Genomic DNA, 126,057 nt, shown 5'->3' on the forward strand with positions numbered 1-126,057 from the left:
CAACATCGTCAGTTTAGGAGCTTCTCATGGTATCATGCTGTGTTTTGTTCCCAATGAAAAAGAAATCCGCTGTTATACAGCGTCGCTGTCATACAAAAATCTTCGATCTCCAAACTGTCAACTTTACAGGAGAAAACTTCCAATGGATGTCAATGTATTCCAAGTCATTCTGGAGCATTTGAGCCATTGATCATGTGGAAAACACCCGCCAGATTCACATCAAGTCAAAATTCGAGACAGCTAAAATGGAGGGTTTTCTTTTCGGGACAGCGACGAATATATTATATAATATCTAAATGACCATATAATAGACGAATATATTATATAATATCTAAATGACCATATAATAAAGGTGTTACGGTACGTGTATTCGGTGCACACAATCGCATGGAGAATACATGGTGCGTGCTATTAGGGTAATTACAGTCATTTCACAAGTGTACGTGCCAGCTGTAAGCCGCTGGATTTGCATGGTATTATGGGAATTGTAGTGGTTTAGGAGTATTGCTATGGTAACTGTAGTCTTGTTTGAGATGCGGTAGGGTGGTGATCATCCAACATCCTGACATCATCATCACTGAAGGCAATCAAACCCTCACAGCAGTGCTCAAAATCAAGAAAGCCTTCTTCCCGGCACAGCTGAGACGGTGACTCCAATAATGTTTTAAAAATATGCTTAATTTTATGAGAAAACTAGGAATGAGCAGGTGTCCCAATATTTGTGTCCATATAGTGTATGTAAAACACTGTACACATGTTTGCCTTTAACTATTCAGTGAGGTTTCTTCCTTAATCAATATCGTCGACTACTGATCAACTTTATTGACTAATCCCTGAAGCCCTGGCCATGCACACGCCACACAGCAGAGTCATCAAAGCCCATCTATCAGGTGCACTACTGTGTCACCTAGCATTTCCTTTCCTGCGTGGACCCCCAGGACTTCCAACAACAGCCACCAGCTTCCAGCTCCAACCAACGACATCATTTGGCTAACCAACCCTGGTATGTTCGCCTTTTGCAAGAGGGTATAACAAGAAAGAGGGTACAGAGGAAAGAACGGATCCTGCTGACTCCAATATTTGTGACTCTTAGCTTTTTTTGGATTGCAGTGTAAGACAATCTGGACACAAAGCGATGGCAGCCTTTTATATATATATAAAAAAAAAAAAAACACAGTATCAAGCCAGATATGGAATAAAATATGTGCCCTTTGTATATTAAATGACAAAACATGAAGACATTCATCCACACACAGCCCGACAACAGCTTAAGACAACTAGCAGTAGCGGGGAACGCATCTAATGGTGGCAAGGAACAGCAAGTTATCAGTGAGGGAACTCTTATTATCAACACTAATGCACCCCATTTGGTGCAAATGCATTATTTAAATAATTAATGATAATAACAGCACTCCGCTCTGAAACATTTGGATTTCACCCACCCCCCCCACCCACCCCCCCATAGCCTGAGGAATTGATCACCTGAGCCTGTGTCCATTATCATCCATCTACAGGGGGGTGCTGCAGCCAGTCAAGCCATCATATCAATCACCCAGCAGTGGCTGCTGCCCAAATAGCCACCTGCAGCTTTATGCAGCTAGTATATTGCGAGAGATTAAGAGTGAGATGAAGACAGAGCTGTTGATCAGAAAGGGAACTCCAGTTTATAGAGACGTCCAGAGTACGGGGATCGCTTTTATTCTATTGAGCAAATAAATATAATAATAATAATATATATAAAAAATAATAATATAAATAAATCAATCAATCAATAAGTAAATAATAATGTAAAGAAATAGTCCAGCGTATTTTTAACCCTGGTGTATCGTCGATTGCAAGAGATTTTTCATGTATTTTCCTGCATCTAGAAAACTGACTGAAAAGCCAATGGGCAGCAGTACAGTACAGTAAAATATGATGAAATTATTGGTCGTAGTAATCTTCTGCCACTACTGCTACAGTTGGGCATTGCCGATTATTGGGTGTTCCATCCTAAGCAATGTCACAGCCATCTGTGGTAGGCAGTCCAGGAGAGCAATTACTGGCCTTGCCCAGCAGGCAGCGGACGTCAGTTTGACATCAGAAAGACATGGACTCTTACATCGAACAGACGTTAAATCTTCGTTGAAAATTAAAATCAGATCACATCAAAACCCCAACCAGCACTGAGAGGACATCACGCTTCAACATTGGACAGATGTTGAATTTTCATTACGTATACCATGACTTAAAACCAACAAAACGTTAAAGGAACGTTGCGTGGATGACGTCAGCGTGTGACAGCTGGACCTTGGTGGTGGCCCGCTGGGTGATCTTTCTAGGTGGGCAGGATTGCCCACCCTCCCCCATCACTCAATGTGATGGCTGTCTGTTCGCCGAGGCCACTGAACTGGACAGTTAGCGCTCTCCACCATGCGTGTTGGGCTGTCCAGTGACTCAGTAGGCTGGGAGGAAGCACATGCTAGCCTCCACCCTCCCAGCTAGGTGGATGGAATGGACATGACTAAATTAAGGGGGGGGGGGGGTTAGCCTAGCTGCATTCCTTTAAAGCTCTACTCTACAGACTCCCGACCCAGACCAGACTTTGAGCCACCATTCAAAGAAGAGCCTGCGTCTTGCAACGCTCCAAAACAAACCGCTTACTCTCACCAACACAAGCTTCACACAAGTCGTCTGGTAATTTATCACTGAAGATCACTTCATTAATTTCACTCAATTCCCCGTGACCTATTAAAGAGGTTAACGACGTGTCGAGCCCGCCTCAGCCCCGACCAGAAAATCATCCCAATCAGCCTGAATCTGTTCACAGGGCTGGATCAGATTCCGGGAGATTGCAAGCACTGATCGTTAGACTGCTTTTAGGATCCACATTAGGATGGACTAGGACAGCCATGCCGGTGCCATTTGCCATTGTCAGCCACCCAGCAGAGGTTATCATGACAGGGCAGACTAATACAGGCCTGAAATATCCAAGATCCATTGTCCTGATCAGTTATGCTTTAATACACTGTATTCCTCCAGTCTTCGGAATCCGGGGAACGTCACAGCGTGTAACATGGAAACATGGCCTCATTTGTATGAACCTCAACCTATGCTTCAATCCTGCCTTGCCTTTTCTATGTGCACGAGCCAAGAGGGACGCTAACACATGCAATGGCTGAGTGTGTGTGGAGTGTGTGTGGTGTGTGTGTGGTGGTTTTTTTTTTATTATTATTATTTTCTTCTATTAGGACAGTCGTTATAGCCGTTGTCTAAAGCATGGTGACCCTTTTATAAGCGGGGTAGACTAATTCCTCCCTGAGCAGCCCACTGTAACACACACGTACATGTACATGTCTCTGTCAGCCTGACAATGAGGCCAGGCCACGCTTCAGCCAGTCCGCCATCTAATGTAATCTTATAAAAAAAATAACAGTGAAATTTAGGTCAATAGGGAAGTAATTCCCGTTTTTTTCGGTGCTCACCCCCCCCCACCCCATCCACCCCCCAAAAACCGCCTCTGTGGATGGAGAATCAGCCTCTAATGGATTCCATTTTCTGACACGCGCGCGCACACGCACACACACACACACACACACACACACACACCGCTTCCCTCTCCTCACAAAAAGCCCAAGACCACATCCCACCCTCCATCTACTGACCCTGAACGAATAACGCTTATTGTACCATTTCCTGCGCGGTTAAAACCCCCTTTATAAACATATGAATAAATCACAGCCACGTCTGTCGAGCATCCGCCGCATCCACGGTTCCGACCCAACGCCGTCTCCACTCGACTGATGCCTGATGTTGCGGTGCAAGGTGGGGGTGTGTGTAGCGTGTGTGTGTGTGTAGCGTGTGTGTGTGTGTAGCGTGTGTGTGTGTGTGGCGTGTCAACTGGAATGACATTGCGCTTACCGAGTAAAGATCTCCGTCCTCCTCGCCTCCCCCCTCCTCCTTTTTTCAGATTAACGCCGACAATTCAACCGCACCGCTAATGCCAACCATCCCTCACGGAGCTTCGGAGAGACGCTGAGGCGAAGAGAGCATCCGTTAGAAACATCCACAGCTGGGGAAGAAGAAAAGGAGGTGGGAAAACGGCCACGGCGACAGCAGCAGCAGCAGCAGCAGCAGCAGTAGCCCCCCTCCTCTCTCTCTCTCTCTCTCCCCGTCTCTCTCTCTCTCTCTCTCTCTCTCTCTCTCTCTCCCCGTCTCTCTCTCTCTCTCTCTCTCTCTCTCTCTCTCTCTCTCTCTCTCTCTCCCCGTCTCTCTCTCTCTCTCTCTCTCTCTCTCTCTCTCTCTCTCTCTCCCCGTCTCTCTCTCTCTCTCTCTCTCTCTCTCTCTCTCTCTCTCTCTCTCTCTCTCTCTCTCTCTCTCCTCCACTCCTGTATCACTCTCCTCTCCTCCTTTCTGCAGTCATGGCGAGGGGACCACAGCGACCTCTGCTGCCCAGTTTTCCAACCTCACCCACCCCCCCCCCCCCCCATACACATATACACACACACACAGCCCCCACCCCTCTGAGTAGCGAGGTAATGGGTTTCCTCCATTAGCCGGGCATGCTAGCGTTTCAGCACACACTGCTTGGCATTCATTCAACGCCTAGTCTTCTAGTCTCAGGGTTTTAGAAGTAAGCTTAGTCTAGTGCTCGTTTGAAGGTCCAGGTTGAAGCTACAATGTGCATAACATCACCTCCATAGGGACTTCACTAATGCCTCAGATTTTCCTATTATTTGTAAAAAAAAAAATAATAATAATAATAATAATAAATAATATATAAATATAAATATAATATATTTGTGGTCATAAATGATGAGTAACAGTACGTAACATTTGCGTCAGACTGAGAACTAGATCAGAGGACAGTGTAAAAGGTTGCTAGCTGTGCAGTGCAGGCCAGAAAGGCCTGGGTGATGTCATGTGAGACAGGCAGTGTCCTCTATGAAAACAGCTTTAATCCTCAGCAGAGCTCGTTCCTGCAACCCCGCCACGCCACACCACACCACACCACGCCGTCTGGCCCGGTCACTTCCGCCGTGGATCAATGCTGCGCTTCTCTGTGGACTGGACACACAGAAATGCATCCACTCAGTGACCTTGAGCAGAAGATTAGAGAATGAAAAGCATGGATTTAGACCCCTGCCCACCCCCACCACCCTCTACAACCCATTCTAGAGTGAGGGGTCGGGTGGGGGGGTGGGGGGGTGGGAGTATATTCTGTGTATTCTGCTAGAAAGAAGAATAAATAATTACAATCCCACAAACTGATAGCACCAGTGTTTTCATCCAAGGAACGTGGCGTTGGCCTCTACAAGAACGTGGATATTTGGAACTGGCACCCGGCGAAGATCAGTTCCATCAACTTGAGAAGACGAGCTGCTCAGCCAGTAGTGCAGTCGGTTCCTTCAGAGGCAGGAGGCTGATGCTTTGCCCCGGTCTTAAAAAATGAGCCTGAATTAAACCTGTTAGCTAGGGTTAGTCTGCAGTAGCCTGAATTAAACCTGTTAGCTAGGGTTAGTCTGCAGTAGCCCGAATTAAACCTGTTAGCTAGGGTTAGTCTGCAGTAGCCTGAATTAAACCTGTTAGCTAGGGTTAGTCTGCAGTAGCCCGAATTAAACCTGTTAGATTGGGTTAGTCTGCAGTAGCCCGAATTAAACCTGTTAGCTAGGGTTAGTCTGCAGTAGCCTGAATTAAACCTGTTACCTAGGGTTAGTCTGCAGTAGCCCGAATTAAACCTGTTAGCTAGGGTTAGTCTGCAGTAGCCTGAATTAAACCTGTTATCTAGGGTTAGTCTGCAGTAGCCTGAGTTAAACCTGTTATCTAGGGTTAGTCTGCAGTAGCCTGAGTTAAACCTGTTATCTAGGGTTAGTCTGCAGTAGCCTAAATTAAAAATATTAGCTAGGGTAAATCTGAGTTACTACTGTTAGCTAGAGTAAGTCTGAGTTATTGGTTAGCCTATAGCCTAGTTCAACCTGTGAGCTAGAGTTAGCCTATGTTAAACCTGTTAGCTGGGGTTAGTCTATAATGGTAACACTTTCTCATAGCTAAGACTAAGACCATCAAAGCACTGTAGCACTACCAGATTCTCTCAGATCTCATTGACATGATTACTGTAAATCAGGGAAATCAGTGCACCAGAAACAGAAATCAGTGCACCAGTATTATGAACAATCAAAACGTCTGGCAGGCGGAGGAGGACCAGTAGTACAGTCCATACAGCAATAAAACATAAAACTAGGTGGACAGAGTACAAAGTCTGATGACTAACTCTGTATTACTTTATAATAACAGGCCCTTATCAAACAGCAGTTTCATGCTTTCTCTTAGTCAGTGAGAGTTAATCATTATATCACTGTAAATTTAAAGACAGATATTCTACCCTCACTATAAAAAGTGAGAAAGCATTTAGCATGAAACTGCCATGACTTCTTCAGTGTACCGTCCTTTTCCATAACTCCTTAGTATGTGACCTCAGCTGGACTGGGAATGGACAGTAGGCCATTTCAAGACAACCATATTCACCATTAGTGTTGGACACAGATGGACACACACAGTAGACGGTGAGCATACGTGCCTGGAGCGGTGGCAGCCATTGCTGTCATCGATAGCCTGGAGCTTTCGAGGAGCCCACAGTTAGATGTACACAGTGCCATTGTCCCACAGTACTTCTAGAAATACCTTTTATCATCCTAAATGATTCATTTTAATAAAATACAACAGATGCAATAAGACAATAAGGAACTCGAACTGCTCTGATGCTCAAGCTATACAAGTGGGAAATTACACCAAATGTTTGTGGACAGCCCTTCTGATAAATGCATTCACCTACATGAACCTGTTGGCACCGTGTCTAATGCCAGGCATGGGCTAGAGGGGTATAAAGCCCCCCAGCATTGAGCTGTGGAGCAGTGGAATGATGGTTGGTGCTCCATCCAATACTTTTGGATGAGTTGTGGAGTTGGGGATGATGAGGTGGGGTGGAGCTCACTAACGCTCTTGTCTCTGAATGCAGTCAGATCCTCACAGCCATGCTTCAAATAGAAAGCCTTCCCTCGACAGTAGAGACAGTTACTCCAACAAAAGCAGGAAATGACAGCAGCTGTCCCAATACTTTTGTCCATATAGTGTTGTTTGATTATTAGTGTAAAGCGCTGATCCTTACCCAGCAGTTAGTTCCGGCCACGCAAGTGAATCGGGTCACGTGAAGCCACTCGAAACCGCACTGTTTTTTTCACGAACACCGTATCACTCCACTGATCGCCATTGCTATAAATAATATACTGAACCAAGAAGCCTTATCCTTAGCCTTATTAATTTTGCATGAAAGCAAGGATTTTACACATAGAGCTGTGAGCATGTGAGCTGTTGGTGTGGACTTGTTCACTTAATGGTTCAGTAGCGGTAGTTGTCATTGAGGTTTGTGCTTGAGAAACTGTGAAGTCACAGAAGACCGGTAGAGTCGAAGCCCCCCTCTCTCAATGGCTTTTGACCTGGCTAAAGGGTTCTTTAGGTTCTTGATGGAAAACAAAACCTTTTCCAGTACTATAGAACTCTGTTGGTTTAAAGTGTACTTAGGTCAAGGTTGACTACAGTAGTGGCCTAATATCTTCTGTGGCCCAGTCTCATACTATAGTTCTTTTAGCTTGCCATTATGCACTCAGACAGGTTTTTGTACTTCTGCACAAATAGGAAAAGTATTTGGACACCTGCTCATTAATTGTTCCTTTCAAAATAAGGGATATTAAACAAGAGCTTATCTTGCTTTTATTGGAGTAACTGTCTCTACTGTCCAGGGAAGAAGGCTTTCTACTAGATTTTAGAGCACTGTGTGAGGATTTGACTGCATTCAGCGACAAGAGCATTAGTGAGGTCAGGATGTTGGACGACCACCACCTCACCTCATCTCCAACTCCCCAACTCATCCCAAAAGTACTAGATGAAGCACCAAGCATCCATCATTCCAGAAAACACAGTTCCACTGCTGTAGGGGGCTTCATACCCCTCTAGCCCACGCCTGTTCACGTCTATTGTATCGGCAGTACTTCTCGTCTACAGGGACTAGAGAAGCTGTGTGTGTTTGTAATGGCGCATCTGGGTCTGCAGCTTAAAGTAGCTGAATGCATTCATTTAAAAGGGGTGTCCACAAACATTTGGACATACAGTGTAAATGTGATAATACACACAGTCGACTAACAAGGTCACAGTTTGCTTTGGCTGACATTTCACAGTCGAATAAAGATTGTCTCTATGTGATAAGTCAAGCTCAATGCCAAGGTCAGGCTCTTTGAGGCCTGCACGCTCTGTAACGCTGCCTACAGTAATGCACAGAATCACAGTCATTGAAAAGAAGGCAGCCTATTGATTGGCATGGCGTCATTCTGATAATACATTTTTAATAGTGTAGAGATTGACCTAGATAGTAGGTAACAAGTACAAATCATCGCTATCCAATGAAAAACATGAATCTCCAAAATGATATGTGACTTTACAGGAGAAGGCAAAGCTGCTCTTAACTCTGAATGGAAATCAATGTAGAATGAGAGTTAATTCCAGGTAATTTAGAGCATGGCTATTGGTCCATTCATCCAGAATTATTGGCACAGCGTACAGAACAGCTACAGGGTTCAAACCATGGAGAAACATAAACAGGCTTCACCCACTGACATCCATACATCAGCGCATACACACCTTTCCTTATAAAATAAAGGTGCTTCCAATGGAATGCTATAGAACTAGGCTGGGGAACTCTAGTCCTGGAGAGCCTGATTCCCGCACAGTATTGTGCCTTTTCTGCTCAGGTACACAGGATTCAACTCAGCTGTTAGTTGCCAGGTTTGGCAGGTGTGTTCAAACAGGGCCTTGATTTTCCCATGCTTGCCATAGAACCGTGTTCACTAACGCACATCTCTGTTACAAGAATGGTTCTTAATGGAAGCAATGGTGGTCCTTCTATGGATTTGTGCAAAGATCCACCTTATTTTTTAAATGGTGTGTGTGTTGATGGGGGGGTGTTCAGGCAAATTTCCCAAGCTTCCAATGAAAAGCAGTTAATGAAACAATGTGGGTATAACTTCCCATCATATTTTCCCCACAGCTCTGCAAGCTGCTTTTCCACAGATTTCAAACACTGGCGTTTTTGTGAATACTCAGAAAACACACTTAAAGAAAGGAAATGTTAAATTTATATGTTATCTCTCCTGAGAGAGATATATGATGCTCAATCTACAAAATTCGGCCTGCCGACGGACCATAGGCTGTTTAAGGGGTTAAATAAATAAATAAATAAAAAGACAAAGCAAAGCATCACAAGCTACAGGTCAGATTAAGTCATATGTACACAGTCCCCCAACCTAAATAGAGTGTACTTAGGTCAAGGTTGACGATAGTAGTGGAACAGTATCTTCTGTGGCCCTTTGCTTCCTCTGTATTTTCCTCATACTATAGTTCTTTTACCTTACCATCATGCACTCAGACAGGTTTTTTGTACTTCTGCACAAATGGGAAAAGTATATGGACACATATGTAAATCATATGTACACAGTCCCCCAACCTAAATAACCACAAACTTTATAATGTTGCTGTCCAATGAAAAACATCTATGTCCAAAATGGAGACTTTACAGGAGAAGGCAGAAATGCTCTTAACTCTGAATGGAGGTCAATGTAGCATGAGAGGTTATTCCAAGTAATTTAGAGCATTTCTATTGGTCCATTCATTCAGAATTACTGGCACAATGTACGGGGCTGCTACAGGGTTCAAACAATGGAGAAAACTAAAAATGGACAAAAATGGAGATGCATGGTTTATATTGGACAGCAACCATAAGATATACTTGAGGAAACTAGGATTTGTTGTGGAATAAAAAGTCTTAATTCAAAGATCCATGAAGATTAATGCAGAAAACTTGTAAATGTTGATATAACCATCACTATCCACTGTGGATCAAATACAGGAGAGTTAACACGTTTTGCAAGAGCCATGATGATCTACGTTTATGACACATGTCAAGTCAAGTCAAGTCAGATTTATAGATACCAGGTATAACAGATAAAGATTGGTTAAAAATGGTTAAAATGGTTTTAACATGGTCACTAAACAGGTAGCAGTGGTAGGTGGGTGAGCCGCTGGTCTGCTATGGGTGGTGGTGGGTGGGGGGCCTGCTGGTTGGACCGGTAGGTGGCAGCTGGTTTGACGAAGGTAGAGGGGACCTCAGCGGGCAGTCTTCCAGCAGGTCGGGCCGGGTGGCCATTTACTCGGAGAAGGTAAAAAGAGAGGGTTAGTTCTGAGAGGAATTTTATGGAGAGCAGAGAATGTTGGGCAGTATCAGAGTGTGTCTGACGACTCCGGCAGGTCTGATTATAACAGTCTAATTAAAAGGAGAGAGCCTGAAGGTAACACAGACACGGGAGCACCCTGAAAACACCAGCATCTACCTGCTCCACCATCAACAAACCTGAGTGATCGCATGTAAGCAGCGAGACGACAGCTCCAGCATCTCAGTGTACTACAATTCCCTGTGTCCGCGAACCCCTGGACCTGCAGCCCTTATCTAAGAAACATTAATTACCAAAAGCTAAACTAAACAGATGAGTTTTCAGCTTGGATTTAAAGATTGAGACTGTGTCTGAGTCCCGAACATTATCTGGAAGGTTATGTAGGGCTTTATATGTTAATAAAAGAATTTTATAATCAGTACAGAATTTAACTGGGAGCCAGTGCAGTGCTGATAGAAGTGGACTGATATGGTCAAATGTTCTAGTTTTTTTTTTAAGGACCCTGGCTGCAGCATTTTGAACCAGCTGAAGTTTATTGAGGTTCCTGCTGGAACAATCTAACAGTAGCGCGTTACAGTAATCTAGCCTTGAGGTAATAAAAGCATGTACTAGCTTTTCTGCATTATGTAGAGATAAGGAGTTTATTATTTTGGCAATGTTCCTAAGCTGCATAAAGGCTGTCCTACTAATATTAGCTATATGTTGCTCAATTGATAAATCTGAGTCGAATATGACTCCAAGATTTTTAGCTGCTAGACCTGGAATACTGGAAGCATCACGTCTAACATTAGGTCTGATAGTTTATTTCTAGTGTCTTTTGGGCCTAAAAGGAGAACCTCGGTTTTGTCACTGTTGAGGAGAAGGAAGTTATGTGACATCCAGAGTTTTATATGCTTTACACAGTCCTCCATTTTCTGTAATCTAAATTTATCGTCAGGTTTGGCTGATATATAGAGCTGTGTGTCATCTGCATAAAAATGGAAATTAACGCCATGTCTGCTTATAACTGAGCCCAGTGGTAACATGTAGAATGTAAATAGCAGCGGTCCTAAAATAGAGCCTTGAGGAACTCCATATCTTACTTCTGTGCAATTTGAAGATAGATCTTTTATCTTTACAAACTGATAGCGTCCCGTTAGATATGATTTAAACAATGATAGGGCTGTTCCTGTGATTCCAACCATTTTCCCTAATCTTTCTAGGAATATAGTATGATCTATTGTATTAAAGGCTGCACTAAGGTCTAGTAGGGCTAATAAAGATACATAGCCTTGATCAGAGGCAAGAAGGAGATTATTTGTAATCTTCACTAGGGCTGTCTCTGTGCTGTGATTGGATCAAATCCAGACTGGAATTTCTCATACATGTAATTTTTACTCAGGTATAAGCAGAGTTGTTGGGCCACAGCTTTTTCTAATATCTTGGTTACGAATGTTAAGTTGGAGATAGAGATAGGCTTGCCCTCAAACTTTAACCAATTATCTATGAAGCCCACATGATTTTCCGAACACCACTTGGACATCCAGCGGTTCAGCACTGTGAGTCGACTGTAAGACTCAGCGCCACGCCTCATTGGGATGGGGCCAGAGCCAGTTTAAACACCTCTTTAATATTATCCTTCGTAACTTCTGACTGCCGCAGACGAATATCATTGGCCCCTACATGAATAACTATCCTCGAATAGCTCCTGTTTGCTAGCCGATTAAGGTTGCCGCTACTGTCCGGTGCTCTGGCTCCCGGTAAACAGCTAACGGTTACTGCTGGAGCCCCTAAAGGACGAGCTATCTTTACGTGTCGAACAGTAGAGTCTCCTATGACCAGAGTTCTTTGAAAGGGGGGGGGGGGGGTAGGGGTGCTGGCTTTCCCTAAGGCAACCGGGGCTGCTACCAGTGACTCTTGCTCTCTATCCTTCAGTAACCCCATGATGCACACCTCTAACTGCTCCACTTTTTCCACCAGAGAGCTAACTAACTCGCATTTAGTGCAAATGCTATTCTTATCACTAACGGTGGAAAAAGGGTCTAGAAGAACCCAACCCCAAAGCAGTCCTAAGAAAAAAGGGGAAATGAAAAAGTAGGCTAAAAGCACCACACACAGATAAAGGAACTATACTTTACTCTGTTTAAATAAAGCTAACACACATTAATAAAGCCTCGAGGTATCAGAGTAATTGTGTATTCGGCTCGACATACTCTTAACATAACTACAGTTGAATTCAGGGGCACTTCACGTATTTATACACAGGCCCTCAGTCAGTCAGTGTGTTATAATTAGGGAGCTGATCGTTATTCTAAAAGCTTCTGATGGTTATTTCCAGGTTCTGGACACTTTTGGACCTGTATAGCTTAAGTATCTTCAACAGTCTGAAATGGGGACCTTTATTTATGAGAGTGATATAGCCCTTTATCACAAAACCTGTGGATGGTATGGATATGCTCAATCAATTTCAAATACATTGAAATAGGCCTAATTAACCCCTGCTAAACCGTATTAATCTCATGGCTTGTTGTTCACTAGCCACCTCCAGCCTATTAGAAGTGTTTAGCATATATGAATACCAGAAGAATCCCAGGTGGCTCCCGAAGAAGCTACTTGAAAGAACGCCAGGAGTGTTTCACAATCCTGGTCCTGGAGTAGCCGTTGCTATTTTTCCCGCTCTAACACACCCACTTCAAACTCAAGTGTATTTGAAGAGGAAAAACGAAGTAAGGAAGTATAGGGCAGGGCTGCAGTGGCCTGCAGACCAAAGCAGATGGGAACTCTTGACTGTTGTTGTCCTCACTTCTCAAAAAATAAAGAAACTAGTAAATATAAAGACATCACATTCTCTAACCCCTGTAAATGACCTGTGGACTGCAGACGGACCGAAAGTGTTATTACAAACTTCTAATACCAAAGAACAGCCCTACCAGTTTATACAGACGTCCCTGTAGTTACTGAGGAATACAGCTTGGTGTGTAATAAGCCCTGGAGCGTTAAGGGGTTAAAGATTCTGTATTATTTAGCGGTCATCACATTACTGTTACTCTTCCCTGTTGCAAGGAACTATGTAAGACGGAGGCTCCTCAGGCCTTCATTGTACATAAAAGTTGAACTGGAGGGCCAAACGATGGATGAAGCGGTTTCTTTGAGAGTGAAAGGTACATTATATTTGGATGTTCTATTGCCTACTTTTGACACACGAAGACAATTTCATAAGGTTGTGAACACAGTGATTTTGAGCTTGGCAAGATTGTTGGTGCCAGACTGGCTGGTTTAGTGTTCGATCAAGCTGACTGAAAGGTTACGGTAACTCAGGGAATTACCCTGTACAATCGTGGTGACCAGAAAAGCATCTCAGAATACAGGACATGTTTAACCTCCAGGAGGACGAGCAGCAGGACAACAGCAGAAGACCACGTCAGGTTCCACTTCTGTCAGCCAAGAAGAGAAAGCTGAGGCTGCATTCCTCTCATAAGCACAATTTACCCATGTTCTAAGGGCTACTTCCAGCATGTTAATGCGCCATGTCACCAAGGAAAAGTCATCTCAAGCTGGTTCCTGAAACACAACAATGAGTCCAATCACTGGATTTGAATCCAATAGAACACATTTGGGATGTGGTAGAATGGACATTTTTCAGTGCTCCTGAAAAATCGGCAGGAATTCTGTGCCGAAATCGTGTCAGCATGGACCAGAAGAGCCCCACTCAATATTACTACAGTGTTCCTAATAAAGTGCTTAGTGAGTGTATATGTATATTATTATCGTACAATATAATGGCTGATAAATGATTCAAAAATATATAATAGTAGATAAATGATTTAAAATATAATATAATAGTAGATAGATTGATAAAAGTCTAATATAATGGTAGATAAATTATTAAAAGTATACTAAAATATGAATGTATTAAAGTATTAAAATGATTACATATATCATTTAATAGTATATAGATTATCAAAAGTATAATATAATAGATAGATTATTAAACATAATATAATAGTAGATAAATTATTACAAATATAATACACTAGTAGATAGAGTATTAACATCTAATATAATAGTAGATTAATGATCAAAAGTCTAATTTAATAGTAGATAAATGATTAATTATATAATGTAATAATAGATATTATATATGTAATAGATTATTAAAAGTATAGAATAATAGTAGATTGATTATTAGAAGTCTAATATAATGGTAGATAGATTATTAAAAGTATAGTATAATAGAAGAAAGATTATTAAAATATAATATAATAGTAGATATTATGTGTAAAAGATTATTAAAAGTATAGTATAATAGACGATAGATTATAAATATATATATATATAATAGTAGAGAAATGATTAAACATGTAATATAATAATAGATAGATTTTTAAATGTATAATTAAATAGTAGATAGATTATTAAAAGTATAATATAATAGTAGATCAATGATTATATATATAGTATAATAGTAAACATGATATAATAGTAGATAAATAATTACAATGATACAAAAATAGTAGATATAGTATTAAAAATCTAATATAATAGTAGATTAGTGATTAAACATCAAATGTAATAATAGATAAATGATTAAATAGATTATTAGAAATATAATATAATAGCAGATTAATGCTAAAATGTTAATAAATCCAACAGTAGCTAAATGCATTTGGCCCTGCAGTGATTAGAAAGCCATGTTAATTGGGTTCCACCTATTCAATTAAAAGATGGCAGATTAAGGTTTTTCCATCTTCTTTTTGAATTTCAGCCTGATCTGTTTGCTAAACAAACAATCCTCTGTCGCTTTGCCAGGATACATATTCATTATACCTTATCCCCCCTCTCTCTACACACACACACACACACACACACTCACACACACACTGGTTTCACAAAGCTTCACAAGAGGGAGCTGCTACTTTTGGCTAAGCCTACAGCAGACTGCATCTGCATTCTGAGCAGAGGTGCAGCCAGCCGACAGATTTGTTTCTAGCACTGCTTGACAGCCTCCAGGTACTTAATTCATAGACTAAACCTGTGTTTAGAAATTACCGAAGTTTACCCACTGTCAAGGAACTGATGACAGAAATGATAGGCCCTATATATTCCTAAAAGGATCGACACACGTTATTTAATGTATAGGACGTACATGTATATTTGCATGCAATCTTCTCTAGGTGAAACATTTGCCTGCACACAATTTCATATAGCAAAACCAAAGGTTGTATAAGACCTAATACTGTCATGTGAAAAAGTTAGGACACCCCATGAAATCCTTTGTCTTTTTTAATATGGACATATGGGCATTTCATCTTCATCTGAGCAATGTTGGGTAATATAACTAAACACATACAACTGCAGAAATAAATGTCGTTTAGGAATCACATGTAGAATGTAATCAATAGAAATGCAGTTTTTAATGTAAGGAAAACGTTACACTACCACTTTTATTAGTACATAAAATACCTAAAATGAGAAATAGGTGCAGAACATTAGCGGTAGGTGATTAGAAAATGGACAGAGAGGATTTCAGAGAAGCCTGTCTTATGCCAGTCTTAGACCAAAGGAGTTTTCACAGTTTCACACGGTCACAGAGCGTCTATGCAAGGGCAGCTGTGGCAACTGCTTCTGCTCCATCAGTTTCTCTTCTTGTTCATTTCAACCAAGAGCATGACGGCAAATAATCTCCAAAGGAATCTAGTTGCAGTTTTGCAAATAGTGACCCTGCATTATTCGGCCTTTGCAAAATCATAGTCTGTGACTAAAAACTGTGAGTAATGACAAATTGTTTGTAAATGCGAGAGAGTGTCAGACTTTTTGTCAGTCTTTTAAAGTCATTCTCCAAGTCTTTCAGAGTCTTTTCACCATCTTCTAGTGGATGGTTAACATTGTTTAAACCTCAGACATGTAGTTTGGTTTCCTCTTGACTGTTGAAGTGGGTGAGTTCACCATAACGAGATCCAAAGAGCTCTCTGAGGCCTTCAGAAAGAAGTCTGGGGAGACTGGGGAGAAATATCTGCAGGAATCAGCCGTTTCACTGTCCACAAAAAAAAAAAAGAGTTTAACAAGTGAAACCAGTGAGGCCAGGTCAGCAAGAGCGATCTGCTCTAGCAAGTTCAGTCCGAGAGCAGATCGCAAGATGAGTAAAGAAGTCCCCAACAATCCTACAATGTCTTCACGGGCCCCACAGGTAGCTCAGAGAACATCAGAGAATGTTGGCCGCAGACCGAACTGTAATCGCTGTTAAGGTTCTTGCTAACGAAGCGATTGTTTGCAGCAGTGATCCCCAACCCTTCTGCCGGAGAACTACTTTCCAGCAGGTTTCAACTCCAATCCAATTCCAACATCAACCATTAAAGCCAATCAAGGACTTCTGAAGGCAGCAATGACTTGGATCAGGTGGGATTGCTTAGGGTTGGATTGCAGGGAGAGAACCACTGGGTTACAGAAACCCACGGCTACACCAGCAACACCAAATAACCATTCAAATGGCAAAGTCTGGAGTCTGGAGACCGCTGGACAAGACACGGCAATCATATTCACCATTCATGCTGGACACAGATGGAATTTGGCTTCTGCCTTCAAGCCATCCGTGCAGTGAACACACACATACACACCAGCGAAACACGTACAGTGACTGTGGGCACACGTGAGAAGAGAGGGGGAAGGGCCTTGCTCAAGGCCCTTGCTGAGCCTGGGAATGGAACCCACAACCCTGTCATCAGTAGCCCGGAGCTCTAACCGCGGGAGCCACCACTGCTAGCAGCTCGGCAAGTAAGAGTGGTAAAAGCTAAAAGCTGCACAGCACTAGTAAAAGAACTGCTGAAAGTTATCGAGAATTATACGTGTGTTTGAATCCCAAATGACACTGTTAGCTTGGTGCTCACAAGACACTTGAAATCGTGCTGATAGAAATTAGTATTAACGTTGCAGTGGTAATTCTGAGTGCAAAAAAACTACTTACGAAGGTTTCTAAATTAAAAGCCGATCAAATACATCGGTTATTATATGCCAAGGTAGTTGAGGAGCAAGCAGTGTATTTTGGGGAGCCTGTCCTTCAGCAGTCACTTGCTTGGCAACACTAACATGCTCCAAAAACTAGAGGTGGGCAACAGGGGCTGGAGTCCAGCACAGTTTGCTGATTTCCCTACTCTTACAGACCTACTAAGCCTTTTATTAATTAACAGGTAGGTTGGAACAGATATGTATGAGTGGGAAAAGCAAAGAACTATTCAGGAATCCGGCTCTCCTATAAACCGCATTACTTTTCAACAATTCACATTGTTTATTCACATTGTAATTATATTAATGACCTAAGTTGTTTACTAATAAATTTGTATATTTTATCATATTTTCACTTTTTTGTTATTTTCACATTTTCACATATTTTCACCATTTTTTAAAAGCAGTTAAAGCAGCAGTACGCAAGATTTGATATTTCTCGCTCCTGGGCTCCCCCTACAGTCGGGAAGTGTAATTCGCACTTTGAGCAACCCCTTAAGAAGGACACGCTTACATGCATTTCTGGACTTTTGAGAGATTTGACAGAACCAGCATCTGAAGTGACAGTTACATACTGCAGCTGGCAGCTTAGCAACCCTGGATTAGCAACACTAAAGTCCCTATTCTCCCCATTACAGGCCAGTGGAGCATCAACACTGATTTTGAAGTTGTGAATTTAAGGTATAAATGCTACAACATGCTGCTTTAAGCCTCTTGAGGCCTGAAATTACTGTCCACCCATTTTAGTACAGTGTTCAACAAGCTCTGGTCCTCTTGGTCTCACCATTTCCCCCTAACGGGAATCCCAGGGCCAACTTTATTACTTTATTAGCTGTGAAATCGATTAGATAAGTCTTTGGAGGGACGAGTGATCGAGTGAAAAGCGCCGAGTTTAGCAGCAGAACTTGCCCAAGAATCATTGCGGCCTAAAAACAACAATAAAAACCGTAATCCTTTAAACACTAACACTTTCAGTTTGCTGACCTGTAGTCTGTTGTGTGCTTGCTAATGCTTCATTATTTCACTCTGCTAGCTTCATAGGTATAAAGCTAAAAGCTACGTGGCTAACGGCAACAAAAAATAAACGTCATACACCGCAGTTTATGGCCGGCCAAACGAAAATTCACAAGTCTTATGTACGCTATGTTCAGACTATGTCCTCGCTGCAAAGTCTGCATGGCTAGCTGAGGCTAACGTAGCATATTCTGATTCATTAGGAACAAGAAAAAGATCAGCGCCACGCCACAGTACCGAGTTTTTTAACCTTAATCTGCAGGGATTTTATGGGTTCATAAGAAAATACTGTAACAGTCTAAATATCACATCTAAATATTCACAGTTTGATAAACTACATGATCCTTAGGCTAGTGCAGACCACGTTCCGAGACAGAACAGGAGGGTGGACTCGGAATATTTTGGCTTGGAGTCCCGGTTGGCTTTCCTGTGGTCTGCGTGTGGAGCCGGACCCCTCCGTTTGTGTGGTGACTGATGGAAGAAAGGAAGAAGACTGGGTGGAGGTGGATGCGATGTTTGTTCGTCGCAGAGTCGGACTGAGAAGCGGGGTTATATAAGGGGCTTGAGGGCCAGGAGGAGGCCCTCAAATTCAGTTCCTTTAGCAAATTCACTCCACTTAGCAAACCTAGTGCTTTTACTTTCCCTCGCTGTGTTTAATGCTATGTTCAGCTGCTCTACCACTTCGGGAAGCTGAAAAACTGGGAAATGTCAACCTAATCTGTTATACATTTGGATATGTTTGATATCGCAGTCCCAAGCACAGCAAGCTTTTTAACATTTTTGTGAATGTATGTATATGTATATCGTTGTGCTCCTGAAATTATTCACACCCCCTACTGGGTCTGGCGAGGAGCAGCCCAAAGTACACTATCACAGTGTTGGTTCAGTCTGTTTCGTGCGTATTTACTTGAGTTATAAACCCAGAAGTACTGCCAACCTCTATGTTTACAAACATTTTGATTTGGTCTATTGACCAAATCGTCCTCCCCTCCCCATCTGCTATGAGGGGATTTCTGAGGGGCAAGTCAAAGTTGGGGATGCTAAGAATGCTAAGAAGTATTGAAACAGGCCTATTGTGATTTTTAGGTACTATTCTTTTGTGCCTGGTCTCAGAACATAAATACAGTGCTTTAACAGACCATAAAACCAAACAATGAACCATATTTAAATAATAAAGGCAACTAAGCTAACGCCTAAGACCTCCTAAGGTTTATTATGCAGTTATTAATCTTTGAACGTTACTAAGGACCAATACTGTAACTACCATGAAAGCAATGAGTTCTAAGAATGAGGAACTGAAGTTAAGGCCTGTAGTTGGGTTTACTGGGTTTTAGAGTGTATTCTGGCCTGGGGCAAAGTATACCTGTGTGTTATAGCACTCTTTCCCAATAAGCCACAAAATACATTCTTATTTCAGATGTCCAGTCAATCCGGTTCCAAAAGCACGGCCTTTGGAACTGAGGTCATCTTTTCCTCTCCCATAAAGCGCAACACTTTATGTAAACAGGCCGCCACACCCCCCTGCCAGCAAACGTGAGCATGTCGAAGCAGCTGAAGGTTGTGAAAGTGAGGAAAACCTCATTTACTATCTGAAGGCCATCCCAGTAATTGCTCACGTAGTATATCCTGAAGGCATGGTAAGGCACGAAGAAGAGGAACATGATCAACACGAAGCACAGGCTTTTAATCTGAGCCCAAAACTCCTGATGAGCAAACGAGGCCTGGCCATGCTTTCTGTAAACCCGCGACAGGATCCACAGCTGGATGCTGGCCAGAACGATACAGACCAGGAGCACCACGGCGCTCATGATGTAGTTCAGTACTCCGACAGGGCTGTAGGATAGAGAGGCTCCGAAGTTAAAGCAAACCTCATTTCCTCCACCAGTGGCTGCAGATCCGTAGTTGACCACCGTGGCTGGCAGGGCACTGCCCAGGATGATGACCCACAAGGTCACGCTGGCCATGACTGCATGTAGAACTCGGTAGAACTCCAGCCGGTAGCCCAACTCAAAGTAAGCCAGGTATCGCGCAGTCAGGATGACGATGTAGAAAATTAAGGTGAGGTATATGTGGGCGTGGATCATGCTGCTGACCAGCTTGCAGAAGGTGCTGCCCAGGGCCCAGTGGTTGCCGGCGTAGTAGTAAATGCGGAAAGGCACGGTCAGGAGGAAGAGCAGGTGAACCACGAGCAGGTTGATCACAGAGACGGTGGTGATGGACATGTTGGACTTCAGGATGGTGCTCATGAGGCCAATCCCCACGCTGCCGCCAAGAAAGACCACTGAGTAGAGGAATACAAGACCCACCCTGTATTCCATTGGGATGATGGAGGTCTGGTTTGTGGCGTCGCTGGATAATTCAGCCATGGCTTGGAAAGAAAACAGAAATGGAATTTCTGATAAGAGTAAGATACAGCTCAGAAATTACCTCTCATTATTATTATTTTTTTAATTATCCACTGGAAATACAGTATTTATGATAAAGGTTCTATAATTGGCTTGAATGTATGGTTCTAGGAAAAAAACTCAAATGTAAAAACATATTTACATTTATTAACAGGTTCTGCATTTGAGAGTTTCTATTGATAAACAGCCATCCATTCAAAAATTCTACAGAACAAAGCATGGTTCCTCCCCTCAAATAAACCTTTTTAGCACCTCTATTTTCATGGGGTTAGAACTGCATCCATTTGGGCTTAAAATGCTTGGGTAGAACCGCAAGAATAAAAACACTAATCTCATCACGTCCTTGGGTTGATGCATGAATTATGAATGAGTATTTTAATGTATTCAATTGCGCTCTTTAGCATGAATGTATTATTTACTGATTACCTTGATAGTTAGTATTCTGTGCCCTGTGGAAGCCTATGGGAGGTCATTTGTTGCATGTATTTTTAACAAAAAGGCTTTTAAAATGCTGGACTATTCCTTCAACTCATAGAAATATTATGAACATACCAGAGACTTTTTAAAAAAAAAAAACCTATCTAGCACATCTAGCAGCTCCACCTTGTTGGTTTGCAGTGAGAGACTGTAGCTCATCTGTTGAGGCCCAGTTGGTTAGAGTCATCCTCCGGGTCAGAGTTTTTCAAACCACAAACCAATCCTCACAAACCACCCCCCCCCATATGAGTGGAAAAACTCCAGCAATACTGCTGTGTTAATGGCAGCCATCACACTGCCATCCTACCACCACCACTGTCGTTGTAACTGCTGTGTTGTTAAGAATTTGCAACCAACCAAAGAATATGTAGTCAGCTGTTTGCCTGTGATCAGAAACTGTAGAGGATGTAGAGGGTGTAGTAGGGCTGTGATCAGACGCTGGTCAATGGAGTAGAGGGTGTAAGCCTGTGATCAATAACTGGCTAATGGGGTAGAGGGTGTAGTAGGCCTGTGATCAGACACTGGCCAACCCATATAGTGGAACTACAACACAGTTCCAGCTTAGCGGTCAGTGCGAGGTCAGTGAGTGGACGTACAATGTAAAGGACTCCAATAAAGTAGATGGTGAGTGGCCCGTCCACACTTATCCAGATATTTTTCAAACAGTACCTTTTTTTGTCATTATATAGATAAACAGTGGCGACTTCATTCACATGCTTTAACGGTCATGAAAATAGAGGAGAGGCATCGTGCTGCGACCTGTGCCAAACATTGTATGGATGTGGCAAAGCAGTGGAACATCGTCAATAAAGTGAGCACCCTGAACCCTAAACTCTAAACAGACGTTCAGTGCAAGGAATATGATAGCGGCAACGAGACACCTACCTGCTTTAGATAGATAGATGATAGATAGACTTAAAACTCCTTATTTTCTATAACATTTACACAGATTTGTTTTTAAATGCGATTAATCGTGATTAACTATATGAAATTCTGAGATTAATTGCGATTAATTCTTTTAATCAAAACAAGGCTTGCCTTTATTTCAGTTGATAGATTTCTGGAACGTTCTGGAAAAAATCCACGTCCACATACGTGTGGAAGGGGCCTGTTTCTGGCTGTAGTATATGTACATGAATGATCAGAATCCCTGACATTGTGCAGAGGTTCTTTAGCCTTAAAATGGTTTAAATAGCTTTAAAAAAGGTTCTTCACATCTTAAAGACATATCCATGCAAAGGTAGTTCTCCTACAGCATCACTCCATCACACCTTTTTTATTTAAGAGTGTAGATCCTAGAAATCTCTTCTCTGCAAATGATCTTATCTGGAAGGGTCTAATCTGAATCAGATGTATTATACATTATGCAATGAGGAATATTATGTAATGATGCATAGACTTTAGTTACAGAATTGAATTATGAATGAGTATTTTAATGTATTCAATTGCGCTCTTTAGCATGAATGTATTATTTACTGATTACTTTGATAGTTAGTATTCTGTGCCCTGTGGAAGCCTATGGGAGGTCATTTGTTGCATGTATTTTTAACAAAAAGGCTTTTAAAAATGCTGGACTATTCCTTCAACTTATAGAAATATTCTGAACATACCAGAGACTTTATAAAAAAAAAACTATCTAGCACATCTAGCAGCTCCACCTTGTTGGTTTGCAGTGAGAGACTGTAGCTCATCTGTTGAGGCCCAGTTGGTTATAGTCATCCTCTGGGTCAGAGTTTTTCAAACCACAAACCAATCCTCACAAACCAACCCCCCCCCCCATATGAGTGGAAAAACTCCAGCAATACTGCTGTGTTAATGGCAGCCATCACACTGCCATCCTACCACCACCACTGTCGTTGTAACTGCTGTGTTGTTAAGAATTTGCAACCAACCAAAGAATATGTAGTCAGCTGTTTGCCTGTGATCAGAAACTGTAGAGGGTGTAGAGGGTGTAGTAGGGCTGTGATCAGACGCTGGTCAATGGAGTAGAGGGTGTAAGCCTGTGATCAATAACTGGCTAATGGGGTAGAGGGTGTAGAAGACCTGTGTTCAGACACTGGCCAACCCATATAGTGGAACTACAACGCGGCCAGTGAATGGACGTACAATGTAAAGGACTCTTAGGACTTAGCGGCTGAAAACTTTTTAGGTCTTTGAAAAGTGGACATCTTCAAGAAGTTGATTTACAGTGGTTTTGTGTGGGTGGCCAAATTTATGTTGTTGCCAATTAACAGCTAAGTTTATTTTGTGACAGATCCTGCATTAAAATTTGGAAAAGTAGCAAAAATTGTCTGCCTGATCTGGAGTGTGTGTGGGTAATTTAGAGACAGTGGCATTGCCACAGCAATGTAAGTTAACCCTAGGGTAGATTTTATGGTACAAATCAGGTTTTGAGAGTGTGTGTGTGAGACAGAGTTATGGAGGCATGCTTTTTGAACTTTTTGTGTCTGTTTTGGCACTTACACTGTTTTTTGAGAAATTCAACTTTTAACATTTCCACCTTGTCGGACCGGCATAGAAGAGGCAATTGTTTACCGACTGGCTGCGTGACTGACAGACTGTGTTGAAACACGTATGCGCAAGAACTGCCTCTGTTTGCCTTGTTTGTCCAGAGAAGACATTTCGTACTGATGGTCTGAGGACTACCTTTGCCCTACCTTTTGCCACACAGCTAACAAGTACATGTGCCAATGAGATGTTTGGGTCTCCTTGCTCAAAATATTATTGTATAAGGAAGTGGTGCGAAGACGTACTGTGATATTAATGTGTGTTAGCATTGCAAACCCCTGTGTTAGCAATTACTATTGCGATTTTAGTATCGCTACTGCACTGGCTGCCAGGCTCGCCCAGCATGACTATTGTGGTGTTAACCTTGCTATTTTGCCAGCTGCCAGCCTCACCCAGCATTGCTACCGCAGTGTTTTTTTACTGCGCTGGCCACTGGCCTTGCCCAGCATCGGTACCGCAACATTAGTCACAAGCCATGTTTATGAGGTCCTGGGCCCTTCATATCTAAAAACTAGGGCTGCCGAAGTTAGTGCTATAATAACGCATTAATACGATCTCAATTTAAAACAAAGGCCGCAGTTATTGTCAGGCTGAGTTTAGCTATCACCGGAGTACAGCCCACCTAAAAAATACCTATCATCAACAGGATTCACGAGCTACATGAAACGGAGAGGGTAAAACTAGCTCAGGATTTGGAACACAACCACTAATGCTCTTTTATGGGTGATTATTGGATATCACTAGGTAACGACAGCTATCTCGGAGTTACAGCTTATTATATAGATAAACAGTGGCGACTTCATTCACATGCTTTAACGGTCATGAAAATAGAGGTGAGGCATCGTGCTGCGACCTGTGCCAAACATTGTATGGATGTGGCAAAGCAGTGGAACATCGTCAATAAAGTGAGCACCCTGAACCCTAAACTCTAAACAGACGTTCAGTGCAAGGAATATGATAGCGGCAATGAGACACCTACCTGCTTTAGATAGATAGATGATAGATAGACTTAAAAATCCTTATTTTCTATAACATTTACACAGATTTGTTTTTAAATGCGATTAATCGTGATTAACTATATAAAATTCTGAGATTAATTGCGATTAATTCTTTTAATCGTTTGACAGCCCTACTAATAACGAATAAATATGTGGATCTTAAGGCTCTGAGGGCAGGACCTAAGTGCTTTACCAGGCAGGGTCACTTGAAATGGTATCTGAAACTCCCCAATGTTGAAATGTCATTGACGATTCTATGCAGCCAATGGCAGGTCGGCAAAACAAGGCTTGCCTTTATTTCAGTTGATAGATTTCTGGAACGTTCTGGAAAAAATCCACGTCCACATACGTGTGGAAGGGGCTTGTTTCTGGCTGTAGTATATGTACATGAATGATCCGAATCCTTGACATTGTGCAGAGGTTCTTTAGCCTTAAAATGGTTTAAATAGCTTTAAAAAGGTTCTTCACATCTTAAAGACATATCCATGCAAAGGTAGTTCTCCTACAGCATCACTCCATCACACCTTTTTTATTTAAGAGTGTAGATCCTAGAAATCTCTTCTCTGCAAATGATCTAATCTGGAACGGTCTAATCTGGATCAGATGTATTGTACATTATGCAATGAGGAATATTATGTAATGATGCATAGACTTTCGTCTCTGCTGAAGTATAATGATCTTAAATGGTCTTCGGTTTGATCCATGTTGATCATGTCTGAGATAACCGCATGCTGAGACTATAAAGCAAGCCATAAAAGCTTAAAAGCATAAAAGCATGAGCTCGGTGTTGTTCTTTAATATCTGCAGCTTTTTATTCTAAGTTAATACTCTGGAATTTAGCTGAAGAAACATCAGCTGAAGCAGAAGTTGCACAAGACTTCCCTTATCAGGCTACTGCAATACACCTTGCACTTTACAACACATCGCTCACAGCTCTGTCTAAGTCATGTAGATAGGACTGTTTTGGTCGTTGTGGTCAAAGCGGGTTGCACTGTACCCGAGGCGCAGCATTCTGTCCCGCCAGGACGTTCCAGCTTCATTTAATGATATACTACTAAACACTAACGTCCCTCAACAGGACACCTGAACAGACCTGAGCAAGTGAGTAAAGGCTAAACAGACACTCACCTGAGACTGAGCACTCCCTTCAAACTCACTCTGAATCCCGGGACCCTCCTCAGGTGACGCTTTCTGGTTTTCTTAACTCGCAGAGGCCTGTCTGTCCAGTGGCCTGAGGAGTGACGGTGTGTGTGTGTGTGTGTGTGTGTGTATGTGTGTATAAGTCACAGAGCGCTCAGTTTCTCTCTGCCATCCCAACCTCAGGCCAGCCCTCAGAGGCTTGAGGAAGTGTTGACAGCTGCGTCACAACGTAGATTAAAGATTGACAAAAGCACTCTGAGGTTCTGACCTTCAGAGGAGTCCTGCTTTCAAACAAATCGGCACGAAATGTTAACGGGCAGCGCAGAGATATCACTGATCACTCCCCTCCTTTTTTCTGTTTCTGCCCCTCTGTCACTTTTCTTGTATGTGCCTCTCTCTCTCTCTCTCTCTCTCTCTCTCTCTCGCTCTCTCTTTCTTTCCCTCTTCAGTATAAAATAGCTTAATTGACATAAATTGCAATCCCTCTGTTTGTCTCCCTCTCTTTCTCTCTCTCTCTCTCTCTCTCTCCCTCTATCTCACTCTCTGTCTCTCTGCCTATTTCTGTCTGTCTATTCCCCCTCACACTCACTCACCCATTCTCGCTCTCTCTTCTCTCTCTCTCTCTCTCTCTCTCTCTCTCTCTCTAGTTGTCACTCCTTATTTATTTCTCACTCTCTCGCTCTCTCCCTCATTCCCCCACACTTCATTTCTCCCTTTCTCCCACCCTTCTGTCACTCACCCAGTCTCTCTCTCTCTCTCTCTCTCTCTCTCTCTCTTTTTTCGTCCACCCACACTCCTTTTCTCTCTCTATCTCTCGATCTATCTCTCCCTATCTGTCTCTCGCTGTCTCTCTGGTCTTAAGGAGTCTAGATGGTCATGCTTGTTGGCACTGGGCTTGGTACCACAAGGAGATGCTGGGGATCCCTATACAAACCCACACAGCAGATCTACAGTGGAGGCTTGTGCATGGGGCTGTGGCCGCTGACAGACATGCAGCCCATACAGAGAGAGAGAGAGAGTCACTTATGTTGTAATTACTGTTATTTTTATTGCACTGTAATTTTGTTATTATTATTATTATTATTATTATTATTATTATTATTATTTGTGTAATGCTCTGGCATCTTGTTGTCATGCCAATAAAGCTTCTTTGACTCTTGAATCTTGAGAGATAGACGCAAGGATCCTTCACAGTTTCAAATTGAAGAAGCCTTAAAAGCGCCTCAAGAAACTTGTCCAAATATTTGTGGACACCCCTTTTAATAAACACATTCAGCTATTCAGGATTCAGCTATCCAGCTCCGTCTGATTTATGTATCCCTGCGCAATACACACTAACCCACCACCACCATGTCAGTCAGTGTCACTGCAGTGCTGAGAATGACCCACCACCCAAATACTACCAGCTCTGTGGTGGTCAGTCCTGTGGCATCCTGACCATTGAAGAAGAGGATGAATGAAAGGAGACAGACTATAATTATAGAACTTTAAAGACTATAGAAAGAAAGTTCCTTGAAGGTTCCTCAAAGCATCTTAAGAGGTTCCTCCCCAGTTTCAAACTGAGGAACCCCTACTTTTAACAGTGCTGAAGATTACATTGACCCCAGTGTTATTGACATAAACGGGACTGACTGTGACTATTTCTGGATGCAAATACTCGAAGGCTCTGGACGTTGTTTAGGCTAGTGTCAGAAGCGAAGGACACTGAGGCTCTAGAAGTCTCTCTCCCTCACTCTCTATGTCTCTCTCAGTGTAAATGTAAAAGGACAGAGACATTGTGTGTGTGAGGAGGGTGGGAGGGTAGGAGGGAGGTAGGGAGTGAGGGAGGGGTGGTCTGAGCAGTGTTGTCTGAGCCGGTGAGGTGAGGCGACTGATCTTAAGACACGGTAGCAGTAAAAGATGAAGTGATAAGGCCGGGTATTAGGAACTCCCTCTGCGCTGAACTTTACTCTTCAGGAAACTGAGCTCCCGTCATGCTCGGTTTAATTTCAGGGCAATAAACACAGGCACCGGGACGCGCTACCAGGCAAACACAGACAAGGCAGAAGGAAGGAACACCGAGAGCCGGGCAGAAGTTGAGAAACACACTCTGCTGCAGTTTCCTCTGATGCAAACAACTGTTTAGTTTAGCTGGCATGAGTCAGAATGATGTAGGAAGATGTACAGCAGTGGACTTGACATGAACAACAAAAGCAGCTTAGATTTTTGGTGTGTGACGTACTGTAGAATGAAGGGAGCAGAGAAGCCTCATTCTATTCCACTGCTTAAAGTAGGAACTTTTGGGGGTTCTTCAGTTTGAAACTGTGGAGGAACCTCTTATGATGCTTTGAGGAACCTTCAAGGAACCTTCTATAGTCCTCAAGTTCTGTAATTCCAGACTGTAGTCCCTCTGTTTCCCTGCCTACATTCTTAGCCTCCTTTCATCCTGTTCTTCAAATGGTCAGGACCCCACAGGACTGACCGCCACAGAGCCGGTATTATTTGGTGGGTGGTGGGTCATTCTCAACACTGTCGTGACACTGGCTGACATGGTGATGGTGGGTTAGTGTGTGTTGCGCTGGTACGAGTGGATCAGACGGAGCTGGATAGCTGAACCGTTCATTAGAAGGGGTGTCACAAATATTTTGACATACACTGGTAAAAGTACAAGTTTCTTGAGGTGCTTTTAGGAGTTCTTCTATTTCAAACTGTGGAGGAACCTTCAAGGAACCTTTACTGAACCTTTCTTGAAGGTTCCTCAAAGCACCTTAAGAAGTTCCTCCTCAGTGTCTAAGCGAAGAACCTCCAAACTTATCCTCAAGTGCACTCATGCACTCATCCTTCAGCACTTATGCTTTTAACAGTGATGTCATCGTCCAACATGTCCACCGTTTAGGGTTTGAGGATGGTGCTCCACAGGTGCTCCACATTTCTGTATGCTGGCTAATGGATTGGTGTATTGAGATGGCTGGCTGACAGCAAGACAGAAAGACAGACAGAAGAACAAATATATGAAAAATGGAAAGACATAGTAGAGATAGTAGTAGCAGAAGTTACTTTAGAAGCAAGCATACTGTTTGACCACTAGGTGGCGATACAAATAAATATGACTGACACTGAGATTGCATTTCTCGAATCACTAATCCAGTTCTCAGCTCTCAGCAGTAGAAGCAATTCTCACAAGACCTGTGTATCACAAGAAGCATAAACACCAGCCACATACACAGTATTAGAGTTTCTCAAGCCTGGTCCTGGAGGTCCACTGCCCTGCACATTCTCCTCCTGCTACAGCACGCCCCCTTTTACTCAACAGTGGGTTGTTAATCAGCTGATTAGTTGGATCTGGTGCATTGGGAGCAGGGAAATCACTGAAAAGGGCAGGGCAGTGGGCCTCCAGGACCTGGGCGCAGAAATACTGCACTGTACAGTGTTAAAAGTATCAGTTGCTTAAGGGACTTTTGGAAGTTCTTCAATTTGAAACTGTGGAGGAACCTTTTAAGGTGCTTCGATGAACCTTCAAGAAAGAAAGTTTTTTAAGATGAAAAAGGTTTCTTGATAGCACAACACGCACCAACCCACCACCACCACCATGTCAGGCAGTGTCACTGCAGTGCTGAGAATGACCCACCACCCAAATACTACCAGCTCTGTGGTGGTCAGTCCTGTGGGGTGCTGGCCACTGAAAAACAGGGAGAAATGAGGCTAACAAAGTATGCAGAGGAACAGATGGACTACAGTCTGTAATTACACAGTGCTCCTATATGGAGAATGGACAGTGAGTGTAGAACTGGTGAAAGCCTGATGAGCACCCAGTGGCCTTTACACAGACCTGCAGCAACCAGACTTGGCCCAAGGTGAGGCCTTTTCAGGCATACAACGTTAAGACCAAAAGGAGCTTTGTTGGAGGCACTGAGGGTCACATGATTGTCAGGTGGTTGCAATATTGGCAGTAGTCAATGGCTAACACCATTACTGCCTAATGGAACAGCTTAGGCTTGACTACAGTGAGATACATCGATACCTACAGTGAATTTTCTGACTTTAGGCTTATTGAGGACAAATTCAGCGGAAAGCACTCGGCCTGAGCTTGGATAATCTGATCCACACACACAGCACACATACACTCCAAAGGACAAGGAACAGTAGGGAAATCCTTTTTGGTGCTAAGGGTTCTTTAGAGAACCATTTACATTTGATTTGATCTGATATATAAGCATATATGCACATAGATCATAAATGCAAAGTGTTAATATATTGTGTATTGCATATTTGTAAATATCCTAACAAATATGTACAGGTATGTATGGTCCATATATGGTACGGCTCTGTCCTGCAAAGGCCTTTGACATAATGTGAATCTGACAGCTGTCCTTTACATTCTATAAAAATGTCATGAACTGACCAATAGAAATGCTCCAAATGTCTTGGACTAAACTCTTTCTACATTGAGATCTTGAAGATACCCAAGTTTTGCATCATGACGATTTTCAATTGTCTATCATACATTGTATGATACACTATAGGACAAATGTTTGTGGACACCCATTTTTATGAATGCGTTCAGCTACTTTAAATTGCACCCATTGCTGACACAGATGTGCAAATGCACGTACGCACACACACACACACACACACACACACACACACACACACACACACACACACATAGCTTGTCTAGTCCCTGTAAAGAAGTGCTGCCAATAGTACAGGACTCTATGGAGCAAAAAAAACCTGAACCTATCGGCGCCATGCCTGATGCCAGGTGTGGGATAGTAGGGTCTAAAGACCTCCAGCATTAAATGGGTTATACATATACTGTGTGATTGTGTCCAATGATGTCACACATTATTTATTTATAATTATTCATATATTATAATATGTCACAAACATACTGTTGTTGTCCTGCAAGAACCTTGTATCTGAATCTGACAGTTGTTCTTAATATTGTGATACAGCTCATGATAAATGGACCAATAGAAATGCTCCAAAAATGACTTGGAGAATTGACTTCCATTGAAAGTTACACTTCTCCTGTAAAGTTAAAGTTTTGGAGATACAAGATTTTAATGTGACTGATGATATATTGAATATATAGGAATTCCTCTATATATACACATATGTATATATATATCTGTGTGGGCAGGTTCTCTATCCTAGAAAATAACCAATTAGTCAGACACAGAAACTTTAAGCATCCAAATGGTTCTTTGAGTTGTCATAGCTATAGAAGAACCCCCCTTTTTAAAAGGGTGTAGTCAGTACTACACCCTTTTAAGCTCCTGAAGTAGTTAAGCTCCTGAATCCTCCTAATATTATCATAGATTAGCAAGAGAAGGCCAAGTCCAGTAATAAATGGAATGCTGGAAAGTGCTGGTCTTTTATGGACTTATTCGAGAGAATTACCATTGGCCTAATCTGTCTTACTTTTTTAATGCGGAGCTCATATTCTCTTCTCTTCTGATTCGGGTCACTATCTGCTGTGCTGAATCAGTGTGCATTCAGTCTGCTTATTATATTTCATAAGATAAATATCTTGTTGATTGTGGTTTCAGATCATTGCTCGATCAGCCTTTTGTTGTTGTCGCTGTTGTTGTGGTGGTTGAGAGAGCTCATGTACTTACATGAATTTACTGTTTGTCTTTTACACCCTGTTTCTCATATAGGTGTAAAGTGATGCTGTCTGAATGAGTGCTCGACTGAATCCGCTGTTTATTTGACCTCACTGGGTGAACGGGAATGCAGGCCATTTCCAGAATGCACACTAGCTTAATGAACAGTGGGCCAGTGGTTTGAACCCTCCCTCGCCGATTAGCTGTGGATTAGTCGATCGCTAATCCAGACCGACACATAGCAGCTCATGCTGGCGTGCGTATAAGCGATTTCTGTCCAAAGATTGTGTACGGGCCACACAATGGGGGAAGCCATATGGTGAACGGATGTGGATTCTTTTGTGCTGAGAGGAAAATGGCTAACATATACACTCTGAGGTAATCTTGATTTCATAACACAGAAGAGTGTGTTCCTGTTATGACTGCAAATGCTGATATTTTGAAAAATATGGACTTACTTATAGTTTGTGATGCACACCTTATTACAAGATCTTTGTTCTGAATGCAGCAGTATTGTTAAATTTGGTCCTGGAGTACCCCCATGCACATGCTAGGCCTATTCACCTAAATCCCAGGCCTGTGCTGTGTTGTAGTGGATGTAAGAGCAGAGGATGAACTTACAGCAGCATTATGTAGCAAATGTAGCTTAGAATAACGGCTTCAGAATCATGGTAATGCTCCACTGACAACTTTGGTGGAGCGGTACAAGACCTCTTGCGAGAGCTGTGTAACGCTGCGTTACCCGAGACATGTTTGTGTAAAATCCTGAAGCATTATCTCAGGCCGCCTCCATAAGTCCATAATTTTCTTTCACTTCAGATGCCGGTTTTGAATCTCTTAACTTGTCAGCAAATGCACGGGTACAGCTAGCCATGAGAGGGAGCGCAAAGCATGATTTGTATTTATGGCAGTGGAGTTCAAGTAAATTTCACTCCCCACCTGTAGGGGCCAAAAAAATACCAATTCCTGCATAATATCCCTCTAAAAAGTGTGTGTGTGTGTGTGTGTGTGGGGGGGGGGGGGGTCTTGCATACTGGGTGGATTTGGGATTGGAACTATATAATAAAAAAAATAATGTGTAAACTGCATCTGTAGATTGCTGGTATGTTTTACATTATGGAATTTCCTGCCATTAGAAATTAACAAAAAATGATTTAATTAATACACACACAAATTTATATTAACATGCCCAAACATAACCAAACGTCACGCATACATTCATACTATCATATATTGCATTAATAAAACTGCACATTTTAACTTGCTTTGCATGTCTGATGTATGGTATTGCTTTATTTTTATTAGTGATATCCAGGTTATTTCACCCCCTGATCCGATCCGAGGCTCTTAATGCTGAGTATCAGTCAATAGCAACCCAATCAGTGTGTTTGTATACATAATAAAGACCCACAGTTTAGATGGATAAGATGAGCTGCTGATTAATATGCTCAGTTAAATACCTTTATTTTTAGTAGCAGTCTATAATGAGACATTCTGGACTGATTGATATAGTTCACATAGAGACACAGGCAGCTGCACAGGGCCCACAGCAGGCTATCTACTAGTGCTAGCTCAAACCACTGCGTCAACAAAAAATTGCTTTGCTTCAATGTGTCATTTTTATTTGACGGAATCTGTAAACTTTGGCCTTGGGTTGTCACCAGGGCTGCCACTAGATATTTATGGATAAGGGGTCTGGGTCCGAATATGTCTGTTTGGTGAAGTTAGCATACAGTAGATCACAGTTAGTATTAGACAGAGATCTAATATGACTTAAATGCTCTCAATAAATACATACAAATAAATACAAAAAATACATGCTGAAGGTTTGCTTATATGGAAATGATGGTCAGGTGTTCACACACTTTTGGTCATATAGTTTAGGAGGCATGTTAAAAAAAACAAAACAAAGAAGTCATGTTTCATCTGAGTAAGCTTTTCGCTGACATCCTGTCATTGCTTTAGCAGTTGGTGACTGTCTGTCCAGTCTCTACATATCTACATATACAAACAGTACTGGAATACAGTACAGGAAGACAGATAAATTATGTTATTAAAATGGAGAAAATTCAAATAGTGCATTACTGTCATGCAAATCAGTGCATAATGACTGCAGATTCATTAAATATATGCATTTTGATGGTTGACTAATTAAAAAGGCACATGGTATTGAGTTAAGTAATCACGACAGCCCTAATTTATTCCATTACATGGAAATGTATCCATCTGTAACATGGTCATTTGTCATCATTCTGTAATCATTCTGTCCATAGGGCTTTTTTCTTTGGTCAGTGGTCCTCCGAAGTAAGACTTGATGGCAAAACAGTCATTATTACAGGTGCCAACACTGGCATTGGCAAGGAAACAACCAGAGACTTGGCGAAAAGAGGTAAGCGGCTCACTCGGTCACTTACTGTGTCATGTACTGCATAACTGGAGAGCATGCAAATATGAACATAGCAGGAATATAGTCTATCAACACAAGTGGCTTAACAATGACTGTTACATGATGACTAGACAGGTTACATAGTGCTGTCTCACAGGGGCCCGGATCATCATGGCGTGCAGAGACACTGCCAAAGCTGAAGTGGCCCAGAGGGAAATTACTGAAGACTCTGGCAACCAAAATATCGTCATCAGGAAACTGGACCTGGCTGATACCAAATCGGTCAGAGAATTTGCAGAGATTATCAACAATGGTAAGTGAGTTTCCTCCCCCCATGCCCATTTTAAAACTGCAACACCCAGCATGCACTGTGTTATTATCGTACAGTCCTTTTAGTAAAGGTCCAATTCTGGCTGCTAGCCTAGCTACTGATCCGCAGACTAAAAACTAACCTAGCTGGCAGCAGTGTAACCCTTATTTTGGAACTTGAACAAATTGTATAGAAACAGTTCTGCAGTTCAGAAATGAATCTAGAACCAGATCCTTTAGCTAACTTAAATGCTCTCCATCAACGTCTAACAGACACAGACCAACCATACGTGCTTTGCTTCAATGTGTCATTTTTATTTGACGGAATCTGTAAACTTTGGCCTTGGGTTGTCACCAGGGCTGCCACTAAATATTTATGGATAAGGGGTCTGGGTCCGAATATGTCTGTTTGGTGAAGTTAGCATACAGTAGATCACAGTTAGTATTAGACAGAGATCTAATATGACTTAAATGCTCTCAATAAATACATGCTGAAGGTTTGCTTATATGGAAATGATGGTCAGAAGAAGGAAGGAAATTGAGCATATAACGAACAGCTGGAAGACCAATTAACACTAGTTAGGTCAATTGACAACATGATTGGGTATAAAAAGAGCTTCTCAGAGTGTCAGTGTCTCTCTGAAGCCAAGATGGTAAGAGGATCACCAATTCCACCATTGTTGCGCAGAAAGATAGTGCAGCAATACCAGAATGGTGTTACCCAGCGTAAAATAGCAAAGACTTTTAAGTTATCATCATCAACCGTGCATAACATCATCAAAAGATTCAGAGAATCTGGAACAATCGCTGTGCGTAAGGGTCAAGGCCATAAAACTCTACTGGATGCTCGTGATCTCCGGGCCCTTAAACATCACTGCACCTCAAACAGGAATGCCACTGTCAAGGAAATGACAGAATGGGCTCAGGAATACTTCCAGAAATCATTGTCAGTGAACACAATCCACCGTGCCATCCGCCGTTGCCAGCTGAAACTCTACAGTGCAAAGAGGAAGCCATTTCTAAGCAAGCTCCACAAGCTCAGACGTTTGCACTGGGCCAGGGGTCTTTTAAAATGGAGTGTGGCAAAATGGAAGACTGTTCTGTGGTCAGATGAGTTGCGATTTGAAGTTCTTTATGGAACACTGGGACGCCATGTCATCCAGACCAGAGAGGACAAGGATAACCCAAGTTGTTATCAACCCGTTCAGAAGCCTGCATCACTGATGTCTGGAATGTCTGGAAAGGCACCATTAATGCAGAGAACTATGTTCAGGTTCTAGAACAACATATGCTCCCATCTAGACGTCATCTCTTTCAGGGAAGACCCTGCATTTTTCAACAAGATAATGCCAGACCACATTCTGCAGCAATCACAACATCATGGCTACGTAGGAGAAGGATCCGGGTACTGAAATGGCCAGCCTGCAGTCCAGATCTTTCACCTATAGAGAACATTTGGCGCATCAGAAAGAGGAAGGTGCGACAAAGAAGGCCCAAGACGATTGAACAGTTAGAGGCCTGTATTAGACATGAATGGGAGAGCATTCCTATTTCTAAACTTGAGAAACTGCTCTCCTCTGTACCCAGACGTCTGTTGAGTGTTGTAAGAAGAAGGGGGGATGCCACACAGTGGTAAAAATGGCCTTGTGCCAACTTTTTTGGGATTTGTTGACGCCATTAAATTTTGAAACAACATATTTTCCCCTTAAAATGATACATTCTCTCAGTTTAAACTTTTGATCTGTGATTTGTGTTCTATTCTGAATAAAATATTAGATGTTGGCACCTCCACATCATTGCATTCTGTTTTTATTCACAATTTGTTTAGTGTCCCAACTTTTTTGGAATCCGGTTTGTAAATAATATTAATAACAATAACAACAATAATAATGACAACAGTAATAACATGTCAAATGGAAAATCATCTATAACGTTTATGTTTAGAAAGGTCTTCAAGAAACTCTCACAGATCTGATTCATTTCATTTGCTAAAAATGGAAACTCAGCACATCCACTTGAGAAACTGGTCTCCTCTGTACCCAGACGTCTGTTGAGTGTTGTAAGAAGAAGAGAGGATGCCACACAGTGGTAAAAATGGCCTAAACAAAATGTCATTTGACCAGTGGTCTTTAAACCTATTAGGAGTAATAAAACAATTTAGTAAAAAATCATGTCTGATCTCACTTTACATTAGCTTCTTTAGTCATGCCACTTTTCACTCCAAAAGTATGGAAAATAATACTATTTTCCATACTACTAAATTAATATTATTTTTATTATTATTATTATTATTATTAATAGCAATAATAATAACAAAGTTAAAAGGAAATATATGCATCCCAAGTAACAGAAACAAATTCAAATGGCACAAAGGCACATAAAGTAAAGAACATGGTACTAAATCATATTTAAAGGCTCCATGTTAATACATGAATTATGAACAGCTGCTTTAACTCATCTGTTTATGTTTGAGCAGCTCTTTAGGAAACCCTCACTGAACTGATTCTTTCTTTTCTGACATTCTTAGATTATTACTGGCTTATGGTAGTTAAGGTGCTAGAACTGGACCAATCAGTAAACACTTACGTTCTCCACTAATTCTTGCTTCAGGCTGCTGAGAGACTGCTGTTAGAGTAAATCCTACAGTGATGAGTATGAATACAAATCATCCAAGTTGTTGAATTATTATAAATGAAACTTGACCTGTGATGAACTGATTAGAGGCTGTGATCATGTGATCATGTGGATGGAAGTGTGACCTGCCTGCTTTAAATAAAGTATGACTTTTCACTAAATATATTCTTCCAGCTCCTCAGTAGAGGAGGACGTCATCGCCACAGTTACTCTAGGGTCCAGTCAAAACCACAAACACCTCAATAGCTGCTCTCTATCTAGATGAAAATAGATGAGCCGTGTCGTCATTGTGAGAAGAGGAGAGTGGCCGCGTAGGGGAGGAGGAGACGACAACGCGGGGTGCCGTTGCGTTGAGAGGGAGGAGATCCAGGGCGCTCAAGTAACGGGCGCGGAGTTGGTGATTCTGGGGGTCTGCTGCAGAGAAGTCCACTGCCACCGTGGTCGGATGTCACGCCGCACGGGCCTACAGTGAACGCTCGCTGGTCCCGAACGATGTGGTGGTGCTGCATGCGGTGCATGGATCACAGGGTCTGGACCAAACTGCGGTGGTTGCGCCAGCCGAAGTTCAAATCTCAGGTTATGGCGAAGGTGTGCGGGAGGCAGGGTATCCGCTACACCCACAGAGCGATAGTGAAGCTGAGAGCTGGTGAAGCGTTTTAAGGCCTGACTCACCAGCCAGCTGGCAGCTTCGCACTTCCGTGGACTTAAAGTTTCTTAATGTTTCTTAAAGTTATGCGGAGCTCATTCGGGACTTAAGCAAGTGCAGCGAAAGGCCAGCGCGCGGCAAAAGCGCGCATATGACGTGCGCTGCCGAGGGGACCCACTTCTAGCCGGGGTCGAGGTGTGGCTGTACGATCCGCAGCGGATAAAGGGGCTGAACCCAAAGCTACAGAACGCCTGCGCTGAGTAAGTAGCTGCAATGGGAAGAGCTGGACGTGCATGCTGTGTGTAGAGCACGCTGGGACTCTGTATGCAGGGAGGCTGTAGGTTAAACCAGCATTGCTGGGGCTGGACTGTTATTCCGTGGGTTGTTAAAGTAGATTTGTGCTGTGGGGCAGCACAGAAATACAATGCTAGGAATACGATGTAAGACTGCCTTGATGTGTAGATGATATTCATTCAAAATTGCCATGTGAAAATATTTGGACACCCCATGAAAATCATTGTTTTTTTTAAACATATTTAAATAAATGAAAATCTTGATCATCACCTGAACAATATTGGGAGATGGAGGTGATATAACTAAAAGTAATACAGCTGCATTTTTCTTGTCATAAAGAGAATCTGCACCTGCAGATGATTAAAACATAGTTAGAGGGGATTCAGGAAAAGTCTTTTTTGCTCTTGACTGTTGAAGTGAGTGAAATCAAGATGGTGAGATCCAAAGTACGCTCAGAGGCTTTCAGAAAAAGGGTTGTAGGTGCATATACGTCTGTAAAGGGATCTAAAAAGATCTCTGAACTATTGATCTATTAGACTGTCCACAACATAAATTAGTCAAGCTCAAGAGCAGACTGCAAGATGAGTAAAGACGTCCCCAACAGTCCTAAAAGGACACATCACAGGACATACAGCTAGCTCTTTCCACAGTACAGCATCTACCCTCAGAACTAGACTGCACATGTTTGATTTTTAGGGAGGTGTACAAGGAGGAAAGCCTGGCTGTCTAAAACATCAGGGTGAGACTAAAGTTTACCAGAGAACACCTAGACCAAGACCAGGACCTCTGGAACAACGTGCTTCAGACAGAATAAACTTTAGTCTGTTTAGATTTTCTTCTTTTCTGTTTTTTAAGTTGGGATTGTTGATTTCAGGCTTGTTTGTCTAGTTAAAATGTTTTGATATCATTTTAATGTGAAATAAAAGATTTCACTCAGTCTTATTAAAGGTCCTCTACAGAACCCAAACGTAAATAGAAAATCTTCTGCACATTTTTGTACATTAAATTCAGTAAACAAACTAATATTTTTAGAATGTGCAGAACACACACACACACACACACACACTACAGTCGCTTGCAAAATTTACCCCCTTGGCATTTTTTGCCACCACCATGTTGCACTGTGGGCATGGTGTTCTTGGTGTGATGAGATGTGTTAGGTTTGCGGCAGACGTAGCATTTTCCTTGGTGGTCGAAAAGTTCAGTTTTGGTCTCATCTTACCAGAGGACCTTCCTCCATACATTTGGGGAATCTCCTACATTCCTTTTGGCAAACCCAAATTGAACCTTCCAATTTTTGTCTGCAAGTAAAGACTTTTTTTTCTGGCCACTCTTCCATAAAGCCAGCTCTATGGAGTATACAGCTAATTGTGGAACTCTGCAGCTCCTTGAGGGTTACGCTTGGTCCCTGTGCTGCCTCTCTGATTAATGCCCTCCTTGCCGGGTCTGAGAGTTTTGGTGGGCGGCCCCACCATAACCATGGATATAACCCAATCCTGACTTGTGCTTCTCTACAACTTTGTCTTAATGGTGTTGTTTGGTTAGTGGTGCCTCTAGCTTAATGGTGTTGCAGCCTCTAGGACCTTCCAGAAAAGGTGTGTATATACTGATAGATCATGTGACACTTAGATTGCACACAGGTGGCCTTTATTTCACTAAGCATGTGACCTCTGGTAATTGGTTGCACCAGAACATTTTATGGGGCTTCATAACAAAGGGGTTGAATACATATAAACATGCCAATTTGTTTGAGTTTTTCCACAAATTATATATATATATACATACACACACACACACACACACACACACACACACACACACACACACACATCTCATTTCACTTTACCAACATAGACTATTTTGTGCAGATGCATCACATACAATTCATGCATCACAAAAGCCAAGTACTGTATACAGATAAATGGTATTAAAAATGGGTTTATCCTGCTTTTACTGGAGCATTTGTTTGTATATAGTAAAGTCGGTTTTCTGATCACTCCTTCAATGATTCCTGTATAACTCCCACACAACCCCAAAGCATTACAGATTCACCCCAAAGGCTTAACATTTGGCAAGGGCTTTTTATCAGCTATTGAACCATATCTTTAGTGATTGTCACTATTTTATTTTTGATTCAATTTAATATTGTTATAATAATAATAATAATATTTTTTTGATGGTGTTTCATTTTAATTTGTTGGTAGTGCGGCCCCTGGCTCTATGGTATGCTGGTATGCTGTAGTGCAGGCACAATCCAACCACAAAAAAATTGTAGGTCACGTTCAATGCTAATTATGAAGCAAGTTAAAATACTACTTTAGTAAAGAAAGTTTTTAAAATGCTTGTTACATAATTAACATTCTTAAGAACTAGTTCATTATTCACAAATTGCTTCTTTAGGTGGCTTTTGTCATTTACATGAAATTAAAGAAAAAAATCTATATATAACTTGTTCGATAAGACTAATTCTATTTATTTTTATATATTATAATTCTATTTATTATATATATATATATATATATATATAAAATGGCACATTAAATATGAATTCAATACATATTTTATTCAACACTATTTTCTCTAGAAAAGATTTATCTCTAGATTTATCCACACATTTACACATTCAACAAATCAATTTGTTATCAACTTATATAATAATAATTAAATGTCTGATCTAACTTTACAATAGTTCTTAGTTGTTACCTAATTTCAAAATACTTCATACATAATAATTTGAGTCATGCCACCTTCAATTAAAAAAAACAAATGCTGATGAAATGGAAAAGAATAAAAAACAATAAATAATAATAATAATAATAATAATAATAATAATAACAAAACAAGAATATATACATTTTAAGTAACAGAAAAAATATTTTCATAGGTGAAAACACATAGGTTTTTGGTGATTTATGCCGTCATATGTGTATATGTGTGTGTATTTGAATATTTCACAATGCCTGAGAATTTTCCTTAGCCAATCAATGCAGAATCAGTATAATATTGTTTTTAACACATTTCATGTGTTACATATTTACTTAATAAAGGCATACTGTAAATCTAACGGAGGTAAATAAATGTATGTTTTAGGTTTAGACTGAGATTTAACTCATCTGTAAAGTTTCTGTTTAAACAGCTCTTTAGGTAAAACAGAACTGATTCTTTCTTTTCTTACATCCTTCCTTCATTATTTGCTAAAAATGGAAACTCAGCACAGACTGTTCTGCTGAATGTTAATGTAGCTCCTCTGGTAGCCCTAAGCACACAAGGTAAAGAGTGTGGTCATAAAACATCTAACCTTATGCTGAAAGATGAGAAGAAGAGCTGGAGCTCCCATAGCTGCACTGATCCTAGATCCTATTTAAACACCTTCACACAGCAGCAGCTCTGACTCTAATGAAGATATAAAGAAAAGAGTTACTCACAGAGCAGCACAGAGAGTGGACCGACCTCCATACTGTCTCACTGACCACTGACTGACTGACTGATATAACACTTAACACAAAGCACATCCCAGAGAGAGGGAGCGTGACATGACATCCTGAACCTCTCACTCTCTCTCTTTCTCTCTCTCTACTATACCTACCTTTTAGTACAATAGTACTATACAACACTGTATAGTATGGATTAAATATGGTTTATCGTTTGTTCACCATCAGTGGAATTCCCCATTAAAACCCTTCCAGACTCGTGCAGCAGCTGAGAGAAACTGCCTAAAGGAATCACAGCTGACCCGTTAGCGGTCATTATCTGCATTGGTCCAGATACTGGACATTAAATATCACTACATTTTAGAGCATCTTCAATTGCATGAGTTATACAGTCGTCTTGCTCAGTGTTTCTTAATCCTGCACACTTTCACCTGTTCCCTGTTTCAATACACCTGATCCAGTAATCAGGACCTGAGCAGGATCTGGTGGGATTAGCAACATTTAAAGCCATGCAGGGTCAAACCACAAACACCTTTCAGCTCCTCAACAAAATATGTCATTTGACCAGGGGTGCTCAAACTTATTAAGAGTAATAAAACAATTTAGTAAAAAATCATGTCTGATCTCACTTTACATTAGCTTCTTTAGTCATGCCACCTTTCACTCAAAAAGTATGGAAAATAATACAAATTATTATTATTATTATTATTATTATTATTATTATCATCATTATTATTATTATTGATCAGCTTACATTTTCTTCACCAATTGAATGTTTTTTAATGATTTGTGGCTTTAATATAGGTCAAAGGACTTTCCTCAGGCAGTCAGATTGTATAAATCAGTATAATAATAGTGTTTTCATATGTGTTATATATCTACTTAATTAAGACGTACTGATCTGAGTTGACCCTGTTGACCTGCTGTTTCAGGTTTTGACTGCACTTGAACTCATCTGTAAAGTTTGTGTTTGAGCAGCTCTTTAGGAAACCCTCACTAAACTGATTCTTTCTGTTCTGACATTCTTGGATTATTACTGGTTTATGGTGTTTAAGGTGCTAGAACTGGACCAATCAGTAAACACTTGTGTATGAATACAAATCATTGTTGAATTATTATAAATGTAACTTGACCTGTGATGAAATGATTAGAGGCTGTGATCATGTGATCATGTGGATGGAAGTGTGACCTGAACTTTTCACTAAACATATTCTTTCAGCTCCTCAGTAGAGGAGGACATCAAATGTCAAATCACAAACACCTCGACAGCTGATCTCTCCATCTATGTGTGTGGATTTGTGACTGTGGGATGGTTCCCAATGTCTTTGTGATTCACTTTTCGATTCGTGGTTTACATTTAGTTGATTTTGCAAGATAAATTTCATGCTGAATAAAACAACTCACCATTTACAGTCCATTTCTGTTAATCTGATCCTCGGTTTCTTTTATTTATAGAAGTATTCTGTATAAAAGATAGACTGATTCTGATTCTTATTAAGGTATTAGTTGTTTAAGATAACTGTGCAGCTAAAACAATGTGAGTTTTTAAAAGATAAACTGTCTATATTTCTGTATTTGTTAATATGATAACACAATATATGTGTACATATTGTCATAGACTGAAGTTAAAAATGATTATTAGCTGGTTTGCGTTTGATAAGCTCTAGGATTGAGTCACAAGAAGTGCATTATTATATATAAATAAAACATTAAATTGTATTTCTTTTAAACTAAATACAGAACTATTTTGAGCACATGAGGCCTAATGTCAGCCACAGAGCACACAGACACCACAGTATAATTAGACTGCGAGTTCATATTCAAAACAGGATGTGATTAATGGATGTTAAATGCTTTTAAACATGAGTGTGTCGTCACCACTGTTTTACTAGAACAGAAAGCAGACCACAAGATCCACAATAACACTCTGCCCCCAGCTCTCTGAAACTCTTTATTTTGGGTACAGATTAGACTGATAAAGTTCACAACCATACTACTTAAATACATGAACAGTGAGAAGCTCTCTTAGTGCTTTGTATCTGTGTTTGAGAGTGGAATTTACTATCCAATGCTAAACAATCAGCTAATCACCACTTTATCAGCTTTTCTGTTAGGTATTCTCAAAATTATAACATAATTAATGCTGTAGAGAATTGCCTGTCCCCTTATCAGTTAAAAAACAACATCATTTTCTTGGGTTTGAGAACAGCCCATTCTGCTTTTCATGACTTAAAGAATGCTTTTGCTCAGAGAATTTTGAAACATTTTGAAACATCCTGACCCTTCAGAGCCTTTCAGTGTCAGAGTGGATGTCTCTGAGGTAGGGGTTGGGCCTGAACTGTTCCAACATATGTATGAATTTAACTATGGTACTGGGGACGGAGAACTTTTTGCCATGAAACTAGCATTTGAGGAGTGGCTATATTGGTTTGAGGGTTCTAGACAACCCTTCTAAGACTTAATGTATTGTAAGAATTTAGAGTATATTCGTAAAGCTAAGACATTAACCCTTGTGAGCTCAGTTGGTATTTTTACTTTTGCTACTTTTGTCTTACAATCACTTATCACCCTGGCACAATGCTAAAGCTGAAAATGCAGATATAGCTGATTACACTTATACATGGAAAATTAGCATGCCTTCGAAGCAGAGACCACCAGAATATTCTGCCTTCAGATGTGTTTTAGCTCCCATTTGATGGGAGGTAGATGAGGAGATACATTGTGCTTTAGAGATTTCCCGTTATGTCTGGGTGTCTGCCAAAGACATCCAGGATCTGAAGACACCCACTGCTGCTTTAAAGCATTGGAGTGTAAGCCTGCCCCAAACACAACCTTGAGATTATAAATCTGCCAGCTAACCTCGGTAATGTCAAACGTCACCTAAATCCCAAAAAGATTGGTCTTCAGTGTACCTTTAAGTAAAGCGTCCCATTCTAACTGTCAAAACAATTCAGTTACATTTCTTCTTACAAAAAAAAACACAATTAGTTTGTGCACATGAAGCCTCATCGCAACAACCGAGCACAAAGACACCAGAATATAATTAGACTATGAGTTAATATTGAGACCAGGATGAAATATTGTGACTTTTTTAAAACATGAGAGTGTCTAAACACATGTCAGACCACAGAATCCAAAATAACATTCTTTGAAACTAGCTGTGTATTCTGGGTAGGTTTGACTAATAAAACCTCCTACTTAAAAGTATGAACAGTGAGAAGCTTTCTTAGTGTTTAGTTTCTGAGGGTCTTAATTACTTTACTCCACTAAATAATCAGCTGATCAACTAATAACAGCATGTATTCTAAACATTTTGCTAAGGCAGTACATTTCACATGAAACAGCGCTCCATTTCCATCTGTTTCTTTTCATCTGATTAATATCTGTTCACTTGATTTAAATTATTTACAGGTGAGTGTAATGAAGGGTGAATGTTGATGTTAGTGGGTTATTAAAGGCTGAGGTAAAGTATCTTATACAAACCATTACTTAGAGATTCCAGGAATCACATAATAGTAACCAGTGTGCTAATATACAGAGAACATAAACATAACAGGACATTGTATATAGACACTAACGTCACGAGACAGAGGTGGACGCACTTGCTGCAATTTTTAATGAAACAAACCAAACAGAAACCAAACAAGCCCAAAGCTTACCAAATAAACTACACAAGAATCCCATAAACAGGCCAACTCAACAAACCGTGAAACTGACATGCACAAGCACAATGCACAACATGCACAAGACCAGACAAGGGACAACTGAAACAACGGGGTGCTTATACAGACACTAACAAGGGAGTTACGAGAAACACCTGGGACTAACAAGGGGGCTACAGAGGAGACACTGGTGGACAGGTGTAGCTAGGGCAAACAAGACACAAACAGAGCAAAACAGAAGCAGAAAAGGAGGAGGCCAGAAAAGCGCACAGGGGGTCAGATAGAAAACAGGACAGACACATGGGCAGGACGCTGGACAGGGAACACGGCACAAGGCGGGACATTAGACTGGACAGAGGGACCTGAATCAAGACAGTGACAGGGACAGTAACAACCACAGAGATTGGTACGGGGACTAAACCAGAAACAGGGACAGACACAGAAACAGGGTAGGCCCAGGACTGGGCCTTGGTGCAATCCGAGGGGGCAACCAGGGTGCAGTTCTGTGGGTGGACACCCCCTGCACAGGAACAGGAGCGGTGGGCACTGCTTGCCTTGGGGCAGTCACAGACGCCACTGCTTGAACAGAACCAGAAACAGGGGCAGCTGCCACTGCTGGCTTGGTAGTAGGTGCAGATGCCACTATCTGGACAGGAACAGGGGCAGCTGGCACTGCTGGCCTGGTCGTAGGTGGACGGGGCCGCGGAGACAGGAACAGAGGCTGGAGACCTAGGCGCAGACACTGGAACAGAGGCTGGAAGCCTGGGCACAGACACTGGAGCCGGGATCTTGGGCACAGACACTGGAGCCGGGGAATGAGGGAGAGACCCAGGAACCCCACCTTCACTGTCTCTTGCGGCATCGGGTGGAGGGCTCTTTCTCCTTCCATACATACCCAACCGGGGGTCCCGGAGGGGGCGGGTCCGTCTAAGAGCACATCTGGACCAGGAATTATCCGCTACGTCCATTTTCTGGTCTGGTTTTCTGTCACAGTTTGTCACGAGACAAACTAATCATTTAATACAGGCAAAATAAAACAAACCAAACAGAATAGACAGATACATAGACAGAAAGACGGGCAAATACTGCATTGATCCCGAAGGAAAGCAGCCAGTAGCAACAGTCCCCTGTTGTGCTCCAGTCCTTCAGCCAGACATTCTGAGATCTGCCAGTGAGGTAGTCAGTGAACATGCACCTGGTTTAGAATCAGGCGTCCACATGACATATGTTAGTGTGACTGGCCTGAAGTTAAGTAAGTTTACTGGGTCGCCCCTTCTTGGGTACTGGAACCAGGCACGATGTCTTCCACAGTGTGGGGACCCTTTCCAAGTGCAGACTCAGGTTGAGGATGTGCTGTAGAGGAGCACCCAGCACAGGACTTCAGTAGTCTGGGACACACTCTGTCTGGTCCAGTTGCCTTTTTGAGTCTCTTCAGCTCACCTCTAACCTGGTCTGCAGTGAAGGCTAGCAGAGGGGGAGAAGGGGGGGGGGGCTTCAGTGGTGCTGCAGATTAGGTCTAATGAGTTAAAGTGTGAAGGGGTGGAGCGGGGGCTGTATTGTCTGTGCTGTCAGTATGAGAAGGTGAGGTGTTAATGTCCAGACAGACAGAGACTGAAGTATCAAAAACCGGTTGTAGAAGCTACATACTCCTCTGCATACAGCCTGTGATGGTCCTCATACCATTCCATACCTCCCTCATGTTATTTTCCCTCAACATCTGCTCCACCTTCTTCTTGTAAGACTCCTTGGCCTCTCGCAAGTGGACTTTGAGCTCCCTCTGTATGCTCCTAAGTTCCTATTGGTTGTTGTCTTTAAAGCCCCTTTTCCTCTTGTTCAGAAGGTCTTTAACACTGCTGCTTATCCAGGGCTTTGTTGTTACACTGCCCAGAGACAAGAATCTTAGCAAACAATATTCATGTTACTCCCCATACCAATAATCATATTCTTACATTTTATGGGATTTATGACTATTTTAATGAATAAATTACACATGGTGTTCTGAAGGCTTATGGCGATCCTTTTTCCTGTTCTGCTACCTAATTGTACCCATTTGCCAATTTGTTGGTGAAAAAGAACATTGCTCCTTTATAAGGCATCAAAGCTCTCATCAATCCAAGGGAATGGAAAATAGCTATGCTTTGTTTTTGAGTTTAAACTTCTATAGGAAAGGCAGGAGAAAGCATTAGGTGTTTTTTTTCTTTCTATCCATGGTGATTTGTTCAACTCTTGTTCAATTTTATTAACTCTTGTTCATGTTATTTATTAGATTTTCAAAAAGTGGAGACAAAAAAAACTATTAATAAAAAAATTCTTAGAGCTGTACTTAAGTGTTGCTGCATTTAAACACTGAGGTACATTTAGCTCTCTATTCTCCACCCCACAGGCTTGTTACTCATCAGTTTAAACATAGCTATTACTTTCAAATTGCTTCCTGCTACAGAAACCTTTGAGATATCATATATGGATATTCTCCAACTGGTTCATTTAAAAAATCACACACATACATTATGGAATAATAAAATTAATTCATATAAAATCTAGAAGGAATTCTGCTGATCATTTGAGTTCAAATGCTCAGTCTGACGCTGCTGAAGCAGCACCACACCTGCTTCATAACAAGTACTGCACAGAGAAAGTAAATGAAGCTGCTGGATGTTTCAGTGGATGAAGTTGTTCTTTAAATCCCTCTACTGCCAGACTGCAGAATCTCTAACAGGGTCTGGAGTTCAGCACTAAGTAAGATGTTCCTCCTTCTATCAGAGCTTACGTCCTGTTCACCTCATCAGGTTGAGCTGTGAAACACACAGTGATGAACAGATGAGTCTTTAATCAGAGATCCTGATTCAGCTGAAGTGGAACAGAGAGATTTCTGATCCAATGAGCTTTACAGTGTGTTTACAGTGAGTTCTTACCTCGAGCTCTGTAGCATTTGACCCCCAGTATGATGGACACCAGCAGATATGGAGACATCGCCAGCAGACTACTCAGCAGACTGAGGACTGAGAATTGAGCTCCTGATTTTGACGGACCTGCTACACACATAAAAACACACAAAAATCATATATAAAATAATTGTTCTGTGAATTCTCATTAACTTGTGTATATACTATATACACTAATAAGTAAAAAAATCACACCAGAAAGAAGTGGAGGGAACAAAAGGAGGGAACATAAAACAAATGAGATTCCAAAATGGTGTGCACAAACAAAAGAAGACAGACAAACAACATCAAACACAAAAGCGCCCTTATTTTTTTAAGGAAAAAAAATATTTTCAACATCATTTAATTATGCTCACATTTGTTACTAATATTGGCTTTCAGTTTAGGTGCCAAATAAAATTTAGCATAAGACTATATCTTTTCTTTTTTTTGTGCCCTCTGACACAAAAATGCCTCAGTGTTTGAATGGAGCAATGACTTTTCCAGCTTTATAAATGGGCAGTTCTTCAATTAAAGTGGGAGGACCCATTTAACATGACCTATATGCTTCTTAAGAGATCGGCTATAAATGAGGATATCATTGGGAGTCATAAGCATACTTGCCCAAGGCTTCTCTCAACACCTCATTAATAAGCTGCTGAAAAGCAGCTCGTGCATTCATGAGCCCAAAAGACATTACCCTGTACTCTTAGTGCCCTGAGGAGCAAGCCGTCTTCCACTCATCCCCATGCCTTATGTGAACCATATAGTAGGCACTGCGCAAGTCCAGCCTAGTGAATATGGAAGCTTGCTGCAGTGTCTCAAAGGTGTTTGGCAGAAGAGGTAGAGCATAGCGGCCCTTTACCAATGGCTTCAATGCCCTGCAATGGACACAGGGTGGAGACCCCATTCTTCTTTCCTACAAAGAAGAAACTCGCCCCTGCCGAAGAAGAGGAGAGTCAAATAAAGCCTGACTCTAGAACATATATATGCTCAGAAGTGACTCACTCAGGGGGAGATAGCAATTGCCCTTCCCTTGCCATCAGAAGACGAGGTCACCTGCAATCTCATCACAAATGTCAATGTCTAAACAGACATTAAAGAAAATGACTACAGTAGCTGAAAAGAATGAATTACCAAATGTTAAGCCCTGGAGGTATTGGGGTTTCATGTGAGCCAGTGATACAGGAAACTTTGCATGAGTAAATTAAAGCATGGATTCTACTGCATAGCAACAAATGCTTGAAGCAAATGTGACATAATCTGACAATAAAATTTAAGGAGAAACAATGCTGGCTTATATAACTAGACAATGATTTAAAACATACATTAAAATCTACCAGAAACTACTGCAAGAAACATGAGCTAAAGCTTCTGGAATGGCTCTCAGAGCCCATTTACTTTAATATAATTGAGAATCTGAGAGTGGGTCCTAAACATGCTGCATATGTAAGACAGACATAATGCCACAAAACTAAAAGAAAGAGTGGATTAAAGTTTTTAAAACAAGATAAGCTGCTGGCAACACTGTTTGCAAGCTGTTAGCTATACACATCTGGACAGAATTGTTGGTACCCCTCGGTTAATGAAAGAAAAACCCACAATGGTCACAGAAATAACTTACAAAAGTAATAATGAATAGAAATTCTATGAAAATTAACCAACGAAAATCTGACATTGATTTTGAACCATTGCTTCAACAGAATTATTAAAAAAAATTAACTCATGAAACAGTCCTGGACAGAAATTATGGTACCCTTAATTGATTATTGTGTTGAACAACCAATCCAGTTGTCTCAGGTTTGAAGGGTGCCTTTTCCAGACGACATGTTTAAGCTCCTTCTAAAGATGCTCAATAGGATTTAGGTCAGGGCTCATAGAAGGCCACTTCAGAATAGTCCAATGTTTTCCTCTTTGCCATTTTTAGGTGTTTTTAGCTGTGTGTTTTGGGTCATTATCCTGTTGCAAGACCCATGACCTGCCACTGACACCAAGCTTTCTGACACTGGGCAGCACATTTCTCTCTAGAATCCCTTGATAGTCTTGAGATTGCATTGTACCCTGCACAGATTCAAGACACCCTGTGCCCGATGCAGCAAAGCAGCCCTAGAACATAACAGAGCCTCCTCCATGTAGGGACAGTAGGGTTCTTTTCTTGATATGTTTCATGTAAGTTCCATTTTTGTCTCATCTGTCCAAAGGACATTCTCCCAGAAGATTTGGGGCTCGTCAACATGTAGTTTTGCAAATTTCAGTCTTGCTTTTTTATAATTTGTTTTCAACAATGGTGTCCTCCTTAGTCGTCTCCCATGAAGTCCACTTTGGCTCAAACAACGATGAATGGTGTGATCTGGCACCGATATTCCTTGAGCTTGAAGTTCACCTTTAATCTCTTTAGAAGTTTTTCTAGGCTTTTTTGTTATCATTCGTATTATCAGTCTCTTTGATTTGTCATCAATTTTCCTCCTGCAGCCATGTCCAGGGAGGTTGGCTACAGTCCCATGGATCTTAAATTTCTAAATAATATGTGCAACTGTAGTCACAGGAACATCAAGCTGCTTGGAGATGGTCTTATAACCTTTACCTTTAACAACAGCTTGTCTATAATTTTCTTTCTAATCTCCTGAGACAACTCTTTCCTTCGCTTCCTCTGGTCCATGTTGAGTGTGGTACACACCATGTTACCAAACACCACAGTGACTACCTGTAGCCCTATATATAGGCACACTGACTGATTACAAGTTTGTTCAAACCTGTGATGCTAATTAGTGGACACACCTTGATTTAATATGTCCCCTTGTTCACATTATTTTCAGGGGTACCATCATTTTTGGCCAGGACTGTTTCATGAGTTTATATTTTAAAATAATTTTGTTGAAGCATGGTTCAAAATCAATTGACTTCAATAATGCTCTTGTTGATGAATGCAATCAGATCTTCACAGCAATTTTCCAAAATCTAGTAAAAGGCCGTTCCCAGGACAGGAGATACAGTTACTCCAACAAAAGCAGTATATGCTCTTACTTTTAATACTTTTGATTTATACTTTTAATACTTTTGATTTTGGAAAAATTGAGTAAAAAAATTGCAGGTGCATTTACATTACATTATATTATAATGTTCTGCAGAAATTAAGGATGTTTCACTTTAAACTGAAATAAAATAAATAATGCTATAAATAAATCATGCTATAGTGTAATAAGTATAAACCTACAACGTGCATGTGTTGCCCCAACTGCTGGAGGAGCGGAACACACAGCTCCAGTGGGGAAGGGCGGCACTGCATGGGCTGTGGCAGCACAACAAAGTGGAAGCCATCAAGGAACTGTGGCAACAGAGCAGCAAAGGCTTGATAGCAGAGCAGACCAAATTCACAGACTGTGGGGGCTTTTGGATTAGTTTCGTGGCATGTTCACAGCCAGCAAAGCAAAGTGCATGAACACAGACCTAGTAAAACACACAATCGACGCTGTGATATAGTTGCAGTCTTCCACAAAAAAAAATTGTGAGGGACAAAATGTGTGAAATGGCAGCCGCTGGAATTATTGAGTCATCTTGCAGTCTGTGGGCCATGCCACGCTAGTGCAGAAGAAAAAAGGTGACTGGCGGATCTTCATAGATTACCAGCGTTTGAATGCAATGACGAAGGTGGACTCATCCTTTACCACGTAACGATGACACACTGAACTGAGTGGAGGAGTCAAGCTGGTTTAGCTTGCTGGATCTACGCAGTGGATACTGGCATGTGCTTCTGGCCCCTGAGGTGAAAGAAAAGATTTGTTTATCTTCAGTAAGGGGCTATGGCATTTGAATGTGATGGCCTTCAGGCTTTGCATTGCACTGTGCATCTTCCAGCGTCTGATAAGGCGAGTGCTTGGTGGTTGCCCCTGAACTCAGTGTGTGGTTTATTGGGATGACGTGTTGGACTTTAGAAGGGCACTGGACATGATGCAGAAAGTATTGGGCACTTTCCACGCAGCCCGCCTAAAGCTGCACTCTTAAAAGTGTACACTGTTGCAACAGTCGGTTCTGTTCCTTGGCCACACAGTAAGTAGCAAAGGCGTGGCAACAGACCTGTCAAAAGGTGGAGGCGGTGCAGTGCTGGCCAACGTCCACTAATGTTGAACAGAGTTTCCTGGAATTGAGTAGCGCGGCTCTGTTGACTGTCTTCCCTTACAGGTATAATTTCCTTCATGAGACCCATCAGCATTAGATATTTCATAGTTCTTCCTCCATTGAGCTTCACTGAGAGGATCATTATTCTTAAACCACTCATAACTCCAGACTCCTCCACTTTCTATGTCACATGTGAGAGTGACTCTCTCTCTCTGATGAACACACGCTCAGCTGGCTGCACTTTCACTGTAGCCTTTGGTCTCTCTGTTCAAAGATCATAAAGACTTTAGAAAGGTAGAAACTCTGGACTGCTAGAGACTGGGTTTGAAACAGCAACCCACTAAACCAAGGGGCAATGTACTGCGATGTACTCCAAGAAGTGGTGGGGAAACAAGGGAACGGCAAACAAAGGAGACACACAAAAAGATGGACTCAACAACAAAGGGAGAACAATAAACATCAAACAGGGTCAAACAAAAGACTGAAAAGAAGGCTGTAACAAATTTTAATTTCACAGAAATTAATAAGCTTAAAGGCAGTGAGTTGAGGCACACATTAACTAACACATTAAACACAGAGTCTCTGCCCCTAAATCAAGAATCTACTTGACTTTTCTTTTCTCTCTTTTCTTTTTCTTAGTTTTCTTTTGGTTTTCTCTTTACCGGTTTACCATCTGCTCCTCTAAAAAGGTGCAGCACTGAGCCACTTGTTTGGGAGAGCTTTTATGCAGAGCCCCGCAGGTGTGTCTGATCAGCTGTAATTAGCTCTGGGGCTTCTGGGAAATGGAGTTTCCAGAGCTGCTCCCAGCTGCTATTTTACTACTACATTAGCACTGTAGCTGTAGTGTAAGACCAAAGAAGGAAAACTTCTTAACTTCGCATAATTATTACAAGGCATCGTCCACTTTCTGGTCCTGATTAAGCCACATCTTAGTAATCATGTGGCCCTGCATTGGAAAATAGGTCACTGTGTCTCACTGGAGGGAGAGTAAAACATGGAGAAGGTGGAAAATGCCTTGCTCATCTTGCTAAGCTGTAGATGCAACTACATGACTGAATTGTTACATTTAGAGGGGTTACAGATAGATTAAGAGCCACAAACTGAAAAACAACCAATATAGTATATCTCAGTTTATTTCAGTGAGAAGCTCCAGAACAGTGTGAGTAGGTAGATGTATCAGTACTCTTAGTCGCCAAATCTTTTTACCACTTAGTGTTATTGTTGTTAAAAACTCAGGCTTATAGGTGTGGATGTAACATGTTACGATAAACTGTAAGAGTTCAAATTTCTTACTAAAAATTTAGATAGCACAGAATAAAATCTTTTTACATCGACTTTCTGTAAAGCTTCTTGTAAAGTTTTTTTTTTTTGCACGGTAAAAAGATAGTATACCACCATAGTATACTATTTTTGATGAACAAAGATTCTATAGTCAAGACATTTGTGAAAAGAAAGCAGAAACAAAAATTACGAACCTCTTACTGTAATCTTGACTCGATCACTGTAGTCTGAGCTGTTTGATCCTTTGAATGCTTGACACTGATACTCTGTTGTTCCTGAATCAGACGCTGTTATACTGAGTGTGTTGGGGCCTAACTCTCCCAGAGATTCTAACTGCTGAGAGACTTTGTACCACGTAAACTTCCATCCAGTGACTGAGCTCTGCAGATCACAGGTCAGAGTAAGTGTGTCTCCAGTGTAGACAGTGGTGTGAGGATACACCCTCAGTGTTGGTTTGGGTTTTTCTGTTGAGATGAAATGATGAAGAGATCAGAGCTGATTTTACTTTTACAATATAAACAGTAGTTTACTATGTCTCTCTCTCTCTCTCACACACACACACACACACAGTGTTTAATGAGCTGTATGTGCAATGCATGTGAGAACTAACACAATCCCATACACATATGACAGTAAAAAAAATAAACTATACAGTGGATTGGGGGAAGTTGTACAGGTAAATCTACATGAATGTAAATGAAGTAATCCAGTAAAGGCAGATGTAGCTGTTCACCTTGAGCTTGTCCACAGTAGAGTACAGTCAGAACTACAGTATGGAAAGAAACAGAGGACATGATGCGTTAGTGTGAAGGATTAGCTGTTCTCAGTTGAAGGGGGTTAAAAAGCTGGTTACAGTCGAAGATGGCTGTTTGATTAAAGGTGGAATTTTTTTTGTCTGGCTCAAAAAAAAAAATTATAACACTGCTCCTCCTCCCTCTGAACATTTAAGTAAACAGAGGACAAACATGCCTCAAGTTACTAGAAGTAAAACATTTTTGTTTGCCAACACTACTACTAAAACTGGACTGTTTACCACCCCCACTGCTATGATTATGCTAATTACCACATGAAGGGCACTGTTTGTATGTGTATAACCAACTTGCAGCAAGAGGGGTCACATTGTAGAAACTGTTGGCGTATTATGTTGATTACCAAAGTGGGGTTTGGATAGTTCTTCCACTGAATTAATGCATTGATTACTATAACAGCCCAGTTGATGGGTAATGGGAAAAAGTCCACATTGGCTACTTCGAAGATCACAAGGAAAACAAAAACTACAAATGAAAGGACCTCCCCTTAAGAAAAATTACGAGAAAAAGGAAAGACAGACTCCTGCCTCTGAGCTCACATACAGTGAGTCCAAGAAGTATTTGATCCCTTGCTGATTTTCTTCGTTGGCCCACTAATAAAGACATGATCATTCTATACTTTTAATGGTAGATGTATTCTTACATGGAGAGACAGAATATTAAAAAGAAAATCCAGAAAATAAATCTAAGGAATATATATTAATTGATTTGTATTTCATGGAGTGAAATAAGTATTTGATCCCTTAGTATTCATTAGCAGTTCTGGCTTTTACAGACCAGTTAGACACTCCCAATCAACTTGTTACCTGACCTGAAGCCACCTGTTCTCACTAATCACTTGTGTGAAAAACACCTGTCCACAGAATCAGACAGATCACACAGATTTCAAGTCTCCAACATGGGTAAAACCAAAGAGCTGTCACAGGACCTCAGAGTCAGAATTGTTGACCTTCACAAAGCTGGAATGGGCTACAAAAAGATTAGTAAGGTGTTGGATGTGAAAGTAACAACTATTGGTGCAATTATCAGAAAGTTTAAAGAGTATAACATGACAATCAACAGACCTCGGCCCGGTGCTCCAAAGAAGATTTCGCCTCGTGGGGTGGCAATGATGCTGAGAACAGTCAGAAATCGTCCTGCAACCACTCGGCAGGAGTTAGCAAATGACCTGAAGGCAGCTGGGACCACAGTTTGCAAGGAAACAATTGGCAACACTTTGCGCAACAATGGATTCACATCCTGCAGTGCCCGAAAGGTACCCCTGCTGAAGAGAGCACATGTGGAGGCGCGCCTCAAGTATGCCAATGATCATTTGAAAGATGAACCAAGTTATTGGGAGAAGGTTTTGTGGTCAGACGAGACCAAAATTGAACTTTTTGGCCTCAACTCCACCCGCCATGTGTGGAGGAAGAAAAATGCTGCCTATGACCCCAAGAACACTGTGCCCACCGTCAAGCATGGAGGTGGAAGCATAATGTTTTGGGGGTGTTTCTCTGCCAAGGGTACAGGGCTACTTCACCGCATCACTGGGAAGATGGATGGAGCCATGTACCGCACAATCCTGAGGGACAACCTCCTCCCCTCTGCCAGGGATCTGAAAATGGGCCGTGGTTGGGTCTTCCAACATGATAACGACCCTAAACATACAGCAAAGGCAACAAAGGATTGGCTCAAGAAAAATCACATTAAGGTCATGGAGTGGCCCAGCCAGTCGCCAGACCTCAATCCGATCGAAAATCTATGGAGGGAGCTGAAGGTCAGAGTTGCCAAGCGACAGCCCACCAACCTTCATGATTTAGAGAGGATCTGCAAAGAAGAGTGGGCCAAAATTCCCCCTGGTGTGTGTGCTAAACTTGTGGTTAACTACAACAAACGTCTCACCGCTGTGCTTGCAAACAAAGGCTTTGCCACTAAGTATTGAGTGTGTTTGGCAAGAGGGATCAAATACTTATTTTCCTCATTGAAATACAAATTAATTAAAATATATTCTTTAAAATTATATTCTGGATTTTTGTCTTGATATTCTGTCTCTCCATGTTAGAATATATCTACCATTAAAAGTGCAGAAGGATAGTGTCTTTATTAGTGGGCAAACAAAGAAAATCAGCAAGGGATCAAATACTTCTTGGACTCACTGTACACCCACACACACACACACACAATAACACATCACGCTCGAGAGAAAGACGGGGTGGGGACTGGATCCCCATCCCCGTCTCCTATCCAGGGAACATGGGCAGAGTGAAATTCACAGATTCCCAGAGGGTATTATGTGCGTACTCTGCCAAAATTAGTTGGTCAAACCATGTCCTAGATTATGTCCTAGAAGGAGAGGAGGAGGCCAGACAGCAGAGGGCACCAGGCCACACGACAGCAGCTGACCACTATGAGGACAGCATGATTGGGAGGCTCCTCAGACACCTGAGAAGGGACAGAGGCAGTGGGTGGGCCACAAGGAACTCTGGAGTCTCCGACACTCTGCACACTACGCCTCTCCTCGAGACGGCAATCAACCCATTTAGCCAACTCAATGAACTAATCGAGAAAGGCAGGAGGGTCATCCATGAGGCCATGGTGGAAGGCAGAAACAAGGGCACTGACATTCCACTCAGTAGCATGTGGAATGGCGTAATCAGCCACCTGTGCAGTTCATTTATTTAAGTAAGGATACTACCCCTTTTTGGAGGATATTATTTTATGGTAAGTGTAACAGATGGTGAATGTCTTAAGTCAATACAAGATTGGTGCTTGGTGAGACTGTGGTGGGGCTCAAACTCCCAACCCTGGAAACGGGAGCCCAGTGCGCTTCCACTGCACCACCACAGCTGTGAGAGGTGGCAGTATAAAAACTGTTTAAAAGCTATATAGAAAAAGGGCAGGAAAACAAACATAGGAAACACCAGAAGTGGCGTGCACTGAAACAAAGGACAATGAAACTAGCCTCTTTTTCTAGTTTTCAGCTGTTAACACTAACTTTTTAAACTCTTTTCAACTTAAACTCTCTCTTTGTTTTACTTCAGCTTTTCATCACTGTTCACAACTTAGAACCACTGTTACCATTCACCCCTCTACAAAGGTGCAACAGGTGAAGTGTGTTTGGCTGGGTGTATTTATACCATGCCACACAGGTGGGTCTGGAAAGCGTTGATTACCGCTTGGGATTCTGGGGCTTGGAGTTCTTTGCTCCAGCTCCACCAGCTTTCCTACTGTGCTGGCCAGGCCCCCTGCTGGTGGCTGACGGTACACGCTGCCTTCTTACATCACCAATCTTTTTCCCTGGCGCAGGTGCAGGTCATGGGACCCCGCTTTCTCACCACGAGTGGGGTTGGTGCTCTCACACCTAGGTGGCCTAGGCTAAGGTCCTACCAGTGAGGGGAGAGATAATATACTCCACCTTTGCATGCTCTGACAGAAAGCAGAAGGGCTGCTACTCAAAAGCCAGTGAGCACTGAAGGTGTAGTATCACCTTATCCCATATGGCACAATACATACAATCCTTTTTTTTGCATAGACACAAGTATTTTTTCTAATCACTTTCATAGGTGTTTTCATATAGTCAGTCATGGTGACCTAACAGCATATAAATATCATTTACAGTACTGCAGAACTTGATGATGAATTGCTGAGCATTAGCATAAACACAGAACACTGAAGAAATGTATAAGTAATACAACTGCATTTTCTTGTAAATACATTAGGACGCTCCCACATTTATTACTATTTAAAGTAAAGTCTACAATTATTTAACAAATGACAAAAATTATTAAAACATTGTTAGAAGGGATTCTGGAAAAGCTTTTCATTTTAACCAGTAGTTTGATTTGCTCAGATGGGTGTCATCTTAACTTTTATGTAACTTAAGTTTTAATATGAATTATTTTGAACTATATTGTCAAAAGTATTCACTTGCCTGCCTTCGAACACAAATGTACTTGATTGACATCCCATTCTTAATAAAATCCATAAAATTTAATATCATGTTGGGCAACCCTTTGCAGCTATATATAGCAGCTTTAACTCTTCTGGGAAGGCTTTACACAAGGTTTAGGAGTGTGTTTATGGATATTTTTGACCATTCTTCTAGAAGCGCATTTGTGAAGTCAGATACTGGTGTTGGACGAGAAGGACTGGCTCGCAGTCTCTGCTCTAATTCACCCCAAAGGTGTTTTTGGATTTTGTATGGTAAATTCAGTAAACAGTAATTGTGTTTTAGAATGTGCAGAAGTGTCTTTGAACATAAGGTATTTGAACGAAGGTATTAAAAAGAGTTTATCCTTTTGTGGAAGCATTTGTTGATATTTAGTCCATATAAAGTCAGTTTTCTAAACTAAATGCCAGGAATTGCTAACGTAATGTGATCGGATTGTTCTATTGGCATGAAAATGAAGGAATACTATTAATATATAAATAGAATTTGGCTTGTCAAACTATTTATTTACGATGAATTTACTTATTTTACAAAAACATGAAATGTGCGCAACAATAATGTTTTTGGCACATTCAGAAAATAAACAGGAATTGTGTCTAAACACACACACACACACACACACACACACACATATATATATATATATATATATATATATATATATATAATGTAAAATTAATGTAAATAATGTACAATTAAAATAAAAATATATACAAACCGGATTCCAAAAAAGTTGGGACACTAAACAAATTGTGAATAAAAACTGAATGCAATGATGTGGAGATGGCAAATGTCAATATTTTATTCGTAATAGAACAAAAGTTTAATCTGAGTAAATGTAACATTTTAAAGGAGAAATATGTTGATTCAAAATTTCATGGTGTCAACAAATCCCAAAAAGTTGGGACAAGTAGCAATAAGTGGCTGGAAAAAGGAAATTGAGCATATAACGAACAGCTGGAAGACCAATTAACACTAATTAGGTCAATTGACAACATGATTGGGTATAAAAAGAGCTTCTCAGAGTGTCAGTGTCTCTCTGAAGCCAAGATGGTAAGAGGATCACCAATTCCACCATTGTTGCGCAGAAAGATAGTGCAGCAATACCAGAATGGTGTTACCCGGCGTAAAATAGCAAAGACTTTTAAGTTATCATCATCAACCGTGCATAACATCAACAGATTCAGAGAATCTGGAACAATCGCTGTGCGTAAGGGTCAAGGCCGTAAAATTCTACTGGATGCTCGTGATCTCCGGGCCCTTAAACGTCACTGCACCTCAAACAGGAATGCCACTGTCAAGGAAATAACAGAATGGGCTCAGGAATACTTCCAGAAATCATTGTCAGTGAACACAATCCACTGTGCCATCCGCCGTTGCCAGCTGAAACTCTACAGTGCAAAGAGGAAGCCATTTCTAAGCAAGCTCCACAAGCTCAGACGTTTGCACTGGGCCAGGGGTCTTTTAAAATGGAGTGTGGCAAAATGGAAGACTGTTCTGTGGTCAGATGATGCAGATGACTCCACTCTGGTGGGCCTCATAGCCAACGGTGATGAGTCTGCTTACAGAAAGGAAATTGAGCAGCTGGTGTCCTGGTGCAGCAACAACCACCTGCTGCTAAACACAGAAAAGACTGTAGAGATGGTGGTGGACTTCCGACGCAATCCACCCCCCTTCCCCCCCCTCCACATCAACAACACTGCAGTATCCATGGTGGAGTCACTCAAGTTCCTGGGCACCACCATCTCCAGAAACTTTGAATCAAGGGTAAGCTTAGGCTCAGGATTGAATCGGGGTAAATTTAAGGTTAGGGTAAGGGTTTAGGGTTGAATTGAGGGTAAGCTTAGGGTTAAGATTTAGGGTTGTATCGAGGGAAAGGTTAGGGTCAGATTTAGGGTTGAATCAAGGGTAAGCTTAGGCTTAGGATTCAGGCTTGAATCGGGGTAAGGTTAGGGAAAGGGTTTAGGGTTGAATTGAGGGCATGGTTAGGGTTAGGGTTTAGGATTGACTCAAGGGTAATGTTAGGGGTAGGATTCAGCGTAAAATCAAGGGTAAGGTTAGGATTCAGGGTTAAATCAAGGGTAATGTTAAAGTAAGTTAGGATTTAGGATTGAACCAGGGCTACATTTAGGGTTAGTGTAAGGATTTAGGGTTGAATCAAGGGTAAGGACATAGAAACTCATATTCCACATATTTTGAACACACTACATTTAGTTGAGGTGATGTATTACGTCTTTGGGACTGCAGTACTTTAAACAGATATGAAAATGTTGTGTCATGTATTTTATTTTAAATGTCTTTTTCTCTTTCTGTTTCAGAAGAGAAACAACTGCATGTTCTCATAAATAACGCTGGGATCATGATGTGCCCCTATTCCAAGACTGCAGATGGCTTTGAGATGCAGTTTGGGGTCAATCATTTGGGTAAAAAGTGTTTTTCTTTTTTAAAGGAGTCACATAAGTATAACAAAGATTATAACATTCAACAGTTTACATACAAACACAAATGGCAGCTACATGTGCCATGAATCATAGTGACAGTGGATCACTTTGTGGTGTTATGTAGAACCATTTTAAAGGTTTCTACGAAGAACCATCTACAAAAGATTCAACCAAAGCAAACCAAAGATCTTTAATCAGTCATTCAGATGTTTTTTTGTTTTTTGTCACCGTTTAAACAGAACCATTGCTTGGTATAGCCTGGTTTGTTAACAGCCCTGTGAATGCATATTCTGATGAACGTTAAGTAGAAACCTTAGGATCAGGATAGTACGGTTAGGATCAGGATGTAGGATTGAATCAAGGATAAAGTTAAAGTAAGTTAGAGTTACAATTTATGGGGTACAAGGGTACAATTTATGGTTTGGGTCAGGATTTAGGGTTGAACCAAGAGTAAGGTTATGGTTAGGATTTAAGGTTAGGGTTTAGGTCAGAATTTAGGGTTGAATCAAGGGTAAATTTAAGGTTAGGATTAGAATTTAGGGTTGAATCAAGGGTAAGGTTATGGTTAGGGTTAGGATTTAAGGTTAGGGTCAGGATTTAAGATTAAATCAAGGGTAAAGTTAAAGTACGTTAGGTTTGATTCAAGGGTACAATTTAAGGTTAGGGTTAGGATTTAGTGTTGAATCAGGGGTACATTTAAAGTTAGGGTTAAGGTCAGGATTTAGGATTGAATCAAGAGTAAGGTTATGATTAGGATTTAAGGTTAGAGTATAGGTCAGGTTTTAGGGCTGAACCAAGAGTAAGGTTATGGTTAGGATTTAAGGGTTTGGGTCAGGATTTGGGGTTAAATCAAGGATACATTTAAGGTTAGGGTTAGGATTTAGGATTGAATCAAGAGTAAAATTTTGGTTAGGGTTAGGATTAGGATTTAAGGTTAGGGTTTGGGTCAGGATTTAGTGTTAAATCAAGTGTAACATTTTGGTCAGGATTTAAGGTTGAATAAGGGGTAAATTTAAAGTTAGGGTGAGGTGTAGGGTTACTTTAGGAAACCTTAGGAAACCTTCAGGATAGGGGACAAGGGAGGAGAATAGTGTGAAAGGAGAAAGTAGACAAAGAACAAGGAGGGATAAAAGGGGGAGGTGAATGAAGGTAATAGGGGAAGAAGAAAAGTCCCCGGGGTAAAAGGTGGAAAGTGATAGGGAAATGGAGAAGTCAAGTGGTGAATGGGTAGATGATGGTGATAGTGTTCTCCTCAAAGTGTTTGTCATTAAACCACAGGCCATATACATTCTTTGAATGATTACAGCAAATACAATGCAGTATGAGGAACAGGAGTGAGGCACTATACAGTTGAATAGATCATGAGGAGCATGGTTGGCACCTGGCTCTAATAATGCCCACTGTGCTGCCTCTTAGGTCACTTGCTGCTGACCTTCCTGCTGATTGATCTTCTGAAGAAGTCTGCCCCATCCAGAATCATCATCCTCTCATCCATGGCCCACAGTTGGGGCACCATAAAGCTGGATGACATTAACAGTGAGAAGAGCTACCACAGCAGGAGGGTGTATGGGCAGAGCAAGCTGGCTAACATTCTTTGCACTCGCTCACTGGCCAAGAGACTTAAAGGTGAGTTAGTCATGATTTAAATGAATGAGATATGACCTCACCAAAAATTCCCCTTTTAATCATTACTGAGAATTATTCAACCCCTTCATGACAAGCGTCCTTATTACTTAGTACAGCCCCCTTATGCTGTTCTGACCTGCTGCGTTTCTGAGGAATCTTAGCCCCTTAATGATTAATCATGCCTTCTATGAGGAAGCTGAACCAAGCACACCTCAAAGTCCACCAAGGCTTGCTTTTAGAAGAAGAAGTCATCACAGTCGCCTGACTTTGGTGGGCTTTGAAAAAGGTGATTGCAGCAGCAAATCCAGGGTAATCTTGCCAGCATGCTTTATGACCCTGCGGTTGTATACTGTATGTATTTAACCTGTAAGAGCTGTATTGGCAGATTACACCCAATGATCCTCTCTGCTGTCCTGATTATGGGTTGGAGTTCAGCTCATTCTCATGGGATGGACATTTCAAACAAGATGTAGTTATGTAGATGACATGTAAATGGTCTTGAACCTATGAGGCCGATTGCAGTAGTGGTTGAAGTAAAGACAATACAGCAGGGCTGAGAGCACACAGCCTTGTGGAGCTCCAGTACTGAGGGTTTAGGTCCTAGCACCTGCTGCCACCTGCTGGTGAGGAAATCTGCAAACGACAGTCAGATGGGATCTGGCACAGACAGCTCGGACAGTCTGACCTGGAGTGGCTCTGGCACAACAGTGTTAAACGCTGATGTCTGCCAAGAGAAATCCAGTGGTGGGACTGTAACAGCCTTCAGTTGGGGTAGGACCAGGGGATAAGTAGAGGTGGAGAGTTGAGAGAACCAGGGAAGGGGAGAAGGAGGGCATGGCCGGTCGAGACAGAAAGACTTAAGATTGTCCTTTGCGCTTTCAGACCTGCAGTGAGACCCATTTAGGTTATTGATGACCTGGTGGTCTTTCAGAAGGAGGGGTTTCTCCTGAAGGCCTTTCCGAACTGAGGTTGGGTTGTTAGCAGCAATTGCATCAAACCAGAGTCTAAACCTGGTGCTAAAAGTGCAAAGTGAAGAAGAAAACAAAGAAGGCAATTAAAAAAACTCCCAACAGAACAACAAAACAGCCAACATGTGGGTCTGTTAGCAACCCCTACAGGGAGGCCATTTAAGGTACCAGCAACAGGCCCTAATGAGCTGATGCACAGCTGAATCTACCAAGCTGAGGCAGGGATTACAGAACTACTCCCGTACATCCCATGGAGGCTGTCGTGGGGCTATAATAATGCAAAACAAAGCCTAAAGTAAACAGGACAGATTGATTTTTTTCATTTAAGGCAAGTGGGTGTTCAGTCTTCATGACATAAATTCAGTAACTCACACCGTAGCAGTCTCTGGGCATTGTTTATCTGCAGGATTGCAGTAGATTATTTAGCTACAGCTAAGGGGAAGGGGAATTCTGGCCTAAAAGTAGCAGCTACTATGTAATTTGTTGTGTTGTGTAGTTTTTTTGTAGTGCAGCATTGCATCTCTCAGCCTCACCAGTTTGTCAGAATTCCCACTTTTGTCATTTTCATGATTTAATTCATCAATGTTCTCGCACTACAATACCCAGCATGCATTTGGTGTTACTGCAAAAAGAAAGAAGCATGGCATGATGTAGACAAGCAATTTTTAAGCAAGAAGCACCACTAGCATACGCTCATACATGTTTTTTGAGCGTGGATGAGAGTTCCCAGTTCCCAGCACAGAAGAGGGCCAGATGTGGTTGCTGGAACTTGGCCAGTTTACAGCCACATCTGGGACCATAGAGAGCATCCTGAGCAGCTGCATCACTGCCTGGTTTGGGACCTGCACAGTCTCTGACCGCAAGACCCCGCAAATGTGAGGACAGCTTGGAGGATCATCGGAGTCTCTCTCCCCTCCATCATGGACATTTACACTGCCCGCTGCGTCCGCAAAGCAACCAGCAGAGACTGGACGGATGTTTTTTTCTGTTCCATGCACACACAGTCTCTCTCTCTCTCTCTCTCTCTCTCTCTCTCTCTCTCTCTCTCTCTCTCTCTCTCTCTCTCTCTCTCTCACCAACCATTTACCCCAGACAATATGGGAAGCATTTTGCACTAATAACTATTCTACCTCACTGGACTCAATATTTATTGCACACTGCATAATTTGCACACTACCCCTAATTATTTATTATTCTCTGTCTGTATTGTGTTATATTGTGTTGGGTTGTCTGTTGCACTTGTGTTCTGTATGCACTGTGTCTATGTTGCACCATGGTCCTGGAGGAACAATGTTTTGTTTCACTGTGTACTCTGTATGTAGTTGAAATGACAATAAAACCCACTTGACTTGACTTGACTTGAGGCTGCAGGGCCAGAATTGGTGCTTGGGTTCTTTGAGGACCCCCTCAACCGTACTGTAGTTCGCAATAGTCAGAAAACAGTGATCTAGCTGCACTGAATTCTTTTATATATATATAATTTTCAAAAATGACAACCTAATGTAATGATGATTAATACATTAGCCATCAGCTAAACTCCTATATTCATTAATCTTATCAATTTCTTGGTCAATTGATTGCATATGCTGTTTAGATACAGTCAAAGTTTAGCCAGCATTAAACCATGCAGGCCTCACACCGATACACACTGCCAAATCGTACTCTTAACCCTTTACTCTTCTTGTATTTCCGATAGATACAGGCGTGACTGTATATGCTGTCCATCCTGGAATCGTCCGCACTGAACTGAAGAGACACATGAACCTGGGCCTCCTCTGCATGTGGAAAGTTGTCAGGCCTTTCACCAAGACGACAGTGCAGGGAGCTCAGACTTCAGTCTACTGTGCTGTGGAGCCAGCTCTGCAGGCAGAGAGCGGGGGATATTACAGGTGCTAGAGCCTTCACTAAAGGAAGGGTTCACTGAACCAATTTTCCCATGAAACAGCTAGGCCATGTTTTCCCAAATCTCATGCATCATATGTCCAAAAGTTTGTAGACAGCTGCTCATTTCACAGCTCTTCTGAAATCAAGTGGGGTTTACATGCTCTTTGACGCAGTATTAGGCACCACAACAGATCTGTTAACACTGCTGTGAGAATTTGATTGCAATCAAGTCAGTTTTGAAACATAAACTTCACTCCAGCTCATCCCACCGGTATTGGGTGGAGCTCCATCACTCCAGAGAACACAGCTCTACTGCTCCACAGCCCATAGCTAATGGCTGTACCCTCTAGCTAATGTTTGGCATTGAGTACGGTGACCTTAGGCTCTTGTGCCACACTATTAGCAATGCTTTTCATAGGGAATACACAAGCTGTGTGTGCATAACTGAAAGCCTGGGTCAGCAATGGGTGCACCTTCAACTAGCTGAATGAACTAATTTGAAGGGCTGCGTACAAACGCTTAGAAGTGCAATGTAGGAACACAGTCTGAGTGCAACTGTAGTCAAAGCGCAAACGTCAGTGAAATGTAATCGCTAACAATTTATCTATCATGCTCCCTTTATTCCTTTGCAGTAACTGTGGACCTTCCAGCTGCACCAGAGCTGCTAGAGATGATGAAATGGCGCAGAAACTGTGGGAGCTCAGCTGCCAGATGCTTGGAATACATTGGGATTAACTGTATCTACTAATAACAGCCTAATATGCAAAGCAGATGAGATCCTAATTTTCTTATTTAAGGGCTTTATTCAATTGCATTTCAATCATTTCTAAAAACACTGTCCTTTCATTCTTAAAGACGAGTGAACGGCTACAGTGATTCAGTTGTGTGCCAACCATAGTTGGTTTATTAATCTGAATACTTTTATAATGCAATAATAAATGCAATGTTTTCTAGCTCTGACCTTAGGGCTGACTCTTCTTCTGGGAATTGTATTACTGGTGTATGTAGCCTATAAGCCACCTGTGTACAATTAAAGCTAACACCTGAATAAACGCATGGACACAAGTACTGCGGAGTAAAAAATAAGAAAATTGAAGGTGGAAGCAAAGTGTTTAAAGGCAATAGCTACTACAGGTTTCAACAGGGCCCTCAGAAATCAGTATAAAACATGACATAAGCATAATATGATTGCACACACATTAAAAACATGCCCATCATTATTTCTGGTAAAGCTATAAAACTATTCGACTTACACAATAACACGACTTACACAAAATAGGGCAATTTCTCGCAGTGGCCTTGTGCTGGATTTCTAAACTCAAACTCCCACAATCCTTTGCATGTTAGCTTTAGTAATTAGCTTGCACTCTTTTTTGTTTGCATTGCAGAAACTTTCAGAGTTTTTTTTGGGGAGAAACAGCGCCCCCATCTGTGCAGCAAGAGGGCAGTCCTTTTTTATCATGGCTTTTAAAAAAATGTTGTTTAATTTGAAGGTGTCTTCTTGTTTGTGTAGATGTATTTTAAGATTTGTAAGATGATTTTTATGTATTTTGTTTGCTCCTTTTTGGGGGTAATAAGTGGGGCCTTTTTTATTTGTAAATTTGTGTGTTTGGGTTTATTTAATATTGCTCCTTTTTTAAGCGTCGTTTTTTATTTTCTAGCTTTATTTGCTTTTTATTTCTGTGAGGGTTTTTTTGTGTGTGTTTTTCGCCTTTCAGGACCACCGTAGCAGTGGGTCCAGAGCCTACCTGGAATCTTTACAGTCAGTGACCAGAGCAGGGCCTGAAGCCACAAGCCCCAGCTGTTGCCAATATTATTAATATTACAGTAGGTCATTAAGTAGGTCATGTTTAGTCAAAGACGGCGACACTCCCAAATAACTCAGTTGTTTATTCACTTTATTATAATGTAGCAACTGTGTGGCATTTGGCATTTAGAGCTGCCCTAGTGTTTAATCTGATTTCTGGGTTTTCCATTTTCTCAGACATGGTACTCCATTTCATAAGGGAGAGATGATCAGCTAAACTAACAGTGATATTTAATTAAAAACAGTTAGGGAAGTTTGATAATTGGATAACACACAGCGTTTAGCATTTCTAGCTTTACACACTGCCTGTTCATTTCTGATGTTCTGAACTGCTTAATTGCTTTAAGGAAATTAAAGATACCGGAGTTCAAACCATGGCACAAAAGGTCAGGAATACACATGTCGATTAGCACATCACCATGTCATATGTAAAATGTGTGTTCACTGTAATCCCAGAGCTTGTGGGGTACGTTGATAAGTGACTGTTGCTGTCATGCAGAAGCCTTGTATCTCCAAAATGTCAACTTTACAGTGGAGAGAGGAAACCTTCTCTCAAAGGACATCAATGTATGACTGTATTGTATTGTAAGTCATCGTGGAGCATTTATATATGAGTCAATTTGTCATGAATGTTAAACATGATGCAAAGAAGAACTGGCAGATGCAGATTTTGCAAAAAAAAAAAAAAAAAAAAGCAACAATTAAAAATTTAAAGTTTTGGCAGGAAAACAATGACATATAAATGTGAAGGAAGTACATGTATATATATTTTATAGTATCTTTAAAAAGCAGCTGCAAGCACTGCCGTTAAGCAGACTTCCAGTAGACTTCTGATAAAACCACTGAAATTGGATGTTCTCCAAATGGAAGATGAAGAACTATCTACAGTAGTTAGTCTACAAATGAAAAATGCAATTTTTATAAAAGCAACATGTAGCCTGCTGTGTTTTGAGGTTGCCATGTTGTTATAGGAGTAAGTACTAGTGCATAGTGTAGTATGAAATACTTTACTTAGTTTATGTAAATGGGGGTAATATACTGCCCACATTTCTGTACAGAACACATCACTTAGTACTCTATTTTATTTGATTTTATTTGACATGTCTTAGAATATTGCATTGCTGTTCATATGGTTAGCCACAGTATTACAACATGGCGTAACCCGTACCTGACCACTGTAGAAAAGAGAGGCATTTTCCTGACCCACACTCTATGGTGGACCTTCAGATCTGGTCTCTGTGCAACACACTGGCTTTACAATGGACTGTATAAGCCATACTTTTAATTAATAGCAATTAAACAACACAACAATGATTAGAATCACAATTTTGCTTTTATTTTATAAAAGAAATGTATTGGTGGTGGTACTGGAAAGGTGCATATGATAAATATGCATATAGACAAGTATACAAATACCACTTAGGAAGGTTTAGATCTTCAAGTAAGTCAGATCAGCTGTGCAATAAAGTTCAGACGTGGTGAAAAATGACATGATAGACAACATACCTCAACGTGATTTTTGTAAGATTTAACTGTTTGCTATAGGAGCGTCCAATCTTATCCCCCAAAGGGCCGGTGCGGCAGCAGGCTTTCGCTACTTGTTGTTGATAATGTAAACCTGCAGCCACACCGGTCCTTCTGCGGATAACATTGGACACCCCTGGTCAACTATAATCCAAGGACCGTTTTAAAGCAGGCACCAGTGTGGGAATATGACCTCTGTTGAGACTGTAAAGGTGTCGTGTTAAGCACGCTAAGCAATCTAAAAGGGTTAGGCAGTTGATTCACGCTCTTGCGCTCTAGGATAGCAACTGATACATACTGGTGATTGGATTGTATTCCCATTTGTAATTCATAGTATTGGACAGTGCCGTCCGCATCTGAGATTCAGTTCCTCGACTGACTCCTCTTCTTGAGCTGCCCTGCCGCTTACGCTTTGAGACCTCGCAGTCTTCTCCACAGCACCGGATTCCAGGCCAGCCTCTGGATGGACTTTCCCATCAGGGAGTTTAAACTCAACGGAAGCGAAGGAGGGGAGACTTCCGTTTTTCTTCGCCCACGTTTTCGAGGGCGTCTCACCCATCGGAGAAACCTTTAGTTCCCTGCTTTTCCTAACATCAGCTGCTTTGCAACTGTTAACACTGCGGCTATCCTGAAAGGGGTCAGAGTCACTACTGTGAGGCATGTTGAAGTATGTACACTTGGGTGTGGGAGGCTTTGCCAGCTCCTCCAGCTCAGAAGAGGATATGACGGCTAGTGGGGCATGCTGGCTCCTACAAGGTGTGTAGGGGGCATCCTCGCTCGTGTTGTCCTGGCCTGTGTCAGCTGACGTAGTGTCCGCATTCTCATACATTCCCATGGGAACAGGAGGAGACTTACGGATGAGATGGTTTTCTTTAAGGAGCCACCTGCCCTTATCTATCAGGACTCCTTCGCTGGAGTCTAGTCCTGTATGAAACACAGCGCATTGTACAGGCTCAGAATCTCCATTTAATGAGCCTGAGCTGTTAGAGTAGGCAGGCTCCTGTAAGGAATCTTGAAAAGAGGCAGAGCTGTTGATGCTTTTAAAACTAGGGCTAGCTTTACGTTTTGCATGTGTTAAACCATTATTCAGTGTCTTATCACGTCTCTTGGCGTTCCTGGAGCTTTGCCTAACGCTGCCTGGGTAGACGGACAGCTTCTCCACCTCCTCCTCTCCAGTCTCGGTATAAAGATCTGAGGAAACCTGTGACAGATCGCCACCACTGTCTGATGTCTCAGGCCTGTAATCAGAGAGGTCAGACATGCTGGGGCTGGGAAGACATCTCTGGACGTATTGATCGTCACATACTTCTGTGATTTTACATCTGTCTGGCTCAATTCTCATATGTCCATTTGAGTCATGAGTAAAAGTAAGAGCAGAGGATAACAGGGCTAAATTCACAAAGTCCAGCAGTTCCTGAGATATCTCCATAGGAGGCACACAATAGCAGCCACGACTCACATCAGCCTTCTCCGACCCCTTAATCTCGTCTGACTGGGCCTTAAGCCCTCTTTTCTCCTGACTCTTGCATGGCTCTCGCCTCACGGTTTGCTTGATTTCAGGGTCTGGCATGTAAGAGTAGTCAGACTCAGCATCAACATCCTTGTCAGAAACGAAAGCATTGTTCTGTTGGTCATCACGCTCTTCAGCATCATCATAATCATCATCATCATTGTCACCTTCGTTCTCTTCATCAGAGGTAGTCTTAGTCATAGTCTCCTGCACTTTTGTAGGGGGTTCTTGTTCGTCTCCAGACTCTTGGGATTTAGATGACTCTTGTACAGCCATTTGATCTGAAACTGCAGGACAGTCAGCCTCTGTATCTGCATCACCTTCAGACTCTCGAGATTCACAAGACTCTGACTTGTTTTTGTGATAGTGCTCACCATCTTGATCTGACATTGCAGGAGAGTTTGCTTCTGGTTCAGCTTCAGAATCCAAAGAGTCTAAAGCATTACACTGTTTGTCCTCATGCTCATCCACGTCTTCTTCATTCTCATCCTCTAGTGTCTTGAGCTTGTGTACATCGTCTGATTCTTGCGATTTACAGGACTGTGTGTTGTCTTGGTCAGAGTGTTGCTCAGGTTGATTGGACATTGCAGAATCGACTGCCTCTGGTTCTGCATCCAAGTCCTTATCAGAATCTAAAACAATGCTCTGTTTGTCCTCACGCTCATCCACGCCTTCTTCATTCTCCTTAGTGACATTCCCATCCTCTAGGGTGTGGAGCTCATGTTCAACATCTGATTCTCGAGATTTACAGGACTGTGTGTTGTCTTGGTCAGAGTGTTGCTCAGGTTGATCGGACATTGCAGAATCGACTGCCTCTGGTTCTGCATCCAAGTCCTTATCAGAATCTAAAACAATACTCTGTTTGTCCTCATGCTCATCCACGCCTTCTTCATTCTCCTCAGTGACATTCCCATCCTCTAGGGTGTGGAGCTCATGTTCAACATCTGATTCTCGAGATTTACAGGACTGTGTGTTGTCTTGGTCAGAGTGTTGCTCAGGTTGATCAGACATTGCAGAATCGATTGCCTCTGGTTCTGCTTCCAAGTCCTTATCAGAATCTAAAACAATACTCTGTTTGTCCTCACGCTCATCCACGCCTTCTTCATTCTCCTCAGTGACATTCCCATCCTCTAGGGTGTGGAGCTCATGTTCAACGTCTGATTCTTGGGATTTGCAAGATTGTGTCTTGTCTTGGTCAGAGTTTTGGCTATGTTGATCGGACATTGCAGAATCGACTGCCTCTGGTTCTGTATCCAAGTCCTTATCAGAATCTAAAACCATACTCTGTTTGTCCTCATGCTCATCTTCTACTTCTTCATTCTCCTCAGTGACATTCCCATCCTCTAAGGTGTGGAGCTCATGTTCAACGTCTGATTCTCGAGATTTACAGGACTGTGTGTTGTCTTGGTCAGAGTGTTGCCCAGGTTGATCGGACATTGCAGAATCGATTGCCTCTGGTTCTGTATCCAAGTCCTTATCAGAATCTAAAACAATACTTTGTTTGTCCTCATGCTCATCTTCTACTTCTTCATTCTCCTCAGTGATATTCCCATCTTCTAGTGTCTCGAGCTTGTGTTCAACGTCTGATTCTTGGGATTTGCAAGATTGTGCCTTGTCTTGGTCAGACTGGTGCCCACAGTGATCTGACATTGCAGAATCGATTGCCTCTGGTTCTGCATCAAAGTCTCTGTCCGAATCTAAAACATTACTCTGTTTGTCCTCATTCTCACCTGTTTCTTCTGGTGTGACATTCCCCTCGTCTGGGGTGTGGAGCTCATGTTCAACTTCTGATTCTTGGGATTTACAGGACTGTGTCTTGTCTTGGTCAGAGTGCTCTTCACCCTGATCTGACCGTGCAGAACTGATTGCCTCTGGTTCTGCATCAAAGTCTCTGTCAGAATCTGATGCATTACTCTGTTTGTCCTCGTTCTCATCTGCTTCTTCTGGTGTGACATTCCCCTCGTCTGGGGTGTGGAGCTCATGTTCAACTTCTGATTCTTGGGATTTACAGGACTGTGTCTTGTCTTGGTCAGAGTGCTCTTCGTCCTGATCTGACCGTGCAGAATCGATTGCCTCTGGTTCTGCTTCAAAGTCTCTGCCAGAATCTGATGCATTACTCTGTTTGTCATCATTCTTAGATGCTTCTTCTGGTGTGACATTGCCCTCGTCTGGGGTGTGGAGCTCATGTTCAACTTCTGATTCTTGGGATTTACAGGACTGTGTCTTGTCTTGGTCAGAGTGCTCTTCGTCCTGATCTGACCGTGCAGAATCGATTGCCTCTGGTTCTGCTTCAAAGTCTCTGCCAGAATCTGACGCATTACTCTGTTTGTCCTCATTCTTAGATGCTTCTTCTGGTGTGACATTTCCCTCGTCTGGGGTGTGGAGCTCATGTTCAACTTCTGATTCTTGGGATTTGCCAGACTGGTCTTGGTCAGAGTGCTCTTCACCCTGATCTGACATTGTGTGATCATTTGGTTCTATTTCAAAATCTTCTTCAGAATCTAAAGCGTTACAGTGTTTATACTCATGTCTATCTGCTTCTTCGTCCTTCTCCACTCTCTCCTCCTCCACCATCTGGAGAACTTCAGAATCTTGGGATTTGCAAGACTCCAACTTGCTTTGGTCACAGTGATCACCCTCCTGATCTGAAACTTCAGGATCATTTGATTCTAATTCTGAATCAACATCCTTGCCAGAGTCTAAAGCATTGCTCTGTTCATCCTCACGCCCATCCTCTTCTTCACATTTCTCCTCAGCAGAGCTCTGTTTCTCAACATCACTTTCTTCCTGTAATGTCTGGAACTCTTTCTGTTTGCTGTCTGATTCTTGGGATTTACAAGACCCCTTTTCCGTTTGGTCAGACTCTACACCCCCTTGATCTGACACTCTACCTTCATTGTCATTACCATCCTCCTCTTCCATTGGGCCATTGTCATTAGTCTCAAGATCAGCCTCATCTGCACTGCACTCCAACGCACTAGGTGATTCTAGTGCCAGCTTCTCATTTCCAACCTCTGAGCCATGGCTGTTACGGGACTCAGAGTTACAGTTCGCTGCACTTGGGTCTTGGCGCTGGGCTTCAGCATCCTCACTCCTAAATGTATCATTAGTCTGTTCCTCTTCATCAGACATATTAGCTTCTTCATTTAGCGCCAAATCATCTTCTGGGATAACAATGTTGTTCTGGTGTTCTGCTTCTTGGTTTTCATCGAGCTCATATTCTTCTGCTTCTGGCTGTTCTGGATCTTCTCTGGTTTCCTGATAGGCGTCTTCCTCCTCTGTATGGATGATATGTTCATCTAAGTCTGTTTCTCTAACATCTCCTTCTTGTGATTCAGCTCCTTTTTCAGTCTCGCAGTCTTGGCCATGGTGCTCTGATACGTCCACTCCATCTGTTTCTGAAGTGTAGGCATGGAGTTCAGCATCCTCTTCTTCCTTCTTCTCCTCCTCAATATCATTTTGCGTGGGATCTGGGACTTCAAGCATATCTTCCTGGCATGTTATGTTCTCTGTGTACTTTTCATCACCGGATTGGACAATTGGATCAGGTTGGCATGTGTCGTTTTCCACAATTTCTGACTCTTCCATAACTGGGTCATTATCTAGAAGTGCTGGTTCTGGAGGACAGGATTCCACTCTATGCAACTGCTCAGACTGCAAACCACCTGCTTCCTCAACCCTTGCAATGTCATCTTGGCTTGCTCTATCCTCCGAATAGCCTCCTTCTCCCACCAAGAAATCATCTTTTGTGGCAGCGACCTCATTTTCAAGATCATTATCAGTAAGTTCATTACCGGAAGGCTTTTTAGTTAGTTTTGCTTTCTCCGAACCTGTCTGATCCCCGTCAACAAGTGAGGAAATCTCTCTTCGGAGGTCTTCTGACATGTTAAGCTCATCCATCAACTCTTCTATACCGAAATTGTGCTCTTTGTCATGATCCTCTCCTTCAGAGTCCACCTCCAGGGCAAACTCTTGCTCCGACTGTCTTGGTGACAGTGGTGGAGTTCCCTCAGTGTCATTTCTATCTTGGAAATCTCGCCAGCTCTGTTTTAACTGGGAAGAGGTCGAGCTTTGGAGACTTGTCAGACTGGCCTTCACCTCTTCCTCGTCCTCTATGTTGGCTATTTTTTCTAAGGACTGCATTACATGCAGGGCCTCTGGATAGCTGCCTGAGTTACTGAGTGGGTCTTCGTTGCTTGGGCTGGAGATGCCATCTTTCAGAGTCATCAGCGATAGGAAGGAGAGAAGAGCTTTGGACGGAGACCCAAAAACAGAGGCAACCTGAGATGAGAAGTCAGGAAGGCTGCTAGACCTCTCCTTCTCCAAGGTTGTCAGGTTAGAATGGCTCGAGGTCCTTCTGATAGACTGAATAGATAAACACAGCTGTTGCAAAACAGGTTTCACTCCTGTTCTAGTGTTGACCTTTGTACCCTGTGATGTCTCACCCTCTGCATCAGGCTGTAGGGTAACCAGGGCCTCGGAGGACCTATGCATTCTCATGTGACTTTCCTGCTCAGCAGGGTGGATTCTCACGCTGGGCATTGATTTACAGAATCCTCTTATCCTCTGTGTCTCCACAGGTTCTCCTTCGCACCTGATCTGCACAGGTGGACGAGACAATGGCCTCTCAATGGCCTCTGTACTATCTTCCAGAGAAGGACATTCTCTGGGCACACCATCCTGTTCTGGTTCGCTTCTTATCTCAGAGCTGTCTGCAGAACCACTTCCAATCCAGAACTTGGGTCTGGCTGCAGTTTCAGCTTCATGCTGATCCATCTCATCCATGTAGGGCACTGATTCGGGCTGAATCTTTTTCAGCCAGTTTTCCACATATTGATGGACATTGGAGGGAGACGAATGGAGCACAGGCATGGAAATGCTTTCGGTCAGCTCCTTGCTCTCTTTAGGGGCTCTTATTCTGCACTCATTCATAGACCTTGGCTTTGCCAGCATCTTGAAAGGAGCCAGATGGGATGGTGGCAGAACATCTAAATGCTTTTTCTTAATGGGAGCTCTTGGGGTGTCAGTTTGACATGAGTCCCTTGATGTGACCCTATGACATATATTACTACTCTTAGGTGATTTCTGGGAGGCTGTGCTGTCTTGATTCTGGTCTGTTTCAGATGATCCTTTTGGATTATCTAACTTTGGTGATTGTTTTTCTTTCTTTTTCTTTTTTATCTTCTGCCCGATTGTCTCACTTTCTGCTGAGCTAACCGTCTTCTTTTCTGAACCAGTATGGCTTTGTGACTCTGGAGATTTACTCTTCCCTAAGTCTTTTAAGGAACCAGGGACACTGCCCTTTTGCTTTTTGTCAGATACAGTGGTATCAGAAGATGTCCCTTCCTTTGACCTCTCTGATTTTGGGGTCTTTGCCTTCCTGTTTTCAGTCCCTTTCTTTTCAGGATTCTCTTTAGTGCGCACCTTATGGTCCTCGAGTCCCTCTTGTGAGGATTTGGGCCTGGCTCGCTTTTCACTGTTTGTGCAAGAGGATGGACTCTTCTTTATCTTTTGTGAAGGGCTGGACTGGCCAGATGACAAGGACAACAGTTCATTTTTCCTTGCATTCTGAGAATCAGAGCTTGTGGATTGTCTGGTTAGATCAACGTCACAGTCATTGCTTGAAGATCGAGGCCCTGAGTCTGTTGAGTCAGGCTTCCTGGGTTCTTTAGCGTTGGCTCTGAACTCGAAACCTTTATCAGCAGTAACCTGAGTGTTTGCAAAATAGTTTTCACACATGCCCTGTGACTCATAAATGTGCATTACGGTCTCCGTAACCTCAGTCCCATTGTTTTGAAGCTGAAGGACCTCAGCCATTCTTGAAGACCTGACAGAAGAATGAGTCCTTTTATGCTTGGCCTCTCCTGAGCTGCCCTTCCTGGGCTTTGGTACAGGCCTCGTACTGCTGGAGCTACTACGACTGACCACACAGTACCCCTCGGTTAGCTCTCCTTCTGCTGTGCGCTCCATGTATGAGTATGCACCCACTGTGCTCTCCTGCACCTCGTTTTGGGACACCCTCTTTATGTTCTCCACTGAAGCCTCTTTTCTCCTCACATGTCTGGGTCCTGGGGTCGGCAGCCTCCTGAGCGCTGGCTTTGGTTTGGCCAAGGCTTCGGACGTGGCACTTCCACAGTGGTCCTCTCCCGCTGATTTCTCAGTGTTGGTGTTATCTTCACTGGACTCACAGGTGTGTCTTTTTGCTTCTTTTGCAGAGCAGTTCTTGTTTTCTGGGGAGTTGTAGCCTGGTTGTGAACGCACTGCCCTCTGCTGGCTGTTAGCGCAGGTCCGACTCAGCGTGGTGGTCCAGTGAATCATCTCCTCGTGCTTTATAGTGAGGCGAACCTTCATCTCCACTGTCATGCTGCCATCCTGATTCACACAGAAAGATTTCTCAATGTCATCCTCTGACGGCATGACGAAGTGCTCCTTTTCCTCGATACCGGCCACACAATCACTTGTCTCCACCCCATCTGATTCCAGTGGTTGGTTGTTTTCGGGGTCTGTTGATCCTGTATTCTGGCCATTGTCCTCAGACAGACTTCCACTGAGTGACTTATTGATCTGATCTATGAAGTATCTTTCCGATGATAAGGAGAAATTTCTGGATCTTGATCGGCTGCTGGGTGACTTCTTTTTAGCTTCATATGACATATGGTTTTCAGATTTGCAGGTATTATTGAAAAGAAAAGAGCAGATAAAGGGGAAAGTTGAGCAAATTCAGAATTATTTCAACTCAGCAAAGTTCAGACTTGCACCATCACGTAAAATGATGTCAAAATCACAGCAGAATTGTGTAACTTAAGGCTTACTTGGCAAAGCGTGTGTCTTAGCTGACCCAATAGATTCAGATACGGCTGACTTTGAGGGCTGCGAGGATCCCTGGAGATTGTAGTTCCCCAGCCAGAAGGGCTCATTACCAGCTGCCACCACTATCCCAGAGCACAGGATCAGGGCAGGTAGGCCGTCAACCTACAAAGTGAAAGTCGAGCCACTTCAAAAACCATGTTCACAAAATGTCCACAAACATGTGTACCTGTTAAAGAAACTGCTTTTAGACATGTCTCAAGTGTCTACCTGTTCTCCAATATATTTCTATGATGGATTTCTGTACTTTTCAATGCTTTGGTGACTTTAAGGCCGGTTTCTGACCTGTCACATGAACTCTGTCTAAACACTTGCGTGATAACCAGATGGGAAAAGGTGATTATAGTGTTATAGTGCCTTCACCCAGCTGGCGGCAGGGAATTAAAGCATCGTGGTTAAATCACTGCTGAGGACCGTGACACAGGTGATTCTTAATGTGGTGTTCTTTAAAGAATCCAAAGGAAGTGTAAATACTTCCAATTATAAAACTCTTTATAGTTGCATCGTTTTGAAGTGTCAAATCAATTCTATATTGATTTCTGTGATTTGTGTGTGGTTTTTTGGTTTTGGGATTCTAAAAATGTTGCATTCAGTGTTCCTACAGACAATAAGGACATGTCTTGAATGAAACCAACACCATCTGCAGTTAAGGGCGGGTTCCACAAAACGATTTTCTAAAGATAATCAAATCATTGGGCCACCAATCGCTCACCAATCACTAAATTCAGACATTTCTTCTTCTTCATTTTCTCATTTGGGATTTGTTTATTTTACAAGCACAGTGGGACCCAACATTATACGAGCATAGCTGTGAACTTCTGCCATTAAAAAACACATCATGATTTTGACTTCAGGCTTGTTTTAAGGACTTTTCTCAAGGCCCATTAAGATTGAGTGTTTTGAAATGTTCCATTTTATAGGAACCTACCAAAGCTGGATTTTTCACAGTGGTGGTGATAGGAACGAAGGGTTGAAGGCCTCTAAAAGCTACACCACAAAAAGTTATTGGATGATATGCTTAGAAATACATTGGCTGATGCCTGAGACATTGTCACAGTTACTCTAGTCTTGTGGGACAATTTGTATTTTAAAAAATATATTTATAGTGAAGAGAAATATGCAGTGTATAATTAGGCACGATCATCACTGCAAGTAAAACCAGAAAAGGTCAGTTAATTGCCTTTCACATCAAACCACTAGGAATGACCCTATATAAATAGTCTATATGTCTTAGGGGTGGGCAATGTGACGATATTTATTAGAAATTGTGATAAACTTTGTTATCGTGATACAAGCAAGCATATTCAGGATATCGAGTGCTTAAGGAACAATGACCAACTGCTTATTTTATTACAGAGCTGCTGTGTAATTAGATGAAGTGCAGCAGGTCTTTAATAGAACTAACTGTACTCAGTATGGGGGAGTCTTTGAATAGCATTATTTTTTATGTTGCTACTGATGCATTTTGTCTGCGTCTTAAAATATCACAATAAATATCATGATACAGTATTTTCACCATATCGTCCAGCCCTACTATGTATCTATGTATTCTGTATAAAGAGTCTGTGCTGTAAACCTGTGAAAATGTATTAATACATGGAACCAATATGTGAAAAGCACATAAATGCTACAAATGAATAGAAAAGCCATTCTTACTCGTATGCCATCAGCTGTGTACAACTTTACGACTGGGAACTGCAACACTTGAGAAAGGTAATCCAGCAGAGCCTGGAAAGTTGGAGCAGTCCTCCTTTGCAAAACAATTGTTCTCCTAGTGCTGGGATCCCTGTTTTTATAAACCACCAGCCTTTTGGGTGTCCACACTGTCACAGCACTTTCAACCCCTTTAGCTGCCTTCCTCACTTCATTCTTTTTTATTAGCTGCCGAATCAGGCCCCTGCGTCCATGTCGTCCAGAACTCGCAGGCCTGGTGGTGTTCCAGGGCACCTGTCTCCGGTTGATCTCCTCCAAGTTGAGGGGTTTGACCCTCCTTTGGTCTGAGCACAGGTAAGAGGCCCCGTCCCGCAGGTCGTCTAAGCTCCGCACTGCGTGTGTACCCTTGGGTGTTGTGATGGTGCGTACTCCGAACGGTAGAGGCACTTTCTTGGAAAGGGCGTCCAGCAGGGCATCGAAGGTCTTGAAGGTGCGACTGTTGATGACCACCCGGTGCCCAGAGAACTGGGGGTCGCCGCTCTTGTAGAAACACACTCTTTTTGAGGTGCTGGGGTCTCTGGAGGAGGCTGGCGGTCTGGAGGCTGGCGTCTGCGCACTCCCCGAGAACGAACCTGGCTGTAGTGTGTCATTATGGGGAGCGGCACTCATGGTAAATTGGATCCTCTATATAAAACAAAGACAATAAAAGTCAAAGGATGAAGATTAACGTTCTTCGTCTGCTTCTAAATAAGGTCAACAGAGGATAATGGGTGATTTTTGAGAAAGAACACCTCCTGAAACAGTGCTCACAGTGTGTTTGCAGTGTTTTATTTAATACTGTGATAAACAGATTCATATCTTGTCCATAATTAAAGAAAGAGAGTAATATGGGACCCAGAAATGCTCCATAATCTAGCAAGCCCTAGAGATTTGAATAAGAACTCGGCCTGTAGACCAATTTTTCACAACTTTAGCAGATATGGGTTGGTTTGGTGTGAAAAGCTCTGTTCTAGAGAAACATACAGTCCGAACTGTACTACAACCAAAGATTAACTGTGTATGTTTACGTATGTTTATGTATCAATATACTTCACTGCAATTTGGTGTCCAGTATCTGTACATATTATCTGGACATCTACACTGTATAAAAGCTAAGACCCAAAGATCACTGTACCGGCTGTTAAGCATGGCGGTGCTAGCATAATGCTCTGGAGCTGGTTTTGCTACCAGTGGATGTGGTGCACTGCATAAAGTGGATTGAAGAATGAAGAAGGAGGACCACCTCACACCATCAGCCAAACGACTGAAACTTAGGCACAGTTGGCTAATCCAACTGGACAGTGACCCCCAAACACACATCAGAATTGATTGTGGAATGGATAAAGTGGACTAACATTAAGCTTTTGGAGTGGCCTTCCCAAAGTCTTGACATCAACCATATTAAACCATATAAACCAACCATATAAAAGTTGGGTCTTTGGCAGGAAATGGCCATTAAATGGCCAGATATGTGTTAGTTTGGTGTGAAATGCTTTGTTCTACAGACAAATCAAAAGAAATGTAATGCCTCTAAAAGCTACACATCCCTATGTGGGCAGTGATGGCTCAACACCGGAGGTTAGCGCTCCGGGCTATTGATGACAGGGTTGTGGATTCAATGCCCGGCAAGCTGCCACTGTTAGGCCCTTGAGCAAGGCCCCTCGCACTCGCTTGTTCCTTGGGTGCCCTCTGCTTCGGGCTTGTGTGCTCACTGTCACTGTGTGTGTGTGTTTAATCACTAGTGTGTATGTGTGTGTTCACTGCACGGGTGGGTTAAAGGCGGAGGTCAAATTCCATCAGGATCCAACACGAATGGTGAATGTGGGTAACTAGTCTAGTTGTCTTGTCTCTTGGAATGGATACAAACACACTGCCGGATTTGTGAGACGGTAGTGTTGAGATGTAGTTATAGACAGACTGGATTTGGCCATGGTGGAGGAACATGCAGGGCATTGTGTGAAAAATAGATGAAAATAGAAAATAGAAAAATGGTATTTTTCAGCCTTATGACAACTTGATCAACACCATTATAAAACTCAGAAGACTCCTGTAGGCTAACTGGTGGCTTTGGATAGTAAACCAGTGTCTATATTTGTGTTGTAGTCATGGCGACTGAACGTATCTGTAAGATTAGGAGCCAATTTTTCATTTTCAGGTTCTCTGCAATGAACAATTTCACACCAAACCTCTCTACAATGGACTTTGTTATACAGAAAATCTGTGGACTTCTCCTTCAAATGTACTACAGCACACTGTAAGCACTAGGGTCACGTTACTAACTGTACTACGCAATATTCACTACTAAAATTTACTACCACCTTATATTTACTGTGGCTGATTACTCTAGCTAGAAGTACAAAGATATAAGTAAAATACCTTACCTTATTTCACATTTTCAGCAAAGTGATCCTGGTATGCAAGCAGAGAGCCCGTAGTCCAGCCAACTGAAAAGCTTATCAGCAACACTCACGTGGCTATTTTTGGCTGGTCGGCATCACAGGTAATTTACTTAATCTTTGCTCACGTTTAATCAGCAGTTTGAGGGAGGCAATACACTGGGAAAGTGGGAAAGTTGCTATTTGAGGTAATGGCTACGGCTACGGATGGATTTCAGCACTGAGGACTGACCATATCTCTGCTCAAAATTAAAAATTGAAATTGTATTAATCTCTCTCCATAGATGAGATAAAGTCAGTCTGGCCCTCAAACCTTCCAAATTAAAGTCTGATGACGTTTATAATATAAACCATGGAGCACAGCTCGTTCAGTATTGACTGGCTTCTCACCGTGTAGGCCTTTTTTTTTTCAGCCCAGAAACATCTTCCATGCTTCCATGTCTCCTGCCTGCTACTTCCATGACATCCAGCCATGTGGGCACATATAGGTCATATTTTGGTGTATTTAGGCTTTTATGTTGTGAAATGAAGAGCACAGTATGTCTCGTCCACATGTGTGTAGCGGTAGGCAGATGGCTGGGGGTGTTTCTTATTTCTCGCAGAGATGTAATCAGATTTGAGCAGTGTGCTAATAGGGATTAGGGTGGGGAGAGGTAGCGAGGGTTTATGCTGCAGCTGACAATAAGGTAGAGAGAAGTCTCAGCAGATAAAGCATGTGCCTCACAGTGGGGGGGTGCACTAACCGCAACTGTGGCAGCGCAGCAGGGATATCGTTATTGGCAGAGGTTCAGAGTGGAGAGCACTGTAGAGTATAGTTATGTGTTTCTCCTGAACTGTGCTGATCTACCCTGTGCCCTGGGACTTAAGGATGTGGCCTAAAAAGGTCTCTGAGGGGGGGCATCGGGTGCTTGGGGTGTTATCCTATCAGTGCGTAGCGTCTAAAGCGAGGTGGTGTGTTTGTGTTGTGGTGCTGGTAAAGTCACTGCTCTCTAGTCCTGCCTCCAGTGAGGTTTCCACTTTAGAATAGTGTCAGCATGGGGTGGAGATTAGCGCTGCAGGTGGCTGCGAGAGGAGGCATGCACAGTTTACAGAGAAGCCACCGCCATCCATGTTTAATGCGCTCTGGTCTCAGTTCAGTTTGTTTCAAATGGCTTTACTGCCATGTTGATGTACAGTACTGTCAAGGCAAAATATAATATATATGTAATAGATGAAAAAGAATCATTATACTCAAATAGTGGATAAAACCCTTAACTGCTATTTGGTGTCCAGTTTATAACATGTACATCTACACTGTATTAAAGCTGAGGTGTTTACCCCAAGATCACTGTACCAACTGTTAAGCATGGTGGTGGTAGCTCTGGGGCTGTTCTAGCACCAGTGGATCTGATACTTTGTGCAAAATGGACTCCCTCTGAAGTCTTCAACATAACCTAACCCAATAAATCTTCGGCTATACTCAACTGGGTGTTCCAACTGGACAAGGACCCTAAACACACATCAGAGGTGGCTGTGGAAAAGATAAAGCAGGCTAACATTAAGCTTTTGGTGTGGCTTTCTCAAAGTTCTGACCTCAAACCTATTGAACGTATGTGGACTGTGCTTAAAAGTCAGGTCTTTCTCAGGAAACCCAAACACAATTAACTGAACTTTACCAATTCTGCCAAGAGGACTGGTCAAATATCCAACCATTCTGCCAGAAGTTTGACAAGAATGACCACCAAAAGTGTCTGGCCAAGATGCAACTTGCTAAGAGACAAAATATTAGGTGTATTGTAGGTACCTTTTTGATACTGTGGCTAAAAACGTAACCCTGTGATGATTAAATAACGACAGTGTCCTACAACCCTGCATCGTTCTATGTGTGGTAAAAAAAAAATAGTATGATCATCAGATAAATAATAAATGATCTAGGGAGTCTGAAGTTGTGGGTTCGACCCTCTCTCTCTGTCTGTGAGAGGTTCAGTGTGTTCTGTCTGATTTTCCTCCAGGTACTCCCACCTCCTAAAAAACACACTATAGAACATGCTATAGTAAATTGCCCCTAGGTGAGAGTGAATGGTTGTGTGTGGTACCCTGTGTTGGACTGGCGGCCTGTCCAGGGGGTATTCCTGGATTGTGCTCAGTGATTATCTGCTCAGAGCAGATGAGAAGATAAAAAGATGAATGGGTGGATGGATGAAAGGATGAAATGATGAATGGATGGATGAATGGATTGATTAATAGATGGATGGGTGGTTTGGTTTGTGATCATCTACAACAAATCAAATCAAAGCGTTACCAAACCGGAACACTAGATGGCGCCGATGTATATTTGGCGTCGCTGAATTTAAACTTAAGACAATTAAACTCGTTTAAAATAATAAAAGGCATCTAGTACCATAGTCACATTATCACTAGTTAATACACGTAATTAAATTAAGTAGGATAAAATTAGTTTAAATTATTGTATCAGAAACAGATATTAGAGACCTGTCTAAAATATACAGGATTCTACAGTAGATTAACGTTCCTTACGTATAGAGCGACTGGGTCACCCGTCTGACATGTGCAGTAATATTGAGAAGTGTTTCAACGTGAATTCATTATTATTATTATTATTATTATTATTATTATTATTATTATTAATGTTTAGGACTCCAGAATAAATCGTGTAAACCAAAAAAAAAAAAAAAAAACAGACCGAGGGTCAACCGTTCCTGAGCGGTGCTGAGCTCGATTAGCTGCGCCTGCGCCTCCGCCTCCTGCCCGCTGCGGTGGGCGAGCTGCCGGTCTGAGAGCTGCTGAAGGCGGGAGAGGTCTGACCGTTTACCAGCTCCAGATAATATCGGCGAATACAGCTGACCACAATGGGCAAGAAAGAAGAAGATGAGATTATTAGGATCGCAAAGAAGATGGATAAAATGGCGCAGAAGAAAAACGGGGTGAGGTGTCGTGAATGAACCGCCAGCACAGACACTCGGGCAGCGAGCTAACGCTAACGGGAATCTGGGCTAGTGGGGCTAGCGCTAACGTACAGTAGATTTAGGGTATCAACCTCTCTGTAATTCCTTTAAAGCAGGACTAGACTGAAGACCCTTGAAGGGGCACTTTGTTTGCTGGCCAAACGGCCGATTTATTCAAGGTGCTTGAATTGTTGTGTTTACGGTGCCAACTGTTTAGCTAACCACGGCGCTAACTAGCTAGCTTGCTAGATAGCTAATTCACGTAGCTACACAATAGCGAGGTGTGCGAGAGCAGAGGCAGGCAGTGGAGTGTTTAGTTATGGTAGATACGTGGTTATTTATCACTCCAGCTCCTTCGTGAAGAAAACTTGTCTCATTAGGAAGCGGCAGTGTAGAGGTAGCACTAGCTTGCTAGCTAGCTAACGTTATCCTAGCTAACTTACACAGGGGCATCTAGCGCCCAGCTAAGCTGCGAGCTAGCTAGTGCTAGCTAACGAAGTTCTCCCTACGGTGTAGTCCATCAAATCTGACCTAGAAATGGACAGCTATTAAGTTCTGCTCAACTAACAGTGCGTTTACTAACCTAAAGCACCGCACCTAAGCTCAGCATTAGCTTGTAAAAGGCTTTAGTGCTCCCTGAGTGAAGGGGCAGCATCCTGGACTCTGTGTGTTTACATCCGTGGCTCTGCTGAAATCTGTAAACACGAGTCGTTTCTTGTTCACAGTGGTGCTGACAGGCCTTCATCATTAAGTGACTTAATCAGGTTAAGTTAATTGCTTGTTTAATCACAGTGTGCTGTTTTACATTAACTCCAGTGTCTGTCTTTCAGTCAGGGGCGCTGGATCTCCTCAAGGAACTCAAGAACATACCCATGACCCTTGAGCTGTTACAGGTAACTTAACTCTTATTATATTAATGTTCGCTAACACACATACACACACACATGTTGTTACACTTGGACAGATAAAATAGGCTGTTTTTTGTTTCCTTCTTGCGTTCTTTTTTTTTTTTTCCAGTCCACCCGGATTGGGATGTCAGTGAATGCTATTCGCAAGCAGAGCACAGATGATGAGGTGACCTCGCTGGCCAAGTCTCTCATCAAGTCCTGGAAGAAGCTCCTGGGTAAGTTAAAAGTGAATATCATTTTAAAAAGTGAGTTATCTTCACTATTCCATGTGCAAAATATTGTACTTAATAAATGTCGCTTGTCATATAGATGAGCCTTCCGGTGGAGACAAAAGCTCAGAGGAGAAGAAGAAGGAGCCTGTAGCACCAGTTGCGTCACCATCTCAGGGCAGCCCTGAGCCCAGAGAGGAAAGGTATATGCATCATACGTCATTAGGCATCGCATTTTTCTCAGTTCGGATGCAAGTGTACACTTGTGCTTCCCACTCGCATGTTCTGAGCTATTCTGAGTTTGACGGTCTGTTTCACAAGCCAGCTAACTTGTTTGATCTAAGTCTGGGTCTTCTGTCCCCCTCTCTCTTTTTTTTTGTGAGATACATTGCAGTGGCTTACCTGCTTCAAAGCAGATTTTAAATCAGAAACAGCTCTTGGGCCAATCAGGTCCCAGTTTCTGTTTGAGGTGGACCCTTCCAATCCTTTGTAGGCCACGTTTTTGTCTTTGTGGTGTCAGTAGTCAGGATATTTTGATGTCTTGTGTTATTGTAACATTACTATACAATGTACAGTGCTGCAGATGTTGCTTTAGCTCTGTTCTGTATGATGTATGGAAAGCAGTCTTTTATATGTTGAGGTGGCTGTTTGACCTAAACGTTACTCTTTCTTGTTGGCACACATTAATCACAGCTTGAGCGTCTATTCCTGATATACGGGGAAAGCTATACCACAAGCCTTAAGAAATGGGTTTAGGTTTTGTGAACTGAAACTTGGTTGATCTTCATTGGGTAGAGACAGCCCTCTGGATGCCATGTGGTAAAGTGTACTCTGTAACATTGTTGCCCTCCACATGATCAACTTATTCCCTGTTTGGGAGAGCGCACTACTATGTTTGTGTTTATTAAAAAAATCCATCTAATCTCTCCATTCTGGAATTCAATCTGTGTGCTGCCATTATTAATGTTTGTCTTCTTGACAATGTTTGTCTTCCTAACACCCTTCTTTCTCTGCCTTTTTCTCCAGCTCCAGCAGTAATTCCAGCAGTAAGAGTGAGCCTGCTGAAGTGACGGCCAACACGTTGATTGCCACGTTCCCTCGAGCACCAGGCACGTCTGACTCTGTGCGCCTGAAGTGCCGGGAGATGCTGTCCAGTGCTCTTCAGACTGGAGGCAGGTTATGCTGGCCCATATTACTGTGCATATATATACACTATTTCTAATAAGTGGTTTTTATATATATATATATATATATATATATATATATATATATATATATATATATATATATATATATATATACACACACACACACATTATTACAATACACTTTTTCTGCAGTGCGTTTATAGCAGTAATATTAAGTTTGCTGTAGAATGGATTTATCCTAATACTGTTGTTTGTTCATTAAAAGGAAAGTCTGGCATAATCAAGGGAGCTGTAAAAAAGGCTAATTCAGACAACAGACAACAATCTATCCAGTAAGATTTCAGGGTAATTACAAAAAATAATGACAACGTTCTTGGTACAGTGTTAAAAACACCTATGCTACGGTGTGCTGGGCCATGCAACATGCCATTTTTATTAAGGAGTCCACCATAAGGGAAAAATCTGCTTGTATTAATCTGAGGTAAAAAGAAAAAGGGATAAGTAAGCTTGTAAAATTACATCAGAACACTTTGCACCTCAACCGTAGTCACATACTTACTATTTATGCATCAAAGAACAACTTCAGTTACTAGTAAATGCACTCTATGCACTTTTAAGTATTCCTGTAGAATTTTATTATCTTTTTTTGGTGATTACTTATTAGTATTCATGTAAATGACGCTCCTTTCTGTTCTTTCTTTCTGGCTAGATGACCACATAACCATTGGGGCTGACTGCGATGAACTTGGTGCACAGATTGAGGAATATATCCTTTTTTTGAGCATGCTAACGAGGACAGTTCTTTAAGGAATAGTTTTGCACAAAGTCTATTTCCACAGTTTGTTCCCTGTAGCCCTGTACCCTGATTCGATCAGCCAGTATATGTTTGCTGTCTAAAGTTTGCTTCATCCCAGTTAGCTTGGTGAACACTGGGTGCCTGCATTCTCACACACTTGTGACAAACAGCAGAAATCTCTCTTTAGCTCCAGTGAAAAACACGATACCCAAACAACTTGCACCACAGTTTCTGCCCTCTTTCCAGTAAATCCTTGACCAAATAACACGCGTCTTCCTGGAGTTCAAGAACACCGACATGAAATACAAGAACCGCATACGAAGCCGAATCGCAAATCTCAAGGATGCCAAGAACCCCAACCTGAGGAGGAATGTACTTTGTGGCAACGTGCCTCCAAACCGCATAGCCAAAATGACAGCAGAGGTAAGTGTGGCCTTTTGTTTTACAGGCTGAAGTTTTCTCAACTGTTTGGTTTTATCTGTTTAAAACACACCTCACCCCAAGCTCTATTTTCTGTGGATGTGAAGCCATGAGCTGTGATAATGGGGTGTGAATTTCGGCAGGAAATGGCTAGCGATGAACTGAAGGAGATGCGGAAGAATCTGACCAAAGAGGCTATCAGGGACCACCAGATGGCCAGGACTGGAGGAACCCAGACTGACCTATTCACCTGTGGGAAATGCAAAAAGAAGAAGTGCACATACACACAGGTATGTCTGCAGCCAAGCCAGAAACATTTATAGAAACTCCCATTTAGGCCTAGTTTCTGTCTGAGCATCTCAGACTAGTGATGCCATATTTTTGCTGATACTAAATTCTTTAGTATTGACTGAAAGGTACCCTACAATGGAAAATGAGAGTTTGGATACTTGTAAATGGCACTGATGTCTCTTTACTGAAAAGAAATCAGCAGTATTAGGTAAGATGTCAGGAAGACATAATGTTGATACAGTGCGAACTCAAAGCTCAAGCTATGCTACTCTATTAGGCTTATGTGTAAGCAGTCATGGTGCCTTCCCGGAAATCATCTTGAATTATTCAAAGGCCAAATCATATAGTTGTAAGTTCATTCTTTGGCACCTGTAAAGTGAATCCTTACAATTAGCTATTGTTACAGGATGAAAGAACAGTATAACAATGGCATACCTGTATTTTTGTCTGCAGTTAATAATAACCTCTTGATATGTACACACACACATGCCAATCCATGCTAGATTGGATTTTGCGATCCTGTCATCCTGTAACAAATCTATCCTGAAACTGAAACATGTAATGTGATGTAAGCCCAAAGCTTTAAGGTAGTTTAAGCATGATTGCCTTTTTTTTTTAAATGCAATTCTTAAATGAGATGCCTTAATGTAAAAAAAGCACATTGTTTGTAAAGGTAAAATATCAGATTTTTGGCTCATTCTCAAGAGTTCGGTTTTGCAAAAGAGAAAATGGTAACATGTAACAATTTAAAATGCAGTGTATTTCATTTTAGAGTTAGATGCTAAAGTTTCTAGCTTGTTTTTAATTGTATTTTTTAGGGATTCACCGAAACCACTTTTTCCTTTCTGATACCGAAACCAACTCTGACTTAAATACCGGGCAGATGGCTATAAATCCTGATATTTATAGAGTTCCACTTTTTATAGGTTTTACTTTTTTATATTTTATCTTAAATAAGATTTAATAGACTTGAAAGAACAGCATTTACCGGTTGAGTAACTGAACATTTGAAAAGTTTTAGACTTATGAAATATAAAAATTGCAGTGCAGAAACACAGGCAAGTAGGGAAGCATAATCTGGCTAAGCTTTAAACAGCTTTTATTTTTTTAACTGGTGTTTAAACTTCACATTTCAGAGCAGTAAAAAAAGCCAGTTTAGAAACAAAAAGTGCTTTTTCAGCAATTCCACGTTTAGGTCCACGTCTCTGTGTAAAACGGTACTAAATGTCAGTGTGTGGACTTAAAACAAGCTGCTGAAACTCAACTTAGTTTCAGAACAAAAAAAAAAACCAATGTAAACAAAGTGCTGTAAATGTTCATTTAATGTCTCTTTAATGATAACAGCTGTTTATGATTGGATTTGCTGATTGTTTAAACATTCGGTTTCATAAAGTCTGCAAACAAACAAACCAAAAAAAGGGTGTTAGTAAGCTTCATGGTATCGGTGCTCTCTATTGTCAGTATCAACACTGTTTAAGTGCCAGTATTAGCACTGATACAGTACCGGTATTGGTGCAACACTAGTAATTTTAGGCTACATGTGACTTACTTGGCCTCTCTTACTTTGCAATGTTCCATTGGGCTGCGACAAACTGTAGTATTACAGTGCACTAAGGCTGGGAATTGGATCACTTTCAAAGCCCAATATGCTGACATTATAGGGCTTTATGGGTTAAGTTTACTTTCTCTTGCGTTTGTTAATATCTGGTGGCACATGTAACCCATTAGTCAGCAGGGTTTAGTTTTTTGTACAATGTTCTTGTTTCAAGTTCTTTGTATTTTTGGGCTTTTCCCAGGTTCAAACTCGAAGTGCTGATGAGCCGATGACCACGTTTGTCTTCTGTAATGAATGCGGTAATAGGTGGAAGGTGAGATTTGCATGCTGTTTCTCGTGTGTGTGTGTGTTGGACCATGCCACATTTCTGTTTCTCCAGGGGTTCCGAAACATGTTAATTTACTCACCGTTCTTCCTGCTGTTTCTCTTTGCAGTTCTGCTGAAGACAGAGAAAGAGCTGTCCGCGCACAGAGAGGTAGCTAAATTCCTGGACCATGTTTCTCTATCATCATCGAATAGGAACTTTTAAGTCTGTGGCCGCTGGTGTACAAGGGCCGCGGTAGACATCAATGTTTTTATGATTTGGTTGTTTTGGTCCTCAATCTCATGTCCTGTGTTTTAACTTGACGTATAGCTAGGCTCAGCCTTTGGACTATGATCAGTGTCGTCGTCCCATCATGTCTTTTATCATCACTTTTTATATGTAGATGAACTTTTTTGGGGTTTCTCTTGGACAACGTTCACTTTTTAGGACATTTTGCTTTGCCCTAACGAAACTTAGACAGTTAGGCTATTTAAATTTCTTAGGCTGTTTTACCCAATAAACAGAAAAGCAAAAGGCTGTATCTTTTTATTTGGGTTTTATTGTTAACTCTGTGTTTGATTTTTCTTTTCGTCTGACACATTTTGAACCATGCTAGAAACAAGACCCCTTTCCCTTGTATTCAATTTATATGCATGATTGGCAAATTTCTACTGTTTACATGTTTTTGTTTAGTTTTTTTTTTGTTTTCTTGAGTAAAACATTTTTAAAGACTTATAATGGGTGTTAATATGCTTACTGCTTCTGCATAGTCAGAGAACTCTGCATTGCTATTCTGGCTCCTGGTTGAAACTGGCTGGTTTCTGACATTGTCACCATTCTACGTTAGGGGTGTTTAGGGGTCTGATTTGACAAGTTGCCAAGCCCTTCTTGAGTTATGTTACAGCAGAATTAACCCTAACTCTGCAGTACTTTGGCCCTTTGGCAGGATCCAGATAAAACATTTGACCTAACCAAGGTCGGGTCATCTGGTCACTCCCCTCACCAATGCTGCAACCATACCAAATGTTTATCTGTACACTGTTACATGTACAAGTCAGCGTCCTCCGATAGACTGTATCACTGGAGAATCATCCAGACCTTTCAGATGATGGCCTATCTAGGCTTTTGCAATACCAACTGCTTTTCAGAGTGGGGTTGATTAGATGTTTTATGTGGTCCCGTATTTTTTATTTTTATTATTATTATTATTATTATTTTTAAGAAATTACTTTGTCTCGGTTGTTCCCAACATACATGGTTTTCTAATAATTTAGTGGACTATTTATTGTAGATCCTGAATAATGATTGATACCTGAATAATAAACTTTGTTTATCAGTTGAAAAGGTAAAGTTCTCCGTAATACTCCTGTATTATTCGTGTGATCTGGTGTTTTTGGTCAGTCTGCAGAAAGTGTTGGAGGTGTTTATGGCTGGCATTGCTTTTGTTTCACTGTGCAGTCCTAAAATTGAAGGTGCATTTAATGGTTCTTCGAGGGATGCCATAGGAGAACTGCTTGTAGTTTCCTAAAGAGGCATGTTTAGAATTAAAATGTGTGAATGTGAAAAGCTTTTAAACTGGTAGTGAACCTTTGCTTCAAGCAAAGGTTCTTTAGATCTTTGAAAGGTTCTTACAGTCACGTCTCCTTTACTGCTCCTGTTCAGGCTTGGCATCATTCACACACATTAATGGTAAAATAGTGTAAATGACGCTAAGCCTGAATGTCAACACTAAAAAATGAGTGTGTATTGTTAATGTCCAGGCTTGGCGTCGTTCACACGCTCACTTTCTAAATGCTACTTTACCATTTACATTTCTACTTTATCATTAATGTTCAGGCTTAATGGTAAAATATAGTAAAATGGTAAAATAGTGTGTGAATGACGCTAATACTGAATGTTAACACTAAAAACTGTCTGTATCATTTAATGTTTAGGCTTAGCGTTGTTCACACGTTTAGTTTTTAAATTCTACTTCAATGTTTTTAATTCTACTTTATCGTTAATGTTCAGGCTTGCCGTCTTTCACACTTTCCGTTTTTAAATTCTACTTTACTGTTTTTAATTCTACTTTATCGTTAATGTTCAGGCTTGGCGTTGTTCACACTTTCCGTTTTTAAATTCTACTTTACTGTTTTTAATTCTACTTCATCGTTAATGTTCAGGCTTGCCGTCGTTCACATGCTCAGTTTGTAAATTCTACTTTATCGTTAATGTTCAGGCTTAGCGTTGTTCACACGCTCAGTTTTTTAAATTCTTCTTTACTGTTATTAATTCTACTTCATCGTTAATGTTCAGGCTTGCCGTCGTTCACATGCTCAGTTTTTAATTTCTACTTTACTGTTTTTAATTCTACTTTATCGTTAATGTTCATGCTTGCCGTCGTTTACATGCTCAGTTTTTAATTTCTACTTTACTGTTTTTAATTCTACTTTATCGTTAATGTTCATGCTTGCCGTCGTTCACATGCTCAGTTTTTAAACGCTACTTTACTGTTTTTAATTCTACTTTACTGTTAAGGTTCAGGCTTAGCGTCATGCACACACATAAATGGTAAAATAGTGTGACTGACGCTAAGCCTGAATGTTAACACTAAAACTGAGTGTGTATCATTAATGTTCAGGCATTGTGTCGTTTACATACTCCGTTATGTTAAGGCTGGTCAGGATTTAGGGCTTATGTGGTCCTTTCAGGAACTCACAAAAACCGTCAAAAAAAAAAAGGTGATACCTAAGCACACCAACTTCATCTTGCCCTCATGTTGTTTTGTCTGTTCAGCTGAGTTGCTGTTAAAGCTCCATGTTTGTCTCCATGTGGTTTCAGAGGCAGATGAGTGGCTAGACTTATGTCTCTCCAGAACCTTCATACACCCGGTTCAGCCTCTGTTGTCAAATGGGTTTTGTTGCGTTTCCTTCCACCGCCTTGATGTTTTAACAAGCCCCCTTGTATTAGCACCTCATCTGAATAACAAACAAGCGAGCGCTGCCTGTTTTTGATGTGGGTATGTGCATATGGATAAGGCTGGCTGCAGGCAGCAGCTTGTAGTCTGTTCAGGCCACACTACTTTGGTGCATCTTCCATCATTTTTCTTTAAGTATTGGAGGGATGGAAAACTTGCCGTTCTAACAGCAGATGGGTTTGGCGATGGGTTTTCTGTGCACTGGACTTGGCTTTAGTGCTGGTGAATGGGTGAGGACAATGTGCTGGATGTGCTCTTTTGTGATGCTTCCAGGTGCATCCTCTCCAGAGGAGGAGTGGAGATCCCACCATTATCCCCCACCATAAACACACACGGCACACTGCTCAGGATCCTATCCGTTAGTTAATATTTGGATATGCAGGACTTGTTTGTGCCATATTATCGGAATAATTAGCTGAAATATTGAAATGTCCATATTACGCTAAACAGAAAGCTCATGCACACCAATTTAGCGTCTTATAAACTGCATCTTACATACATCTAAAACGTTCTTCAAACCTGTGTAAACTGTTTAGTAATCTAAAATAGACTGGCTCATGTGGTTTCTGACACTCGTAAATCAGAACGAACAGACTGCAGACCAGGTTTATGCTGTGATAAGTCTGTTACCACTGTTTTTTTTTAAGTAAAAGTGCAGAATAGTCCATCCTGCTGCTGTTTTCACTTTCACAAAGGTTGATCTTTCTTCTAAAAGGGCTCAGGAGATGTGAGACATCTTATTCTAGTCTTGGTTTATTCTCTTTCAGGACTTTCAGGTCCTGTTATTTCATTTGAGAATGACCAGGTAATGCTCAGAAGCGCAATGGAAATCTAGCAGAATCGTTCCCACGTTAAGAATTAAAGCTTGAGAATCCTAATTAAACACATTCGGTTCAATTAACACAAAGCAACATGCGGTCATTTGAAGGTTACTCCAACAAGAGCAGCAGTGGACAAGCAGGTGTCCCAATACTTTTGCCCATGAGCTGTACTCTTTGTCCTGAATGAGAAATGGTTCATGAGACGCAATCGTTGAGATGCATATTGAGACTCCTGTCTTAGAAGGTGAGTGTCATTCATTTGGTAAGTCTGAGGACAGTGTGAGACCTTATTGAGATTACTGAGGTCCTTATCCCAGGAGACACATTTGAGTGGCGGTAGACTTCTGTCTCCCTTGTCTTTCCATCTGATCTTATTGTTGTCTAAGAGAACCTACAGGGATGTTAAGGAGATCTACTGTATGACTTTTCTTTGCTCTGTGAATGGTCATTCAGTATTTTACTGGTACTATTCAGTTTTAATGGATTCAATGAAACAAAGAAGAAATGGAAGAAAAATGAACTCCACGAATAGGCTTTGCTTTTTATAGCCTTTCCTGGTTTGTGGACATCAGTTATTTTAATGTTCAGAGTGCTAGGCAGCTTCTCAGAGGAACCCATAGCTGCTTATTGTTGGGATCAGGTTTGAGGAGCCAGAGGCCGATTCTCAGTCTGCGTTCCTGTGGATTTGTGAAACGTCATCAGTGGCAGTCCAAGTACTGCTCCATTCAGTATTTCACATCCAGCCGAGTACAGTCCGAACGCCCAGATGTGTTCTTGTGGGTCCGTGTTGTCGAGGATGCATCAGGCCATGACTTGTGTGGACTTGGCACAGCCAAATATCCCAGAATGCATTACGCACCATGCTGCTGTTCCTATTGCTAAACTACCATACAGCGTCCAAGTCAGTTATACTAAGCACACCAGTCCGATCTTGATGTACTTTGTATTGAGAATCCCCCCAGAGTATTTTGAAGGTTGTGAGATCTGCATCACATGGCTTTTCCTAATGATAGAAGATCCATAATGATTATGAACAAGCCATAACCCTAACAAGCTAATTTCCTAGCATGTCCTACGCCTTTAATGACGGAAGTGGGGAGGCGAAATCATAAGGCTTTTGGGTGGGAGTTCGGTGCTGCTTCTAGGTGAATGTGAACGTAAACGTGAAGCTGAAACCCCAGCTAGAGATGAAGCTCAAAAAGAGAAGAAGACTGGGAGGTGGAGGGTGCAAAGTTAGTTGACTCAGGGTTCATATGTGGCATATATAAGTGGGAGGAGTTTGTGGCATGGCCCATCTCCCAAAATTAAGTTATGGCATAACTCCACTATTATGTTATCCGAGAGCTCAAATCTCTTGGGGTACCCAAACGTTTGCGTGGTCCTCCTTCCTCCTCCACAAATAATACAATATTCCAGATTTTTAAAAAAAGAAAGTTTTGGGGGTGCCCAAACTTTTGCATGCCACTGTAAGCATGGCTTTTTAGGTGCATTTTGCTTTATAGCTCCAAAACGAAAGTTAAAAGTGCCACTCAGCATGTCTAGACTGATGGGTAAGGGGGCTACCCCTTCACCATTTGGATATCCGCTCATGACAACTGTGTTTTAACCCCTCAGTTAAAGGGGGGGGGGGGGGGGGGGGGGGTCTTTTAAAGAGAAAAGAGCCAGAAGCTGTAAAATTATTGTGCTTTATTTTATCTTAAAGAATCCAAATGCCCACAAATCATCAGATTTTTTTTCTCGGTTGAATAAAACAGAAAGAAAACGAACTTTACTGTAAACATTCACATATTATTCATTTAAAAACATATTCTCTGTTGCGTAAACTGATCGGTAAATAACACTTCTTCGTGTACTTGACAGAACGACAACAAAAAAAAGAAAAGAAAAAGAAAAGAAAGGGAAAAATATCAAACAATTATAGGCAGTATCGACTCCAAACCATTGGCTTAGATTGTATTTGAGGTTGATCTATGCGGTGAATCCATCAGCTCAAATTGCACATATCGAGTAAGTTACTCTAAGACAAGTAGAAGTACCACCGTGTAATACATATTGGCAGGTGCACGTCTGGACTTCGGATCAACCAGCCTTCATGAATTGTCCTAATGTGTAACCCAAAGATATGAACCTCTCTCTCTTCAAATGCTGTGACTTCAGTGATGGGGAAAACAGAAAGACGGATGATATATATATATATATATATATATATATATATATATATATATATATATATATATATATATATATATATATATAGACATAAAAAAACAGACAATGAAGTGCAAGTATTATTTCAAAAGTCACTTCAGGACAAATCATCTTATAAATTGATCAAAGGCCCAGAGTCTATTTCTGCGGCAAGAGTTTGATTCAACTATTGCCATAAAAGAGATGTCACAAAATTGAATGTCAAGGCACTTCCCCGAGTGAGTGAGGATCTTGTCTTTGAGCGACATGAAAGTCAGGCAACAAAGTAAATCACAGAAATAAAAAGATAAAAAAAAAAAAAAATACTTGGCAACTCCAATTCTAGTCAGTGGTTTTGGAGAGTAAACTAGTCGGAACACAGTTTATCTGGATTGGCTACTTTGGCGTCACCTACGAATAAAACGTCTATTCAAAATAAAAAAAAAACAATAACAGAAAACCGTAAACTATCCATTTCCATTTAATCTGAATGCGGGAGACTATCCAAATAAGTTGATTCCTAACCGGAGCAACTGCTTGCCATATTTCAGCTGTTTTTCCGTGCTCTAACACACCCATTACGCATTTTCCATCCGTATCGCTCCGTATTTTCAAGCGACAGCATGTTATCTGTGACGTTCTCTGATCAAGCTGACCGCTCTTGCTCGGATAATAGGTGGGGAAATGGTGAAATGGGGATGTGAACTAGGTTACTGGTTAATGGTTGGGGGCAGTGGTGGCTCATTGACGATAGGGTTGTTGGTTCGATACCTGGGCTCGGCCACTGTTGGGCCCTTGAGCAAGGCCCCTCACCCTCCCTGCTCCCCAAGCACTGCAGCGATGGCTGCCCACAGCTCCATGTGTTTACTGTCACTGCGTGTGTTCGATCACTAGTGTGTATGTGTGTGTTCACTGCAGGCAGAGGCTGAATGCGTGGTGACATCACCAAAAATAAGAAGGTCCTTCCAGCGTGATGGAAGATGGACTGCAAAAACATGAATTTGGTGATTTTACATGATGGCAAAGGTCATGAACAAGGTAAAAACTGCTCAGGTGTGCTAAAGCAGGAAAATCACACAGAAAAGTGCAGAACAAGGGTTCTCTAGGACCAACACTGGGAAACACTGGTCGAAATCTAGACCATATTTGACACTGTAGTTTAAATACCTGCATTTTAAAAGGGTTCTATTCCTCACAAGACAGACAGCTGTGCCATTTGGGTCATTTTAGCACTATACAGCGTTCTAGTGGAAACAGCTGTGGATACAAGTTCAGAATAGCTAGTGGTCTCATGTGTGCTAGACACTGCTCACACAAAAACATACTGCGCTGGGTCCCACAAGCCTAACAATCCTAACAAAATACCTCGGTCAGTCACAGGCCCTTAGCATCACCAACTCCATTCTACCATTCGCCGCCCCTGCATTAGGAGTCACAGCCCTTGATATGGTATCTACATATACACAGTACTTCCCACATGGGGCTTGCTGTTCACACGACAACTGACCAAAACTCTCGTCCAAGAGAGTTCAGTTATATTGCTATTGCAACAGCAACAGCAGACAACCCAGCAGACCCCAGAAGACCACAGCAGTGGAGGACTGAAGAGGTCGGGAACACTCTCTGTAGCCGAGATGTGTCAAAGACAACCATGCAGGGAAGAATCCTCCAGCGTGGCCTCATGAGGTTTCTGACGCGATGCAGCCCTCTGGTAAGCAGTAGAAAATGGAAGGACAGCCCGTAGAGCTGTGGGACAAAGTCTTATGGACAGATGAAGGTAAGGCTATGTATTGCATGTGTGGCTGGAAATGGAAACAGCTCACTTCTCTTCATCAGTATCAGAGTTTCTGAGGTTCTGGAGTCTACACTGCAGCGTTTCATCTGCTCCAGTCCAACTGAAATGCATCCTAACTCCGGGGACAGTGCAGTGCACCTTTACCTTTACCTTTACCTTAGACCATGTAGCAGGACAATGACCCCAATAAATGAATGCTGAATATATACTGGACATCTGGACAGTTTCTGCTTTGAGCTATGCTTTATGTGTGTTCACATAAAACGAATATGTTCAATTAGCCAAATGACAGTAATACTGAGGAATATTGTATATTCCACATAGAGGAGAATACGCCTAATCACCCAAAAAAGGGGCCATCAAACCTTGGATTACCATTGTAAGCTTCCGTTTATGGGCTCCTTCACCCAATTTTTGGCTTGTCTGACTCCATTGCCCAACCAGAAAAGTAAAGAGCCTCCAGAAACAAGCAGGAGGCTAGTGTCTAGTAATGTGTATAAGCTGTAAATGGGAAAGGCTCTACTATCAAGCATTAAGCACCACAATTTAACAAGGCTTGTTGCTGTCCAATTCCCAATAGTCCTCTGACGCTAAGAGATCTGGGTACAAAAGGGCTGTGATTCCTACCTGTTTCAGCTGATTAGGATGTACATACCCTAGAATTAATGCTAGCCTTCTGCACTGCAACACCACGCTCACAGCTGCATTTCCGATCCACTACTCTGCTGGAGACCACAGAGATACCCAACCTGTGGCACTGTCCTGCTCAGCACTGAGAAACATGCTTGGGGGAATACACACATCTCACTTGTAACTCATCACTCGTAAGTCACTCATTTAACACTGAAAAAAAATCGTATTAATGTTGAGAAGTCTTCTCCAATTGGAGATGCCAAGTGATCATGAGAGGGAACAGGTAGTGAAATATGCGGCGCTGGATCGTTACAGTACCTCACACAGTTTCCTGTGAGTAAAGCTGATGTGTTGCCTTGACTCGAGCTTTGATTCTCATACGCAGTGTTCAGAACTGGGCACGTCCTGTTACCCATAATTCCCTTTTCGTCAAATATTGTAAGACAAGAAAGATTGTTGAGGAAATATATTACAAATTCAATAAATATATCTACTGTATATACTGTAAATAGCCCACAACGGGTATCACGTCGTCTTTTAAACAGAATACAAAAAGGTCATTAAAAACAATAATAATTAAAAAAAAATTAAAACACAAATAAAATAGATTCTTTTTCTTTCAAAACACCACCAACAAAAAAACCCCAAAACAACAACAAAATAAAAAAAATTGAAAATGAAAACGCACTGGTATTCCTTTGGAGCATCTTGCTATGTTGATCTGTAGCAGTACTTGTGGTGTTGAGCCCTCAGGAGATTTGAGACATTGTTTTTAAAATCCAGTGACCTGGAGGACCTGAGTGTCTTTTTTCAGGTACGGATCTCTAATGCAGTAAAATCCCTGCACTGAGGTCCTTTTAAACATACTCTACACAAAGTAAAAAAAAGGGGGGAAACCAACAAGAAGAAGAAGAAGAAGAAGAAGAAGAAGAAAATGGGTTGGGGTTACTGGAGCGGGATATCACAGAGATCTAGGATTCTGGAGACTGCTCGGAGACGCTCTTCAGCAGGGTTTTGTAGACCGGGGAGTTCATGAACCGCGGATAAGAGTCTCTTTGCATTAGCGTGTAAATCTGCAGCTGGGCGTCATCGAAAGTGTGGGACGTGGGCTCCAGCATGTTCCTGTTGATGACCTCCCGCACACGCGAGTCCAAACTCACCTGTGGAGGCACAAGATTGTACAGTGCTGCAATTCAGTTCCACCTGATTCAACTCAGTTCAACCTGATTCAACTCAATTCAAATCTGTTCAGCACAATTCATCTCAATTCAGCTTGACTCAACTCTGTTCAAAATAATTCAACTCAACTCTACTTGATTCAATTCTGTTCAAAATAATTCAACTCAACTCTACTTGATTCAACTCTGTTCAACATAATTCAACTCAACTCTACTTGATTCTACTCTGTTCAAAATAATTCAACTCAACTCTACTTGATTCAACTCTGTTCAAAATAATTCAACTCAACTCTACTTGATTCAACTCTGTTCAACATAATTCAACTCAACTCTACTTGATCCTACTCTGTTCAAAATAATTAAACTCAACTCTACTTGATTCAACTCTGTTCAACATAATTCAACTCAACTCTACTTGATTCTACTCTGTTCAAAATAATTCAACTCAACTCTACTTGATTCAACTCTGTTCAAAATAATTCAACTCAACTCTACTTGATTCAACTCTGTTCAACATAATTCAACTCAACTCTACTTGATCCTACTCTGTTCAAAATAATTAAACTCAACTCTACTTGATTCAACTCTGTTCAACATAATTCAACTCAACTCTACTTGATTCTACTCTGTTCAACATAATTTAACTCAACTCTACTTGATTCAACTCTGTTCAACATAATTTAACTCAACTCTACTTGATTCAACTCAACTTAACATGAATCAACTCAATTCGAGGTGATTAACTTGAATCAGAATCAATGTAATTCAATCCAATAACATTTCATCAACTTGAATTAGACTGATTTAACATGATTTCGACTCGACTCCATGTAATGTTGATTCAACATGATTTAAATAGATTAAACCATCCATGATTTAACGTGGGAAAAGTTACATTAGCTTGGAAATTTGATTTAACTGACAGCTCCTATTACTGATAACTGGTGACATGCCTCAGGCCTCATCTGTCCAAATAAATCTGAGCCTTCATGGATGATTAGCGACAGAGGCTGTGTTTACTAATTCTAAATATAAAAAAAGACAAAAGGGGTCCTATTTTAGCGACCTTTAGGCGAGCCGTGCACACAGCGCTGCTTAAATTAGGGCGTCAGTATGTCTTTGCTATCATAACAACAGGACACGTACACCTTGCACGGCCCGAAACGCACTAAAGGCATGTACTAGGTCTCTTAAGTAATCATGGGTGTGTTTTGGCCAAGATAGCCATGATAGCTATGATAGCTGTTGGCTGTTGACGTCTGTTTAGGTTGTTTTCAGTCAGTGGCGCACCTGTGTTTTCTGTTGCCGAGATAGCAATACGCCAGAAATTTTCCTGAACATCTTCAATTCGAGACCTCATGTCGAGACCACCACGCCCACTGGTGAAGATATACATTCGCAAGCCTCATTGCTATTTAAACGACGCAGGCGGGAGGCGTGAAGATAGCTATGAGCATCGTGACGTGCCTTGCGCAGTATGTAAGACAGGGCCCAAGGTTTCATTTGGCCAAGTACTCAAACTTTTGCATTCAACTGTACGTACACTGCAATGCCCAAACATCATCCCCTGCCATAAATATCCTAAAAACAGTTTTTTTTAGTTTATTTATTTATTTATTTATTTAAATGGTAGCTTGAATTCACACACGCACCTCTTTGGGTGAGAGGATGGAGATGTAGTCCTCATATATGAGGCGTGCCTTCTCCTCGATGGCGCTCTTGTTGGTCTCCTTGGTGAACTCCTCACAGGCCAGCCAGAAGAGCATGTTCTCCTCACTGAACTCGGTGCGCAGGAACTGACGGAAGGCACTGCGGCCGGCCGGGCAGTGCATCAGCTTATCAAAGGACTGCCCCCATGCACGTACCTCATCCACAGTGGGCTTCGGACTGAGAAAATAAATGGCCATTTTTACTTGCAGTTATGTACAGACTTAATGTAGCTGACTCATGTCTGGTGGTTGAAGAGTGCATTTAGAGCTAGAAGGCTAAAGTAGCTAACAAGTAAACAAAGCTTATCTACACCAATTAACCCTAAGCATTAACACCTTGCACCGACATGCATGTCTTCAGTGATCAGATCACGTTTGGACTTGACTGGGAAAGCTAGGTGTAAACGCACCCTGGACGCAATGAGATCGGATTACACTCAAGACACAGGATCGGATTATACTCAAAGTCTGACGATGTACACAACAATAATATGGCACAATTTCTCCCCACCAGTCTCGACTTCTCTCACATGCTGTTGTGCTGCTGCAAGACAGCCTTCTCTTCCACTGAAGGACATGGTTTGTTACCAGTTGGAAACACACTATTCTCAATATTGGACAGCATACGGTATGCTGGTAGCCACTGGTTGACAGGTGAGGGGAAGGCCGAGATCTGGCTTTCATGTGCTGATGCAATCCAGACCTGAAACATGTTAACGCAAGGTGTTTGGACAGTGACAGACTTCTACATCCTTAAAAATGATGAAGGCAAAAATGTGCTTAACTTTGAACATGAATGGATGTAAAGAGATTCTCTTCCATGTAATTCTGGAGTGTTTCTATTGATCTGTTCATTATGAAGTTCTCAAGCAGGGCAGCTGTTGTGTTCAAATGATGAATATGGACTGAAAGATGAATTTATTTTGGACCATAACTACAGTTTCCGACTGTTAACTACCTTGTATTAAATGTGTTTAATATCCGGATGGATATTAAAGTGGACTAAGACACTGCCACTGTAATCTGAGTATCGCTGGGTTGAATCCCAGGTCATGCTGCTTTGCCATCAGCAGCCGGAGTCAGAGGGAGCACAACTGTCCTTGCTCGCTCAGGGGTGGGTTAATGGCACTTCCTTCCCACACCATTTCTAGTGTGATGTTGGGAAACACAGGCGTCTGTTAGGTGGGGAGCCACGCTTTCCTTGAACACATTGGCTACCTAGCGATGCTGCATCAGCGGCAGGTTGAAAAGAGGTGGTGGCTGGCTTCATATGTGTCGGAGGAGACATGTAGTAGTCTTCACCCTAGTTGAGGACATTGCTAGTGATAGGGGGGAGTTGACATGAACAAGGAATTTGGGTAACTGGCCTTCTAAATTGGGTAGAAAATAAGGTCACGTATTTTTTGTACACTTTTTGCAATCAGATTCCGGAAAATTCCGGTAGATTATCTAGTTTGGCTGGAATCTGTTTACACGTCTTACTAAAATATGTCTCCAGTGTGACCAGATGAGATCCGAGAACTTTGCTGCATGAAAAAACTCATTAACATGTACACGATCTTCATGTTAGTTCCTGTAACCGACTCTGTGGCACTGTGGCGGTTGACCATTACTTTGCAGAGGACGTTTTGGACCAGTCAGAACTGGTGGGAGAGAATTGTGTTTTTACAGATACAGAATATCAGTCACTCCTTCATGTACGACGTCAGACATTCAACTTAATTCAACTTAACTGAAGCTACTGATCTCCAGAAACAACAACATAACTGGACAAAGAGGTGGGAAAGAGAGTCATGGTAACACTCATGGAATGGTCAGGAATGGACAGGATTTCCACAATGTGGTGGACCGAAAGGTGGTTCCCCCATCCTGTAACGGCTCCATCAGAAAATGCAAAGGGGATGTCCTCTGTAATACTACTTCTTTTTAATGGGTTATTTAAAGGATTACCCACCCTGTCCAATCAGACAGAAATGTCTTCGAAATGGCCTCAATTGGACTAGTCTATTCCGATTGAACTACTAGTCGGATTGTCACCAGGCTGCATGTAAACATGGCTACTGTGGCTTGAGTGATCCGAACATAATCCCATCACAATGCATCCTGGGTGTGTTCATGCGGTCAAAGGAAATCGAAATCACTGAAGATCTGATCACCAAAACCGCATGTTAACACAAGGTGTAAATGCCCTCTTTATGACCGTTATCTTAAAAAACGCACAAACGCACAGATATAGATCTTGGCTTATTGACAACAGTTGTGTTACTAGAATTTGTATCATATATATTTTATAAATATAATACAAATATAATAAAATATAACATAAAAATTATATCATTTTTTGCTATTAAACAGTTTATTAAGGCAAACACAGCAAACTTATCAGTACTCTTTCATTAATAATGTGAGAATAAATCATATAAATAATTTAATAAATGACTGTTTCACATCAGTCACACTACAGCTATGGAGGGCTTTCTAAGCTTTATCTCAAACTGAAGCTGTTGTAACTGACCTCTCCTCACAGTCGGTCGTGCCCTCTGCTTTGACGTCGTACGAGGCTCTCCGGTTCCTCTCCTCTCTGTCTTCATTCCTAACAGTGAGACTGCAAGGTAGTAAGCACATCATCACCCCCAGACACCAAACATGCAACACTAGGAAGAGGCAGCTTGTCTGTAGTGTCTGTTTTTTCATACCCTTTCATCTTACACTCACTGACCACCTAGAAAACTCACTGTCCACTTTCTATAGGCAGCACACACTGTGCATCAGCAATGAGCTACAGTCAACAAGGAGCTACAATGAGGTGTTTCTGATATAAAGTGACCACATTTACAAATTTAATATGTCGAGCATATCTGGACAGGGTGGAGTGCAAACCAGCCATGCCTTCACCACTTTGATGCTATTAGCTTAATTTTACACAACAGGGGTATAAAAATGATTCATTCATCTGTAGGTTCTGATTGTCGTGTATTTATTTTTTAGATAATCATACTCAAATATAAAAGTCTAAAACAACTTGCTGTGTTGTTTATATTGTCTATATTCCACTTCATCATTACTTCCTCCAGTAGCCAAAAAAACATGAACTGGGATTTCACACTAGAAAACCCTAGAGAATCATAATTGAATTGAATTATAGACACATTTTGAGATTTTGTGATACACTCAATCATTTTCCAAATTAAATCCAATTATTTTTGCACTGTGAGATTTCAGGATACATCGAATTGTTTATGTAAGAATCATAATCTAATGAAATCATACTGAGATTTGAGATTTCAAGATCACTGAATCACTGTTCACTGAACTGTTCACTTAAGAATCTGAACCAAATCAAATTATTTTGGAAATATGAGATGGCAGAATACACTGAATCGTTTCCTACAGAATCACAATCAGATTGAATCATAGTGAAATTTAAAGATACACTGAATTGTTTGCTAAAGAATAATAATCAAATTTAAAAATAGCAAGATTTTCGAGATCGGGATACACTGAATACTTTCTTAAAGAATCCTTAGTTAAAAATAAAAAAATAGAAATGAAAACATAGTAGAGATTTGAGATATTTTAAAATGTATTGAGTCATTTCAATCAGATTTAATCATAGTAAGATTTGAGATGAATCGTTTCCCAAAAAAAAAAAATTTAATTCAATCATAGTAGAGATCTGAGATTTCATAATACACTGAATCATATCCTAAGGAATCATAATCAAATTAAATAACAATAAGAGTTTAGAGTTCAGAATACACTGAATCATTTCCTAAAGAATCATAATTAAATCCAATCATAATAGAGATCTGAGATTTCAGACTACACTGAATCGTTTCCTAAAGATTCATAACCAAGTCAAATCATAGTGAGAGCTGAGGCTGAATTCATGATACACTGAATTGTTTTCTAAAGAATCATATTTAAACCGAACCACAGCAAGATTTAGATTTCAGAATACACTAAATAATTTCCTAAAGAATCAAAATGAAACTGAATAGTGAGATTTAAAACTGAATTAGTGCTGCACTGAATCATTTCCTAAAGAATCATAATCAAATCAATTTGATCAGAGATTCACACCCCTTATTCAGATCATAGACGTGGTGCAGATCCAGCACATCACTGGCTTCACTACCAGCTGAAAAATACAACAAAATATGACTCACCTCACTAAAACCTTTTCAGTGAGTCAAGTGACAAGATCCTAAAGCCTATGCAGGAGGCAGATGCGCTGTTTGGTAGAGCTTGATGTAAAGGAATGAAGAAGGAAGGCTCTTACCAGGAGCAGCTGCAGCAGCAGCACCAGCAGAAGCAGCAGGCGTTGGAGGCACGCTGGCCCTGGCCGGCTTGGCCCTGCTGCGCCGGCGCCGTCCCTGTCACCCCCGCCACCGCCTCCTGCTGCCCTGACAGCTGCCTCTTTCGCATCTCCATCCTCTCCGATCCCATGGGCTGCAGGAGACACACACAAGGCCAATCACACACGCGCAAATGCCACACACACGCTACACCACTACAGCCTTATCTGATTAACAAATCGAATCGATGGTCTATTATGTAATAGTGAGGACACACAGGGGCGGAGGAGGTCTCTTTATGGTTCTACTACAGGAGTGTAATGCATGATTATACTTTATTTTGCTTATATTTTTTTATTTATTTGGTCTAAATAAAAAAAGGATATTTTCTCCAGTGTTTGAGAAAACTGAATCTTTTGAGATTTGCTGATAAATGTGGGAGAAATAAAATTAATTATAAATTAAAGTCCCTGTATGTGGGCCCATATACCTTTAGAGAGCACTTTATAAGGAAGATCTATACATCTACACATTCATGCAATCTGATCTGATCTGATCTAAATAGCCAATGCAGTGCAGAAAATCATCCAGATACAGGCCAACAACTTCAGATAATGTTCACATCAATCCTCAAAATTGGGGACAAATGTGATCTTAGTGATTTTGAGTGTAACAGTCTTAGAGCTGCTGATTTCCTGACATTTCCTGACAGCACAACAGTCGCTAGGGAGTGTTAAGCAGCATTTATGCAGCTGCAAAAGCCAACGGAGAACAGGCAGACTGGACAGAAAGGCTACAGTAACTCAGAGAATCACTCTGTACAGCTGTGTTGAGCAGAAAAGCTTCTCAGAATACACAACACATCCAACCTGGAGGTGCGTGGGCTCCCACAGCAGAGGCCCATGTTGGCTTTTACTTCTGTCAGCCAAGAACAGAAAGCTGAGGCTGCAGTGAGCACAGACTCAAAACTAGTCAGATAAAGACTAGACATGCATAGGCTGGTCTGATGGATCCTAATTTCTGCTGAGGCACACAGATGGTGGAGGCAGAACTTGTGCCAAAAGCAAAAACCCATGGATGCAATCTTTCTTGTGTCAACAGTCTATGCTGCAAAGAACTGAAGCTACTTTGAGGGCAAAAGAAGGCCCTACCCAGTGTTAGAACCCTGCGTAATAATTACTCTTAAGCCCTATTTGGAAAGGTGGGGTCATGTCATTTTTTTACCAGAGTGTCTTAGTGATTTTAGTCTTGTCCGAAAGCACCATGTCAGGCCTGCGAGCTTCTGTATCAGTAAAGATTCTGCCATCTTTTACCTTCTCTAAAGCCTCAGATTATATTAATCCTGTGCAAATCAGCAATCTGGAGTTTCACAGCTTTTCTCAAGGCCCTCTAGGAGGCGTATACTTGGGTCATTTCAGTCAGATCCAGAGGACCAACCAATGGACTCCTCAGAGGCACGACACTGCTGGCAGCTTTAGGCAAGCCATTGTGTGGCATGGCCTTTAGCCTTCATATAGCTGTTATGAACATGTAGCTGCTCACTTATTTACACTACAATTTCATTATTACTATAAGTGGGTTCTAAGGTTATGGTTATCATCACATTTTTTGGAGGTGACAGCAGTGCGTTAATGGAGTAGCCACTCCCATCTCAGTCATTATACGCAGAGATTTCTTACCCCGTGCGAATCAGCCATTAGTACACTACTCCAGCTACACGTCCAAGTAGGGCTTTAGCTCCAACCCCAGTCTAGTCCCACCCATATTGCAGTTCATATGGAAGTGTTTACGTCAGCGCCCTAAACCGGACCTATTTTAACATCCGGCTTTACAGTACTATCCTGCTTTCAGATTTGTGGAATGATACCACATATTGTGACGAGGTAAAAGTAGTTCCTGTTACTCAACTGAAGCGGCGAAGCAGGTCCTACTTTGTTATGAGCCACACTTATTCGTCTGTGCCAAACAAATGAAGATCTGGGCCTTCTGGATTATAGCCTAGCATCTCCCGATCTAAATCAGAGTGGCAAAATGTCAGATACCAAACCTGTTTAGGCTCATTGACTGCATCTGGAGGAAGTGACGATTTACGTTCATAGGATTTTTCATCAAACTGTTCTTTTAAGAGCCTTCAGGTAAGGATACCACTGTTTTCACAAACACACCAACATTATGACAGGATGGAAAAGATGAAATCAGTAAAAACAGTGATGTGTGATGAGTTTACAAGCCCGTCTCTGGAGAAAGAAACCATCAACATGCGTTAATTTCGACCGGGGAGATGGAGATGGCGAATGGTAGTGCAGCTTTGAGCAAAGGCATGTTTGAACTAGACCATAAATAAAGCTGTTCTAACATGTCTTACACCACACTCCCCCACAAGCTCCCAGTGATATAACCTCATCTGCTTTTTAAAAAAAAGGAAGTAGCACCATCACTTTTCTCACTGCATGCTTGCGGTAGTCTCCATTAGCCAAATCATCTCATCTCTACTGAGATCCAATGCTTCCAATGAGCCAAACCTTTACGCTAGAAATATTTTCAAAGAATTTGTGATGTACCTCAGCCTTTTTCTAGACTGGAATTTTAAAGGTTCTTCAAAAATTGAGTTCATATATGTACACTGTAGCTCCTTTACCAATGAAATCGAATGCACACCATACATTTGGACTTACTGGCATGTGGGAGGGCTTCATCGGTTCCCTTGTTTCTGCAGGCTCTCAGGATGCCGTTACTGAATTAGACTACATGTAGCTTTTAGAGCGAAAGGGCGTCCAAGCTGTGGGCTGCCTTAATGAAGCATGAGGCTGCAACCACAGCACTCTGTACCTGCCTACAAAGCGTCCTGCAAAGGTAAGAGAGCGAAACCCAAAACCGCTCATTCAGCATCTTCTACAAGAGGAAAAGCCACATATCAGATACGAATTCAAACTAACTAGACCTGATCACTACATGCTAAAAGAGCTAGCCATGGAAATTCACTGCTTTTATATTAACATCCTAGGGACTTCAGTCCTACAGCATATGGAGACGTGACCAGTTTCCCGGTGCCAGTACATAGATAACAGTGTTACAACAGAGCTGTGTGAGTAAATGTCTAAATGTCTGAAGAATCTTCACCTGATAGAAATGTTCTTTACCAGTTTAGAGGTTCCCGACACTTACAAGCATGGTTCTATATGGTTTCCCACTTCTGTGGCATCCCTCAAAGATCCATGTGTAGCCCCTTTATTTTTAAAGTGGACAGTAAGCTCATTCCATCAGCACCTGGACAGCTGATGTCTACAATACGCTCCGTATGTATAATAATAACATCAGTGCTTCTTGATTGCTCTTCGATTTGTAGCGGCCAGTAAAATAACACCTCTTATTGGTTTCTTTTTCAACCCAGGCCAATTTTCATTGGGTTTAAGGTATTTTTAAAAAGTATGCTCAGGAACTGGTATTGAAGTTAAGGTTGCTATAGGTATGAATAGAGAATTATTGAGAATGAAGCAATACTGCCATGTTTCAGTACGGACTGTTGGAAATTCTTTGATCGTGTGGTCTGTTAGCCCAACTTCTTAGGACAGAAAGATAAGGATTTGCATATTTTCTGGCTGGGCAGTGACGTGGTTGATGCGGGCGGTGCTTTGCTGTTGAAGACGTATCGAGTCGCTTTGGCGTTCACACTACAAGAATAATATGGTCATATGCGTCTCTGAATGTGGTTTGAGTGATCGGATTATAATCTGTCCACATTGTAACCCGGTTACACCTGTACTTTATGCTGGCCTCTTATGATCAGATTACCCAGGACGCTAATGTTAATGCCAGGAGTGAGCGAGGCCTTTGACAGTGTTTTGGTAGTTTGGTAGTACACTATGTGCATCTGTGCTAATATCACTGCACAGTGAACTACTGCCCTATAAGTTCTTAATTCCAGTCCTGGGAACCCTCCTGTATTGCAGAGTTGCATGAATCCCCTTTCCAAAAACACCTGACCAGCTCAGTAACGGATTATACTATACTGTACGATATTACGTAGGTGCCACTCATGCAGGCTTGGTATCCTGTGGTATCTGGCAGCAAGATGTTAGCAGCAGATCCTTTAAGTCCAGTAAGCTGTGAGTTGGGACCTCCATGAATCACAACACGGAGTCTTAGGTACCCATGACCCTGTCGGAGGTTCACCGCCAGTTGTCCGACCCCTTTTGGTAGGTACTAACCAGGAACACCCTCTAAGACCTGCTAAGAACACCCAGAGTCTGCTATGTAAACAGGACAACCACTTGATTCCAAACATGACAATAGTGACGCCACACTACTAAAAATGATTCATGCCAAAAAAAAAAATTACATTAAATGATCCACAAATGTGTTTATATGTGATTAGCCTCAACGACAAACTCTAACATATTGCATTATTTTCCCTTCAGTTTGATGCTTGGGGGTGATTACAGGTGGGCAACTGAATGAAAATAGGTGAAAAAGCATTTGCAGGTCTAACTGAATTTGTACAATTTCTGACAGGTAGACAGCTGACGTGTTGGAAACATAAGGATTCGGTTGCAGATTTCATTGTCAGCTGGTTAATCTTCCATCTAGTGGTGTATACATGTCTGCAATTCCTTATTTCAAATAAAACGGTGAGCTTCTAGCTTCTACGCTGCTGGTTTATGCTTTGAGCTGAATCTGGCCTAGCTGCAGTAGCAGTTTCCGATCCCTGGCTTTTACCTGAGATACTCCAGTTATTTCACATCAGACTTGACTTGAATCATGTTGAATGTTGAGTAGAATGATTCATGCGAATTCTCCTATATCTGTGATGTTGGAAGGCAGTATCCACTATCAAAGGCCAAATGCCACTATGACAGCTTTAATAGTGTAGATATGAACACAGAGCTGATATTGGTTATTGTATTGGTGGGGGTGAGCACAGGTAACTTCCTATGCTCCTGGTCATATTTGACAAACTCGCTCTTTGGGTGCAATTTAAAGGTAAAGGTGCACGTATTTGTCACTGTACACTGTATAGCGAAATGTGTCTTCCGCATTTAACCCATCTGTGGTTGTGAACACACACACTAGTGAACTAGGGGCAGTGAATACACACACCCAGAGCGGTGGGCAGCCAACTCCAGCGCCCGGGGAGCAGAGAGGGTAAAGGGCCTTGCTCAAGGGTCCAACAGTGGCTGGGTATTTCCCTGTTCCCAAACACTTCTTGAAAATGATTGATTATTAATACTGATAACTGATTCAGTATCGTGTGACACCAGGATTTCACCACATACAGAGCTTATAACTGAACCCTACCACCCAGCACTAGATAAGCTCACCAGTTCTTCACAGCCATTGTAGCTCGCTGCTGAGCTCTGAGGTTGTTCAGTTTCCTTCAGGAGCATCCACACATCCACACTGCCCAGAGATGCTGGAATATTTGGTGAGAGGAGGAGGAGGAGGATGAGGAGGAGGTAGAGGAGGATGAAGATGAGATGTGTATGTGTGTGTGTGTGTGTTTAGGAGAAGGGAAAGGGGCGGGGGGGTAATCTAACTGCAGTCTGAGCTTTCCATCAACGATCCAAGCTCAGCCAGCCAGCTCCATAAGTGGGACCGAGCCATGTTTAATGTGAACAAACACGACACGAAATCAGGCCTGGGTGGACTGCACGACGACTGCCCTCGTCCGTGTGTCCACAAAACACCCCCACCTGACCCCGCGAAAGCCTAAAAGCCCTGCTCGCCTCGATTCTAGCCGCCAGTGTCGGGAATGTAGGGATGCTGGAGCCCGGAGCCCGGTGCGTAAAGAGGAAGCCCGATCCCCAGCCTCTCTCTGAAAGCCACGGGCTTGTTCTGACTAGCGCAGAGCCAAACATCAAATGGACGCAGCAGAAAGAAGTGGCTCGATCGTCCCGCACTGGCTCTAAAATGACATTTGTGATGGATGATGAGGGAGAGAGTGACACAGCGAGGGAGTGGAGAGAGACAGAGATGGGAGAGATAGCCCCCCGTCCATCCCCAGCTCACACATGACACGCCGTTTTCGCCCATCAGAAAGCAAACGACACCCTCGACATCCATATGCTGCTCACACACACACACACACACACACACACTCGCAGACGCGCACACACACACGCATACAAGGTACAGGAACGGCGCTACTCACAATTTCACCATGTATGCCCAGAGATAAGAGGTAATTCTTCGCCTTGATTACATCCGTTGGCATAAGGATTTTCCTTCGTTTTCCCTTTTTTGAGAGACCGGCTGCTTTGCGGTACTGCGCATGCGCATCTGTGCCTCTCTCTCTTTCTCTCTCTCTCTCTCTCTCCCCTTCTCGCTCCCCAACACGCTCTCTCTCTCTCTCTCTCTCGCTCCCCTACTCGCTCTCTCTCTCTCTCTCTCTCTTTCTCTCTCTCTCTCTCTCTCTCTCTCTCTCTCTCTCTCTCTCCCCTTCTCGCTCTCTCTCTCTCTCTCTCTCTCTCTCTCTCTCTCGCTCCCCTACTCGCTCTCTCTCTCTCTCTTTCTCTCTCTCTCTCTCTCTCTCTCTCTCTCTCCCCTTCTCGCTCTCTCTCTCTCTCTCTCTCGCTCCCCTACTCGCTCTCTCTCTCTCTCTCTCTCTCTCTCTCTCTCTCTTTCTCTCTCTCTCTCTCTCTCTCTCTCTCTCTCTCTCTCTCTCTCTCTCTCTCTCTCTCTCTCTCCAGTTGTGGCAGAGGGAGTAAATCCTCGCCAGTTCAGTCCGCGCTGTAGTGGATGGCCACGACCATCCAGGGAGAAACACAGGGGCTCTTCCCTCTTCCCTCTAACAGTGGAGGGTCTTCTCGAAACCCAAGGAGCCTTCACTGCTGTCGACTGCTGGTGGCCCATATGGTTAGAACCGCCTTACAATACCGTCCATATGCAATATTAGCATCCCCCCGCAAATGGGGGGCTCAGAAATGGCCTGGCTGTAGCTCACACAACCCCCAACCCCCCACCCCCAAGAGCAGCCCATTTCTGATCCGAGATTAAGCAAAGCTACATTCACATAAACCCAGTGTAAGACTGCCAGGCTGTTGAAATGGGGGAAATGGGAGCAGGGATGCTGTTGTTTGATGCTGGTTGTATGCTTGCTAACGTTTGCCTAGCTTCAGTTGACGAGGAGCAGGAGGAGGAGGAGGAGGAGGAAGAAGAAGATGAGGAGGAGGAGGACGAGGAGAGGGGGTCGCCACCTACAGCAGCAGCATCATCTCCTCACACTTTCTCTTTCACATGAACATGTGGGGTTTCCCTGACCAGATTAACATGCATTGTGTTTTTTTTTGTATCCCCCCATCCCCTTCTTGTCCTCTAAAAAGGTATGGAGGTGTGGATATCACTAGTCATGCTTTTGATAAAGACTGGGTGTGTGTGATATTACTGATTAGATTTTAAAGAAATGATTATTCCAGATTATTCCAGACTGAATCTGTCTTTGAATCTGTATTTAGAGTGGACAGTCGGTTATCACTAACACGTTTACTGTATTTTCCAGGAATATGAGAAAAGCAAAAAGCCGTTGCCTTGAATAGAAGTCCATGGGTAATCGCTGAAGCTGGTTGTCTTGCCTTTTTTGTTATACGGCATCAAAAATGCCAAATTTGCAGTCGTCCTAAAGCTACAGATGTGGCAACCAGAGATTAGGCATGAGATAATCTGGAGCATTTCTTTAAAAATCAAATCAGCAAGATGTGATAAAAAGAGGTAGATAGACTTCTCCTCAAATAGTGGAAGCCCTGTCCATGGTCCTGAAACCAAATGGTCTCTAATGCTGTTCTGGCAAATGGTGGAAGGATGGCTTATAATATAGGACGTCCTCGCTCACATACACCCTCATGTTTAACAGGCTGCTCTACAAGGTGGAGGTAACTTGTGGTGCTTTGTGTCAATGACACTGTGTGGCCTGTCAGCTACCTGTAGTGGTTATACAATCTGAAATGGTGAAAAAGCAGTGAAGATGGGGCACAGGGGCATGATAGCTTTCCACACACTGGTGATGCACTGCCATCTGCTGGCCTTCTGTCGCAATGCAAAGATAAGCCATGAAGGCAGATGAGAGAGAAGCCGGAAAGAGTGTAATCTAGATGAATGTAAGGAGGAAGTAGCCTATACTTATATAGTGTTTGAGGACTATAGCAAAGAGAGAGAGCGAAAGAGAGAGAGAGGGATAAATAGAGGTGTGTGTTTGTGGTTGGAGGGGGGGTGTAAAGAGAGTAAGAGTCAGAGAGAGTTAATGTGGAAACTCTAGATGGCACTGTGGGCCTGTGTTCATACATGTATTAACATATTCTTCTTTAATAATCTTTTTTTTTTATAAACAACACTAGTCAGTCTTAAGTAGCTCATATTTAGTCTCTAAACGAGGTTGCTTTAGGTACACAGATTTGTAGACGTTCTAATTAAACCTCCATTTGTTAAGCATAATGGAAGTGCCACTAGATATTATGGCTATTTGTAGTCACAGCAGGGGCTTTCGATGGAGCTCTTCTAATACAATGCAGCATGTACAAATCAGCACCACGGACAGCAGCCACATCTGAAAACAACACAGTCAAAACTTGCTGAACTAGTACTGTGTACACTGTACAGGCCAATTAACTGTATAAATACACTGTTTGCAGCTATTAAGCATAGTGTTAAGATCTTCATATCTGACAGAGAGAGAGAGATTATTTAGTGTAATGCTCACTAGACCCGTTAGTGCAGAGATCCTGCCTGGCGGAGAGGAACATGAAAAGCAACGATGCATAGAAACACATCACTACCAGCAAATGTCCGTCTCTTTATCAGGTCTAACCAAGCGATGTAAATAATAGCACAGCTGTTGGACAACCTTGCTCATTGTTGTGTTAGAGTTTCTGAAAGCTTGTTCTATACCCTTGTTCTTTATAGAAGCCAAAGGGAGATAGGCCTCATTTTTGTACCAAATCATACTTTAGAAGTGCACATGATTTACACAAAACTTTACCATTATGATGGAGATGGTGTATAGTACAGTGTAGTGTAGTACATCATGCTGTAGTATAGTATAGTGTATCACACTTGCGTATAGTACAGTGTAGTGTAGTACACCATGCTGTAGTTTAGTAAAGTGTCTCACACTTGAGGAAAGTATAGTGAAGGATACCATGCTGTAGTATAGTATAGTGTGTCACACTTGAGTATAGTACAGTGTAGTGTAGTACACCATGCTGTAGTATAGTATAGTGTAGTAAACCATGCTGTAGTATAGTAAAGTGTATAACAGTAGTGTAGTGTATATAGTGTACTTAAGTATACCATGCTGCAATATAGTATTTTACACTTGAGTATAGTATAGTGCAGTGTAGTACACAATGCTGTAGTATATTGTATCACACTTGAGTATAGTATAGTGCAGTGTAGTACACCATTCTGTAGTATATTGTATCACACTTGTGTATAGTACAGTGTAGTACATCATGCTGTAGTATAGTCTAGTATATCACACTTGCCTATACTATAGTGTAGTACACAATGCTGTAATGTAGTATAGTGTAGAACACTATACTGTAGTTTAGTACACCATGCTGTAATGCAGTATAGCGTATCACTCTTGAGTATAGTATAGTGTAGTGTAGTACACTATGCTGTACTATAGTACAATTTGCTGTAATGTAGTATAGCGTGTCACTCTTGAGTATAGCATAGTGTAGTGTAGTACACTATGCTGGAGTATAGTACACCATGCTGTAATGTAGTATAGTGTACTATACTCTTGAGTATAGTATAGTGTAATGTAGTTTATCATTCTGTAGTACAGTGTATCACACATAACTATTGTATAGTAGTATAGTGCAGTGTCTTACACTACGCTGTAGTATAGTGTAGCACAGTATACTATATTATTGTACAGTTTAGTGCAAAGAATAGTACAGTGTAGGGTAGTATACTGTATGATAGTGCCGTGTAATAGTGTAGTACACTGTTGTACAGTATAATGAAGTGTTTGCTCCATGGCTGGTTATTAGCACTGTTATCAGTACTGATTCTTCGTTACTGCTCTTATCATTTAGCATGGAGGGGTTTCACATCCGCTCCATGGCACACTTTTCACTGGTGTCCCCCAAGGCTTAGTGCTGGGGGGGTGATCTTCAGTTTTCACTCTACTAATTCTTTAGTGCATATTAGTGTCACTATCCAATGAAAAACATGTAACTCCAAAATTATGACTTTACAACTGTCTTCTACCTGGTCTTCCTTTGTGTGCCATCAACTGATGTTGAGCACTGCTGCACGGCTTGTCATCAGCCTTCCTAAATTCAGCCATGTTGCCATGTCCTCTACTGCGTTCTTTAAGCTGGCTTCCTGTGGTAGATGGCATCAGATTTAAAACATTGATGCAGGCCTACAAAGGTGGTCCTGATTCGTACCTAGAGCCCTTCAACCTTCAAGTATGGCTCGGCTTGACCCACTGTTTTTCAAGACGCATCAAGGTAGTTCTGTTCCTGTCACTAAAACAGTGGAATGAACTCCAGCTGGGTGTATGAACACTAACTGAAGACCTGTCTCTTTCAAAGCCACTTATTTGAGCACAAATCTTTTGCTTATTTAGGCTTGTGGTTGCACTAAGATGTCTTATTTCAGCAGACATTGATAGATTCCAAAGTATAGAGTATAGAGTAATGGTTGTCTCTTCACTGTGTTCAGTCTCTGGTTCTTGAATATTTTGTCAAATGTGTGAAATGCCCAATGATAGCTTAAAGCTAAGATGTTAGTTTCATCCATTGATAATTGCTCTGCCTTTGCTTGCCATTTAAATTTCACTGACCATTTCATCCCATTTTTATTCAGAGAAAACCCTCCTTGCACCAGTCTCTTAAAGTATCTTTAAGGTCGGCGCTGAATGAAAGCTGTGATTGCTGACCTTTGTGATAATTACACCCTCAAACTTGTTGCAGGGAATAAGCCAGAGCACAAAAGTTGGTTTTAAGGTTCATGCCAGTTCAAAATCGATCATGCTGTGAAAGTGATATGTTTCGCTTTGAGAAAGAAGAGTTTGTTCTGGGAATGATCCTGCAGAAGCCTCTGGTAAAAGCATTTCATGCGCCAGCTGTAGTCCAGGCTTGGGTTCAGGCTGAAACATCTCTCCTTGCAGCCTTTCAGATATACAACTGTTAGCAGACAAAAGCTGCAGCAACATTAACTGGTGAAAATAAGGGTGGGACACATACCTCCTGATGTATCAGTCAATGAACTATGGGTTGGGTTCTACGTTTTCCTTGTGTTTTATCATTTTCCTCCAGTCCACTTCTACCTGTACCGAACAGCTGTTTCTTCTCTTTATCTCCTACAATTAAACAGGCTAGTGTTTTTGTTCTTGTGCCTTTAGACTGGTCTTTAAATGATCTCTGTTGTGACTGAAGGCTCTGTAAGCAGTCCAGATCGAAATGTGAAACAAACGGTTCAATTCAGACTGGAGTCCTGAGGGATGTTGGGAAAACAAACCTCAGTCACTTCTTTCTGAACTTGGGGCCCATTAGATGAAAGCGGTACACTAAACAGCTCTACATTTAGTTGTTTTCTACACTCTCTCTCTAATAACTGAGCTAAAGCTTTTAGTACTCAGTATCAGCAATGGTCCAATACTGGCCAAACTCAGTGGAAACATAAAGTATAACCCAATACGTTACCCTAAATCAGGGGTGGGCAATTCCATTCCTGGAGGGCTGGAATCCTGCACAGTTTAACTCACTTTGGCAAACTGTCCTGGACCCCACTTTTGCCCAGACCTGCTTACTTAAATGAATGGTTCAAGCCTACATGCCGGTATTCTAGGCTTACTAACTCAGGATCAGTGTAACTTACAGACAGATACACTTATTATACATAACAAGCAGCAATACTTACCCTATATCTGACCATGTCTTTACAAGCAACAACTCCAACTGCATGTGAAGTAAATTTATGATCAAAACTTTGGCAAAACTTTTATAAATATTATAAATATTTCAATTCTGTTCATATTTACACCTCAAAGTCAGACATATTTAAGTAGCCTGGAATCCCAGTTTTAGGTGAATAAAATTACGTTTCAAAAAATCACACAAAACTGGCCTAGGGATCTAAGCGTTACGAGAGGAAAAAGATTGTATTGGATTGCTATCAGTATCGACAGATACTTAAGGTTGCAGTATCAGTATCGGACATGGGTTCTTGAAAAAGGCAATGGTACTATGAGGATCCAAGACATCCCCAAGTATCCCATAGTATCAACATTACTTATCACTTCAGAGTACATGAGCAGACCACCATTGACTGAATGGACTGTCATATGAAAATGTGCTCATGGTCGGGACATTACGACCACAATTAAGTACAAAGCTGTTAGATTGCAGCTTTGTTTCCACGTCATTGCGGTCATCTCAAAGATTTAGCCAGTTCTAAGATTTAGATTTTATTTTATTGGACACTGCATAATCTACAGACACTTTATGATGAATAGACCAAAAAAAATAACTCAAAATAACTTTAATAAATAATATGACTTTAATACTTTAACAGTAATATAATAGAGAAAACCTGCAATAGTGGCAAATCTTCCCAAATTGCTCCAAAAGCACAGCAAAAAAAGTTAACCTACATCCAGAGCATCTAAGAACCTGCAGGCCACAATCGCCTCGTGTTTTTTCAAATGTTTTTCCTTCTCCTGTAAAGTTATCATTTTAATGCTCAAAGCTACACTCATACAAAATGTAATATAAGAGAAAGACCTAACCTGAGTTAACACACTTTATCTATTGAAGGCGTAACGTAAACGTAATCCAACACCAGTTGGCTCTGTGTGGAAAAAAAGTCATTGCTTCCTTAGCTGCTTAACGAACCAGATTAAGTGTATAAATGGGATCAACTGAACTAGACACATCCAGGCTTGATTACTGGCAGCCCTGTTGAATGTAAACATCACTTAAATAGAACCTTTCCAGTAATACAGTAAGCTAAAACACCAGGAAAAGTAGGTGATCAAATTCCAGCGAGCGTGAGCAGGGATGCTGCTCATAATGAACGACATCGTCTCCATATAGAGAAAACCTGCAACAGCGGTGAATCTTCCCAAATTCCTCCAATAAGCACAGCAATATTTTATCCAGAAAGACCCAAAGGAAGCCACATCTGGAGCATCTAAGAACATGCAGGCCTGGCTTGCCTAGGATTAGAAAGAGACTATATAAAAAAACGAATCTGAGAGTGAAGGCATAAAACAAGAGGCATTTACATGCTTCTTAAGATTTGCAAAAACCGCCTTGATGATGCCCAGATGTTTTGGAAAATGTTCTGTGGACAGTTTAGTTGGAAGTGGAACTCTTTGGAATACAGGAGTTCTGCTACGTCTGGAGTATAGCTAACACAAAATTCGCCAATAAGAACACTATACTAAGAACATCATACTAACAGTTAAACATGGTGGAGGTAGTATGATTGTCTGGGTCTGCTTTGCCTGGCAAAATTGACAGAACGTGACTTCTGCCCTCTACCAGAAAATCCTGCAGGACAATGTTCGTCTTTGACGTAAAGTGAAACTGGGTTATGCAGCAATGCAATAGTCTGAAGCACAGGAGCAAATCCAGGAGTGATCTGAACCCCTGACTTGACCCCCATTGAGATGCAGTGGCAGGACCTTTTTTTGAAAGCCCTCCAATGTGGCTGAATTAAAGTCATGCAGCAAAGAGAAGTGGGCCAAAAATCACCAGTTATTAAAAGAGTCTGGCTGGAGTTACAGGTTGCTGCTGAAGTAATTATGTTTAGAGGGCAAGTGCTTTCTCATACGGGTGTTGCAAAACTCTTTTCCACAGTTTAGCCCCACCCATTCGTATATGAATATAATATGAATGGGTGGGGCTAAACTGTGGTAGACTGAAAAGGCAGGCGCATTGTCAATAAGTTAGTTCTTACAATGTTTATATATCAACTAATATATATATATATATATATATATATATATATATATATATATATATATATATATTAATACACACTGAGACAGCTGAAACGTGTCACAAGGGTCAACTCCAGGTTAAAAGGGTCTTTCCAGAGAGCACAGTGTCAGTGCTCACTAGAGTGCCACATGCTTTCAAAATGACTACATTATAATGAAACACATCGCCTCTGAATAGTGATTAATGCAGCAAAGTCGTTGGCATTCAACTGTATCAGCTCATTAGTTCTACATTTGGCCTTTCTGAGGTTACAGAAACCATCAGGTGGCCACAAAGAGGAATGCCTAATGCAAAAATGCAGAATTAACCATGATCCCTTTCTTGAGATCACGTTTTTCGTTAACATTACTTGTTTTATTTCAAGTAGAAACAATATTATCAACTAACTTGCTGCACTCGTAAGGCCATCAGCATCGTGAAGGACCCCACTCATCCCTCACATGGACTTTTTTTCACTGCTGCATCTGTGCTGCTGCATGGTTCTGCAATAGCTTTATCCCACAAGCAGTCAGACTTTTAAACAACAGAGACTGAACTAAACCCCCACTTCCACTACCCATAGCATCTTAATCTGTCTGCATCCTATTTATCTTATTTATACATTCTACGCTTACTACCTTAGTATCTACCAGTTAAAAATCTATGTACCTTAGAACCACTACCTTCTACTCAGTAATGAGTTGTATTTATTGTATTGTTTAGTTGAATGTTGTCTGCACATTGCACTTTCTGCAGTCCACGCAAACACAATTTCATTCCACTGTGTACTTGTACAGAGCTGAAATGACAATAAAACCCATTTGACTTGACTTGACTTGATGTAGGACCGGTTATTAGCTAATTTAGTAGCTAATTATGATGTTATTAGGTTTGCTTCCAGTGTTTTACTAAAGGCACACTGGTTGTTGGAGCCAATTTAGTGATTTCTGTCTGTTCATCACCCTGCACTCATAGCTATTGATGCAGACAGTTAGAATACACATCATTGTGAGCTGTATGCTGAGGTTGGAAGGCCCTCTTTATTTGTTGGGTGTGACAGACACTGACCTCTTATTTATTTATAAGGTTTTTGCTGGATGCATGCCTTTATAAATGACCTTTATGCTGACTTTTAATAAGGGTGCCTAATAAACTTGCATCAATAACTGGGTTATGCTGCAAATGACAGTTGTTTTTACTGAGCTAGTTTTATTTACACGGCACCAGCAAATTCACCTCATGTAAATCTTTGGGATAGTGTCTTTTTATCTCACTTCTATTTTGTGTTTTTTATAAAGTTTTAAAGTTCTATTTGTTTTTTTATTGACTTCTATATGTTCTTTTTTTTTAATTAAGTCTATTTTATTATTTTCTTTTATTATTTTAGTCAATGTATAAAATATAATTGTTTATTAAATAATATAATCTTTTTCATTTGCATATAAATATATACATATATATGTGTGTATATATATATATATATATATATATATATATATATATATATATATATATATATGCTATCAACAGCCTTCTTGTTTTTAGATTGTAATCTATTAAATTAATTAATTATTTTAAAATCTTGCATACAAAATAATATGTAATAATAAGTATTTTATCTGTTTACAAAACACAAATATCAAGTCGATTAAGTTTTAAAAATCAGTTTTGTTGAAATAGTTTTTGATCTGCACTTTCAACAGAAAGTACCACTTTTACCACTAACTACAGTGGTATGCATGTATATAAATATAGTATACTATGAATAACCCAGCTCATTTTAAATATGGACTAATACTGCACTTTCAAATTAGCTGTGGAAAGTGAAGGTGATGTTAAAAACCTTTCATTTTTACACTTCAGATGTAAATGAACATGTAGTGCGGTTCATATATAAGCCCATATAATGAGCTTGTTTGATTGTGGAGCTATTTTAACCCGCTGGAAACTGCTTCACTCACTTGATTACGCAACTGGCCGAGTGGACTTAATCGCTTCTCCTATTCAGAGAGAGGAGCTTCCTATAAATAGGCTGGTTTTGAAGAAACAAAGATGGCCGCCTCCACAGGCAATAAATAACATCCAGTGGGATCTATATCTGCACTTCCACTCCTGCTCTTTTGACTTCTTTTTTCTCTTGAAAGGGTAACTGCAGGGAACCTACCTGCCTCCTGCTTGTTGTATAAGCCTTATGAATAATCACATCCGCAGAGGATCTGGAGTTTAGAAAAGAACAGGCCTGGCCTGGTAGAAGATTTCACCTATTTTTATGCTGGTTCATCCTGGCACGTCCGGTGTTTTTCCTGCAGTGATGTGACTGACAGAACTGGACGTGAGTGAGCTGTAGAACAGCATGTAACAGTGTTGCAGTCTTTAAAGGAATATTTCAGATTGTTTTACACAAACCTCTAAAGTCTTTTATGTCTTTAGCATACATTTACATTCACATTTAGGGCAATTAACAGATGCTCTTATCCAGAGTGACCTACAAAAGTGCTTCACTGTTTAGATCCTACTAAATACAAAAGTCAGTACGGAGACCACAAGACAAGACGACCATATTCACCATTGGCCTCCACCTTTAACCTGGAGCGGTGGGCAGAAAGGGTAAAGGCAGTGGAAGCTTGCCCAGCCTGGGTATTGAACCCACAAGAATTCATCACGGCCCTACTAAATACTCAACACTACACTTTGCCTAAGTACTCTCGGAAGAGGTGGGTCTTCAGTCTGGGTTTGAAGACAGCGAGCGTTGGACTCTGCTGTTCGGACATCCAGGGGAAGCTCGTTCCACCACTTTGGTGCAGGACAGAAAAAAGCCTGGACGCTTGTCTTCCGTGGCTCTTAAGGGATGGCGGGTCGAGCCAAGCCGAGCCGTACTTGAAGCTGGAAGGGCTATAGGTGCGGATCGGCTTTTGACCATTATCATCAAGTACGGAGGTGCTGGTCCATTCTTGGCTTTGTAGGCCAGCGTCAGGGTTTTGAATCTAATGCAGGGAGCAGCTACAGGAGGCCAGTGAAGAGAACTCAGCAGTGGAGTGACATGGCTGAACTAAAAAACACTGAAGATGACCCCTGCCGCTGCATTGTGGATAAATTGCAATTACGCATAGGAAGACCAGCCAGAAGGGAGTTGCATACGGTTGATTATCACAGACAACAGTTTTGATTTGTGTCTCTCTTCTAAAAAACAACAGAAAACCTACAATAGAAGACAATGCGTGGATGCTTCTATATTTTAAAGCTATGGGTTTTACTGCTCTTCTTTAAGAAGAAAGAAATGAATGTGGTAGTTAGCTAATTCTGCTACAGATGTGGCAGGTGTTTTCAGGTTGAAAAAAAAAGTAAAGCTCTGTTGGGACGAGATTAGTTTCACACAGAGAGGTGGATTTTACAGCATGTCTGGAATCTTACTCATTCACCTGACATGAGAAATCTTAATGTAAATGACAGAGATGGGAGTGGCTCCTTGATTGACCCATCACCCTCACCCCCCACAAAAGGGCTTAATACTGTAATATGTTGTGATGCACTGTAAAAATGTGTCAATCGTAAGGTAAGTTACTTCACTGAGACCAACTTCAGTCCAGTTAACTCAAAAATGCATGAATAATGCAAAAATAATGATAATGTACCACTCACATTTAGTCCAATCACTGTTTCTGACTCAGTAGATCAGGTTAAAAGGGAATTCCAATCCTTTCTCAAAATGTCTGCATAACTCAATCATTGTGATGTTAACAAAGTCATTCAGAGTGGTTTGGTGTGAAATGGTTGATTGTACAGAAATTCATTGGGTTTTCTTTATAGATGGGGTGATGGGAACCTGTGGTGTCTTTATACAAATAGGTTTTATTTACTATCCAGAACCAGAAATGTTTGGTTTGGTCGTTTTTGTAAAAGTTCTGATTTTGGTTCAATCAATCAAGTTTTCCTGGAAGTCTCCAGACTATTTTTATTTAACATTTTTATTTAACAAATTTATTCATTTATTCTCATTATTGAATATGGTCTTTTATATTTGTAAAAGAAAATATTCAATTCTATGTTTAAATAAATGCTCCAGATCTTAAGGTTGGAAAACATTTTCTGACACATTTTTTTTTAGATATTATGGAAAAGTTTTGGGAAAGTTACTTCAGATGTTTCCATACTGTTAGTTTTGGTCTAACTGGGAACATTGTGATGCAGACGATTATTATGGCACATAATCTTAGAACGTTCCTGGGACTTTATTTCTGTAGTATCTTCTGAGTTGTATATATAATGTAAAGTAATAGTAATAGTAAGTAAAAGTGTGGTAAATCTATGTTTTCCTTTCTATGTTTTGCATGTGCCTCTTTAGCTTTTATGTGTATTTTAGAAACACATTTAGCTCAAAACGTTTTTTAGAATAGTGTCTCGGACATCAGGTAGAGTATGGATAATCATTTAGTGTAATAAGTAAGTACGTTTCTCTACAATGAAGCATTTCACACCAACTCACCAAATGACTTATATTCATCTTGGTGTTTATATAGATAATTTTAATTTAATTGAAATTAATTTGAAGTATATTGTCATTACATTAATACAGGATTGTACTGTTTAGTTCTCCTTTGCAGAATTGGTAGGACATGATACAATAATGTCAATAGGACAATAGACAAAACACAAAACAGGATGCACAGACAAAAAACACAATGCAACACAAAAATACAAAAATATGTGCAAAAGTGTGCATGAAGACTGTGTGATTCAAGCCCAGACTAAGTTACTATACTAACAGTAAAATTGAATGAATATGTGTAGCAGTGATGTGTTATGCATGTAAATGAAGAGTAAAACAGGCTGAGGTAGACCAGCCATCATGTATGTAAACAAGTGTACAGTGCAGTAATGAGAGTAAACCATACTATACTATACAGGCCTGCTCCTTTATGAAAGCTAGTGATCATGCAGATATTTATTCATAGGACAACTGCAACAGGGCAAGAGCATTATTTATATATTTATTTTAAGTTTGCAGGGGTCAGTTTCTTTAGTGTGACCAAAATACTGTTAATGATGCTGAAGTGTCCACTAAACCAAAGCACCGTTTCTAGAGCCTATAAGCTCTGGCTCCTTGTCATTACGTGCTCTTACCTGGAAGGATATAGGATCCACCGGTCCATGCTCAATGTCACTTTCATAACTCGCTGGTGCTAAGTAACCCTCACCATGCCGACAGGCAAAGAGCAGCCGCTGCAGCCGCCCACACATAAAGGAGTGTGTGTGGTCAATACACTGCACTGCAGAAGATACTTCCCACTTTATCACAATCCTGTTGGATGGCATTCTCAGTTCAGCATCAGTCCGGGCTGTCAGCGAGACGGCGCAGTCGGGAGAAAGAGGTGAAGCCTTCCATCCATCCCTGGTAGCAGCAACATCACTGTAGGTCCTTAATAAGGAAGGAGAAGCGATACGGCAACACCTCCAGTGAGCACTGTACATCCATCGTGGAGAGGGCAAAGGGGGATTATGGTCACACTCCCATTAAGCCCCATCCCACGGTGGTTTAGTACCTCTCACAGGCTTAGGGCAGATTAAGACAGGATGTGGGTGTAGGTTTGTGTGCCTGTGTTAATGTGTGTCATACATGCGCACCATCTCTCGGACATGCAATGTACACTCTCACATGTGCCTGTTTAGCCTCATTGCACACTATCTCACTTTAGAAAGTCACACCCACGACTTCAGATGCAGTGACCCCCACTTGGGCCTGTAGATCTGTACTGTGTGTGTGTTGTCTGTGAGCCTAGTTGCCTATCAGGTTGTGGTGGCATCCACCCTTTCCCAAAGGACATGCCACAATAGCTAAGAGAGAGTAGCCTGGGAGGAATGACTACAACCTGACGGTGAGGTAAAGGGGGGCTCAATTTGCCACGAAAGATGCCAGGAGCCAATGGGGAAGTTTCAGAAACTGCATGTGGGGGTGCTGTTCAAATCTGTTGGCCTGACATGATTTCGCTTGTTAGACTTCCTTATCTTAGTGACACAAAATGCCAACTCCAAATGTAGTTGCCATTTTTCTGAGTAGGAAAATAAGGAATGACTAGACTGTACTTAACTACACAGCCAGTGTAGAGCCATGGCAATGCTTTCAATCAAGCCAGCATTATTCAGTTACACTGTAGAGTTGTTGAACAGTTAGACATTCTGCACACGCAGAGACTGTCCACTGTTGGTTTTCAGTTTTTGTCACAGACAGTGTGATGTTTTTGCTAGCAATTCATTGTCACTGGCTGCAGCACAGGCCCAAAGCATGGTTGATTCACCCCAGTCCTTAACTGTTGGAGAGGGGCTCTTTTTTTTATGAAACTCTGCACTCTTCCCCTCAAATGTATCTTTGCTTACTGTGGCCAAAAAGGTCCATTTCCACCTCATCAGTTAAAAAGGTCCTTTTGGACTGATGACTCTTCCATGAAGGTCATATTTGTGCAGGTTTCACTGTCCAGTAGAACAGTGTACCACCACTGCAGAGTCTGCTAAATCCTCCTGAAGGTCTTTTGCAGTCATACTGAGGTTAGGATTGTCAACCCTATGAGCAGTCCTCTTGGAAAGTTTTCTTGGTCTTCCAGAACTCAACTTGACCTCCCCCATTCCTGTTGAATGCCATGCTTTGACTATTACTATTACTACTACTGTGCTACTATGACTATTACTACTACTACTATTGATGTTGCTGCTGCTGCTACTACTATTGCCAGTACTACACCTATGACTACTACTACTGCTGCTACTACTACTATGATTACTATTACAATGATTACTACAACTGGCAGTACTACCACTAGTACTATCACCACTACTGCTACTACTTCTACTGCTACTACTGTTATTACTATTACCAGTACTATGACTATGACTGCTAGTACTGCTACTACTACTATTACAATGATTACTACAACTAATAATACTACCACTAGTACTATCACTACTGTTATTACTAGTACTACTACAGCTACAATTACTACAGAAAAAATCACTCAGTGCACTTAGTCATGGCCCCATACGCCATAACTCCTGGGACTGCATTCACTGCATTCAATCTGAAGAATGAAATCAATATCAGTAGTATAAAAGACATTTTTTGCAGATACATACAAAATGAATGGAATGCAAGACTGGTACTTTATGGGCTTTAAATCTTGTTGTGCAACACTGTTATACATTAATAAATCTTAAATGTGTCCAGATACTTTTGATGACAAAGCACAATTTGTTATATTTGAATTATTATAATAAAAAAACTCTTTGTTACTTACAAAATACTCAAGATGAGCATCTAGGACATTTTATATTTCATTTAAATTAATATTATATATTGAGCTCATTTTATTATTGATAAACAAAAACAACAAACAAAAAAACAACTGTTGTTGCTGTTTGAAGAACTGTATTTATTAGTAGACACAAAACTTACTGTACTTTTAAATATAGTATTCATATAATAAAT

General features: G+C 41.5%; 6 protein-coding genes across 12 annotated transcripts in view; 2 read left to right on the forward strand and 4 right to left on the reverse strand.

Annotated features, from left to right (window-relative positions):
- The window catches only part of ctnnd2b (catenin (cadherin-associated protein), delta 2b), a 117,187-nt gene extending 113,003 nt beyond the window's left edge, over positions 1-4,184 (reverse strand). For all 6 annotated transcript variants that reach the window (XM_072688088.1, XM_072688091.1, XM_072688090.1 and 3 more), the window contains exon 1: positions 3,901-4,184. The gene's annotated coding sequence lies outside the window, so the exon portion shown is untranslated. The remainder of the gene's footprint in view (positions 1-3,900) is intronic.
- Positions 4,185-15,514: 11,330 nt separating this feature from the next.
- On the reverse strand, positions 15,515-25,927 carry LOC140562441 (probable G-protein coupled receptor 141). Its single transcript, XM_072688102.1, has 2 exons — positions 25,765-25,927; positions 15,515-20,616 (listed from the first exon to the last, which is right to left on the reverse strand). The coding sequence occupies exon 2, from the start codon at positions 20,612-20,614 to the stop codon at positions 19,712-19,714; it is 903 nt and encodes a 300-aa protein (XP_072544203.1). The 5' UTR covers positions 20,615-20,616; positions 25,765-25,927; the 3' UTR covers positions 15,515-19,711.
- Positions 25,928-33,629: 7,702 nt separating this feature from the next.
- LOC140562447 (retinol dehydrogenase 12) lies at positions 33,630-65,529 on the forward strand. The gene is made up of 6 exons (XM_072688111.1): positions 33,630-33,753; positions 33,908-34,063; positions 60,100-60,204; positions 61,639-61,848; positions 64,513-64,705; positions 65,333-65,529. Exons 2-6 carry the CDS (start codon positions 33,922-33,924, stop codon positions 65,433-65,435), a joined length of 753 nt encoding a protein of 250 aa, XP_072544212.1. The 5' UTR covers positions 33,630-33,753; positions 33,908-33,921; the 3' UTR covers positions 65,436-65,529.
- A 2,830-nt stretch (positions 65,530-68,359) lies between these two features.
- On the reverse strand, positions 68,360-78,730 carry LOC140561678 (uncharacterized). Its single transcript, XM_072686914.1, has 5 exons — positions 78,065-78,730; positions 76,354-76,513; positions 71,989-76,182; positions 70,271-71,565; positions 68,360-70,045 (listed from the first exon to the last, which is right to left on the reverse strand). Exons 1-5 carry the CDS (start codon positions 78,728-78,730, stop codon positions 68,360-68,362), a joined length of 8,001 nt encoding a protein of 2,666 aa, XP_072543015.1.
- A 4,507-nt stretch (positions 78,731-83,237) lies between these two features.
- On the forward strand, positions 83,238-89,810 carry tcea1 (transcription elongation factor A (SII), 1). Its single transcript, XM_072686915.1, has 10 exons — positions 83,238-83,420; positions 84,272-84,334; positions 84,459-84,564; positions 84,659-84,761; positions 85,585-85,730; positions 86,416-86,472; positions 86,771-86,925; positions 87,066-87,212; positions 89,010-89,081; positions 89,203-89,810. The coding sequence occupies exons 1-10, from the start codon at positions 83,346-83,348 to the stop codon at positions 89,209-89,211; spliced, it is 933 nt and encodes a 310-aa protein (XP_072543016.1). The 5' UTR covers positions 83,238-83,345; the 3' UTR covers positions 89,212-89,810.
- Positions 89,811-94,520: 4,710 nt separating this feature from the next.
- Positions 94,521-110,988, reverse strand: rgs20 (regulator of G protein signaling 20). 2 transcript variants are annotated; one of them, XM_072688113.1, is made up of 5 exons: positions 110,798-110,988; positions 104,634-104,803; positions 102,867-102,944; positions 100,295-100,529; positions 94,521-98,624 (listed from the first exon to the last, which is right to left on the reverse strand). In XM_072688113.1, exons 1-5 carry the CDS (start codon positions 110,858-110,860, stop codon positions 98,436-98,438), a joined length of 735 nt encoding a protein of 244 aa, XP_072544214.1. In that variant the 5' UTR covers positions 110,861-110,988; the 3' UTR covers positions 94,521-98,435. The 2 variants fall into 2 exon arrangements, with proteins under 2 accessions (XP_072544214.1, XP_072544213.1); XM_072688112.1 differs by having other exon boundaries at positions 102,867-102,956.
- Positions 110,989-126,057: the final 15,069 nt, after the last annotated feature.

The sequence above is a fragment of the Salminus brasiliensis genome, chromosome 9, assembly GCF_030463535.1.
Source record: "Salminus brasiliensis chromosome 9, fSalBra1.hap2, whole genome shotgun sequence".
Lineage (NCBI taxonomy): Eukaryota > Metazoa > Chordata > Actinopteri > Characiformes > Bryconidae > Salminus > Salminus brasiliensis.

Coding starts and splice junctions, on each gene's coding strand:
- LOC140562441 (XM_072688102.1), bottom strand. CDS start 20,614: ATGGCTGAATTATCCAGCGACGCCACAAACCAGACCTCCATCATCCCA.
- LOC140562447 (XM_072688111.1), top strand. CDS start 33,922: ATGGCGTGCAGAGACACTGCCAAAGCTGAAGTGGCCCAGAGGGAAATT. Junction 34,064..60,099: donor TGCAGAGATTATCAACAATG/GTAAGTGAGTTT, acceptor TTTCTGTTTCAG/AAGAGAAACAACTGCATGTT. Junction 60,205..61,638: donor GTTTGGGGTCAATCATTTGG/GTAAAAAGTGTT, acceptor GCTGCCTCTTAG/GTCACTTGCTGCTGACCTTC.
- LOC140561678 (XM_072686914.1), bottom strand. CDS start 78,730: ATGAGTGCCGCTCCCCATAATGACACACTACAGCCAGGTTCGTTCTCG. Junction 76,514..78,064: donor ACACAGCTGATGGCATACGA/GTAAGAATGGCT, acceptor TTCACTTTGTAG/GTTGACGGCCTACCTGCCCT. Junction 76,183..76,353: donor TAAGACACACGCTTTGCCAA/GTAAGCCTTAAG, acceptor TGTCATATGAAG/CTAAAAAGAAGTCACCCAGC.
- tcea1 (XM_072686915.1), top strand. CDS start 83,346: ATGGGCAAGAAAGAAGAAGATGAGATTATTAGGATCGCAAAGAAGATG. Junction 83,421..84,271: donor TGGCGCAGAAGAAAAACGGG/GTGAGGTGTCGT, acceptor TCTGTCTTTCAG/TCAGGGGCGCTGGATCTCCT. Junction 84,335..84,458: donor TGACCCTTGAGCTGTTACAG/GTAACTTAACTC, acceptor TTTTTTTTCCAG/TCCACCCGGATTGGGATGTC.
- rgs20 (XM_072688112.1), bottom strand. CDS start 110,860: ATGCCAACGGATGTAATCAAGGCGAAGAATTACCTCTTATCTCTGGGC. Junction 104,804..110,797: donor TGGGCATACATGGTGAAATT/GTGAGTAGCGCC, acceptor TGTCTCCTGCAG/CCCATGGGATCGGAGAGGAT. Junction 100,530..102,866: donor ACGACCGACTGTGAGGAGAG/GTCAGTTACAAC, acceptor TTATTTTCTCAG/TCCGAAGCCCACTGTGGATG.